The following is a 144,179-nucleotide window of genomic DNA, read 5'->3' on the forward strand; positions in this document are numbered from 1 at the left end:
GGGTGGGCACCCGCCAGAACCCCACAACGAGGGGGAATCCCCACGCCAGGGATTCCCTCCACAAGGGACAGAAGCGCTCCTCCTCAGCTGCAGGGAGCACCGCGCCATGAAAAGCGCTCCCAGGGAACAAAAGTAGAACGCTCACAGGCGCCCGAGGCAAAACACAAAGTCCTCAGGGACAAAGAAGATAAGCACAAGGTTCTAATGGTTCCCCAAGCATCCAGGGGCAATGCAGGGCCCAGGGGCCAGCACACAGGGCCCTCCAGCAGGGAGGCAGCCCCCATGGCGGTCCCTCCTGGGCCCCACCAGCAGCAAGCCCCCCTCAGGCAGGATCCAAAGCAGAGAACAATTTGTAAGGGGACACAGCCCCTTTTTATACACAGATCACCTTTGTTTCAAGGTGTAGGGAAGGGGCGAACCAGATGCAACTGGTTCTTGAGCACTTTGTTTTGCTCAGCCCCTCTCCCTATTCACAGAACAGGCCAGGGTCATCAGTCGCACCACAGGGGGCGGAGCCAGCATTGTGTGGGGAACGCCCAGCCCTATTCAGGTCCCAGGTGTACTCCTCCCACTCATCTGGCTGCTGATCTCCCCATTCACCACTGGGTGACTCTTCCTGACCCTGGGGATTCCCTAGCCCGTCACATGACCTCAGCCAGCCAATCGCCAGACAAGGCACTCATCTCACACTGCAAACAGAAATGCCCACTTCTAGAATTGGCACTTCCACACTAGGTACATTGACGCCTCACACATCATCGCGCAGCATTTCATCACACGAGTCCGCACATACCAAACTCGGCCCTGGACTCCCCACGCATCAGGAACTAACATGGTCACTCAGATCCCCCATGCATTCCTCTGGGAGGGCAGGTCAGTCTCACTCAATGTAACCCAGAGCGCACGCACTTTACACTGGGACACAGTGTAAAAGCGCCTAGAGGCCTAAATCCACTAATCCACTATAGGGAAAAGGCTAGGATAAATGCAAAAAGTTCTAGGGGTGAACTTGCCAGAAGGGCCAAGTCCAACAACAGGTATACCTCGCAGGCAATGAGAGCACCTGCAGAAGAAGTGGTGTACACAGGTATACCACGCAGGCAACGAGAGCACCAGCAGAAGAAGTGGTGCACACAGGTATACCACACAGTTAACAAGAGCACCTGCAGTAGAACTAGTGGGCACAGGTATACCACGCAGTCAACGAGAGCACCTGCAGAAGAAGTGGTGCACAAAGGTATATCACTTATCTAATGAGAGCACCTGCAGTAGAAGTTGGGCATGTTGGTAAGCCATGCAGGCAATAAGAGCATCTGTGATGCGCGCCAGGTGTACAACAAAGGCAGTAAGAGCACCTGCAGAAGAAGTGGTGCACACAGGTATACCACACAGGCAACAAGAGCACCTGCAGTAGAAGTAGTGCGCACAGGTACACCACACAGGCAACAAGAGCACCTGCAGTAGAAGTGGTGCATGCAGGTATACCGCACAGGTACTGAGAGCACCTGCAGTAGAAGTAGTGCGCACAGGTACACCACACAGGCAATGAGAGCTCCTGCAGAAGAAGTGGTGCACACAGGTATACCACACAGGCAACGAGAGCACCTGCAGAAGAAGTGGTGTGCACAATTATACCACGCAGGCAACGAGAGCTCCTGCAGAAGAAGTTGTGCGCACAGGTATACCACGCAGGCAACGAGAGCACCTGCAGAAGAAGTGGTGCACACAGGTATACCACACAGGCAACAAGAGCACCTGCAGTAGAAGTACAGCGCACAGGTACACCACACAGGTAACAAGAGCACCTCCAGTAGAAGTGGTGCATGCAGGTATACCACACAGGCAACAAGAGCACCTGCAGTACAAGTAGTGCACACAGGTACACCACACAGGCAACGAGAGCACCTGCAGAAGAAGTGGTGAGTACAGGTATACCACACAGGCAACGAGAGTACCTGCAGAAGAAGTGGTGCGCACAGTTATACCATGCAGGCAACGAGAGCTCCTACAGAAGAAGTGGTGCGCACAGGTATACCACGCAGGCAACGAGAGCACCTGCAGAAGAAGTGGTGCACACAGGTATACCACGCAGGCAATGAGAGCACCCGCAGAAGAAGTGGTGTGCACAGGTATACCACGCAGGCAACAAGAGCACCTGCAGAAGAAGTGGTGTACACAGGTATACACGCAGGCAACGAGAGCACCTGCAGAAGAAGTGGTGCACACTGGTATACCACACAGGCAACAAGAGCACCTGCAGTAGAACTAGTGGGCACAGGTATACCACGCAGGCAACGAGAGCACCTGCAGAAGAAGTGGTGCACACAGGTATATCACTTAGCTAACGAGAGCACATGCAGAAGAAGTGGTGCGCACAGGTATCTCACACAGGCAACGAGAGCACCTGCAGAAGTGGTGCACACAGGTATACCACGCAGGCAGCAAGAGCTCCTGCAGTAGAAGTGGTGCGTGCAGCCACACAGTCAACGTGAGCACCTGCAGTAGAAGTGGTGCACACAGGTATACTGTTGGACTTGGCCCTTCCTGCAGGGTCATCCCTGAACTTTTTGCCTTCCTCCTGTATTTTTTCTGACCTGTTGTTGGCTGTTTTATAACTCTGGGCACCTTACCACTGCTGATCAGCGCTAAGGTGCATATGCTCTCCCTATTATAAAATGTATACATTGATTGGTTTCCATGTTTGGCTTATTTGGTTTACTATCAGCCCCTAGTAAAGTGCACCAGGAGTGCCAGGGCTTGTAAATACAAATGCTGCTGATGGGCTTGCAGCACTGGTTGTGCCACCCCCAGAAGCGGCCTAGTAAAATGTGTCTAAGGTCTGCCATTGCAGAACCTGTGTGCAGTCAGGTACTGTCATGCTGACTGCGCAAGTGCACCTACTTGCCAGTCCCTAAACCGTGTGTGGCATGTCTTAATAGTGAATTACAGCCATTTTCGTTTTTCACTATTGAAAGGCTACCTGCTCCTCATAGTCCAGAATGGGCTGCTGGAATTATTGCACACTATAATCCCAGCGGACTCAGAGAGCATGGTAGAAAGTCAAGTTTAGTATGCCTGAACTCAGAATAATAAAATACTTGTTGGACTTGGCCCTTTTTGCAGGGTCATCCCTAAACTTTTTGCCTTCCTCCCGTATTTTTTCTGACCTGTTGTTGGCTGTTTTATGACTCTGGGCACCTTACCACTGCTGATCAGTGCTAAGGTGCATATGCTCTCGCTATGGTAAAATGTTGATGTTGATTGGTTTCCATGTTTGGCTTATTTGGTTTACTATCAGCCCCTAGTAAAGTGCACCAGGAGTGCCAGGGCTTGTAAATACAAATGCTGCTGGTGGGCTTGCAGCACTGGTTGTGCCACCCACAGAAGCGGCCTAGTAAAATGTGTCTAAGGTCTGCCATTGCAGAACCTGCGTGCAGTCTGGTACTGTCATGCTGACTGCGCAAGTGCACCTTCTTGCCAGTCCCTAAACCTTCCCTTAACTACATATTAGTCACCCCTCTGGTAGGCTCAAGGGAAGGGTGCATTGTAGGCATAAGGTAGGACATGCCCTGATGTGTGTGGCATGTTTTAATAATGAATTACAGCCATTTTCGTTTTTCACTATTGAAGGCTACCTGCTCTCCACAGGCCAGAACGGGCTGCTGGAATTATTACACGCTATAATCCCAGCGGACTCAGAAAGCATGGTATAAAGTCAAGTTTAGTATGCCTGAACTCAGAATAATAAAATACTTCTTTTCGTAAAGTTTATTTTAATATCCTGTGTTTGTAAATACTACTTTTAGAAAGTTAGTATTTACTTGCTTAGCCATTTCAGTCCGCCACTGCTTTGTGTGTGTGTGCTGCCTAGTTTCGGTGAGGCGCAGGGCTGGGGAATTCCAGGAGACAGGCTGGCTGCCAGGTGGTGGGTAGAGAGATTACACCAGGATGGGTGGGAGGAGTACACCTTGACTCTGAATAGACCTGTGCTCTGCCAGCACAAAGCTGGCTCCGCCCCCTGTGGAGCGGCTGATGTCTCTGCCCTGTGCACTGAAAGGAAAGAGCAGAGTCACCACCACAAAGTGCTCCAAAACCGGACTGAGCCAGGCACAGGCCCCCTGGCGACAAAGAACAAAAGAAACTGTGTATAAAGGAAGGAGCCCTGCTCCTAAGAAATCAGATCCTGTTTTTGCCAAGAAGAACCTCTGCCCAAAGAGAAGGACCTGGGAAAGCTGCATGGAGGAGTACTGTCTCTAAGCCTGAGAGACTGGCCTGTTGTGGGTGCCTTGCTGCTGGAAGGAGAGGAAGAAAAGTCTGAGAAAGACTTTGAATTCAACTTGTGCTTTAAAAACAATCTCTAAGGGCTTGCTTGTGAACTTGCCCCCTGAACTGCGCCCCAGGAACAGTGGGCGCTACCCCTCCCTGGAAGAAGAAGAAGCTGCTGTGGGTGGATTGCTAACGCTGACCCCAGAGAACCTGTGTGCCCCCATCTCGCTGAGCAACGTGACTCCTGAATCGACTGTGCTGCTGTGAGCACCGTGAAGGACTGCCCTGCCTGGCCTGAGCAAAGTGAACAGCTGCCCCCTCGAGCCGGAGCTCGCAACGTAAGGAGACTACCTGTGTCCAAGCTCCGAGCCCCTGCAACCCCAGGCCGTAGTGACCACTGTAAGGACCGGCGGCGCACTGGTTCGCCAATTCTGGACGAAGCCAACAGCGCGCCGCGCTGTAAAATCACCCAAGAGCTGCCCCTCCTGCTTCCAAACATCGAGGTGTGCTGCGACGTCCTGAGGCGCCCCACGAAGCATCGCCGTCCACTGACCAGCGGGACTGCAACGCGATGCGGGGCGCCCCTGCCGAGGACTTCTGAGGCCGCCACGAACTTTGCCCCCAATGAACAAGGTACTGTGAGCCCCAAGCGCCCCTGAACGACGCGTACTTTGCTGTGTACGGTCCGTACGGCACCGTCGTCCCGCTATGCTACTCACGTGGGAAGCGTGAGTCTTTGTGCGGTTCGTTCCAAGCCCGTACGGCGCGTCCCTGCACCGGTACGGCCCGTACCGCTTTTAAGAACTAGACGCTGCTCACGCGGGAAGCGTGAGAAGTGGCGAGAGGCGTACCGGACTCGTACGACGCGTACCTACGAAGGTACGGCCGTACGGCTTGAGTCCCAGTACGCGTGCTCATGCGGGAAGCGTGAGAAACGGCACGAAGCGTCCCAACACTGGTACGAAGCGTACGGAGGGCCCTACGAAGCGCACAGACCCCCAAAGAGTGCAGATTGCACCAAAAGTGACCATTTAAAGACCTGTGGCCTCCTGAAAAGTGATAACAAATAACTGGAACCTCATTTTAAAGTGAAAGACTGTATTTGAAGCCTGCCTAAAGAGTTTTATATAAAGAACTTTATATTTTTACAGAATACAGTCTGGTGTCTCTGTGTGGTGGGTTGGTGGTTATTGTGGGACGCCTTGAATGCTTAACCTAATGCCCTCTGGAATCTAGCCTGACTGCTCGCGCCACGTTACCTAGAGGGTGAGCAGGGGTTATTTTCTTATAGTAATCCTTTGCCCTGACTTAGAGGAAAGAGTCTCTGCTTGTCGCAAGTGCATACCTGCGCCAACCAGAGACCCCGGATTCTAACAATACTTGTTTTAGTAAAGTTTATTTTAATATCCTGTGTTTGTAAATACTACTTTTAGAAAGTTAGTATTTACTTGCCTAGCCATTTCAGTCTGCCTCTGCTGTGTGTGTGTGTGCTGCCTAGTTTCAGTGAGGGGCAGGGCTGGGGAATTTCAGGTGACAGGCTGGCTGCCAGGTGGTGGGTAGAGAGATTATACCAGGATGGGTGGGAGGAGTACACCTTGACTCTGAATAGACCTGTGCTCTGCCACCACAATGCTGGCTCCGCCCCCTGTGGAGCGGCTGATGTCTCTGCCCTGTGCACTGAAAGGAAAGAGCAGAGTCACCAAAACAAAGTGCTCCAAAACCGGACTGAGCCAGGTACAGGCCCCCTGGCCACAAAGAACAAAAGAAACTGTGTATAAAAGAAGGAGCCCTGCTCCTAAGAAATCAGATCCTGTTAACGCCAAGAAGAACCTCTGCCCGAAGAGAAGGACCTGGGAAAGCTGCATGGAGGAGTACTGTCTCTAAGCCTGAGAGACTGGCCTGTGGTGGGTGCCTTGCTGCAAGAAGGAGAGGAAAAGACTGAGAAAGACTTTTGAATCCACTTGTGCTTTGTGAACAATCTCCAAGGGCTTGCTTGTGAACTTGCCCCCTGAACTGCGCCCCAGGAACAGTGGGCGCTACCCCTCCCTGGAAGAAAGGAAGCTGCTGCTGGTGAATTGGGAACGCTGACCCCAGAGAACCTGTGTGCCCCCATCTCGCCGAGCAACGTGACCTCTGCTCGACTGTGCTGCTGTGAGCACCGTGATGGCCTGCCCCGCCTGGCCTGAACAAAGTGAACTGCTGCCCCCTCGAGCCGGAGCTCGAACCGTAAGGAGAGACTGTCTGATTCCAAGCCCCGAGCCTCTGTGGCCCCGAGCCCTAGAGACCACTGCGAGGATCGACAACACTCAAGATCGCCACTTCTGGTTGATGCCGACAGCGCTGCGCCGCTGAAATCACCCCTGAGCCGACCCTCCTTCCACCCACCTCGAGGTGTGCCGTGAAGTCCCGAGGCGCCCCACCAAGCACCGTTGTCCTCTGCCAAGCGGGACTGCAATGCGCCATGGGACGCCCCTCCTGTGACTGCCGATGCCGCCCCGAACTCCTCAAGAAGATTCAAGGTACTGTGCGCCTCGAACACCACGACGCGTACCCTCCACTGTACGGCCCGTACAGACCCGTACGCCACCGTCCCCGTACGCTGACATACGCGGGAAGCGTGGGATATTGCAGGGAAGCGTCCCGAAGAGTGTACGGTCCGTACTGACACCGGTACGACGCGTACCATCTCCCGTACGGCCCGTACTGCCTTGTACGCGGCAGTCCCCATACGCCTGCTCGCGCGGGAAGCGTGAGCCGTAAGGGGGGGGGGGGGGGGGAGGGGGGGGGGAGGACGGGAGGGGGGGGGGAGGACGGGAGGGGGGGGGGGGGGGAAGGGGGGGGGAAGCGGGGGGGGAAGGGGGGGGAAGCGGGGGGGGAAGGGCGGGGGGGGGGGGAAGGGGGGGGAAGCGTCCCGAATAGTGTCCGTCCCGTACTGACAGCGGTACGACGCGTACCAACACCTGTACGACCCGTACGGAAGGCGCTTCGACGCGCACGGACCCCCAAGTAGTGCAGATTGCACCCAAACTGTGCGTTTTAAAGAACTGTGGCACCCTGAAACATTGCAATCAAGTAACTGGAACCATATTGAAAAGTGAAGACTTGTTGGAAGGCGGACCCCGAGGAGTCGGTGAGACCACCAAGGGGGGGCCCTCTCACTGCACGAAGTAGCCGAGCGCGGCCGAGAAGTCTCCTGAGAGATCCTTCTCCTATCCCGTACTAGCACAGTAACACCACCGGACTCAAGGAGGTTGTCTCAAGACAAGCAATTCTTTATCATCAATAAAAGGTTACGAGTTCAATATTTACACGAAGGGATCGAGGGATCCACCAAAAGTCTCAATGTCTCTTTGGAAGGGTAGGGGTAGCGGGACAGTCTTTGGCAGGAGTGTGGTACGAGGGTACCTGGGGCCCAGTTCTTATCCTCACGCTGGAGGACCTCCGATCTCGGAGGGGTCGAGCCGCGACGGCGTCAGCAGGGCTCTGGCGTACAGTTCGTGGAGAGCCGCGATTCAATCAGCAGGGCTCTCAAGATGGTTTCTGCTCAGCTCGAGCCGCGACGTCGTCAGCAGGGCTCCGAGGAAGGTTCCAGCGAGGTTGGGCCGCGACAGCGTCTGCAGGGCTCCGATGTTCCAGGTGGTTCAGAAAAGGGTTCACAGGAGGGAGCCGCGACGCAGTCAGCAGGGCTCGTGATGGTTCCGGCAAGAGTTCGTTTCCGTAGGGTCAGCCGCGATTCGATCAGCAGGGCTCTCGACTCCGGGATACAACTGCCGAGCTGTGGTGGGGTCGCCCCAGATATAGGTCTGGAGCCCTTTGATGTCCGGACCTATGCGCCCGAGGGGGCGGAGTGGCCGGGTGGAGGTGGCCAGACGCCCAGCAGGAGAGGCGCCAGGCCCATGGGAGTTTGCAGGGTGATCACACCTCGAGAGGGGAGGACAGTTGGGGGTCCCATCGATACTGTCCTCCGCCGGGGCGATGAATGGTTCCTGCGGCACCCCCTGGCCAGTTCGTGGTGCCTCGATGTCGGGGCTTCGTTGGGGTCGAGGCTGGGTTGAGCGGGGTCGCGCCGGCTGGGGCACGGTGTGACGTGGATGCCAACAAGATGGCGGAGCCACGAGGAGTATGCGACCACGTGTAGCTCCGGGTGAAGGGCCTTGGTGCAGTCCAGACGGGTGGCCCGTGACGGCCGGGGTGGGGAACGGCCACAATCCAGGGGGTTAAGGACCACGCCACGAGGCCAGGTCCAACAAGACTGTATTGAAAGCCTGCTTGAGAAATTTATATAAAGAATGCTTTATTTTTACAAATGCAGTCTGATGTCTCTGTGTGGTGGGTTGGTGATTATTGTGGGACACCCTAAATGCTTAACCTATTGTACTCTGGAGTTTAGCCTGACTGCTCGCGCCACACTACCTAAAGGGTGAGCAGGGGTTATTCACTGAGGGTAATCCTTTGCCCTGACTTAGAGGAGAGGGTCCCTGCTTGTCGCAAGTGCATACCTGCGCCAACCAGAGACCCCCGATTCTAACAGAGGCCCTGCAGTGTGCGCTGAGACTTGTGCGCTGGGGCAGGAAGGCCCCATACGCCTCGCACCTGCTAAAGTCAAAAGATTCAGAACTGTACGCCTCATTCTAAGCGAACAGTACGTCACGTACTTCATTGAAATTGACCGCCCCATACGCTTGCTCACACGGGATGCGTGAGGTATAGTGGGCCTCTTCCTGTAAAGCGGTACGAAGCGTACAAAGAGCGCTACGAAGCGCACAGACCTAAAAGAAGTGCAGTAAACAACAAAGCCTTGCATTTAGAAGAACTGTGGCATCCTCTTAAAGAATTGGAACATTTTGACAGTAACTGGAACCGTTTTTCTTAAAGCCTAAAAGACTGTAATTGAAGCCTGCTTGAGAATCCTATATAAAGAAATATATTTTTACAATACAGTCTTGTGCCTCTGTGTGGTGGGTTAGTGATTGTTGTGGGACATTGCAAATGCTTAACTATATGTACTCTGGAGTTTAGCCTGACTGCTCGCGCCACACTACCTAGAGGGTGAGCAGGGGTTATTTTCTGAGAGTAATCCTTTGCCCTGACTTGGAGGAGAGGGTCCCTGCTTGTCGCAAGTGCATACCTGCGCCAACCAGAGACCCCCGATTCTAACATATACCACACAGGCAGCAAGAGGTCCTGCAGTAGAAGTGGTGCATGCAGGTATACCACACAAGCAACCAGAGCACCTGCAGTTGAAGTGGTGCTTGCAGGAATACCACACAGGCAGTGAGAGCACATGCAGTAGATTTGGTACGCACAGGTATACCTCACAGGCAACGAGAGCTCCTGCAGTAGAAGTGGTGTGCACAGGTATATTGCACAGGCAATGAGAGCACCTGCAGAAGAAGTGGTACGAGCAGGTATACCACACAGGAAACCAGAGCACCTGCAATGGAAGTGGTGCATGCAGGTAAGCTACACAGGTAACAAGATCACCTGCAGTGGAAGTGTTGCACACAGGTAAACCACACAGGCAATGAGAGCACCTGCAGTAGAAGTGGTGCATGCAGCTAAGCCACACAGGCAATAAGAGCAGCTGCAGTAGAAATGGTGTGTGCCAGGTAGACCACAAAATCAGCAAGAGCACCTACAACAGAAGTGGTGCTTGCAGGTAGGCCACACAGGGAACCAGAATACCTGCAGTAGAAGTGGTTCACACAGGTATACCACACAGGCAATCAGAGCTCCTGCCATAGAAGTGGTGCTTGCAGCCTCACAGGTATACCACACAGGCAACAAGAGCACCTGCAGTACAAGGGGTGAAAGCAGGCAAGCCATGCAGGCAGCCAGAGTACCTCCAGTAGAAGTGGTGCACACAGATATAACACACAGGCAACAAGAGCTCCTGCAGTAGAAGTGGTGCGCGCAGGTATAACACACAGGCAACCAGAGCACCTGCAGTAGAAGTTGGGCATGCAGGTAAGCTACGCAGCCAACAAGAGCACCTGCAGTAGAAGTGGTGCATGCAGGTAAGCCATGCAGGCAATAAGAGCATCTGCAGTAGAAGTGGTGCGCGCCAGGTGTACCACAAAAGCAACAAGATCACCTGCAGAAGAAGTGGTGAACACAGGTATACCACACAGGCAACAAGAGCACCTGCAGTAGAAGTAGTGCGCACAGGTACACCACACAGGAAACAAGAGCACCTGCATTAGAAGTGGTGCATGCAGGTATACCACACAGGCAATGAGAGCACCTGCAGTAGAAAAAGTGAGAACAGGTACCTCACACAGGCAACGAAGAGCACCTGCAGTAGAAGTGGTGCACACAGGTATACCACACAGGCAACGAGAGCACCTGCAGTAGAAGTAGAGCGCACAGGTATACCACGCAGGCAACGAGAGCACCTGCAGAAGAAGTGGTGCACACTGGTATACCACGCAGGCAACAAGAGCACCTGCAGTAGAACTAGTAGGCACAGGTATACCACGCAGGCAACGAGAGCATCTGCAGAAGAAGTGGTGCACACAGGTATACCACGCAGGCAACGAGAGCACCTGCAGAAGAAGTGGTGCGCACAGGTATACCATGCAGGCAATGAGAGCACCTGCAGAAGAAGTGGTGTGCGCAGGTGTACCACGCAGGCAGCAAGAGCTCCTGCAGTAGAAGTGGTGCACACAGGTATACCACACAAGCAACCAGAGCACCTGCAGTTGAAGTGGTGCGTGCAGGTATACCACACAGGCTGTGAGAGCACATGCAGTAGAATTGGAGCGCACAGGTATACCTCACAGGCAACGAGAGCTCCTGCAGTAGAAGTGGTGCAACCAGGTATATCGCACAGGCAATGAGAGCACCTGCAGAAGAAGTGGTACGTGCAGGTATAACACACAGGCAACCAGAGCTCCTGCAGTGGAAGTGGTGCATGCAGGTAAGCTACACAGGCAACAAGATATCCTGCAGTGGAAGTGGTGCACACACGTACACCACATAGGCAACAAGAGCACCTGCAGTAGAAGTGGTGCATGCATTTATACCACACAGGCAACGAGAGCAACTGCAGTAGAAGCAGTGCGCACAGGTACACCACACAGGCAACGAGAGCACCTGCAGTAGAAGTGGTGCACACAGGTATACCACGCAGGCAATGAGAGCACCTGCAGCAGAAGTGGTGCGCACAGGTATATCGCACAGGCAATTAGAGCACCTGCAGAAGAAGTGGTATGCGCAGGCATAACACACAGGCAACCAGAGCACCTGCAGTGGAAGTGGTGCATGCAGGTAAGCTACACAGGCAACAAGATCACCTGCAGTGGAAGTGGTGCACACAGGTATACCACACAGGCAATGAGGGCACCTGCAGTAGAAGTGGTGCATGCAGCTAAGCCACACAGGCAATAAGAGCATCTGCAGTAGAAGTGGCGCGCGCCAGTTACACCTCAAAGGCAGCAAGAGCACCTACAATAGAAGTGGTGCTTGCAGGTAGGCCACACAGGCAACCAGAATACCTGCAGTAGAAGTGGTTCACACAGGTACACCACACAGGCAATCAGAGCACCTGCCGTAGAAGTGGTGCTCGCAGGTATAACACACTGGCAACAAGAGAACCTGCAGTAGAAGGGGTGAAAGCAGGCAAGCCATGCAGGCAACCAGAGCACCTCCAGTAGAAGTGGTGCACACAGGTATAACACACAGGCAACAAGAGCTCCTGAAGTAGAAGTGGTGCGCGCAGGTATAACACACATGCAACCAGAGCACCTGCAGTAGAAGTTGGGCATGCAGGTAAGCTACGCAGCCAACAAGAGCACCTGCAGTAGAAGTGGTGCATGCAGGTAAGCCATGCAGGCAATGAGAGCATCTGCAGTAGAAGTGGTGCGTGCCACGTGTACCACAAAGGCAGCAAGAGCACCTGCAGTAGAAGTAGTGCGCACAGGTACACCACACAGGAAACAAGAGCACCTGCAGTAGAAGTGGTGCATGCAGGTATACCACACAGGCAATGAGAGCACCTGTGATAGAGATCAGGGTGTGTACAATATTCCCACTACCACGGATAAAGTAATCTCACAGTTACACGCACATGCATACATCATACGCTAGGGCCCATTTCACTAACATACGCTCAAATACTCTACCAGCAATAAACCTGTGGAAGGAAAACACTCCTAAACACCCTGCATCTATATCGAGGTCGATAGGACCTGGTTTTTGTGACTGTCCCTAAGCATAACCTATACAATATATACAACAATAATCAATAATGTAAACCCAATAATTGACAAGAAAGAATATCCAACACCATGTTTAAAATTATATTGCTTTATCTAAAATTAGTCAAGAAAATCAATCAGAGTAAATCATTTCTCATAGTTACCTATTCTAGCTAAATGTCAGAACGGGTCAGGACAAGTCTCTCGGTAAATGTCTCTCAAGACGAAGTCCCATCAGCATCAATCCTCAGCAACGCAGATTCAATACGCGGCAAAGGCAAAATGGCAAGTGGCAAAAGACCCTCTCTAGGCTAACATCTTATAATACTCTAAACAATAGAAAGATACATTGAGAACATAGAAAAAGCTGTAATGTCCGCCGGACTTGCTGAGCAGAGCGAGAAGGAAAGGATGTAACATTGCTACATTTGTGAATCTCCGCTCAGGAAAAATACACATAACGAAAACTACGGAACAGGAACCAAGAAAATAAAACATGTATCACAATTATCCTGCTTCTCCTCGGCCATCGAGCCACAGTTCAGAGCTTCTCTCTAAGGCTCCTTTGTTTCCCAAGGCTGCCAAGGACACTTTCACTTCTCTTGGAGACTTCCCAAAAACTGCTGCCATCCTCATGGAAAGTTTTTCGACAAGGACCATGGTCAGTTAGCTTCAGGACCATTTCCAGCAGGGGTCTCCCTCGTCTCAGCTTTCAAATTATAATCACAGTCAGGCTCACTTATTCAGCCTTCTTTCTCAGGCCAACATAGGCCTTAATAGACCATCTTAATTAAAAGAAACAAAAACAACGTTACTACAGCATAGTGATTAAACAGTGTTAACCCCACTAATACCCTTATGTGTATGCATTTATCTAGCACTTGCAACATAGAAAAGCATTAATTCAAAAGCGTTTTGTGCTCAAAATAAACAGCACATAGCAACGTTTAAACATGAAAACACATTTAACACACGCGTTATTATCAGTCAGCACATTTAAGCACACTCACGTGTAACTCTCTCTTGTTTAAACAAACGGATTGATTAATATAAACGCACTTGCACAAGACAAATAATTAATTATTAACTATTAATGAATTAGTACAACGAATAGACATGCCAGAGCTTCAAAAGCCCCAGCTCCAGCAATCCCCCCTTTGGTGATTTTATCACCAAATAAACCCAAAAAAAAAAAAAAAAAAAAATTTGTGAAAATTTAGTCCCATTTTAGGAGAAATCGGAAATGTCTTTTCCCCTTTACACAACATTAAACACCAGTCACTCTTTCATCATCCCTTTTTGTCTCTAAGTAAACACTCTCCCTCAATTCTTCTAGTTCAATTTCTTGAGGTTCTCTCTTCAACCTCTTGTTTTTCTTTTCTTTATTCAATTTCTTCCTCCCTCCCCTGTTTTTACAACATACACACACCAATCGTATTATTAATAAAACCACAATTATACAAGACAAGGGAAACAATATTCTACCTATAATAGTACTACCTATTTTTGCAATAAAATCCTTAACAGCTATCATTTTATTAGCTATTTTAGTCCACAAACTCTTAGCTTCAAGTGGTACCAATTCTTCATGCAAATCAGTAATATTTTTGATATAGACCTTTAGGTCTCTGCTTTCGTCTGGAATGTAAGTGCAACAATGTTGAACTTTCAGCATTCCAGACTCCACCCTCCTTGGCCAATAGAATATCAAGGGCAAGTCGATTTTGCATTGACATGGCACGTACGGCACTTAATTCCGTATTCACCAAAATAAACCCTCCAGCGGTATTTGTCGATAAGCGATCAACCACTGTGGACAGTTTCCGAATTCCATAAGCATTTAAAGAAATTCCCACTGCTGGAATCAAAACCCCAAAAATATCACCCACTATTTCAGACCAAGTTTCTCTCTTAAAACGCATTAGTAAGTTAACATCTTCTACATCTGTTACTTTATCTATATGAAAAATCTTTGGAAAAACTAGGCCCACATAACACGTGCCATACCAATGGTCAGGCAACTTGTAATAAGCCTTATTCCCACAAACATAATATACTCCTGGAAAAATCGTATCTTCTCCACCTCTGAAACCCCAACCTGTTGCAATGAAGTATGTATCATGGCACTCACTAGTCCCGACAAAATATGTATCATATTGGGATTTCCTTCTTGTAATACAAAGTTTACCCTTCTGTGGTGCATCTAGAGCTAAAGTTGGACTAGCCCCATTCTTCAACTCTTTTCCCATCTCAATGTCCCAAATTGTCTCACTCACTTTATATTTCCCTGCTTTTTCATGCATGTTCAATCTCCTTTCTTCTACCATATCCAGGAAAGCTTTCTCCTCTCCTTTCAAACTGCAAGTTAAATTATTCTTAAAAATGTAATCTAATGTTAATCCTTTTTCTTCAATAAAAATCTCACCAAAAGTGTTAGCTTCTTTAGCTGGATTCAGCTCTTTGTTCATTGGCAAATGCCCAAAAATACTATCTCTGTTAGACATCTTATAATCTACTTTCCCTAACAAATAAAAAACACTACTTAAAATACTACAGGAAATACCATATGTAGCTGATAAATGATGATAAGTAACACCCTCTGAAACGGATGCAGGTAATTGCATACAAACGTAGCAATCCCTTACTTCCATTGTCTTCACATATTCATATAACAATTTCGAAAAAACATTACTAGAAAAGTTATTAATTGATCTATCTTTGTGTGTGTAAGCATTACTAATTCTAATTGGAACTACTTTTTGTGAATTCTTCTCTACATTTGTCACATTCTCTGTATGCATCTCAAACTCTACTTTAAAAGTAACTAATAAAATTAAAACACCCCATAGAAGCATTAATAATCCAGTACAGCAGCAGCACATCCTACACCACCTCTTAAGAAAGGCACATCTATTTCTATTATCCTCTATGTTAGCCATTATAGTTTAGCCTCTACTATTCCACTACTGTTTGAACTTCTTCAATTTCAATTCTTCAGCAATTCTTCAGGTTTCAGTTTATCCAAATGATCTCTTCGTTCACTTGATCCAAGTGAATCCTTCTTTCACTCAGTTTGGATACTTGTCATTCTTCACTTCAATTTCTTCAACATCAAATTGTATTAAAACTCCAACATCAAAATCCTCAGTACTCGACTCTTCTCCAATGTCAGTCAAGAGTACTTTCAGAATTTCACCAGTATCTTCCTCAACCACTTCTCTCAAGATCTCTTCCGGATTATCTCGAGTCACTGCTTCTTCTTTTCCTCCTTCAGACAGTGCCACATAAGACCATTCCGGTGATCTGTACTTTTGGTTGGGTCTTCTTACTCTTTTTATTTCCACTGGTTCATTTGACTCCTTTGATTCTTCTCCTTCAGCTTTTGAACTTTGACTCGAAACTTCATTCACTTGTTCAGCTTTCGATGTATTTGCTCTTATTATTTTGTATCTCAGCCTCTTAACTCTGTTGTTAGGCCAACGGTCTCCTCTTAACACCTTTTTCGGCTTTATTTCTTTATTACTTCTTTCTCCGATCCAAGTTCTCTTTCTCAGAACTCGACCCTCTGTTTGTTCATCTTCATCATCTGTTTCAAGTGCCTCTTGTTTCCGCTTTCCAGCAGCTCTCTTCTTTTCCACAGATTTTTTCACCACTGTTTGAGACTTCCCTACTCCTGTCCCTCCTCGAATCTCCGACACGCAATCTTCTTGCTGTCTACTTGTCCCTTCACCTGACTCATCAAGAATGTTCCCTACACCTCCTCGGGGGTCTTCCGCAATCTGTCCCTCTCTATCTTTTTCTGACCCTACTTCTTCAAGTATAATCTCAAGTGGTTCTTCAATCTCCTCCTCTTCTGATTCAGGAGTAGTCTCTGTGTGATTTCTCTTTTCTTTTCTTTTTCCTTCACTGCTGTTTGAAACTTCAGGCTCTCTTACAGAATTTGATCTCCTCTCTGATACTCGCAGTGGTTCATTCGAAGCTCTTCCTACTTCTTTCCCCACTGATTCTGTATCTTCGTCATCACTGGAATCTGACTCTTCAAAATACTCTTTACCAGTCCCCTCTTTCGGGTTTGGAACTCTCAGAGTATGACTTGCATGTACCCAGTGCTTCACTCCAGCACACTTTACTGCAGTCGTCGTAGTCAGAATAACTTGTCTTGGCCTTCCCCACCTTGGAATCAAGCAATTTCTTCTTCTGTGAACTTTTATCCTCACCCAGTCTCCTGGACTCAGATCATGGGCTTGCTTCTTCTCAAGTGTGGTAGCTTCTTCTCCAACCTGGTGAAACACAGAATGAACTGCGTCAGCCAGGCCTTTACAGTAATCCAAAATCATGTCATCAGTTATTGTCACCAATTTATTGACAGGCACGAATGCATGGCGCATAGCACGTCCCATGATTATCTCGTGCGGACTCAAACCAGTAGTTCTATCTGGAGTAGATCTCATTGTCATCAGAACTAGAGGCAAAACATCTGGCCATTTCATGCCAGTGGCTAAGCACATTTTTCCAATCCTATTCTTGATTGTGCCATTAATCTGCTCAACCACACCAGAAGCCTCTGGTCGGTATGCACAATGTAGCTTCTGCTGTATTTTCAATGCTTCACAAATCAAACCCATGAGCTCATTTTGAAAGTGTCCACCTCTATCAGACTCAACTGTTACTGGAAACCCGTACCTAGGAATCAACTCCCTTAACAGTAACTTTGCCACTGTTAATCCATCATTTCTTCTAGTCGGGTAAGCTTCCACCCACCTTGAAAACAAACAGACTACCACTAGAACATACCTTAGTCTGTTTACTTGGGGCATTTCAATGAAATCAATCTGCATTCTTGTAAAAGGACCTCCTTCTCTGCCTATTGTTCCCAGACTCACCACTGTCTTTTTCCCAGTGTTAAATTGCTGACAAACTAAACACTTCTGACAGATGCTTTCTGCAATTGTCCTGAACTTTGCATTGTACCAGGTCTGCTTGAATGACCTAACCATCGCGTCCCTCCCCAAATGTCCCTGGCCATGATACATCCTTGCCATTGACGACAAGATGGAGTTAGGCATCACTGGTCTGCCATCTCTGTAGACCCAAACATGGTCTGTTTCTCTTGGAGCACATCCTGCCTTAATCCAATCCTTTTTCTCTTCCTCTCCTGCCTCATCTTGCAACGGTTTCACTTCATCCCAGGTCTCTAGGACATTAGTAAACATCACAGAAAGAAAAGACATTTCCCCTTCTCTGTCCCTGTTGATGGACTGATTCGTCTTGGCACAGTATTGTGCAACATCGTTGGCATATCTGTTTCCGACCGTTATAAAATCCTCCCCTAGTCCATGGGCAGCACATTTTACAACTGCTAACTCCTTAGGCAGCTGTATCGCCTCAAGCAATTTACCAATCATTTCAGCATTCTTTATTGGAGTTCCACTCGATGTCAAGAAACCTCTTTGTAGCCAAAGTTGGCCAAAATCATGCACCACTCCAAATCCATACTGACTATCAGTCAACACAGTCGTCCTCAAATCTTTCCCAATTTCACAAGCTTTTGTCAATGCCACCAATTCAGCAACTTGTGCAGATTTCACCCCTTTCAATGGTGATGCTTCCATGACCTCTGAAACTTTGCATACCGCATATGCTGCACATAGCACACCATCATCATTTCTCAGGCATGATCCATCCACAAACAACACATGATCACTCTCATTCAATGGTAAATCTCTTATATCTGGTCTTGGTTTTGTACAGTACTCAAGCACATCCAAACAGTCATGATCATCTTCCATTTTCACACCCACATTTTCAATGTCTGGCAAAAGTGTCGCTGGATTCACATTCACACATCTCTCAAGAGTCACATTTGATGCTCCCAGAATCACTTTTTCATATTTGGTCAATCGACTATGTGACATGTACTGAGTTCTGCTTCTTGTCAAAAGAATTGCCACATTGTGAGGTACGAATACCCTTACAGGATATCCCATTATGATTCCTTCACTCTGTTCCAGACTCCTGCATGTTGCAGCCACAGATTTCAGACAACCTGGTAAACCCACAGCTACAGGGTCAAGTGTCGATGAGAAGTACGCAATAGGCCTTCTCAGTAATCCATGTTTCTGAATTAACACTGAAAGTGCACATCCATTTCTTTCACTGCAGTACAGCTCAAATTCTTTCTCATAGTCAGGCATACCCAAAGCTGGAGCCTCACACATTTTACTTTTGAGCTCTTCAAATGCTGCCATTTGTTCTGCATCTAGATCCAATGGATCCGTCATTTCACTTTTTGTCAGTTTAATCAGTGGCTTTGCTATTAGGGAAAAATTAATTATCCACTGACGACAATAACCCACCATACCCAGGAACATTCTCACTTCTCTCTGGGTCTTTGGAGCTTTCATTTCTCTGATTATTCTGATCCTGTCAGTAGTCACTTTTCTCAGACCCTTTTCAATATTATGTCCAAGATAATGCACTTCTTTCTTGCAAAATTGCAATTTGACTGGAGATACCTTTAACCCTCCATCTGCCAGATGATTCAGTAAAGCTATTGTATCTACTTCACAAGCTTCACGTGTTTTTGATGCCACCAGTAGGTCATCAATGTACTGCACTAACACTGAACTCTCAGGCATGATCAAACTCTCCAACGATTTTTTCAATAACTGATTGAATATCGAAGGACTCTCCGTATACCCCTGTGGGATTCGACACCATGCTAAGATACGCTGGCCAAATCTAAATGCAAAAATCGGCTGGCTGTCATGATGCAATGGAATTGAAAAGAACGCATGACACAAATCAATCACTGTATACCACTCAGCATCATGTGGAATTTGATACAGGATCACTGATGGATTTGGCACAATAGGACAACATGCCACCACAATCTGATTAACTTTTCTCAAATCCTGTACGATCCTAAATTTCCCATTGGGCTTTTTTAGTCCCATTATCGGTGAATTACACGGACTACTCAGTAGTTCTCTCAGGACTCCTTGCTGAATCATTTTCTCAATTATAGGAGTTATCCCTTCAATTATTTCTGGTGTCATTTTGTATTGAGGAATGTGATTCCCTCTTTTACTGCAATTTTCACTGTATCTACATTATTCATCAATCCCACATCCTCTCCAGTAAAATCCCAAACTGTCCTTTTCACTGTGTCTCTCAGCTCTTGAGGCAAATCCTCCGGATTAAACACAGCAAATGCACCAATTAAATCACTTTCTCTATTTTCCAGAGTCACTCGGTACAAAGCATCTTCATCTGGTGTCTCAAAGGCTATTCCATCCGGTGTACAAAAAATTGTGCAGTTCATCTTGCACAACAAGTCCCTACCCAATAGGTTCACTGGACTCGTGTCACAGACAATGAATCTGTGCATGTCTGAAAATTTCCCTATCTGTACTCTTACCGGTTCAGTAAGACGTGTTTTGATTTGTGTATTGGCTACACCAACTACTTGGATTGCTTCATCCGAGAGAGGAAGATTTCTAACATCTGTTGACCTGACAGTTGATCTTGTCGCACCTGTGTCTACCAAAAAAGTAACACTTTCCTCATTTATTTTCCCATCCACAAATGGTCCTGCCTGGTCTATTTCTAGAGTTGCACCAAGTATGCACTCTTCTTCCTCTCCACGGCACCGTCAATAATCACCCTCAGACTCACTCCCTTCACTCTTTAACAAGTACTGCTGTACTTTGTTAGAACGTCTTGGTTTGTTTACCTGCTCATCATTGTAGAATCCTGAATCCTGATTATACTTTTGTAACCCTCTATTCTGCGGCAAGGGCGGTTTTGGCTCTTGACTCTGCTGTCTCACAACTTTCTGTTGTTGCTGTTGTTGATTATTTCCTTCGTTCTGGTTCTGCACCTGTTGATTTAAAGGTTTACTCTCATTACTCACTAATGGTGGATTAGGACACTCCGATCTCCAATGCCCCAATTGGCCACAGTTGTGACAAGGGAACTTTTTCTTCGCTTCCTCAAGACTTCCTTTTCCTTTTCCTGCATATCTTGGTCTATTCCCTGCATTATTTCCTGGATTATTCGCTTGTTCCACTAACTGTGCTTCTTGTCTCTCCGCAACTTTCACCTGTGCCCACATTGCTTTCTCTTTCAGCTTTCTTTGTTTTGCTTCAATTTCATCACTGAAGTATTTTGCATGTCTCAGGATCTCATCTACTTTCTTACTCTGCCAATCCACTGTGTGCTCACGAATTCTCTCACCAATTTCAGGTCTAAGGCCATATACAAATCTGTATACAAAGTGACTCAAATCTTTGTCACCTAGGTGTTCATCTCCACTGAATTGTTTAAAAGCCAGTATCAGCCTCTCGTAAAAAGCATGAACGGATTCTTTCGCTTCCTGTTGTGTTCGATCTATCTTTACCCAGTCTGTCTCTTTTGCAGGTACTTTACTCTTCAGGTATACCATCACCTGATCATACTTCCTCATTACCTCTGGATCTGGTGCCCCTGTTCTTGGGTCTCTTGGATATTCTTCAGTAGGCCAACTCACAACTATTTTACACTCAGTCCACAAGTCTGCTGGAACAATTATATCAAACAGACTATTCAGGTCAACCCACAGCACTTTTGACAATTTCACAAACCTATCTACCTGCCTATACCACTCGACGGGCTTTTCTCTCAATCGAGGGAAATCATTCGTAAATGATAAAATATCCTGTCTGGTCCATGGAACATGTACATATCCTCCTCCAGGTATTTCTCTCATAGGATAATTATCCACTGGTTTCTCCTTTTCTCTCACTGGAAATGCTGAATAAGTTGTTCTATCTTCAGTCTCATCTCTTTTCTTATACCACCTATCCTTCCACTTTTCTACATCACCCCATCTTCGCAATAATGCTACCATCTCCTTAATCTGTCCTGTTCTACCAGTAGCATTCAAATTTTCAATGTCCTTCTCTGTAAAATCCATCCTGTAAGTTCTCTGTAAAGCTTTCACTTTATCAATGTCAACTCCCTGTTCATTTGCTATTGCTCTTAGCCTGTCATGTGTATTTCTTGCTCTCCAGGTAACACTCTTGCACATAAACATTAGTTCACCATCATGATGACTCTTCAGAATCTCTGTTGGAACTGTCCCTGTGACAAGCTCTTCTAGTTCTACACGTAACTTAGCTACATCAATTACTTGTGAATCTTTATCTTTTTTCTGTAGAACCTTCATCCAATCATTCAAATCATCAACTGTTATTTCAGCAGTTTTTCTCACTGGAACCACTCTCTTTTGCGGTTCTAAAATCGGCATCCCTGAACAACTAGCTTCACTAGCATCCAATATTTCACTACATGTGTCATGTCTTGATTGTCTCAGGTCATTTCTTTCTGCTCTTTTGCCTGAATCTCCTGAAGGACCAACTGAATTTGTCAGATTATTCCCAACATATGGAATCACCAGTCCATTCTCACCTGCTCTTTGTTTGTCAAACACAGGCATAACTGGACCTATTGTTACAGGCACCGTAACAGCTTCTAGATTCTTCGTTAACTCCCTAATCTTCTCAGTCAACTCTGTTGTAGTTCTGGCTAATTGTCTGGCATTCTTATCAAGGTAATGATCACTCCTTACCTCAGGTGTCTCATTTTCCGTCTCACTAACACAAACTGTATCTCTTATCGGAGAAACAACTGGTGTACTTTTGTCCGGTTCTGGTCTATATGGAGGTGGTCTTTTGTAAATCATGTCATTCAAGACCTCATCCTCATACTCATTAACTCCATATTTTCTTATTTCTGACTCAGGAACCCTTTCTGCTCCTCCTTCAACTGTTCTCATCGGATATAATCCCTCTGACATACTAACATCTCGCCACCTTTTCATTCGATCATGATGAGTCTCACGATCATGTCTCCTCCCAAACATGTACCTATAATACCCTCCAGATCTTTGTTTCTCTCTCTCATGTACTTCCTCTTCCCATTCCACTAAAGCCTCGAACTGTGTAGGTCTCGGTTTCGGGTCAAGACATAACATCTTTTCCCGTAAGTTTCTCAACACGGCCAGATTAAATGAACCATGTTCTGGAAATGCTAGAACACCATCTTCTTTAGTATGCCTAACCCAATTTTCCAACCATATACAGGTATGAAACCCATGTCTTGCAGCCATGAAGGATGCAGGTGTTTTCGGTGGAGGTAACAACTCGCCCTCTCTTGTCTTAACATCTTTATCCTTGCTAAACCACTTTTTAACTTTACCAAAAAATGTTTTTTTCTTCTTCTCTTCTTGGTAATACATTTTAGCGTTTACAAAGAACTCTCTACTCTTTCCGTATTATATGTCTACAATACGAATTTTCAACCAATTGCAGCGCAACACACTAACGCACCAATCCTGGAACGTCTACGTCACTAAATAGCTCTTCCAATCCTTGCGCGGCTCACACTAACGCACCAATCCTAGCGCGAGCACTATTCTGATCTACCACCCAATCAGAGCGCGGTCTTCTGACGTCAACAGTCGCTGCAGTTTGTCTCTGTCTTCTGTCACTCGTCTACCCCTCCTTTACAAAATCTTTTCAGTAGACTTCGTGTCAAAATTTCTACAAAATCTATTAGTTACAACATAAAAACATCTCCATTGTCTGCTTCGCTAACCACAGAATAGAAAAAAGAGTTTATTTCATAAGAAACCTTTCATTGACACAGTAGCACTTCTTCTACTCTGCCCTACTAACATACATTCATTAACTGTTTCCTCTAGGACTTGTCCAAAGAGTCTTACAATCAACTAAATGTACAAACATTCACGCTCATTCATACAAAGGAAATATAGTACTTACGCACAGAATCCTGCTTCTCGAGAACAGACAACCTGCTCCACTACAGAATTATAACACACATTAACTAAGCAAGCTTTCTTTGCCCAGTTCTTCAAATAAGCTCAGAGAATACCTATTACTCCTCCCGCGATAAGCTTTAACGGAAATCCTTACAGATCCCTGGGACTTAAGACCAGAGTTTCACAGATAACCTTCACTATCATTCACACTCCTTATATACCAGAAATATCTAATAGTAACATACAACGATGTCACTGATTCCGAACCCAGACAATGTGACGCGCAACTTCAATTGTCACACGTTATTCCTTACAATTCCGTCTTTCCCGAGAGCAGCATTTACTTCCCTCTGCCCTACTACGGAACTGCTACAGCTTCCAAGTTCCAGAAGCACTACATATAACTCAACATTACAACTCCAACATATAGTATTAGTACATATACCAACATGAACCAATAATCAATAATCAATAAAAACAATCTTATCTAATCAAGACAATCATCAAAAACCATCCTCTGCTACCAGGAAATTGATAGAGATCAGGGTGTGTACAATATTCCCACTACCACGGATAAAGTAATCTCACAGTTACACGCACATGCATACATCATACGCTAGGGCCCATTTCACTAACATACGCTCAAATACTCTACCAGCAATAAACCTGTGGAAGGAAAACACTCCTAAACACCCTGCATCTATATCGAGGTCGATAGGACCTGGTTTTTGTGACTGTCCCTAAGCATAACCTATACAATATATACAACAATAATCAATAATGTAAACCCAATAATTGACAAGAAAGAATATCCAACACCATGTTTAAAATTATATTGCTTTATCTAAAATTAGTCAAGAAAATCAATCAGAGTAAATCATTTCTCATAGTTACCTATTCTAGCTAAATGTCAGAACGGGTCAGGACAAGTCTCTCGGTAAATGTCTCTCAAGACGAAGTCCCATCAGCATCAATCTTCAGCAACGCAGATTCAATACGCGGCAAAGGCAAAATGGCAAGTGGCAAAAGACCCTCTCTAGGCTAACATCTTATAATACTCTAAACAATAGAAAGATACATTGAGAACATAGAAAAAGCTGTAATGTCCGCCGGACTTGCTGAGCAGAGCGAGAAGGAAAGGATGTAACATTGCTACATTTGTGAATCTCCGCTCAGGAAAAATACACATAACGAAAACTACGGAACAGGAACCAAGAAAATAAAACATGTATCACAATTATCCTGCTTCTCCTCGGCCATCGAGCCACAGTTCAGAGCTTCTCTCTAAGGCTCCTTTGTTTCCCAAGGCTGCCAAGGACACTTTCACTTCTCTTGGAGACTTCCCAAAAACTGCTGCCATCCTCATGGAAAGTTTTTCGACAAGGACCATGGTCAGTTAGCTTCAGGACCATTTCCAGCAGGGGTCTCCCTCGTCTCAGCTTTCAAATTATAATCACAGTCAGGCTCACTTATTCAGCCTTCTTTCTCAGGCCAACATAGGCCTTAATAGACCATCTTAATTAAAAGAAACAAAAACAACGTTACTACAGCATAGTGATTAAACAGTGTTAACCCCACTAATACCCTTATGTGTATGCATTTATCTAGCACTTGCAACATAGAAAAGCATTAATTCAAAAGCGTTTTGTGCTCAAAATAAACAGCACATAGCAACGTTTAAACATGAAAACACATTTAACACACGCGTTATTATCAGTCAGCACATTTAAGCACACTCACGTGTAACTCTCTCTTGTTTAAACAAACGGATTGATTAATATAAACGCACTTGCACAAGACAAATAATTAATTATTAACTATTAATGAATTAGTACAACGAATAGACATGCCAGAGCTTCAAAAGCCCCAGAATTTTCAAACTGAAAACTCTGCTCCAGCACCTGCAGTAGAAAAAGTGAGCACAGGTACACCACACAGGCAACGAAGAGCACCTGCAGTAGAAGTGGTGCACACAGGCAACAAGAGCACCTGCAGTAGAAGTAGTGCGCACAGGTATACCACGCAGGCAACGAGAGCACCTGCAGAAGAAGTGGTGCACACTGGTATACCACGCAGGCAACAAGAGCACCTGCAGTAGAACTAGTGGGCACAGGTATACCACGCAGGCAACGAGAGCACCTGCAGAAGAAGTGGTGCGCACAGGTATACCACGCAGGCAGCAAGAGCTCCTGCAGTAGCAGTGGTGCGTGCAGGTATACCACGCAGGCAACGAGACCACCTGCAGTAGAAGTGGTGTACACAGGCATACCACACAGGCAGCAAGAGCTCCTGCAGTAGAAGTGGTGCATGCAGGTATACCACACAAGCAACCAGAGCACATGCAGTTGAAGGGGTGCATGCAGGTATACCACACAGGCAATGAGAGCACCTGCAGTAGAAGCGGTGCATGCAGCTAAGCCACACAGGCAATAAGAGCATCTGCAGTAGAAGTGGTGCGCGCCAGGTAGACCACAAAATCAGCAAGAGCACCTACAATAGAAGTGTTGCTTGCAGGAAGGCCACACAGGGAACCAGAATACCTGCAGTAGAAGTGGTTCACACAGGTATACCACACAGGCAATCAGAGCACCTGCCGTAGAAGTGGTGCTCGCAGGTATACCACACAGGCAACAAGAGCACCTGCAGTAGAAGGGGTGAAAGCAGGTAAGCCATGCAGGCAATGAGAGCATCTGCAGCAGAAGTGGTGCATGCCAGTTTTACCACAAAGGCAGCATGAGCACCTGCAGTAGAAGTGGTGCATGCAGGAATACCACACAGGCAACAAGAGCACCTGCAGTAGAAAAAGTGCACACAGGTACACCACACAGGCAACGACGAGCACCTGCAGTAGAAGTGGTGCACACAGGTATACCACACAGGCAACGAGAGCACCTGCAGTAGAAGTAGTGCGCACAGGTATACCATGCAGGCAATGAGAGCACCTGCAGTAGAACTAGTGGGCCCAGGTATACCACGCAGGCAACAAGAGCACCTGCAGAAGAAGTGGTGCACACAGGTATTCCACGCAGGCAACGAGAGCACCTGCAGAAGAAGTGGTGCGCACAGGTATACCACGCAGGCAGCAAGAACTCCTGCAGTAGCAGTGGTGTGTGCAGGTATACGATGCAGGCAATGAGAGCACCTGTAGTAGAAGTGGTGCACACAGGTATACCACACAGGCAGCAAGAGCTCCTGCAGTAGAAGTGGTGCACACAGGTATACCACACAAGCAGCAAGAGCTCCTGCAGTAGAAGTGGTGCACACAGGTATACCACACAAGCAGCAAGAGCTCCTGCAGTAGAAGTGATGCATGCAGGTGTACCACACAAGCAACCAGAGCACCTGCAGTAGAAGTGGTGCGTGCTGGTATACCACACAGGCAGTGAGAGCACATGCAGTAGAATTGGTGCGCACAGGTATACCTCACAGGCAAAGAGAGCTCCTGCAGTAGAAGCGGTGCAACCAGGTATATAGCACAGGGAATGAGAGCACCTGCAGAAGAAGTGGTACACACAGGTATAACACACAGGCAACCAGAGCACCTGCAGTGAAAGTGGTGCATGCAGGTAAGCTACACAGGCAACAAGATATCCTGCAGTGGAAGTGGTGCACACAGGTACACCACATAGGCTACAAGAGCACCTGCAGTAGAAGTCGTGCATGCATTTATACCACAAAGGCAACAAGAGCACCTGCAGTAGAAGCAGTGCGCACAGGTACACCACACAGGCAATGAGAGTACCTGCAGTAGAAGTGGTCCACACAGGTATACCACACAGGCAACGAGAGCATCTGCAGCAGAAATGGTGCGCATAGGTATATCGCACAGGCAATGAGAGCACCTGCAGAAGAAGTGGTACGCACAGGCATAACACACAGGCAACCAGAGCACCTGCAGTGGATGTGGTGCATGCAGGTAAGCTACACAGGCAACAAGATCACCTGCAGTGGAAGTGGTGCACACAGGTATACCACACAGGCAATGAGGGCACCTGCAGTAGAAGTGGTGCATGCAGCTAAGCCACACAGGCAATAAGAGCATCTGCAGTAGAAGTGGTGAGCGCCAGGTACACCACAAAGGCAGCAAGAGCACCTACAATAGAAGTGGTGCTTGCAGGTAGACCACACAGGCAACCAGAATACCTGCAGTAGAAGTGGTTCACACAGGTATACCACACAGGCAACGTTAGAATCGGGGGTCTCCGGTTGGCGCAGGTATGCACTTGCGACAAGCAGGGACCCTCTCCTCCAAGTCAGGGCAAAGGATTACTCTCAGAAAATTACCCCCGCTCACCCTCTAGGTAGTGTGGCGTGAGCGGTCAGGCTAAACTCCAGAGTACATATGGTTAAGCATTTGCAATGTCCCACAATAATCACCAACCCACCACACAGAGGCACCAGACTGTATTTGTAAAAATATATCTCTTTATATAGGATTCTCAAGCAGGCTTCAATTACAGTCTTTTAGGCTTTAAAACATTTCCAGTTACTGCCATAATGTTCCAATCATTTAATAGGAGGCCACACTGCTTCTAAGGGCAAGGTACCCCCTTCCCGAATTGCCAGGGCACCTGTGGCAGGTGTCCTGCGCAATTCGCCCACCAGATCAGGGGTTCTCTCCTGCAACTGGGCGTCCAGGTCAGGGGGGGCACCCTGAACCTGGCCCTCCAATCTAGGGTCTAAACCCTTCAGTTGAGCCGGGGTCAGAGGCAAGGACTCCCTCCCCCTGCACCCCCTTCCAGATGGCTGTACCCTCCCTACTGGAGTGGTACCCCTAGAAGCAACATGGGTCAGGACAAAGATTACAGTTGTCCCACCTTCCAGGTCAGATAACCCCTGAACCTGGCTTCCCAACACTAGGACCAACCCATGCGGTTGAACGCTCGCCTGGCGCACCAGGACTTCCCGGGGAGCACGCATGCCCCCCCTGAGGGTGACACATAACTCAAGTGTCGTGTGACAATCTGCCTCGCGCAGATCTCCCGACCCCTGTCCTTCTGACAGTGCACGAAGATTCCCCCAGGAGAGAAGTGGTGTCACCATGGTCATTCACTGGTGCCGCAGCCCTTCTGGCTGGCCCCTGATCCACTGGATATTCCACTGGGGACTCTTTCCCCCTCTCACCCCTCAATCTAGACTTCTGCACCCTCCTAATTGGAGCAGTACTGCCAGACACCAGACCTGAGGGAGGCCTGCTTACAGACACTCCCTGTTCACCAGACACTAGGGGATCCCACACAACGGGTGTTAGACCTGGCACCTTGGCGTGAGTTTCCCTTCGACTTTTTTGCTGATGTGCCTCATGTGTTTTGTTGGTGTTAGCTGCTCAGGGCACTGTGCCACTGCTAAACAGTGCCACAGTGCAAGTGCTCCCTTTGAAAAGTGTATAAATTGATTGGTGTCCATGTTTGGCTTATTTGGTTGACTATCAGCCCCTAGTAAAGTGCACCAGGAGTGCCAGGGCTTGTAAATGCAAATGCTGCTGGTGGGCTTGCAGTGCTGGTTGTGCCACCCACAGAAGCGGCCTAGTAAAATGTGTCTAGGGTCTGCCATTGCAGAACCTGCATGCAGTCTGGTACTGTCATGCTGACTGCACAAGTGCACTTACTTGCCAGTCCCTAAACCTTCCCTTAACTACATATTAGTCACCCCTCTGGTAGGCCCAAGGGCAGGGTGCATTGAAAGCATAAGGTAGGACATGCCCTGGTGTGTGTGGCATGTCCTAATAGTAAATTACAGCCATTTTCGTTTTTCACTATTGAAGGCTACCTGCTCTCTATAGGCCAGAATGGGCTGCTGGAATTATTACACGCTATAATCCCAGCGGACTCAGAGAGCATGGTAGAAAGTCAAGTTTAGTATGCCTGAACTCAGAATAATAAAATACTTCTTTTAGTAAAGTTAATTTTAATATCCTGTGTTTGTAAATACTTCTTTTAGAAAGTTAGTATTTACTTGCTTGGCCATTTCAGTCCGCCTCTGCTTTGTGTGCGTGTGCTGCCTAGTTTCAGTGAGGGGCAGGGCTGGGGAATTCCAGGAGACAGGCTGGCTGCCAGGTGGTGGGTAGAGAGATTACACCAGGATGGGTGGGAGGAGTACACCTTGACTCTGAATAGACCTGTGCTCTGCCACCACAATGCTGGCTCCGCCCCCTGAGGAGCGGCTGATGTCTCTGCCCTGTGCACTGAAAGGAAAGAGCAGAGTCATCACAACAAAGTGCTCCAAAACCGGACTGAGCCAGGCACAGGCCCCCTGGCGACAAAGAACAAAAGAAACTGTGTATAAAAGAAGGAGCCCTGCTCCTAAGAGATCAGATCCTGTTTACGCCAAGAAGAAACTCTGCCTGAAGAGAAGGACCTGGGAAAGCTGCATGGAGGAGTACTGTCTCTAAGCCTGAGAGACTGGCCTGTGGTGGGTGCCCTGCTGCAAGAAGGAGAGGAAAAGACTGAGAGAGACTTTTAAATCAATTTGTGCTCTTTGAACAATCTACAAGGGCTTGCTGGTGAACTTGCCCCCTGAACTGCGCCCCAGGAACAGTGGGCGCTACCCCTCCCTGGACAAAAGGAAACTGCGACTGGTGATTTGCTAAACGCTGACCCCAGAGAACTTGTTTGGCCTCATCTCGCTGAGCACCGTCACTTCTGCCTGCCTGTGCTGCTGTGAGCACCGTGACGGCCTGCCCTGCCTGGCCTGATCAAAGTGAATAGCTGCCCCCTCGAGCCGGAGCTCGCAACGTAAGGAGAGACTGCCTGCATCCAAACCCCGAGCCTCTGTGGCCCCGAGCCATTGAAACCACCGTGAGGAGCATTGCCACGCCAGTTCACCCCATCTGGCCGAAGCCGACAGCGCTGCGCGCTGAAAATCACCCCCGAGCCGACCCTCCTGCTGCGGAAGCTGCGGAAGTCCCGAGGCGCCCCCCCCCAAGCATCGTGGTCCTCTGCAAAAGAAGATTGCACCTGCAACGTGGGACGCCCCTTTTGTGACTGCTGTGGCTGCCCTGAACTCCCTGCCAAGATCCAAGGTACTGTGCGCCCCCTGTACGGAGCGTCCCCGTAAGCTTGCTCACGCCGGAAGCGTGAGCTTTTTGAGGGAACGTCCGGTGAGTGTTCGGCTCCGTACGAAGCGTACCGACGAAGGTACGGCCCGTACGGCTTTAAATAACTATACGCGGCTCACGCGGGAAGCGTGAGGAGTGGCAAGAGGCGTACCGGACTCGTACGACACGTACCTATGAGGGTACGGCCCGTACGGCTTGAGTCCCAGTGCGCGTGCTCACGCGGGAAGCGTGAGAATCGGCACGAAGCGTACCAACGCCGGTACGACACGTACAGAGGGCCCTACGAAGCGCACAGAACCCCAAAGAGTGCAGATTGCACCAAAATTGACCATCTAAAGAACTATGGCATCAGAAACATTAATCGCAAGTAACTGGAACTCTGTGTACAAGTAAAAGACTGTATTTTGAAGCCTACTTAAAGGACCTCTATATAAAGTACTTTATTTTTATAAATACAGTCTGGTGTCTGTGTGGTGGGTTGGTGGTTATTGTGGGACACCTTAAATGATTAACCTAATGCCCTCTGGAATCTAGCCTGACTGCTCGCGCCACGTTACCTAGAGGGTGAGCAGGGGTTATTTTCTTAGAGTAATACTTTGCCATGACTTAGAGGAAAGGGTCCCTACTTGCCGCAAGTGCATACCTGCGCCAACCAGAGACCCCGGATTCTAACTGGTTGTACCCCATGCCTATTGTCGGGTTGTCAATGCTGACAACACAGAGAGCCGTTGTCCAATGGCTCAAGTTCCCTTTGAGTGGGGGGGGGGTCTCTGGTACTCTGCAAGTCGCTGTGAGAACTACTATGCCTGTAGACTGTCTCCTAGGGAATGATTTGGAGAGCTCCCCTTGGGAAAAGGTGGAGAAGACAGCTCACCTGCGGATGGTGGGTTTACCTGATTGGGCGTGCGTGACCACCCGGTCAGTGGCAGCCAGTAGGGGTGTGCAAGAGAACCTGGAGCCTGAGGGAGAGGCCCAGGAACCGACCTTAGGAAGAGGGCGCAGGAGGCGTGGGAAACCGGCCCTTAAAGTTCCCACGGCCCAGGAGGAAGCAGACCTTGAGGGGGATGCCCTGGAGCCTACCGGGGAACAGATAGCCGAACTGGGGGACCTGCCTGAGCTGACCCATTAGCAGCAAGAAGGAGGCCCCTCCAGGGAGGAATTCTGCAGGGAGCAGAAAGAATGCCCCTCTCTCGTGGGTATGCGGCAGCAGGCTGCAGCCCAGGCAAATGGTGATCAGTCCGGTACACATTTCATCTACTGGGAGAACGACCTCCTGTACTCAGAGCCTAAGGTTGCTAAACCTGGGTCAGCCCGTGCGCTGGTGGTAACCCAGAAGTTCAGAGCCTTCCTACTGGGGCTGGCTCACGATGTGCCATTAGCAGGGCATTTGGGGCAGGACAAGACCTATGAGAGGCTTGTCACCCACTTTTATTGGCCTCAAATGCACAAGAGCTCAGATGCTCATTGTAGGACCTGCCAGACTTGCCAGGCAAGTGGTAAGAGTGGAAGGAAGCAAAAGGCTCCACTCCAACCTTTCCCCGTGGTCAGTACCCCATTCCAGCGAGTGGGGATTGACATTGTGGGGCCACTGGACCCCAAGACAACCATGGGCAACAGGTTTATCCTGGTCTTGGTGGACCATGCCACCTGGTACCCTGAAGCCATCCCTCTGAGGACAGTGACGGCCCCCGTGGTGGGACGGGCACTGATGGGAATTTTCTCACGAGTAGGATTCCCTCTAGATGTGGTGTCTGACAGGGGCACCAATTTCATATTGAAATATATGAAATCCCTTTGGCAAGAGTGTGGTGTAACCTACAAGTTCACCACCCTTTACCATCCCCAAGGAAACAGGTTGGTTGAGAGATTCAACCGAACCCTAAAGGGCATGATTATGGGTCTTGAGGAACCCATGAGGCGTAAGTGGGACGTCCTCTTACCATGCCTTCTCTTTGTGTACCGTGAGGTGCCACAGAAGTCTCTAGGGTTCAGTCCCTTTGAGCTTCTGTATGGCCACCCAGTACGAGGACCTCGTAGTCTGGTCAAGGAAGGCTGGGAGCAATCTCCCAGGAAACCTCCCCAGAATGTATATAGTTACATGCTGGCCTTCCGGAACCAGACTAGGCGTTTCATGCAACTTGCTGAGGCAAACCTGGAAGCCAGCCAGAAGGAAACGAAGCGGTGGTTCGACGAGAACGCCACTCTGGTTGAGCTTCAACCTGGGCAAAAGGTATGGGTCCTGGCCCCTGTGGAGCCTTGTGCACTCCAGGACAAGTGGACCGGACCCTTTGAGATTGTGGAGCGCAAGAGTTCTGTCACCTACTTGGTGGACTTGCAGTCTCCCAGGAACCCCTTGAGGGTCCTACATGTCAACCGACTAAAGCCCCACTTGGAGAGGTCCGAAGTGGGCATGCTCTTGGCCACAGATGATGGGGCGGAAGAGGAGTCTGAGCCTCTTCCTGACCTCCTGGTAGCCTCAGAGCAAGACGGGTCAGTGGATGGAGTTAACCTCTCACCCACCCTGACCCCTGAGCAACAGGATGACTGCCGCCAGCTGATGGGGCAGTTTCCTGACCTGTTCTCCCTGGTTCCTGGTGTCAGAGATTGGTGCGTCCATGATGTGGACACAGGAGACAGCTTGCCTGTGAAGCACAAGGCTTACAGAGTAACTGACAGGGTCAGAGCCTGCATCGAAGAGGAGGTCTCAAAGATGCTTGCTCTAGGGGTGGTTGAGTCCTCCAGCAGTCCTTGGGCCAGCCCAGTGGTCTTGGTCCCAAAGTCTGCAGCGCCGGGTGCCACACCCGAACTCTGGTTCTGTGTGGACTACCTAGGACTCAATTCAGTCATGAAGACTGACGCGCACCCCATCCCCAGAGCCGATGAGCTCATCGATCGGTTAGGGGCTGCACGGTACCTCAGCACGTTTGATTTAACGTCTGGGTACTGGCAGATCGCCTTGACTGATGGGGCCAAAGAGAGGTCCGCATTCTCCACACCAGATGGGCATTTCCAGTTCCGGGTTATGCCATTTGGGCTGAAGAATGCCCCTGCCACCTTCCAGAGGTTGGTCAACCAGGTGTTGGCTGGGCTGACTGAGTTCAGCGCCGCCTTCCTGGATGACATCGCAGTGTTCAGTGGCACATGGAAAGAACACCTGCACCACCTCTGGGAAGTGTTGATGGCACTGCGCAAGGCAGGCCTCACGATCAAGGAAAGCAAGTGTCAGATCGGGCAGGGTTCCGTGGTGTACTTGGGACACCAAGTGGGGAGCATCCAGGTGGCGCCTCTCCAACCCAAGATGTAAACCATCCTGGCTTGGGAGCCCCCAAAGACCCAGACAGAGGTGAGGGCCTTTTTAGGACTCACAGGGTACTACAGGAGGTTGGTCAAGGGGTATGGCAGCATTATTGCCCCCTTGACAGAGCTGACTTCGAAGAAGCAGCCCAGGAAAGTGATCTGGACTGACACCTGTCAGAAGGCTTTTGACACCCTGAAGACTGCCATGTGCACGGCGCCCGTGCTCTTGGCTCCTGACTTCTCCAAAGAATTCCTAGTGCAGACAGACGCATCAGAGCATGGTGTAGGGGCTGTTCTCTCACAGATAACTGAGGAGGGCTGGGACCAACCTGTAGCCTTCATTAGTAGGAGGTTACTTCCACGGGAACAAAGGTGGAGTGCAATCGAGCAAGAAGCATTTGCTGTTGTCTGGGCGCTGAAGAAGCTAAGACCCTACTTGTTTGGGTCTCACTTCCGGGTTCAGACCGACCACAGGCACCTCGGATGGTTGATGCAAATGAGGGGTGAGAACCCAAAACTGTTGAGGTGGTCCATCTCCCTACAGGGTATGGACTTTACGGTGGAGCACCGCCCTGGCACAGATCACGCCAATGCTGACGGTCCGTCCAGGTTTTTCCGCCTTAGTGAAGAGGAACTCCCTGGGGTAGGGTAGTTCCCCCCACATTTCAGATGGAGGGGACACGTGTTAGACCTGGCACCTTGGTGTGAGTTTCCATTCCACTTTTTGCTGATGTGCCTCATGTGTTTTGTTGGTGTTAGCTGCTCAGGGCACTGTGCCACTGCTAATCAGTGCCACAGTGCAAGTGCTCCCTTTGAAAAGTGTATACATTGATTGGTGTCCATGTTTGGCTTATTTGGTTTACTATCAGCCCCTAGTAAAGTGCACCAGGAGTGCCAGGGCTTGTAAATGCAAATGCTGCTGGTGGGCTTGCAGCGCTGGTTGTGCCACCCACAGAAGCAGCCTAGTAAAATGTGTCTAGGGTCTGCCATTGCAGAACCTGCGTGCAATCTGGTACTGTCATGCTGACTGCGCAAGTGCACCTACTTGCCAGTCCCTAAACCTTCCCTTAACTACATATTAGTCACCCCTCTGGTAGGCCCAAGGGCAGGGTGCATTGTAAGCATAAGGTAGGACATGCCCTGGTGTGTGTGGCATGTCCTAATAGTGAATTACAGCCATTTTCGTTTTTCACTATTGAAGGCTACCTGCTCTACATAGGCCAGAATGGGCATCTGGAATTATTACAAGCTATAATCCCAGCGGACTCAGAGAGCATGGTAGAAAGTCAAGTTTAGTATGCCTGAACTCAGAATAATAAAATACTTCTTTTAGTAAAGTTTATTTTAATATCCTGTGTTTGTAAATACTACTTTTAGAAAGTTAGTATTTACTTGCTTAGCCATTTCAGTCTGCCTCTGCTTTGTGTGTGTGTGCTGCCTAGTTTCAGTGAGGGGCAGGGCTTGGGAATTCCAGGAGACAGGCTGGCTGCCAGGTGGTGGGTAGAGATATTACACAAGGATGGGTGGGAGGAGTACACCTTGACTATGAATAGACCTGTGCTCTTCCACCACAATGCTGGCTCCGCCCCCTGTGGAGCGGCTGATGTCTCTGCCCTGTGCACTGAAAGGAAAGAGCAGAGTCACCACAACAAAGTGCTCCAAAACCGGACTGAGCCAGGCACAGGCCCCCTGGCGACAAAGAACAAAAGAAACTGTGTATAAAAGAAGGAGCCCTGCTCCTAAGAGATCAGATCCTGTTTACGCCAAGAAGAAACTCTGCCTGAAGAGAAGGACCTGGGAAAGCTGCATGGAGGAGTACTGTCTCTAAGCCTGAGAGACTGGCCTGTGGTGGGTGCCTTGCTGCAAGAAGGAGAGGAAAAGACTGAGAGAGACTTTTAAATCAATTTGTGCTGTTTGAACAATCTCCAAGGGCTTGCTGGTGAACTTGCCCCCCGAACTGCGCCCCAGGAACAGTGGGCGCTACCCCTCCCTGGAAAAAAGGAAACTGCGACTGGTGATTTGCTAAACGCTGACCCCAGAGAACTTGTGTGGCCTCATCTCGCTGAGCACCGTGACCTCTGCCCGCCTGTGCTGCTGTGAGCACCGTGATGGCCTGCCCTGCCTGGCCTGATCAAACTGAACAGCTGCCCCCTCGAGCCGGAGCTCGCAACGTAAGGAGAGACTGCCTGCATCCAAACCCCGAGCCTCTGTGGCCCCGAGCCATTGAGACCACCGTGAGTAGCATTGCCACGCCAGTTCACCCCATCTGGCCGAAGCCGACAGCGCTGCACGCTAAAAATCACCCCCGAGCCGCCCCTCCTGCTTCCCCCCTTGAGGCAAGCTGTGGAAGTCCCGAGGCGCCCTCCCCAAGCATCGTGGTCCTCTGCAAAAGAAGATTGCACCTGCGACGTGGGACGCCCCTTTTGTGACTGCTGTGGCGGCTCCGAACTCCCTGCCAAGATCCAAGGTACTGTGCGCCCCGTCCCGCCATCCGTACGGACCGTACGACCCTGTACGGAGCGTCCCCGTAAGCTTGCTCACGCCGGAAGCGTGAGCTTTTGGAGGGAACGTCCGGTGAGTGTTCGGCTCCGTACGAAGCGTACCGACGAAGGTACGGCCCGTACGGCTTTAAATAACTATACGCCGGCTCACGCGGGAAGCGTGAGGAGTGGCAAGAGGCGTACCGGACTCGTACGACGCATACCTACGAGTGTGCGGCCCGTACGTCTTGAGTCCCAGTACGCGTGCTCACGCGGGAAGCGTAAGAAACAGCACGAAGCGTACCAACGCTCGTACGACACGTGCAGAGGGCCCTACGAAGCGCATAGACCCCCAAAAAGTGCAGATTGCACCAAAATTGACCATTTAAAGAACTGTGGCATCAGGAACATTAATCACAAGTAACTGGAACCCTGTTTACAAGTAAAAGACTGTATTTTGAAGCCTACTTAAAGAACCTCTATATAAAGTACTTTATTTTTATAAATACAGTCTGGTGTCTCTGTGTGGTGGGTTGGTGGTTATTGTGGGACACCTTAAATGCTTAACCTAACGCCCTCTGGAATCTAGCCTGACTGCTCGCGCCACGTTACCTAGAGGGTGAGCAGGGGTTGTTTTCTTAGAGTAATCCTTTGCCCTGACTTAGAGGAAAGGGTCCCTGCTTGTCGCAAGTGCATACCTGCGCCAACCAGAGACCCCGGATTCTAACAACGGGCAGCCACTCAGGACAGACTAGGCTCCCCACCTGGTGTTCCCTTAAAGAACCATCCAAGCTCTGAGACTGAGGTTGGGCACTACCGGGACATAACCCATTCTCACTCCTTCCCCTTAAAGACAGGACGTGAGGCCCTACACCCCTCTCACTACTGCAGGTCCTAGTTGGGCTACTCTGAGCCACTTCCACCACACTGGGTTTGAAGATACCTGAACCACTCCTCTTGGGATCACTCCCCAATGCCTTTCCAGACCCTCTGGACTCCACCAAAAGGTCGGCCTCAAATGTGAGCTCCCTGCGGTCAGAGAACTTACTCTCCCACAGGTGTTGGCATAGCTCTGGAAAACAGGGACTTACAATATGCTCTCCCACAATTGGATCACACAGCCCCCTAACAGGGTTAACCAAACTATCCTTCACCTCACCATCCAGTGCCTCGCACACGTACTCCATACCACTCTCCTGAGACTTGCAAGACAGTATCTGACTGTCTGTCACACAACCCACACTCTTCTGGGCGGTCTTCACACTCACACACCAGGATCTCAACCATGGGGGAATCCCTACCACCACTAGGACTATGAACCCCTGTGCCAGTTTCCCAATTTACCTCTGGAACACTGCGCACCACTGGAGCTACCTCATATCCTTGAACCTCCTGGTGTAACTTAACCCCCTCCTTCAAGTCATTTGCCATATCTCTGTGTGTGTACTACTCTCTCAGCACTAGAAAATTCAATATTGCTGCCACCATCTGAGCTGGATTCCTCCTCCCACTTAGCAAAGCTCAATCTAGGAGCTACACACATTTCTTGTTGCTGGGCTGAGACACTCATGGCCTCAAGCCTCTCGAGCTCCATATCAAATTTCCTCATTATCAAGTCATGCTCCATTTGCATTTTCTTTTCTTCCAGAGCCAGCTTTTTGCTTTCTAGCTCCAATTGGCCATTTAATTTCAGCTCTGCCAACTTCATTTCATGATCCTTTGTGGCTTGTCTGTCTGCCAGCTCCTCTGGCGACAGGCCTCTGCCAAAGCTATGAACGCTCTCCGCTGGTTCCACTGGTACAACCTCCTCAGGTGCACCCCTTGATTCAATCCAGGCTTTCAGCGCCTTGTAGAGATCTGGTTTGATCTTGCATCCTACATGTGGAACCTTGAACTTCCTGCAGAAGTACTTGATTTGGGATTTCTTGTAGCTGTTCAGTTTTTACTCATCCCATTCTACCTCTCCTAGTTCAGAGGTTTCAGATGTTGCTCTCTCTATGCTGTTTGAGCCAGGCATGACTTCAAACACAAGGGTTCTTCTTTTTTTTTAAAAGCAAAAATTAAAAGTGTGTGGCTCAAGCTACTGGACTGTACTCACTGTGCAATGGTCAATAATCACTGTACAGACACTACAAATGCAAATCCGTGATCCTCACCGCTGCCACTAATGTTAGAATCGAGGGTCTCCGGTTGGCGCAGGTATGCACTTGTGACAAGCAGGGACCCTCTCCTCCAAGTCAGGGCAAAGGATTACTCTCAGAAAATAACCCCGGCTCACCCTCTAGGTAGTTTGGCGCGAGCAGTCAGGCTAAACTCCAGAGTACATATGGTTAAGCATTTGCAATGTCCCACAATAATCACCAACCCACCACACAGAGGCACCAGACTGTATTTATAAAAATATATCTCTTTATATAGGATTCTCAAGCAGCCTTCAATTGCAGTCTTTTAGGCTTTAAAACGGTTCCAGTTACTGTCAAAATGTTCCAATCATTTAATACGAGGCCACAGTTCTTCTAAGGGCAAGGCTTTGTTGCTGACTGCACTTCTTTCAGGGCTGTGTGCTTCGTAGCGCTCTTCGTACGCGTCGTACCGCTCTACAGGAAGAGCCCCACTATAGCTCACGCTTCCCGCGTGAGCAAGCGTACGGGGCCGTCAATTTCAGGGAAGTACGCGACGTACCGTTTGCTTCAAAATGAGGCGTACTGTTCTCTACAATGCAGCCGTACGCTGCATGTACGCTGAGATTAAGCTAGAAAGCGCACAGTTCTCCGCGCTGCAGCCATACGCTACGTGTCACCCACAGTACCTTGTTTCTTCTTGGGTGCGAGGCGAGCCAGTAGTCGGCAAGGGGGCGTCCCACGTCGCGGTGCGGTCCTGCTTCTCGGAGGGCAGCGATGCGTTGTGGGGCGGCTCTTGACCTCGACGTCCGTCTCGATGTTGAAGAGGGAGGGGGTGGCGGCTTGAGGTGAATCCAGCGGCGAGGCGCTGTCAGCAGGGCGTCGTCCTGGAAAGGCGAGCTCAGGTGCAGGCGGTCTTCACGGTGTGCTCTACAGCTCGGAGGCCACTGACTCACGTTGTTTGGACCGGACGGTCCGTTCTTGCGGTGCGAGCTCCGGCTCGAGGGGGCAGCAGTTTGTGGTGCTCAGGCGAGGCGGGGCAGGCCGTTACGTTGCTAACTGCGGTACAGTTGTTCAGAGGTCGCTTTGCTCGGCGGGATGGGGCGCACAGGCTCTGAGTGCGGGACAGATTCCCAGTCGCACTCAGGTCTCAGGAGTCAGCGCTGAAGGGGGGAATACACCAGCAGAAGATTCCTTCTTCAAGGGAGGTGTAGCGCCCACTGTTCCTGGGGCGCAGTTCAGGGGGCAAGTTCACAAGCAAACCCTTGGAGATTGTTTAAGATGCACAAGTGAATAAAAAGTCTTTGTCTTTCCTCCTCTCTCCTTCTTGCAGTAAGGCACCCACCACAGGCCAGTCTCTCAGGCTAGAGACAGTACTCCTCGATGTAGCTTTCCCAGGTCCTTGTCTTCAGGCAGAGTTTCTTCTTGGCGTCAACAGGATCTAATTTCTTAGGAGCAGGGTTCCTTCTTTTATACACAGTTTCTTTTGTTCTTTGTGGCCAGGGAGCCTGTGCCTGGCTCAGTCCGGTTTTGGAGCACTTTGTTGTGGTGACTCTGCTCTCTCCTTTCAATGCACAGGGCAGAGACATCAGACGCTCCACAAGGGACGGAGCCAGCATTGTGGTGGCAAAGCACAGCCCTATTCAGAGTCAAGGTGTACTCCTCCCACCCATCCTGGTGTAATCTCTCTATTCACCACCTGGCAGCCAGCCTGTCTCCTGGAATTCCCCAGCCCTGCCCCTCACTGAAACTAGGCAGCACACACACACACAGCAGAGGCGGACTGAAATGGTTAGGCAAGTAAATACTAACTTTCTAAAAGTAGTATTTACAAACACAGGATATTAAAATAAACTTTACTAAAAGAAGTATTTTATTATTCTGAGTTCAGGCATACTAAACTGGACTCTCTACCATGCTCTCTGAGTCCGCTGGGATTATACAGTGTAATAATTCCAGCAGCCCATTCTGGCCTATGGAGAGCAGGTAGCCTTTCAATAGTGAAAAACGAAAATGGCTGTAATTCACTATTAGAACATGCCACACACATCAGGGCATGTCCTACCTTATGCTTACAATGCACCCTGCCCGTGGGCCTACCGTAGGGGTGACTAATATGTAGATCAGGGAAGGTTTAGTGTTGGACCTGGCCCTTTTTGCAGGGTCATCCCTAACCTTTTTGCCTTCCTCCTGTATTTTCTCTGACCTGGTGTTGGCTGATTTATGACTCTGGGCACCTTAGCACTGCTGATCAGTGCTAAGGTGCATATGCTCTCCCTATGGTAAAATGTATACATTGATTGGTGTCCATGTTTGGCTTATTTGGTTTACTATCAGCCCCTAGTAAAGTGCACCATGAGTGCCAGGGCTTGTAAATACAAATGCTGCTGGTGGGCTTGCAGCACTGGTTGTGCCACCCACAGAAGCGGCCTAGTAAAATGTGTCTAAGGTCTGCCACTGCAGAACCTGCGCGCGGTCTGGTACCGTCGCACTGACTGCGCAAGTGCACCCACTTGCCAGTCCCTAAACCTTCCCTTAACTACATATTAGTCACCCCTCTGGTAGGCCCAAGGGCAGGGTGCATTGTAGGCATAAGGTAGGACATGCCCTGATGTGTGTGGCATGTCTTAATAGTGAATTACAGCCATTTTCGTTTTTCACTATTGAAGGCTACCTGCTCTCCATAGGCCAGAATGGGCTGCTGGAATTACTACACGCTGTAATCCCAGTGGACTCAGAGCATGGTAGAAAGTCATGTTTAGTATGCCTGAACTCAGAATAATAAAATACTTCTTTTAGTAAAGTTTATTTTAATATCCTGTGTTTGTAAATGCTACTTTTAGAAAGTTAGTATTTACTGACCTGGCCATTTCAGTCTCCTCTGCTGTGTGTGTGTGTTCTGCCTAGCAACAGTGAAGAGCAGGGCTGGGGAATTCCAGGAGACAGGCTGGCTGACAGGTGGTGGGTAGAGAGATTACACCAGGATCGGTGGGAGGAATACACCTTGACTCTTGAATAGACCTGTGCTCTGCCAGCACAAAGCCAGCTCCGCCCCCTGTGGAGCGGCTGATGTCTCTGCCCTGCTGCTGAAAGGAAAGAGCAGAGTCACCACAACAAAGTGCTCCAAAACTGGACTGAGCCAGGCCCAGGCCCGCTGGCGCTAAAGAACAAAAGAATTGTGCTATAAAAGTAGGAGCCTGGCTCCTAAGGAATCAGATCCTGTTTACGCAACGACGAACCTCTGCCTGAAGGAGAAGGACCTGGAGAAGCTGAAGGAGGAATACTGTCTCTCTGCATGAGAGACTGGCCTGCAGTGGGTGCCTGTCTGCTGGAAGGAGAGGAAAAGACTGAAAGGAAAGACTTTGATTCAACTTGTGCTGAACTATCTCCAAGGGCTTGCTAGAGAACTTGCCTCCTGAACTGCGCCCCAGGAACATTGGGCGCTACCCCCCCCTTGAGGAAGAAGAGACTGCCGTGGGTGATTCTGCACCGCTGACCCCGGAGAACCTTGTGCCTTAATCCCGCTGAGCAACGCAACTTCTGCGGCTGGAGCAGCTGTGAGCATCGTGACGGCCCGCAAGCCTAAACAAAGTAAGCAACTGCCCCCTCGAGCCGTCGCTCGCAAAGTAAGGAGGAGACCCCTGTGTCCAAACATCGAGCCCTGCGACCCCCCCGGGCCACAGAAATCACCGTGAGGACCTGTGCGCACTGTTCGCCCCAACCGGACGAAGCCGACAGCGCGCTGCGCTGAGATCTCGCCCCCAGGCTGCCCCTCTTGCCTCTGCCCTCGCTGGTGTGCTAGGAAGTTGAGGAGTGCCCCCACGAAGCATCAGCGTCCACGTAGGAGCCAGGACCAAGACGCGACGTGGGACACTCGTGGTTGACATCTGCAAGCCGCCGCGAACCTCCCCGTGAAAGAACAAAGGTATTCTGCCAAAGCACACTGAGGTACGGTCCGTACCTGCTTTGTATGGTGCGTCCCTGCCTTTACAGTATTGAGGGCTGGGGCGCTGTAGTACGGCCCGTACTGACCTTGTTGCGGTGCGTCCCTACCTTTGAAGGATTTTGTGCTTTGTGCCCTGGTACGGCCCGTGCTCGACTCTGTTTGAGCCGTATCTGTCTTGCCGTCCGTGTACGGCGCGTCCCCCTCACTGTACGGACCGTACAGTAGTAAAAGCATTGCCGGGGCTCACGCGGGAAGCGTGGGACTTGGTAAGCGAAGCCTGGAAGAAGTCCGACGCGTACCTACGTCGGTACGGGCCGTCTGGTTCAAGGCCGGTGGACGCGTACCTCACGCGAGAAGCGTGAGAAACAGCATGACGTACGGAAATCGTAGTACGAGGCGTACCTGAAGCGCTACGAAGCACACAACCCCCCAATAGAACTTATAACAAGTAAAACTGTGCCATTTTAAAACCTGTGGACTGCCCTTAAGCATTTTGTTGGACTTGGCCCTTCAGGCAGGTTCACCCCCGAAACTTTTTGCTTTTTATTGTGATCTGGTGTAGTGATTTGTGGGTTCTGCGCACTTTACCACTGTGTCCCAGGGTAAAGTGCGGGCGTGTAGTGAGGTTGGCCTGCCCTCCCATAGGAATGCATGGGGGAATGTATGTGTCCTGGTAGTTCCTGATGCGTGGGGTGTGCAGGCTCGAGGTTGGTATGTGCGGACTCGTGTGAGTGAATGCTGCGCGATGATGTGTGCGGCGTGCATGTACCTAGTGTGGAAGTGCCACTTCTAGAAGTGGGCACTTCAGTGTGCAGTATGAAATGTGTGCCTTGTCTGGCGATTGGCTGGTTGAGGTCATGTGACGGGCTAGGGAAATCCCCAGAGTCAGGATGAGTCACTCAGTGGTGAATGGGGAGATCAGCAGCTAGATGGGTGGGAGGAGTACACCTGGGTCCTGAATAGGGCAGGGTTTTCCCCACACAATGCTGGCTCCGCCCCCTGTGGTGCGACTGATGACTCTGGCCTGTCCACTGAATAGGGAGAGGGGCTGAGCAAAACAAAGTGCTCAGGGACCAGTTGTAACTGGTTCGCCCCTTCCCTGCACCTTGAGACAAAGGATTTACTGTATAAAAAGGGGCTGTGTCCCCTTACATTTGGTGTTCTCTTGCTGATCCAACTTGAGGGGGGCCTGCTGCTGCTGGGCGCCAGGAGAGACCGCCACTGGGGACTGCCTCCCTGCTGGAGGGCCCTGTGAGCTGGCCCCTGGGCCCAGTCTTTGCCCCCCCCTGCTTTTGAAGACTTTGGCTGGACTTGCTTTCTTGCCCAAGAGCCTGGAAGCGCTTTTTACTTATAGCGCTAGGAGCGCTCCATTTGTGGCCCCAGCAGCGCTGAGCTGCGATCCTTAACAGGGGAACCCCGACGTAGGGATTCCCCCGCTTTTGCCGATTTGAAGCGGGTGCCCACCCCGCATTGCCGTGGTCGTTGGCAGGTGCCCACCCCGCTTATTGGTTTATTTCGTTGGCGGGTGCCCACCCCGCTTATTGGTTTATTTCGTTGGCGGGTGCCCACCCCGCTTATTTGTTTTTCTTGCGAGGGAGCCTACCCCTCTGACGGCCGGAGAATCACCGCCGCGGCCAGGGAATCCCAGGAAGTCAGGCGGCCGGGGGCGGGCCTCCGGGACAACAGGAACCGGAAGCAGGAGGGCGGGAGCCTACCCCGCCTCCCACCGAAGACGCACGGCTGGCTGAAGCCCCGGAGATTCCCCCGCACCGCCCGTCAGGCCGGAGGCTCTGAAGTCCTCTGAGAACAGCCCGGGAGAGCAGGAGACGACGCGGGAGTCCCAGGTGAGTGGGGATCCATGCGGTTGAGGATTTTGTCCGTTCTGCCCTCTCCCTTCACGCAGCGCCGCAGTTGCGGGCTGCTTCACCGAGGGGGCAAGTTCTTCCCAGGGCATTTGATGTTGCTGAGTCCCCCGAGCGGGACTCCCACGCTTCTGGGTGCAAATTGGTTTTAGAGCCCCAAAGGCTCCCACGAGGCACATTGTTCAAGAGTCCAGAGGGACTCCGACAGACGGGGCCATATTGGTCCTAGAGCGCGAAGACGCTCCATCGTGGGGGCATATTATTTTTAGAGCGCTCGTGGGGCTCCAACACTCCGCATTGTGTTCTTCGAGCGCTGGTGCGCTCCAACGTTATTGGGGGCCGTATTCATTTGTTTAGAGCCCAGGGAGGCTCCAACAACTGCCCTATTTGTCCTAAGAAGGCACAGTGGTGCCCACGCTCATTTCTCCAGCTGCCCAGCACTTAGTGGGCAGCTGCAACGTTTAGGTTGTGCATTGTGCGCCTGGCTTGCGCAGCCTGCGCAGGCTTGCCCCTGACTTTGCTGAACACAGGGCGTCCTAGCCCCTACCAGGCCAGTTGGCCCAGGGACTGCCACAGGTGGTGGCTCATGTGGAGTTTTGCGCTAATGTTCCTACCTGCACCTCTGAATGTGTTTTTATGCGTCATGTGCCTTGTTCTTACACCGCTGAATGTATTTTGTGCATCATGTGTTTTCCTTCCCTACACCTCTGAATGTGTTGTGATGCATCATGTGTAATGTGCGCTTACCCCTACAGGTATTGTGATACTTAGGTGGTTGTTTTCTCCTAGTACAGGTGGTGCTAGTGAGGTCCTAGTTCCCTGCGCGATATTTTCCTAAGGTGGTTAGGGTTGCGTAGGTGGTACTTACCTGTTACCGGTAAGTACTGGTTGTGTGCTATATATATGTTATTTTGTGCTATGTTCTAAAGTATTATTCCTAAGTTCTAAGAGTGCTAATTTCGGACAGTGGTCCATGTGGCCCTGTCCCCTGTACATATAATCCCTTGTAAATTCTGCCCGTGCCTGTTGGCACATTGTAAAGTGTGTGTTTTTATCTAATGTGTTGTGTATAATACAAAGGCTATTTTTATAGAATACCTTGTGTGAAGTTTCTTTTGTGGTGGGCCTTGGGTGTTGTTGCTGGGTGCGCGCGCAAACGCTTTACACATTGCCTCAGAGATAAGCCTGACTGCTCGTGCCAAGCTACCAAGGGGGTGAGCAGGGGTTATCTTTGGCGTGTAACTTCCTTGCCCTGACTAGAGTGGTGGTTTCTGCCTAACTTTGGCGCAAGCCTTAGCAAACCGGAAATCCCCATTTCTAACATTGGTGATCAGCGGTGGGATTTGGACTTGCGTTTGCGCTGTACCGCAGTAGCAACTGGCTGCACCACAAAACGCGGCATTTAGATAGTCAACATGGTATAGGGATTATTGTTCTAAGGTTGCTTTTAAATGTCATTTCTTTAGAAATGTGTTTCTTGTGCACTGTGAGTTAGGTGTCCCTAGCTCGGGAGGGTAGATCATCCCCCTAAGTGCAGTGTGTTTTCTAGATTCACCAGAGGGTGGGATCCAGTGGTGGCAGCATATAGTGTCCAGTACATTTGTTCCCCGCCCTGCGCCCAGAGTTTGGTACCTGTGTCACTTGTGGTCAGGTTGAGGAATCAGGGGTGGTAGAAACTGCCTTACCAGTCCAAGGGGAGGGTTGTGTGTGGATGAGTGGTGTGTGGCACTAGACAAGTGAGTGTGAGTTCTCTGGGATAGAGAGCTTGCTGAATCCCTTGTGAATTGTGTACTCCTGTGTTAAGCTCAGACCCCTAGGTTCCTTGTGTTGAACTTTTCTCGAGAACGTCCGCCAAAATGGAGCCTGCTTTTAATTTCTGTGGTCTGTTTAGATACAGTATGTTGGAGTTGGTAAGGTTCTGTGAAGAGAGAAACATTGAGGTGGGTGAGTCAGATACCCAGTCCAAACTAAGGGACAACCTGATCCTATGGCAAAAGGATGAATGGGAACGTGAGCGCAGTGAGGAAGATAGGGCCCGGGCCGCACGCCAAGAGGGTGGTGGGTCTGAGGGGAGCCCTGAGGAATCTGAAGAGGAGGAAGAAAGCGACCTGACAGGGACGCCAGTAGAGAGAGAAGACCCCATAGATAGGGAGTCCCTTGCTGGGTCCAGTGTCAGGAGCAGCACCCCATCCCTTTCCCTGTCCCCAGAGGAGTGGATAGATAGGAGGGAAGAAAGGGAGCATCAGCTGGCCATGGAGAAGCTCAGGTTAGAGCATGCCAAGGAGATGGCGCAGCTGAATGTGGAGGAGAAAAAGTTTGAGACCGAGAGGGTCTTAACGGAGGAGAGGATAGCGGAGGCTGAGAGGGCCTTCGCCAGGGAGAAATTAGCTCTGGAGGGTAAGTTGTCCCCTGAGCGCAGTTCTGGTTTGCTGGATTCCCCAGGGAGGGTAGAGTCCAGTGGTGGCAGCGAAATAGAGTCCAGTGGAGGGCGAACCATTCCCAGTTCACCCAGTCTGGTACCTGTTTCCAAAGAAGAGGAGAATAGGTTGAAATTCAGGGGCAGTAGGAAGCTGTCTCACCAGTCTTGGGACACGTTTGTGGGTGAATGTGAGGATGCACTGGATGATTGGTTAAGGGTAAACACGAAACAGGATTTTGACGGACTGTATGCTCTGGTTATCAAAGAGCAGCTATTCAGTAGTTTTTATCCCGAGTTGCGCCAACACCGGTTAGCGTGGGGGTGCACGGATCCATGGAAACTTGCAACGGAAGCAGACCGATGGGAAGGGGCCCCAAGTTATGATGAGGAATGGGAGAGTACTTCTAACAGTAGTGACTCAAGTAGCTTCCAGTCCAGTATTGAGGAAGAGGCTCAGAGTAGCCCAGCTAGGACCCAGAGTAGTGAGAGGGGTGTAGGGGCTCACGTCCTGTCTCCGTGGAGTAGGAGTGAGTGGGTGACTTCGAGTCCCCAGAGGCCCGAAACCCAGTCTCAGAACCTGGATGGTTTCTTCAGGGAACACCAGGTTGGGGGCCTAGGCTGTCCTGTGAGTCCATTTGAGGAGGATCACCTACTGTATGGAGGACCTGGAGCGTCTGTAAATAGAGCACCAGTGGTTCTGATGACTGGCAGTACCGCTCCAGTAGGGAGGGTACAAGAGTCCAGCGAGAGGAGTGGCATGGGGCGGTGTTCCCCGGTGGAGGAACCAGTGGGTCAGGGACCAGCCGGGAGGGCTGAGTCTCCTAGAGGTGACCATGGTGACCACACGTCCGTCCTGGGGGATCTTCACGCACTGTCAGGTAGACAGGGGACGGGAGATCTGCGCCAGGCAGACTGTCACGTAACATATGAGGAATATGTTACTCTCGGGGGGATGGTGTGTAAGTCCCCAGAAGTCCTGGAGTGCCAGGCAATTATTCCGCCAAAGGTTCTAGACCCAAGGTTGGGAGGCCAGGTTCAGGATCAGCCTGACCTGAAGGGTAGGACTACTGTAACAAGTGTCCTGACCGGTTCTTCTTCCAGAGGTACCGCCCCAGTTGGTAGGGAGCAGGACTCTGGAAGGGGGTGCAGAGGGTGGGAGAGCCCACCTCTGACCCCGGTGCAACCTGAGGGGTTAAACCCTAGGTTGGGAGACCAGTTCTCAGGGAGAGGTCCTGAGCTGGTGGGAAGGTTGATTTCTGAGGGTGCCTCTCAGAGGAGGAGAGGACGGAACCCTAGAAGAAGAGGTAGGGGGAGGAGAGCCTCACCCGTGACTTTTGGTCAGCTTGAGGGTACAGACCCTAGGCTGGAGGATCAGTGGCAGTTTAGAACTGCCCTGATGAGGGGTAGAGTGGAGAATGGCTGCTATGTGCCAGGGGTTACTACCCCCCACTCTGTGGTTGGGCAAGGACCAGTGGCGCCTAGATGGTCTAGGGCCTGGTCCTGGCCACGGACAGCTGAGGAGTACCAGGGGGGTAGCCCAGTTGGTCCGCCGAGTTTTTTCAGAGGAAACCATGAGAGTTCAGAGTGGCGTAAAACCGGAGAGTGTCCCTGCCGTTGCGGGCCTGCGTCCGTGTTTTATCGCCCCAAGCAGGGAAGTCCATCACGGTGGTGATTGGTCTACCCTGCGTTTTGGCTGGAAGGGGGTTGTGTTGGACTTGGCCCTTCAGGCAGGTTCACCCCCGAAACTTTTTGCTTTTTATTGTGATCTGGTGTAGTGATTTGTGGGTTCTGCGCACTTTACCACTGTGTCCCAGGGTAAAGTGCGGGCGTGTAGTGAGGTTGGCCTGCCCTCCCATAGGAATGCATGGGGGAATGTATGTGTCCTGGTAGTTCCTGATGCGTGGGGTGTGCAGGCTCGAGGTTGGTATGTGCGGACTCGTGTGAGTGAATGCTGCGCGATGATGTGTGCGGCGTGCATGTACCTAGTGTGGAAGTGCCACTTCTAGAAGTGGGCACTTCAGTGTGCAGTATGAAATGTGTGCCTTGTCTGGCGATTGGCTGGTTGAGGTCATGTGACGGGCTAGGGAAATCCCCAGAGTCAGGATGAGTCACCCAGTGGTGAATGGGGAGATCAGCAGCTAGATGGGTGGGAGTGGTACACCTGGGTCCTGAATAGGGCAGGGTTTTCCCCACACAATGCTGGCTCCGCCCCCTGTGGTGCGACTGATGACTCTGGCCTGTCCACTGAATAGGGAGAGGGGCTGAGCAAAACAAAGTGCTCAGGGACCAGTTGTAACTGGTTCGCCCCTTCCCTGCACCTTGAGACAAAGGATTTACTGTATAAAAAGGGGCTGTGTCCCCTTACATTTGGTGTTCTCTTGCTGATCCAACTTGAGGGGGGCCTGCTGCTGCTGGGCGCCAGGAGAGACCGCCACTGGGGACTGCCTTCCTGCTGGAGGGCCCTGTGAGCTGGCCCCTGGGCCCAGTCTTTGCCCCCCCCTGCTTTTGAAGACTTTGGCTGGACTTGCTTTCTTGCCCAAGAGCCTGGAAGCGCTTTTTACTTATAGCGCTAGGAGCGCTCCATTTGTGACCCCAGCAGCGCTGAGCTGCGATCCTTAACAGGGGAACCCCGACGTAGGGATTCCCCCGCTTTTGCCGATTTGAAGCGGGTGCCCACCCCGCATTGCCGTGGTCGTTGGCAGGTGCCCACCCCGCTTATTGGTTTATTTCGTTGGCGGGTGCCCACCCCGCTTATTGGTTTATTTCGTTGGCAGGTGCCCACCCCGCTTATTTGTTTTTCTTGCGAGGGAGCCTACCCCTCTGACGGCCGGAGAATCACCGCCGCGGCCAGGGAATCCCAGGAAGTCAGGCGGCCGGGGGCGGGCCTCCGGGACAACAGGAACCGGAAGCAGGAGGGCGGGAGCCTACCCCGCCTCCCACCGAAGACGCGCGGCTGGCTGAAGCCCCGGAGATTCCCCCGCACCGCCCGTCAGGCCGGAGGCTCTGAAGTCCTCTGAGAACAGCCCGGGAGAGCAGGAGATGACGCGGGAGTCCCAGGTGAGTGGGGCTCCACGCGGTTGAGGATTTTGTCCGTTCTGCCCTCTCCCTTCTTCACGCAGCGCCGCAGTTGCGGGCTGCTTCACCGAGGGGGCAAGTTCTTCCCAGGGCATTTGATGTTGCTGAGTCCCCCGAGCGGGACTCCCACGCTTCTGGGTGCAAATTGGTTTTAGAGCCCCAAAGGCTCCCACGAGGCACATTGTTCAAGAGTCCAGAGGGACTCCGACAGACGGGGCCATATTGGTCCTAGAGCGCGAAGACGCTCCATCGTGGGGGCATATTATTTTTAGAGCGCTCGTGGGGCTCCAACACTCCGCATTGTGTTCTTCGAGCGCTGGTGCGCTCCAACGTTATTGGGGGCCGTATTCATTTGTTTAGAGCCCAGGGAGGCTCCAACAACTGCCCTATTTGTCCTAAGAAGGCACAGTGGTGCCCACGCTCATTTCTCCAGCTGTCCAGCACTTAGTGGGCAGCTGCAACGTTTAGGTTGTGCATTGTGCGCCTGGCTTGCGCAGCCTGCGCAGGCTTGCCCCTGACTTTGCTGAACACAGGGCGTCCTAGCCCCTACCAGGCCAGTTGGCCCAGGGACTGCCACAGGTGGTGGCTCATGTGGAGTTTTGCGCTAATGTTCCTACCTGCACCTCTGAATGTGTTTTATGCATCATGTGCCTTGTTCTTACACCGCTGAATGTATTTTGTGCATCATGTGTTTTCCTTCCCTACACCTCTGAATGTGTTGTGATGCATCTTGAGTAATGTGTGCTTACCCCTACAGGTATTGTGATACTTAGGTGGTTGTTTTCTCCTAGTACAGGTGGTGCTAGTGAGGTCCTAGTTCCCTGCGCGATATTTTCCTAAGGTGGTTAGGGTTGCGTAGGTGGTACTTACCTGTTACCAGTTAGTACTGGTTGTGTGCTATATATATGTTATTTTGTGCTATGTTCTAAAGTATTATTCCTAAGTTCTAAGAGTGCTAATTTCGGACAGTGGTCCATGTGGCCCTGTCCCCTGTACATATAATCCCTTGTAAATTCTGCCCGTGCCTGTTGGCACATTGTAAAGTGTGTGTTTTTATCTAATGTGTTGTGTATAATACAAAGGCTATTTTTATAGAATACCTTGTGTGGAGTTTCCTTTGTGGTGGGCCTTGGGTGTTGTTGCTGGGTGCGCGCGCAAACGCTTTACACATTGCCTCAGAGATAAGCCTGACTGCTCGTGCCAAGCTACCAAGGGGGTGAGCAGGGGTTATCTTTGGCGTGTAACTTCCTTGCCCTGACTAGAGTGGTGGTTTCTGCCTGACTTTGGCGCAAGCCTTAGCCAACCGGAAATCCCCATTTCTAACACATTTGAAAGTAACTGGAACATTATTTCACCAAGAGAACTGTATTTGTGCAACCTGCCTGCAAGAAACCTTTTATATAAAGACTTCTATTTTTGATAAATACAGCCTTGTGTCTTTGTGTGGTGGGGTGGTGATTATTGTGTGGGACAACTTGAACGCTTAACCTAATGCCCTCTGGAGATCTAGCCTGACTGCTCGCGCCATGTTACCTAGAGGGTGAGCAGGGGTTATTTTTAAAGAGGTGATCCTTTGCCCTGACTTAGATGAAAAGGGTCCCTGCTTGTCGCAAGTGCATACGTGCGCCAACCAGAGACCCCGGATTCTAACATTGGTGGCAGCGGTGAGGATTTACGGATTTGCGTTCTTGGTGTCTGCGCAGTGATTACTAACCATTGCACGGTGAAGACAGTCCAGTAGCTTGAACCACAGAACTTTTCAAGTTGTAATTTCACTTGCCAAGAAAGAAGATCCCTTGTGTTTGGAGTCATGCCTGGCCCAAACAGCATTGAGAAATCAATCTCTGAAACCTCTGAAATCCTAGGAATGGAATGGGAGGCGTCAAAACTGGACAGCTACAAGAGAACTGAACTCAAGTACTTCTGCAGGAAGCTCAAGGTTCCACATGCAGGATGCAAAAATAGATCAGATCTCTACAAGGCGCTGAAAGCCTGGATTGAATCAAGGGGTGCAACTAAGGAAGTTACACCATTGAAACCAGCGGAAAGCGTTCGCAGTTTTGGCAGAGGCCTGTCGCCAGAGGAGCTGGCAGACAGACAGGCCGCAAGAGAACAAGAGGTCACTTTGGCGAAACTGAAAATGGCTCTGGAAGAAAAGAGAATGGCTCTTGAGGAAAAGAAAATGCAAATGGAGCATGACTTCATAATGAAGAAATATGATATGGAGCTTGAGAGGCTTGAGGCCATGAGTGTCTCAGCCCAGCAGCAAGAAAGGTGTGTAGCTCAGAGATTGAGCTTTTCTGAGTGGGAGGAGGAATCCAGCTCAGATAGTGGCAGCAGTATTGAATTCTCTAGTGCTGAAAGAGTAGTACGCACACCCAGAGATGTGGCGCCTGACTTGAAGGAGGGGGTTAACACACACCAGGAGGTTCAAGGGCATGAGGTAGCTCCAGTAGTGCGCAGTATCCCTGAAGGGAATAGGGTAACTGGCGCAGGGGTTCATGGTGCTAGTGGAGGGAGGGACACTCTACTGACTCTAGCTGAGAGGCGCAGGGAGAGGGGTTCCCCCAAAATTGAAGTCCTGGTAGGTGAGGGTGAAGACCGCCCAGAAGAGTGTGGGTTGTGTGACAGAGACAGTCAGATACTGTCTTGCCAGTCTCAGTAGAGTGGTGTGGAGTACATGTGTGAGGCACTGGACAGTAAGGTGAAGGCTAGTTTGGTTAACCCTGCTAGGGGGCTGTGTGATCCAATTGTGGGAGAGCATATTGTAAGTCCCTGTTTTCCAGAGCTATGCCAACACCTGTGTGAGGGTGAGTTGTCTGACCGCAGAGAACTCACAGAGGAGGCAGACCTTTTGGTGGAGTCCAGAGGGTCTGGAGAGGCATTGGGGAGTGACCCCGTGGGGAGTGGCTCAGGTATCTTCCAACCCAGAGTGGTGGAAGTGGTGCAGAGTAGCACAGCTAGGCCCCATGGTAGTGGGAGGGGTGTAGGGGCTCACGTGCTGTCTCAGTGGAGAAGGAGTGAGTGTGGGGCTGCGTGCCCCCAGGTGCCCGAAACCCAGTCTCAGAGCCTGGATGGTTCATTAAGAGAACACCAGGCGGGGAGCCTAGGCTGTCCTGATGGGCCGCCCGTTGAAGGGGATCCCCTAGTGTCTAGTGGATGGGGAGTGTCTGTAAGCAGGCCTCCCTCGGTTCTGGTGTCTGGCAGTACCGCTCCAGTTGGGAGGGTGCAAAAGTCCAGAGTGAGGGGTGAGAGGGGGAAAGAGTCCCCAGTGGAAGAACCAGTGGGTCAGGGGCCAGCCAGAAGGGCTGCGTCACCAGTGAATGACCATGGTGACACCACTTCTGTGCTGGGGGATCTTCAGGCACTGTCAGATGGACAGGGGTCGGGAGATCAGCGCCCGGCAGACTGTCACACAACACATGAGTTATGTGTCACCCTCAGGGGGGGCATGCGTGCTCCCCGGGAAGTCCTGGTGGGCCTGGCGAGCGTTCAACCTCATGGGTTGGTCCCATGGTTGGGAAGCCAGGTTCAGGTGTTGTCTGACCTGGAGGGTGGGACCACTGTAATCAGTGTCCTGACCCATGTTGCTTCTGGGGGTACCACGCCAGTTGGGAGTGGGCAGTACTCTGGAAGGGGGTGCAGAGGGAGGGAGTCCTCGCCTCTGACCCCGGCTCAACTGAAGGGTTTAGACCCCAGGTTGGAGGGCCATGTTCAGGGTGTCCCCCCTGACCTGGACGCCCAGTTGCAGGATAGAACCCCTGAACTGGTGGGCGAATTGCGCGGGACACCTGCCCCAGGTGCCCTGGCAATTCTGGAAGGCGGTACCACTCCAGGTGGGAGGGTACAGAGCCCCAAGGAGGAGGACCGGGTGTGGGAGAGGCCACCCCAGTCTTCGGTCCAGCTGCCGGGTACAGTCCTGGGGCTGGTGGGTCAGTGCCAGGATGTCATACCTGACCTGGCAAGAGGGAGAATGGACAAAGGGTGCCAAGCACCTGGGGCTACTGCCCCCCTCTCCCTGGCGCCACAGAGGTTTGAGAGCCCTGAGAGGCATACGGCCTGGGTCTCATCCCTGACTACTGTCAGTGGCCGCTGTAGCATTTTGCTGTCTGTCTGTTGGGACACACCTGTGGGCCAGTTAAGGTTAGGTGCTGCACAGGTGGTGTCCACAGGTGAGGAGAAGGGTTCCCCATGGATCGGCTTGGTGGGCCCTGAGAGTATGGACAGAGGAAGTCCGATAGGTTCAGATTGGCGTAGAAATGGAGTCTGCCCCTGCAGTTGCAGGCCAGGTCCTTGTTCTATCACCCCAAGCAGGGAAGACCATCACGGTGGTGATTGGTCTACCCTGCGTTTTGGCTGGAAGGGGGTTGTGTTGGACCTGGCCCTTTTTGCAGGGTCATCCCTAACCTTTTTGCCTTCCTCCTGTATTTTTTCTGACCTGGTGTTGGCTGATTTATGACTCTGGGCACCTTACCACTGCTGATCAGTGCTCAGGTGCATATGCTCTCCCTATGGTAAAATGTATACATTGATTGGTGTCCATGTTTGGCTTATTTGGTTTACTATCAGCCCCTAGTAAAGTGCACCAGGAATGCCAGGGCTTGTAAATACAAGTGCTGCTGGTGGGCTTGCAGCACTGGTTGTGCCACCCACAGAAGCGGCCTAGTAAAATGTGTCTAAGGTCTGCCACTGCAGAACCTGTGCACGGTCTGGTACCGTCGCGCTGACTGCGCAAGTGCACCCACTTGCCAGTCCCTTAACTTCATATTAGTCACCCCTCGGGTAGGCCCAAGGGCAGGGTGCATTGTAGGCATAAGGTAGGACATGCCCTGATGTGTGTGGCATGTCTTAATAGTGAATTACAGCCATTTTCGTTTTTCACTATTGAAGGCTACCTGCTCTCCATAGGCCAGAATGGGCTGCTGGAATTACTACACGCTGTAATCCCAGTGGACTCATAGAGCATGGTAGAAAGTCATGTTTAGTATGCCTGAACTCAGAATAATAAAATACTTCTTTTAGTAAAGTTTATTTTAATATCCTGTGTTTGTAAATGCTACTTTTAGAAAGTTAGTATTTACTGACCTGGCCATTTCAGTCCGCCTCTGCTGTGTGTGTGTGTTCTGCCTAGCAACAGTGAAGAGCAGGGCTGGGGAATTCCAGGAGACAGGCTGGCTGACAGGTGGTGGGTAGAGAGATTACACCAATATGGGTGGGAGGAGTACACCTTGACTCTTGAATAGACCTGTGCTCTGCCAGCACAAAGCCGGCTCCGCCCCCTGTGGAGCGGCTGATGTCTATGCCCTGCTGCTGAAAGGAAAGAGCAGAGTCACCACAACAAAGTGCTCCAAAACTAGACTGAGCCAGGCCCAGGCCCCCTGGCGCTAAAGAACAAAAGAATTGTGCTATAAAAGTAGGATCCTGGCTCCTAAGAAATCAGATCCTGTTTACACAACGACAAACCTCTGCCTGAAGGAGAAGGACCTGGAGTAGCTGAAGGAGGAATACTGTCTCTCTGCCTGAGAGACTGGCCTGCAGTGGGTGCCTGTCTGCTGGAAGGAGAGGAAAAGACTGAAAGGAAAGACTTTGATTCAACTTGTGCTGAACTATCTCCAAGGGCTTGCTAGAGAACTTGCCTCCTGAACTGCGCCCCAGGAACATTGGGCGCTACCCTCCCCTTGAGGAAGAAGAGACTGCCGTGGGTGATTCTGCACCGCTGACCCCGGAGATCCTTGTGCCTTAATCCCGCTGAGCAACGCGACTTCTGCCGCTGGAGCAGCTGTGAGCATCGTGACGGCCCGCAAGCCTAAACAAAGTAAGCAACTGCCCCCTCGAGCAGTCGCTCGAAAAGTAAGGAGGAGACCCCTGTGTCCAAACATCGAGTCCTGCGACCCCCCCGGGCCGCAGAAATCACCGTGAGGACCTGTGCGCACTGTTCGCCCCAACCGGACGAAGCAGACAGCGCGCTGCGCTGAGATTTCGCCCCCAGGCTGCCCCTCTTGCCTCTGCCCTCGCTGGTGTGCTAGGAAGTTGAGGAGTGCCCCCACGAAGCATCAGCGTCCACGGAGGAGCCGGGACCAAGACGCGACGTGGGACACTCGTGGTTGACATCTGCAAGCCGCCGCGAACCTCCCCCGTGAAAGAACAAAGTTCTGCCAAAGCGCGCTGAGGTACGGTCCGTACCTGCTTTGTACGGTGCGTCCCTGCCTTTACAGTATTGAGGGCTGGGGCGCTGTAGTACGGCCCGTACTGACCTTGGTGCGGTGCGTTCCTACCTTTGAAGGATTTTGTGCTTTGTGCCCTGGTACGGCCCGTGCTCGACTCTGTTTGAGCCGTATCTGTGTTGCTGTCCGTGTACGGCGCGTCCCCCTCACTGTATGGACCGTACAGTAGTAAAAGCATTGCCGGGGCTCACGCGGGAAGCGTGGGACTTGGTAAGCGAAGCCTGGAAGAAGTCCGACGCGTACCTGCGTCGGTACCGGCCGTCTGGTTCAAGGCCGGTGGACACGTACCTCACGCGAGAAGCGTGAGAAACGGCACGACGTACGGAAATCGTAGTACGAGGCGTACCTGAAGCGCTACGAAGCGTACAACCCCCCAATAGAACTTATAACAAGTAAAACTGTGCCATTTTAAAACCTGTGGACTGCCCTTAAGCATTTGAATGTAACTGGAACATTATTTCACCAAGAGAACTGTATTTGTGCAACCTGCCTGCAAGAAACCTTTTATATAGAGACTTCTATTTTTGATAAATACAGCCTTGTGTCTTTGTGTGGTGGGGTGGTGATTATTGTGTGGGACAACTTGAACGCTTAACCTAATGCCCTCTGGAGATCTAGCCTGACTGCTCGTGCCACGTTACCTAGAGGGTGAGCAGGGGTTATTTTTAAAGAGGTGATCCTTTGCCCTGACTTAGAGGAAAGGGTCCCTCCTTGTCGCAAGAGCCTACCTGCCCCAACCAGAGACCCCGGATTCTAACATTTAGGGACTGGCAAGTAGGTGCACTTGCGCAGTCAGCATGACAGTACCTGACTGCATGCAGGTTCTGCAATGGCAGGCCTTAGACACATTTTACTAGGCCGCTTCTGTGGGTGGCACAACCAGTGCAGAAAGCCCACCAGCAGCATTTGTATTTACAAGCACTGGCACTCCTGGTGCACTTTACTAGGGGCTGATAGTAAACCAAATAATCCAAACATGGACACCAATCAATGTATACACTTTTCATAGGGAGAGCATATGCACCTTAGCGCTGATCAGCAGTGGCAAGGTTCCCAGAGTCATAAAACAGCCAACAACAGGTCAGAAAAAATACAGGAGGAAGGCAAAAAGTTCAGGGATGACCCTGCAGGAAGGGCCAAGTCCAACAGGCAATCAGAGCACCTGCAGTAGAAGTGGTGCATGCAGGTAAGCCATGCAGGCAATAAGAGCATCTGCAGTAGAAGTGATGTGCGCCAGGTGTACCACAAAGGCAGTAAGAGCACCGGCAGAAGAAGTGGTGCACAGAGGTATACCACACAGGCAACAAGCGCACCTGCAGTAGAAGTAGTGCGAACAGGTACACCACACAGGCAACAAGAGCACCTGCAGTAGAAGTGGTGCATGCAGGTATACCACACAGGCAACAAGAGCACCTGCAGAAGAAGTGGTGCGCACAGGTGTACCACGCAGGCAACGAGAGCACCTGCAGAAGAAATGGTGCACACTGGTATACCACGCAGGCAACAAGAGCACCTGCAGTGGAACTAGTGGGCGGTCCAGATGCAACTGGTTCCTGAGCACTTTGTTTTGCTCAGCCCCTCTCCCTATTCACAGGACAGGCCAGGGACATCAGACGCACCACAGGGGGTGGAGCCAGCATTGTGTGGGGAAAGCCCAGCCTTATTCAGGTCCCAGGTGTACTCCTCCCTGCCATCAACATGCAGCTCTCTCCATTCACCACCGGGGCAGACCCATCCTGACTCCTGGAGACAGACACACCAGCCAATCACAAGCCAGACAGTCACTTCACATTTATGCCAGCGTCTAGAAGTGGCACTTCCACACTAGCCACAGTAACGCCGCACACATCATCGTGTAGCATTTAATCTCACGAGTTCGCACATACCAAACTGGACCCTGCACTCCTCTCACATCAGGACTTAACACGGTCACTCAGATCCCCCATGCATTCCTATGGGAGGGCAGGTCAGTCTCACTAAACATACACAGAGCGCACGCACTTTCCACTGGGACACAGCTTGAAAGCGCGTAGATGCCTAAAACCACTAGTACAACACAGGAAAAAGGCTAGGATAATGCAAAAAGTTTTAGGGGTGAACTTGCCAGGAGGGCCAAGTCCAATATATACCACGCAGGCAACGAGAGCACCTGCAGTAGAAGTGGTGCACACAGGTATACCACACAGGAAGCAAGAGCTCCTGCAGTAGAAGTGGTGCATGCAGGTATACCACACAGGCAATGAGGGCACCTGCAGTAGAAGTGGTGCATGCAGCTAAGCCAGACAGGCAATAAGAGCATATGCAGTAGACGTGGTGCACGCCAGGTACACCACAAAGGCAGCAAGAGCACCTGCAATAGAAGTGGTGCTTGCAGGTAGGCCACACAGGCAACCAGAATACCTGCAGTAGAAGTCGTTCACGCAGGTATACCACACAGGTAACAAGAGCACCTGCAGTAGAAGGGGTGAAAGCAGGTATAACACACAGGCAACCAGAGCACCTGCAGTGGAAGTTGGGCATGCAGGTAAGCTACACAGCTAACAAGACCACCTGCATTAGAAGTGGTGCATGCAGGTAAGCCATGCAGGCAATAAGAGCATCTGCAGTAGAAGTGATGCGCGCCAGGTGTACCACAAAGGCAGTAAGACCACCTGCAGAAGAAGTGGTGCACACAGGTATACCACACAGGCAACAAGAGCACCTGCAGTAGAAGTGGTGCGTGCAGGTATACCACGCAGGCAACGAGTGCACCTGCATTAGAAGTGGTTCACACAGGTATACCACACAGACAATCAGAGCACCTACCGTAGAAGTGGTGCACACAGGTATACCACACAGGCAACAAGAGCACCAGCAGTAGAAGTAGTGCCCACAGGAACACCACACAGGAAACAAGAGCACCTGCAGTAGAAGTGTTGCATGTAGGTATACCACACAGGCAACGAGAGCACCTGCAGTAGAAGTAGTGCGCACAGGTACACCACACAGGCAATGAGAGCACCTGCAGTAGAACTGGTGCACACAGGTATACCACACAGGCAATGAGCACCTGCAGTAGAACTGGTGCACACAGGTATACCACACAGGCAATGAGAGCTCCTGCAGTAGAAGTGGTGCATGCAGGTATACCACACAAGCAATCAGAGCACCTGCAGTTGAAGCAATGCGCACAGGTATACCACGCAGGCAACGAGAGCACCTGCAGAAGAAGTGGTGCACACTGGTATACCACGCAGGCAACAAGAGCACCTGCAGTAGAACTAGTGGGCACAGGTATACCACGCAGGCAACAAGAGCACCTGCAGAAGAAGTGGTGCTCACAGGTATACCACGCAGGCAACAGTAGCACCTGCAGAAGAAGTGGTGCACACAGGTATACACGCAGGCAACAAGAGCACCTGCAGAAGAAATGGTGCACACTGGTATACCACGCAGACAACAAGAGCACCTGCAGTAGAACTAGTGGGCACAGGTATACCACGCAGGCATCGAGAGCACCTGCAGAAGAAGTGGTGCACACAGGTATACCACTTAGCTAACAAGAGCACCTGCAGAAGAAGTGGTGCACACAGGTATACCACACAGGCAGCAAGAGCACCTGCAGTAGAAGTGGTGTGTGAAGGTATACCACGCTGGCAACAAGAGCACCTGCAGTAGAAGTGGTGCACACAGGTATACCTCACAGGCAACGAGAGCTCCTGCAGTAGAAGTGGTGCACACAGGTATATCACACAGGCAACGAGAGCAACTGCAGTAGAAACAGTGCGCACAGGTACACCACACAGGCAACGAGAGCACCTGCAGTAGAAGTGGTGCACACAGGTATACCACACAGGCAACGAGAGCACCTGCAGCAGAAGTGGTGCGCACAGGTATATAGCACAGGCAATTAGAGCACCTGCAGAAGAAGTGGTACGCGCAGGCATAACACACAGGCAACCAGAGCACCTGCACTGGAAGTGGTGCATGCAGGTAAGCTACACAGGCAACAAGATCACCTGCAGTGGAAGTGGTGCACACAGGTATACCACACAGGCAATGAGGGCACCTGCAGTAGAAGTGGTGCATGCAGCTAAGCCACACAGGCAATAAGAGCACCTGCAGTGGAAGTGGTGCATGCAGGTAAGCTACACAGGCAACAAGATCACCTGCAGTGGAAGTGGTGCACACAGGTATACCACACAGGCAATGAGGGCACCTGCAGTAGAAGTGGTGCATGCAGCTAAGCCACACAGGCAATAAGAGCACCTGCAGTGGAAGTGGTGCATGCAGGTAAGCTACACAGGCAACAAGATCACCTGCAGTGGAAGTGGTGCACACAGGTATACCACACAGGCAAAAAGAGCACCTGCAGTAGAAGTAGTGCGCACAGGTACACGACACAGGCAACAAGAGCACCTGCAGTAGAAGTGGTGCACACAGGTATACCACACAGGCAACGAGAGCACCTGCAGTAGAAGTGGTGTGCACAGGTATATCGCACAGGCAATGAGAGCACCTGCAGAAGAAGTGGTACGCACAGGCATAACACACAGGCAACCAGAGCACCTGCAGTGGAAGTGGAGCACACAAGTATACCAACCTGGCAATGAGGGCACCTGCAGTAGAAGTGGTGCATGCAGCCAAACCACACAGGTAATAAGAGCATCTGCAGTGGAAGTGGTGCGTGACAGGTACAAAGGCAGCAAGAGCACATACAATAGAAGTGGTGCTTGCAGGTAGGCCACACAGGCAATGAGAATACCTGCAGTAGAAGTGGTTCACACAGGTATACCACACAGACAATCAGAGCACCTACCATAGAAGTGGTGCACGCAGGTATATCACACAGGCAACAAGAGCACCTGCAGTAGAAGTTGGGCATGCAGGTAAGCTACGCAGCCAACAAGAGCACCTGCAGTAGAAGTGGTGCATGCAGGTAAGCCATGCAGGCAATAAGAGCATCTGCAGTAGAAGTGATGCGCGCCAGGTGTACCACAAAGGCAGAATGAGCACCTGCAGAAGAAGTGGTGCACACAGGTATACCACACAGGCAACAAGAGCACCAGCAGTAGAAGTAGTGCGCACAGGTACACCACACAGTCAACAAGAGCACCTGCAGTAGAAGTGTTGCATGCAGGTATACCACACAGGCAACGAGAGCACCTGCAGTAGAAGTAGTGCGCACAGGTACACCACACAGGCAATGAGAGCACCTGCAGTAGAAGTAGTGCGCACAGGTATACCACACAGGCAATGAGAGCACCAGCAGAAGAAGTGGTGCGCACAGGTATACCACGCAGGCAATGAGAGCACCTGCAGAAGAAGTGGTGCACACTGGTATACCACGCAGGAAACAAGAGCACCTGCAGAAGAAGTGGTGTGCACAGGTATACCACGCAGGCAACGAGAGCACCTGCAGAAGAAGTGGTGCGCACAGGTATACCATGCAGGCAGCAAGAGCTCCTGCAGTAGAAGTGGTACACACAGGTATACCACACAAGCAGCAAGAGCACCTGCAGTAGAAGTAGTGCGCACAGGTACACCACACAGGCAACAAGAGCACCTGCAGTAGAAGTGATGCATGCAGGTATACCACACAGGCAACGAGAGCACCTGCAGTAGAAGTAGTGTGCACAGGTACACCACACAGCCAACGAGAGCACCTGCAGTAGAAGTGGTACACACAGGTATAGCACACAGGCAACGGAGCTCCTGCAGTAGAAGTAGTGCGCACAGGTATACCACACAAGCAACGAGAACACCTGCAGAAGAAGTGGTGCGAACAGGTATACCACGCAGGCAACTAGAGCACCTGCAGAAGAAGTGGTGCACACTGGTATACCACGCAGGCAACAAGACCACCTGCAGTAGAACTAGTGGGCACAGGTATACCATGCAGGCAACGAGAGCACCTGCAGAAGAAGTGGTGCACACAGTATACCACGCAGGCAAATAGAGCACCTGCAGAAGAAGTGGTGCGCACAGGTATACCATGCAGGCAATGAGAGCACCTGCAGAAGAAGTGGTGCACACTGGTATACCACGCAGGTAACAAGAGCACCTGCAGTAGAACTAGTGGGCACAGGTATAGCACGCAGGCAACGAGAGCACCTGCAGAAGAAGTGGTGCACACAGGTATACCACGCAGGCAACGAGAGCACCTGCAGTAGAAGTGGTGCATGCAGCTAAGCCACACAGGCAATAAGAGCATATGCAGTAGACGTGGTGCAAGCCAGGTACACCACAAAGGCAGCAAGAGCACCTGCAATAGAAGTGGTGCTTGCAGGTAGGCCACACAGGCAACCAGAATACCTGCAGTAGAAGTGGTTCACACAGGTATACCACACTCGCAATCAGAGCACCTAGCATAGAAGTGGTGCACTCAGGTATACCACACAGGCAACAAGAGCACCTGCATTATAAGGGGTGAAAGCAGGTATAACACACAGGCAACCAGAGCACCTGCAGTAGATGTTGGGCATGCAGGTAAGCTACACAGCTAACAAGAGCACCTGCAGTAGAAGTGGTGCATGCAGGTATACCACACAGGCAACGAGAGCACCTGCAGTAGAAGTAGTGCGCACAGGTACACCACACAGGCAATGAGAGCACCTGCAGTAGAACTGGATCACACAGGTAAACCACACAGGCAATGAGAGCACCAGCAGAAGAAGTGGTGCGCACAGGTACACCACACAGGCAATGAGAGCACCTGCAGTAGAACTGGATCACACAGGTAAACCACACAGGCAATGAGAGCACCAGCAGAAGAAGTGGTGCGCACAGGTAAACCACGCAGGCAATGAGAGCACCTGCAGAAGAAGTGGTGCACACTGGTATACCACGCAGGCAACAAGACCACCTGCAGAAGAAGTGGTGCACACAGGTATACCACGCAGGCAACGAGAGCACCTGCAGAAGAAGTGGTGTGCACAGGTATACCACGCAGGCAACGAGAGCACCTGCAGAAGAAGTGGTGCGCACAGGTATACCACGCAGGCAGCAAGAGCTCCTGCAGTAGAAGTGGTTCACACAGGTATACCACACAAGCAGCAAGAGCACCTGCAGTAGAAGCAGTGCGCACATGTACACCACACAGGCAACAAGAGCACCTGCAGTAGAAGTGATGCATGCAGGTATACCACACAGGCAACGAGAGCACCTGCAGTAGAAGTAGTGTGCACAGGTACACCACACAGCCAACGAGAGCACCTGCAGTAGAAGTAGTGTGCACAGGTACACCACACAGCCAACGAGAGCACCTGCAGTAGAAGTGGTACACACAGGTATAGCACACAGGCAACGGAGCTCCTGCAGTAGAAGTAGTGCGCACAGGTATACCACACAAGCAACGAGAACACCTGCAGAAGAAGTGGTGCGAACAGGTATACCACGCAGGCAACTAGAGCACCTGCAGAAGAAGTGGTGCACACTGGTATACCACACAGGCAACAAGACCACCTGCAGTAGAACTAGTGGGCACAGGTATACCATGCAGGCAACGAGAGCACCTGCAGAAGAAGTGGTGCACACAGGTATACCACGCAGGCAACAAGAGCACCTGCAGAAGACGTGGTGTGCACAGGTATACCACGCAGGCAACGAGAGGGCCTGCAGAAGAAGTGGTGCGCACAGGTATACCACGCAGGCAGCAAGAGCTCCTGCAGTAGAAGTGGTACACACAGGTATACCACACAAGCAGCAAGAGCACCTGCAGTAGAAGTAGTGCGCACAGGTACACCACACAGGCAACAAGAGCACCTGCAGTAGAAGTGATGCATGCAGGTATACCACACAGGCAACGAGAGCACCTGCAGTAGAAGTAGTGTGCACAGGTACACCACACAGCCAACGAGAGCACCTGCAGTAGAAGTGGTACACACAGGTATAGCACACAAGCAGCAAGAGCACCTGCAGTAGAAGTAGTGCGCACAGGTACACCACACAGGCAACAAGAGCACCTGCAGTAGAAGTGATGCATGCAGGTATACCACACAGGCAACGAGAGCACCTGCAGTAGAAGTAGTGTGCACAGGTACACCACACAGCCAACGAGAGCACCTGCAGTAGAAGTAGTGCGCACAGGTATACCACACAAGCAACGAGAACACCTGCAGAAGAAGTGGTGCGAACAGGTATACCACGCAGGCAACTAGAGCACCTGCAGAAGAAGTGGTGCACACTGGTATACCACGCAGGCAACAAGACCACCTGCAGTAGAACTAGTGGGCACAGGTATACCATGCAGGCAACGAGAGCACGTGCAGAAGAAGTGGTGCACACAGTATACCACGCAGGCAAATAGAGCACCTGCAGAAGAAGTGGTGCGCACAGGTATACCATGCAGGCAATGAGAGCACCTGCAGAAGAAGTGGTGCACACTGGTATACCAGGCAGGTAACAAGAGCACCTGCAGTAGAACTAGTGGGCACAGGTATAGCACGCAGGCAACGAGAGCACCTGCAGTAGAAGTGGTGCATGCAGCTAAGCCACACAGGCAATAAGAGCATATGCAGTAGACGTGGTGCACGCCAGGTACACCACAAAGGCAGCAAGAGCACCTGCAATAGAAGTGGTGCTTGCAGGTAGGCCACACAGGCAACCAGAATACCTGCAGTAGAAGTGGTTCACACAGGTATACCACACTCGCAATCAGAGCACCTACCATAAAAGTGGTGCACGCAGGTATACCACACAGGCAACGAGAGCACCTGCAGTAGAAGTAGTGTGCACAGGTACACCACACAGCCAACGAGAGCACCTGCAGTAGAAGTGGTGCGCACAGGTATACCACGCAGGCAGCAAGAGCTCCTGCAGTAGAAGTGGTACACACAGGTATACCACACAAGCAGCAAGAGCACCTGCAGTAGAAGTAGTGCGCACAGGTACACCACACAGGCAACAAGAGCACCTGCAGTAGAAGTGATGCATGCAGGTATACCACACAGGCAACGAGAGCACCTGCAGTAGAAGTAGTGTGCACAGGTACACCACACAGCCAACGAGAGCACCTGCAGTAGAAGTGGTACACACAGGTATAGCACACAGGCAACGGAGCTCCTGCAGTAGAAGTAGTGCGCACAGGTATACCACACAAGCAACGAGAACACCTGCAGAAGAAGTGCTGCGAACAGGTATACCACGCAGGCAACTAGAGCACCTGCAGAAGAAGTGGTGCACGCAGGTATACCACACAGGCAACAAGAGCACCTGCAGTATAAGGGGTGAAAGCAGGTATAACACACAGGCAACCAGAGCACCTGCAGTAGAAGTTGGGCATGCAGGTAAGCTACACAGCTAACAAGAGCACCTGCAGTAGAAGTGGTGCATGCAGGTAAGCCATACAGGCAACAAGAGCACCTGCAGAAGAAGTGTTGCATGCAGGTATACCACACAGGCAACGAGAGCACCTGCAGTAGAAGTAGTGAGCACAGGTACACCACACATGCAATGAGAGCACCTGCAGTAGAACTGGATCACACAGGTAAACCACACAGGCAATGAGAGCACCAGCAGAAGAAGTGGTGCGCACAGGTATACCACGCAGGCAATGAGAGCACCTGCAGAAGAAGTGGTGCACACTGGTATACCACGCAGGCAACAAGACCACCTGCAGTAGAACTAGTGGGCACAGGTATACCACGCAGGCAACGAGAGCACCTGCAGAAGAAGTGGTGCACACAGGTATACCACGCAGGCAACGAGAGCACCTGCAGAAGAAGTGGTGTGCACAGGTATACCACGCAGGCAACGAGAGCACCTGCAGAAGAAGTGGTGCGCACAGGTATACCACGCAGGCAGCAAGAGCTCCTGCAGTAGAAGTGGTTCACACAGGTATACCACACAAGCAGCAAGAGCACCTGCAGTAGAAGCAGTGCGCACATGTACACCACACAGGCAACAAGAGCACCTGCAGTAGAAGTGATGCATGCAGGTATACCACACAGGCAACGAGAGCACCTGCAGTAGAAGTAGTGTGCACAGGTACACCACACAGCCAACGAGAGCACCTGCAGTAGAAGTAGTGTACACAGGTACACCACACAGCCAACGAGAACACCTGCAGTAGAAGTGGTACACACAGGTATTGCACACAGGCAACGGAGCTCCTGCAGTAGAAGTAGTGCGCACAGGTATACCACACAAGCAACGAGAACACCTGCAGAAGAAGTGGTGCGAACAGGTATACCACGCAGGCAACTAGAGCACCTGCAGAAGAAGTGGTGCACACTGGTATACCACGCAGGCAACAAGACCACCTGCAGTAGAACTAGTGGGCACAGGTATACCATGCAGGCAACGAGAGCACCTGCAGAAGAAGTGGTGCACACAGGTATACCATGCAGGCAACGAGAGCACCTGCAGAAGAAGTGGTGCACACTGGTATACCATGCAGGCAAATAGAGCACCTGCAGAAGAAGTGGTGCACACAGGTATACCATGCAGGCAACGAGAGCACCTGCAGAAGAAGTGGTGCACACTGGTATACCATGCAGGTAACAAGAGCACCTGCAGTAGAACTAGTGGGCACAGGTATACCATGCAGGCAACGAGAGCACCTGCAGAAGAAGTGGTGCACACAGGTATACCATGCAGGCAACGAGAGCACCTGCAGAAGAAGTGGTGCACACAGGTATACCACGCAGGCAAATAGAGCACCTGCAGAAGAAGTGGTGCACACAGGTATACCATGCAGGCAACGAGAGCACCTGCAGAAGAAGTGGTGCACACTGGTATACCATGCAGGTAACAAGAGCACCTGCAGTAGAACTAGTGGGCACAGGTATACCACGCAGGCAACGAGAGCACCTGCAGAAGAAGTGTTGCACACAGGTATACCACAAAGGCAGTAAGAGCACCTGCAATAGAAGTGGTGCTTGCAGGTAGGCCACACAGGCAACCAGAATACCTGCAGTAGAAGTGGTTCACACAGGTATACCACACAGGCAATCAGAGCACCTGCAGTAGAAGTAGTGTGCACAGGTACACCACACAGCCAACGAGAGCACCTGCAGTAGAAGTGGTACACACAGGTATAGCACACAGGCAACGGAGCTCCTGCAGTAGAAGTAGTGCGCACAGGTATACCACACAAGCAACGAGAACACCTGCAGAAGAAGTGGTGCGAACTGGTATACCACGCAGGCAACTAGAGCACCTGCAGAAGAAGTGGTGCACACTGGTATACCACGCAGGCAACAAGACCACCTGCAGTAGAACTAGTGGGCACAGGTATACCATGCAGGCAACGAGAGCACCTGCAGAAGAAGTGGTGCACACAGTATACCACGCAGGCAAATAGAGCACCTGCAGAAGAAGTGGTGCGCACAGGTATACCACGCAGGCAACGAGAGCACCTGCAGTAGAAGTGGTGCCTGCAGCTAAGCCACACAGGCAATAAGAGCATATGCAGTAGACGTGGTGCACGCCAGGTACACCACAAAGGCAGCAAGAGCACCTGCAATAGAAGTGGTGCTTGCAGGTAGGCCACACAGGCAACCAGAATACCTGCAGTAGAAGTGGTTCACACAGGTATACCACACTCACAATCAGAGCACCTACCGTAGAAGTGGTGCACGCAGGTATACCACACAGGCAACAAGAGCACCTGCAGTATAAGGGGTGAAAGCAGGTATAACACACAGGCAACCAGAGCACCTGCAGTAGAAGTTGGACATGCAGGTAAGCTACACAGCTAACAAGAGCACCTGCAGTAGAAGTGGTGCATGCAGGTAAGCCATGCAGGCAACAAGAGCACCTGCATAAGAAGTGTTGCATGCAGGTATACCACACAGGCAACGAGAGCACCTGCAGTTGAAGTAGTACGCACAGGTACACCACACATGCAATGAGAGCACCTGCAGTAGAACTGGATCACACAGGTAAACCACACAGGCAATGAGAGCACCAGCAGAAGAAGTGGTGCGCACAGGTATACCACGCAGGCAACTAGAGCACCTGCAGAAGAAGTGGTGCACACTGGTATACCACGCAGGCAACAAGACCACCTGCAGTAGAACTAGTGGGCACAGGTATACCATGCAGGCAACGAGAGCACCTGCAGAAGAAGTGGTGCACACAGGTATACCACGCAGGCAACAAGAGCACCTGCAGAAGAAGTGGTGTGCACAGGTATACCACGCAGGCAACGAGAGCGCCTGGAGAAGAAGTGGTGCGCACAGGTATACCACGCAGGCAGCAAGAGCTCCTGCAGTAGAAGTGGTACACACAGGTATACCACACAAGCAGCAAGAGCACCTGCAGTAGAAGTAGTGCGCATAGGTACACCACACAGGCAACAAGAGCACCTGCAGTAGAAGTGATGCATGCAGGTATACCACACAGGCAACGAGAGCACCTGCAGTAGAAGTAGTGTGCACAGGTACACCACACAGCCAACGAGAGCACCTGCAGTAGAAGTGGTACACACAGGTATAGCACACAGGCAACGGAGCTCCTGCAGTAGAAGTAGTGCGAACAGGTATACCACACAAGCAACGAGAACACCTGCAGAAGAAGTGGTGCACACAGCTATACCACACAGGCAACAAGAGCACCTGCAGTATAAGGGGTGAAAGCAGGTATAACACACAGGCAACCAGAGCACCTGCAGTAGAAGTTGGGCATGCAGGTAAGCTACACAGCTAACAAGAGCACCTGCAGTAGAAGTGGTGCATGCAGGTAAGCCATGCAGGCAACAAGAGCACCTGCAGAAGAAGTGTTGCATGCAGGTATACCACACAGGCAACGAGAGCACCTGCAGTAGAAGTAGTGCGCACAGGTACACCACACAGGCAATGAGAGCACCTGCAGTAGAACTGGATCACACAGGTAAACCACACAGGCAATGAGAGCACCAGCAGAAGAAGTGGTGCGCACAGGTATACCACGCAGGCAATGAGAGCACCTGCAGAAGAAGTGGTGCACACTGGTATACCACTCAGGCAACAAGACCACCTGCAGTAGAACTAGTGGGCACAGGTATACCACGCAGGCAACTAGAGCACCTGCAGAAGAAGTGGTGCACACAGGTATACCACGCAGGCAACGAGAGCACCTGCAGAAGAAGTGGTGTGCACAGGTATACCACGCAGGCAACGAGAGCACCTGCAGAAGAAGTGGTGCACACAGGTATACCACGCAGGCAACGAGAGCACCTGCAGAAGAAGTGGTGCGCACAGGTATACCACACAGGCGACAAGAGCACCTGCAGTAGAAGTGATGCATGCAGGTATACCACACAGGCAACGAGAGCACCTGCAGTAGAAGTAGTGTGCACAGCTACACCACACAGCCAACGAGAGCACCTGCAGTAGAAGTAGTGTGCACAGGTACACCACACAGCCAACGAGAGCACCTGCAGTAGAAGTGGTACACACAGGTATAGCACACAGGCAACGGAGCTCCTGCAGTAGAAGTAGTGCGCACAGGTATACCACACAAGCAACGAGAACACCTGCAGAAGAAGTGGTGCGAACAGGTATACCACGCAGGCAACTAGAGCACCTGCAGAAGAAGTGGTGCACGCAGGTATACCACACAGGCAACAAGAGCACCTGCAGTATAAGGGGTGAAAGCAGGTATAACACACAGGCAACCAGAGCACCTGCAGTAGAAGTTGGACATGCAGGTAAGCTACACAGCTAACAAGAGCACCTGCAGTAGAAGTGGTGCATGCAGGTAAGCCATGCAGGCAACAAGAGCACCTGCAGAAGAAGTGTTGCATGAAGGTATACCACACAGGCAACGAGAGCACCTGCAGTTGAAGTAGTGAGCACAGGTACACCACACATGCAATGAGAGCACCTGCAGTAGAACTGGATCACACAGGTAAACCACACAGGCAATGAGAGCACCAGCAGAAGAAGTGGTGCGCACAGGTATACCACGCAGGCAATGAGAGCACCTGCAGAAGAAGTGGTGCACACTGGTATACCACGCAGGCAACAAGACCTCCTGCAGTAGAACTAGTGGGCACAGGTATACCACGCAGGCAACGAGAGCACCTGCAGAAGAAGTGGTGCACACAGGTATACCACGCAGGCAACGAGAGCACCTGCAGAAGAAGTGGTGTGCACAGGTATACCACGCAGGCAACGAGAGCACCTGCAGAAGAAGTGGTGCGCACAGGTATACCACGCAGGCAGCAAGAGCTCCTGCAGTAGAAGTGGTTCACACAGGTATACCACACAAGCAGCAAGAGCACCTGCAGTAAAGCAGTGCGCACATGTACACCACACAGGCAACAAGAGCACCTGCAGTAGAAGTGATGCATGCAGGTATACCACACAGGCAACGAGAGCACCTGCAGTAGAAGTAGTGTGCACAGGTACACCACACAGTCAACGAGAGCACCTGCAGTAGAAGTAGTGTGCACAGGTACACCACACAGCCAACGAGAGCACCTGCAGTAGAAGTGGTACACACAGGTATAGCACACAGGCAACGGAGCTCCTGCAGTAGAAGTAGTGCGCACAGGTATACCACACAAGCAACGAGAACACCTGCAGAAGAAGTGGTGCGAACAGGTATACCACGCAGGCAACTAGAGCACCTGCAGAAGAAGTGGTGCACACTGGTATACCACGCAGGCAACAAGACCACCTGCAGTAGAACTAGTGGGCACAGGTATACCATGCAGGCAACGAGAGCACCTGCAGAAGAAGTGGTGCACACAGGTATACCACGCAGGCAACAAGAGCACCTGCAGAAGAAGTGGTGTGCACAGGTATACCACGCAGGCAACGAGAGCACCTGCAGAAGAAGTGTTGCGCACAGGTATACCACGCAGGCAGCAAGAGCTCCTGCAGTAGAAGTGGTACACACAGGTATACCACACAAGCAGCAAGAGCACCTGCAGTAGAAGTAGTGCGCACAGGTACACCACACAGGCAACAAGAGCACCTGCAGTAGAAGTGATGCATGCAGGTATACCACACAGGCAACGAGAGCACCTGCAGTAGAAGTAGTGTGCACAGGTACACCACACAGCCAACGAGAGCACCTGCAGTAGAAGTGGTACACACAGGTATAGCACACAGGCAACGGAGCTCCTGCAGTAGAAGTAGTGCGCACAGGTATACCACACAAGCAACGAGAACACCTGCAGAAGAAGTGGTGCGAGCAGGTATACCACGCAGGCAACTAGAGCACCTGCAGAAGAAGTGGTGCACGCAGGTATACCACACAGGCAACCAGAGCACCTGCAGTATAAGGGGTGAAAGCAGGTATAACACAGGCAACCAGAGCACCTGCAGTAGAAGTTGGGCATGCAGGTAAGCTACACAGCTAACAAGAGCACCTGCAGTAGAAGTGGTGCATGCAGGTAAGCCATGCAGGCAACAAGAGCACCTGCAGAAGAAGTGTTGCATGCAGGTATACCACACAGGCAACGAGAGCACCTGCAGTAGAAGTAGTGCGCACAGGTACACCACACAGGCAATGAGAGCACCAGCAGAAGTGGTGCGCATAGGTATAACATGCAGGCAATGAGAGCACCTGCAGAAGAAGTGGTGCACACTGGTATACCACTCAGGCAACAAGACCACCTGCAGTAGAACTAGTGGGCACAGGTATACCACGCAGGCAACGAAAGCACCTGCAGAAGAAGTGGTGCACACAGGTATACCACGCAGGCAACGAGAGCACCTGCAGAAGAAGTGGTGTGCACAGGTATACCACGCAGGCAACGAGAGCACCTGCAGAAGAAGTGGTGCGCACAGGTATACCACACAAGCAGCAAGAGCACCTGCAGTAGAAGCAGTGCGCACATGTACACCACACAGGCAACAAGAGCACCTGCAGTAGAAGTAGTGTGCACAGCTACACCACACAGCCAACGAGAGCACCTGCAGTAGAAGTAGTGTGCACAGGTACACCACACAGCCAACGAGAGCACCTGCAGTAGAAGTGGTACACACAGGTATAGCACACAGGCAACGGAGCTCATGCAGTAGAAGTAGTGCGCACAGGTATACCACACAAGCAACGAGAACACCTGCAGAAGAAGTGGTGCGAACAGGTATACCACGCAGGCAACTAGAGCACCTGCAGAAGAAGTGGTGCACACTGGTATACCACGCAGGCAACATGACCACCTGCAGTAGAACTAGTGGGCACAGGTATACCATGCAGGCAACGAGAGCACCTGCAGAAGAAGTGGTGCACACAGGTATACCACGCAGGCAAATAGAGCACCTGCAGAAGAAGTGGTGCACACAGGTATACCATGCAGGCAACGAGAGCACCTGCAGAAGACGTGGTGCACACTGGTATACCACGCAGGTAACAAGAGCACCTGCAGTAGAACTAGTGGGCACAGGTATACCACGCAGGCAACGAGAACACCTGCAGAAGAAGTGTTGCACACAGGTATACCACAAAGGCAGCAAGAGCACCTGCAATAGAAGTGGTGCTTGCAGGTATACCACACAGGCAACGAGAGCACCTGCAGAAGAAGTGGTGCACACTGGTATACCACGCAGGCAATGAGAGCACCTGCAGAAGAAGTGGTGCGCACAGGTATACCACGCAGGCAGCAAGAGCTCCTGCAGTAGAAGTGGTGCATGCAGGTATATCACGCAGGCAACGAGAGCACCTGCAGTAGAAGTGGTGCACACCGGTATATCACACAGGCAGGAAGAGCTCCTGCAGTAGAAGATTTGCCTGCAGGTATACCACACAAGCAACCAGAGCACCTGCAGTTGAAGTGGTGCACACAGGTATACCACGCAGGCAACGAGAGCACCTGCAGAAGAAGTGGTGCGCACAGGTATACCACACAAGCAGCAAGAGCACCTGCAGTAGAAGCAGTGCGCACATGTACACCACACAGGCAACAAGAGCACCTGCAGTAGAAATAGTGTGCACAGCTACACCACACAGCCAACGAGAGCACCTTCAGTAGAAGTAGTGTGCACAGGTACACCACACAGCCAACGAGAGCACCTGCAGTAGAAGTGGTACACACAGGTATAGCACACAGGCAACGGAGCTCCTGCAGTAGAAGTAGTGCGCACAGGTATACCACACAAGCAACGAGAACACCTGCAGAAGAAGTGGTGCGAACAGGTATACCACGCAGGCAACTAGAGCACCTGCAGAAGAAGTGGTGCACACTGGTATACCACGCAGGCAACATGACCACCTGCAGTAGAACTAGTGGGCACAGGTATACCATGCAGGCAACGAGAGCACCTGCAGAAGAAGTGGTGCACACAGGTATACCACGCAGGCAAATAGAGCACCTGCAGAAGAAGTGGTGCACACAGGTATACCATGCAGGCAACGAGAGCACCTGCAGAAGAAGTGGTGCACACTGGTATACCACGCAGGTAACAAGAGCACCTGCAGTAGAACTAGTGGGCACAGGTATACCATGCAGGCAACGAGAGCACGTGCAGAAGAAGTGGTGCACACAGTATACCACGCAGGCAAATAGAGCACCTGCAGAAGAAGTGGTGCGCACAGGTATACCATGCAGGCAATGAGAGCACCTGCAGAAGAAGTGGTGCACACTGGTATACCACGCAGGTAACAAGAGCACCTGCAGTAGAACTAGTGGGCACAGGTATAGCACGCAGGCAACGAGAGCACCTGCAGAAGAAGTGGTGCACACAGGTATACCACGCAGGCAACGAGAGCACCTGCAGTAGAAGTGGTGCATGCAGCTAAGCCACACAGGCAATAAGAGCATATGCAGTAGACGTGGTGCACGCCAGGTACACCACAAAGGCAGCAAGAGCACCTGCAATAGAAGTGGTGCTTGCAGGTAGGCCACACAGGCAACCAGAATACCTGCAGTAGAAGTGGTTCACACAGGTATACCACACTCGCAATCAGAGCACCTACCATAAAAGTGGTGCATGCAGGTATAACACACAGGCAACGAGAGCACCTGCAGTAGAAGTAGTGTGCACAGGTACACCACACAGCCAACGAGAGCACCTGCAGTAGAAGTAGTGTGCACAGGTACACCACACAGCCAATGAGAGCACCTGCAGTAGAAGTGGTACACACAGGTATAGCACACAGGCAACGGAGCTCCTGCAGTAGAAGTAGTGCGCACAGGTATACCACACAAGCAACGAGAACACCTGCAGAAGAAGTGGTGCGAACAGGTATACCACGCAGGCAACTAGAGCACCTGCAGAAGAAGTGGTGCACACTGGTATACCACGCAGGCAACAAGACCACCTGCAGTAGAACTAGTGGGCACAGGTATACCATGCAGGCAACGAGAGCACCTGCAGAAGAAGTGGTGCACACAGGTATACCACGCAGGCAACAAGAGCACCTGCAGAAGAAGTGGTGTGCACAGGTATACCACGCAGGCAACGAGAGCGCCTGCAGAAGAAGTGGTGCGCACAGGTATACCACGCAGGCAGCAAGAGCTCCTGCAGTAGAAGTGGTACACACAGGTATACCACACAAGCAGCAAGAGCACCTGCAGTAGAAGTAGTGCGCACAGGTACACCACACAGGCAACAAGAGCACCTGCAGTAGAAGTGATGCATGCAGGTATACCACACAGGCAACGAGAGCACCTGCAGTAGAAGTAGTGTGCACAGGTACACCACACAGCCAACGAGAGCACCTGCAGTAGAAGTGGTACACACAGGTATAGCACACAGGCAACGGAGCTCCTGCAGTAGAAGTAGTGCGCACAGGTATACCACACAAGCAACGAGAACACCTGCAGAAGAAGTGCTGCGAACAGGTATACCACGCAGGCAACTAGAGCACCTGCAGAAGAAGTGGTGCACGCAGGTATACCACACAGGCAACAAGAGCACCTGCAGTATAAGGGGTGAAAGCAGGTATAACACACAGGCAACCAGAGCACCTGCAGTAGAAGTTGGGCATGCAGGTAAGCTACACAGCTAACAAGAGCACCTGCAGTAGAAGTGGTGCATGCAGGTAAGCCATACAGGCAACAAGAGCACCTGCAGAAGAAGTGTTGCATGCAGGTATACCACACAGGCAACGAGAGCACCTGCAGTAGAAGTAGTGAGCACAGGTACACCACACATGCAATGAGAGCACCTGCAGTAGAACTGGATCACACAGGTAAGCCACACAGGCAATGAGAGCACCAGCAGAAGAAGTGGTGCGCACAGGTATACCACGCAGGCAATGAGAGCACCTGCAGAAGAAGTGGTGCACACTGGTATACCACGCAGGCAACAAGACCACCTGCAGTAGAACTAGTGGGCACAGGTATACCACGCAGGCAACGAGAGCACCTGCAGACGAAGTGGTGCACACAGGTATACCACGCAGGCAACGAGAGCACCTGCAGAAGAAGTGGTGTGCACAGGCATACCACGCAGGCAACGAGAGCACCTGCAGTAGAAGTGGTTCACACAGGTATACCACACAAGCAGCAAGAGCACCTGCAGTAGAAGCAGTGCGCACATGTACACCACACAGGCAACAAGAGCACCTGCAGTAGAAGTGATGCATGCAGGTATACCACACAGGCAACGAGAGCACCTGCAGTAGAAGTAGTGTGCACAGGTACACCACACAGCCAACGAGAGCACCTGCAGTAGAAGTAGTGTACACAGGTACACCACACAGCCAACGAGAACACCTGCAGTAGAAGTGGTACACACAGGTATTGCACACAGGCAACGGAGCTCCTGCAGTAGAAGTAGTGCGCACAGGTATACCACACAAGCAACGAGAACACCTGCAGAAGAAGTGGTGCGAACAGGTATACCACGCAGGCAACTAGAGCACCTGCAGTAGAACTAGTGGGCACAGGTATACCATGCAGGCAACGAGAGCACCTGCAGAAGAAGTGGTGCACACAGGTATACCACGCAGGCAAATAGAGCACCTGCAGAAGAAGTGGTGCACACAGGTATACCATGCAGGCAACGAGAGCACCTGCAGAAGAAGTGGTGCACACTGGTATACCATGCAGGTAACAAGAGCACCTGCAGTAGAACTAGTGGGCACAGGTATACCACGCAGGCAACGAGAGCACCTGCAGAAGAAGTGTTGCACACAGGTATACCACAAAGGCAGTAAGAGCACCTGCAATAGAAGTGGTGCTTGCAGGTAGGCCACACAGGCAACCAGAATACCTGCAGTAGAAGTGGTTCACACAGGTATACCACACAGGCAATCAGAGCACCTGCAGTAGAAGTAGTGTGCACAGGTACACCACACAGCCAACGAGAGCACCTGCAGTAGAAGTGGTACACACAGGTATAGCACACAGGCAACGGAGCTCCTGCAGTAGAAGTAGTGCGCACAGGTATACCACACAAGCAACGAGAACACCTGCAGAAGAAGTGGTGCGAACTGGTATACCACGCAGGCAACTAGAGCACCTGCAGAAGAAGTGGTGCACACTGGTATACCACGCAGGCAACAAGACCACCTGCAGTAGAACTAGTGGGCACAGGTATACCATGCAGGCAACGAGAGCACATGCAGAAGAAGTGGTGCACACAGTATACCACGCAGGCAAATAGAGCACCTGCAGAAGAAGTGGTGCGCACAGGTATACCACGCAGGCAACAAGACCACCTGCAGTAGAACTAGTGGGCACAGGTATAGCACGCAGGCAACGAGAGCACCTGCAGAAGAAGTGGTGCACACAGGTATACCACGCAGGCAACGAGAGCACCTGCAGTAGAAGTGGTGCCTGCAGCTAAGCCACACAGGCAATAAGAGCATATGCAGTAGACGTGGTGCACGCCAGGTACACCACAAAGGCAGCAAGAGCACCTGCAATAGAAGTGGTGCTTGCAGGTAGGCCACACAGGCAACCAGAATACCTGCAGTAGAAGTGGTTCACACAGGTATACCACACTCACAATCAGAGCACCTACCGTAGAAGTGGTGCACGCAGGTATACCACACAGGCAACAAGAGCACCTGCAGTATAAGGGGTGAAAGCAGGTATAACACACAGGCAACCAGAGCACCTGCAGTAGAAGTTGGACATGCAGGTAAGCTACACAGCTAACAAGAGCACCTGCAGTAGAAGTGGTGCATGCAGGTAAGCCATGCAGGCAACAAGAGCACCTGCAGTAGAACTGGATCACACAGGTAAACCACACAGGCAATGAGAGCACCAGCAGAAGAAGTGGTGCGCACAGGTATACCACGCAGGCAATGAGAGCACCTGCAGAAGAAGTGGTGCACACTGGTATACCACGCAGGCAACAAGACCACCTGCAGTAGAACTAGTGGGCACAGGTATACCATGCAGGCAACGAGAGCACCTGCAGAAGAAGTGGTGCACACAGGTATACCACGCAGGCAACGAGAGCACCTGCAGAAGAAGTGGTGTGCACAGGTATACCACGCAGGCAACGAGAGCACCTGCAGAAGAAGTGGTGCGCACAGGTATACCACGCAGGCAGCAAGAGCTCCTGCAGTAGAAGTGGTTCACACAGGTATACCACACAAGCAGCAAGAGCACCTGCAGTAGAAGCAGTGCGCACATGTACACCACACAGGCAACAAGAGCACCTGCAGTAGAAGTGAAGCATGCAGGTATACCACACAGGCAACGAGAGCACCTGCAGTAGAAGTAGTGTGCACAGGTACACCACACAGCCAACGAGAGCACCTGCAGTAGAAGTAGTGTGCACAGGTACACCACACAGCCAACGAGAGCACCTGCAGTAGAAGTGGTACACACAGGTATAGCACACAGGCAACGGAGCTCCTGCAGTAGAAGTAGTGCGCACAGGTATACCACACAAGCAACGAGAACACCTGCAGAAGAAGTGGTGCGAACAGGTATACTATGCAGGCAACTAGAGCACCTGCAGAAGAAGTGGTGCACACTGGTATACCACGCAGGCAACAAGACCACCTGCAGTAGAACTAGTGGGCACAGGTATACCATGCAGGCAACGAGAGCACCTGCAGAAGAAGTGGTGCACACAGGTATACCACGCAGGCAACAAGAGCACCTGCAGAAGAAGTGGTGTGCACAGGTATACCACGCAGGCAACGAGAGCGCCTGGAGAAGAAGTGGTGCGCACAGGTATACCACGCAGGCAGCAAGAGCTCCTGCAGTAGAAGTGGTACACACAGGTATACCACACAAGCAGCAAGAGCACCTGCAGTAGAAGTAGTGCGCATAGGTACACCACACAGGCAACAAGAGCACCTGCAGTAGAAGTGATGCATGCAGGTATACCACACAGGCAACGAGAGCACCTGCAGTAGAAGTAGTGTGCACAGGTACACCACACAGCCAACGAGAGCACCTGCAGTAGAAGTGGTACACACAGGTATAGCACACAGGCAACGGAGCTCCTGCAGTAGAAGTAGTGCGCACAGGTATACCACACAAGCAACGAGAACACCTGCAGAAGAAGTGGTGCACACAGCTATACCACACAGGCAACAAGAGCACCTGCAGTATAAGGGGTGAAAGCAGGTATAACACACAGGCAACCAGAGCACCTGCAGTAGAAGTTGGGCATGCAGGTAAGCTACACAGCTAACAAGAGCACCTGCAGTAGAAGTGGTGCATGCAGGTAAGCCATGCAGGCAACAAGAGCACCTGCAGAAGAAGTGTTGCATGCAGGTATACCACACAGGCAACGAGAGCACCTGCAGTAGAAGTAGTGCGCACAGGTACACCACACAGGCAATGAGAGCACCTGCAGTAGAACTGGATCACACAGGTAAACCACACAGGCAATGAGAGCACCAGCAGAAGAAGTGGTGCGCACAGGTATACCACGCAGGCAATGAGAGCACCTGCAGAAGAAGTGGTGCACACTGGTATACCACTCAGGCAACAAGACCACCTGCAGTAGAACTAGTGGGCACAGGTATACCACGCAGGCAACGAGAGCACCTGCAGACGAAGTGGTGCACACAGGTATACCACGCAGGCAACGAGAGCACCTGCAGAAGAAGTGGTGTGCACAGGTATACCACGCAGGCAACGAGAGCACCTGCAGAAGAAGTGGTGCGCACAGGTATACCACACAAGCAGCAAGAGCACCTGCAGTAGAAGCAGTGCGCACATGTACACCACACAGGCAACAAGAGCACCTGCAGTAGAAGTGATGCATGCAGGTATACCACACAGGCAACGAGAGCACCTGCAGTAGAAGTAGTGTGCACAGGTACACCACACAGTCAACGAGAGCACCTGCAGTAGAAGTAGTGTGCACAGGTACACCACACAGCCAACGAGAGCACCTGCAGTAGAAGTGGTACACACAGGTATAGCACACAGGCAACGGAGCTCCTGCAGTAGAAGTAGTGCGCACAGGTATACCACACAAGCAACGAGAACACCTGCAGAAGAAGTGGTGCGAACAGGTATACCACGCAGGCAACAAGACCACCTGCAGTAGAACTAGTGGGCACAGGTATACCATGCAGGCAACGAGAGCACCTGCAGAAGAAGTGGTGCACACAGGTATACCACGCAGGCAACAAGAGCACCTGCAGAAGAAGTGGTGTGCACAGGTATACCACGCAGGCAACGAGAGCACCTGCAGAAGAAGTGTTGCGCACAGGTATACCACGCAGGCAGCAAGAGCTCCTGCAGTAGAAGTGGTACACACAGGTATACCACACAAGCAGCAAGAGCACCTGCAGTAGAAGTAGTGCGCACAGGTACACCACACAGGCAACAAGAGCACCTGCAGTAGAAGTGATGCATGCAGGTATACCACACAGGCAACGAGAGCACCTGCAGTAGAAGTAGTGTGCACAGGTACACCACACAGCCAACGAGAGCACCTGCAGTAGAAGTGGTACACACAGGTATAGCACACAGGCAACGGAGCTCCTGCAGTAGAAGTAGTGCGCACAGGTATACCACACAAGCAACGAGAACACCTGCAGAAGAAGTGGTGCGAACAGGTATACCACGCAGGCAACTAGAGCACCTGCAGAAGAAGTGGTGCACGCAGGTATACCACACAGGCAACCAGAGCACCTGCAGTATAAGGGGTGAAAGCAGGTATAACACAGGCAACCAGAGCACCTGCAGTAGAAGTTGGGCATGCAGGTAAGCTACACAGCTAACAAGAGCACCTGCAGTAGAAGTGGTGCATGCAGGTAAGCCATGCAGGCAACAAGAGCACCTGCAGAAGAAGTGTTGCATGCAGGTATACCACACAGGCAACGAGAGCACCTGCAGTAGAAGTAGTGCGCACAGGTACACCACACAGGCAATGAGAGCACCTGCAGTAGAACTGGATCACACAGGTAAACCACACAGGCAATGAGAGCACCAGCAGAAGTGGTGCGCATAGGTATAACATGCAGGCAATGAGAGCACCTGCAGAAGAAGTGGTGCACACTGGTATACCACGCAGGCAACGAGAGCACCTGCAGAAGAAGTGGTGTGCACAGGTATACCACGCAGGCAACGAGAGCACCTGCAGAAGAAGTGGTGCGCACAGGTATACCACACAAGCAGCAAGAGCACCTGCAGTAGAAGCAGTGCGCACATGTACACCACACAGGCAACAAGAGCACCTGCAGTAGAAGTAGTGTGCACAGCTACACCACACAGCCAACGAGAGCACCTGCAGTAGAAGTAGTGTGCACAGGTACACCACACAGCCAACGAGAGCACCTGCAGTAGAAGTGGTACACACAGGTATAGCACACAGGCAACGGAGCTCATGCAGTAGAAGTAGTGCGCACAGGTATACCACACAAGCAACGAGAACACCTGCAGAAGAAGTGGTGCGAACAGGTATACCACGCAGGCAACTAGAGCACCTGCAGAAGAAGTGGTGCACACTGGTATACCACGCAGGCAACATGACCACCTGCAGTAGAACTAGTGGGCACAGGTATACCATGCAGGCAACGAGAGCACCTGCAGAAGAAGTGGTGCACACAGGTATACCACGCAGGCAAATAGAGCACCTGCAGAAGTGGTGCACACAGGTATACCATGCAGGCAACGAGAGCACCTGCAGAAGACGTGGTGCACACTGGTATACCACGCAGGTAACAAGAGCACCTGCAGTAGAACTAGTGGGCACAGGTATACCACGCAGGCAACGAGAGCACCTGCAGAAGAAGTGTTGCACACAGGTATACCACAAAGGCAGCAAGAGCACCTGCAATAGAAGTGGTGCTTGCAGGTATACCACACAGGCAACGAGAGCACCTGCAGAAGAAGTGGTGCGCACAGGTATACCATGCAGGCAACGAGAGCACCTGCAGAAGAAGTGGTGCACACTGGTATACCACGCAGGCAATGAGAGCACCTGCAGAAGAAGTGGTGCGCACAGGTATACCACGCAGGCAGCAAGAGCTCCTGCAGTAGAAGTGGTGCATGCAGGTATATCACGCAGGCAACGAGAGCACCTGCAGTAGAAGTGGTGCACACCGGTATATCACACAGGCAGGAAGAGCTCCTGCAGTAGAAGATTTGCCTGCAGGTATACCACACAAGCAACCAGAGCACCTGCAGTTGAAGTGGTGCACACAGGTATACCACGCAGGCAACGAGAGCACCTGCAGAAGAAGTGGTGCGCACAGGTATACCACACAAGCAGCAAGAGCACCTGCAGTAGAAGCAGTGCGCACATGTACACCACACAGGCAACAAGAGCACCTGCAGTAGAAATAGTGTGCACAGCTACACCACACAGCCAACGAGAGCACCTTCAGTAGAAGTAGTGTGCACAGGTACACCACACAGCCAACGAGAGCACCTGCAGTAGAAGTGGTACACACAGGTATAGCACACAGGCAACGGAGCTCCTGCAGTAGAAGTAGTGCGCACAGGTATACCACACAAGCAACGAGAACACCTGCAGAAGAAGTGGTGCGAACAGGTATACCACGCAGGCAACTAGAGCACCTGCAGAAGAAGTGGTGCACACTGGTATACCACGCAGGCAACATGACCACCTGCAGTAGAACTAGTGGGCACAGGTATACCATGCAGGCAACGAGAGCACCTGCAGAAGAAGTGGTGCACACAGGTATACCACGCAGGCAAATAGAGCACCTGCAGAAGAAGTGGTGCACACAGGTATACCATGCAGGCAACGAGAGCACCTGCAGAAGAAGTGGTGCACACTGGTATACCACGCAGGTAACAAGAGCACCTGCAGTAGAACTAGTGGGCACAGGTATACCATGCAGGCAACGAGAGCACGTGCAGAAGAAGTGGTGCACACAGTATACCACGCAGGCAAATAGAGCACCTGCAGAAGAAGTGGTGCGCACAGGTATACCATGCAGGCAATGAGAGCACCTGCAGAAGAAGTGGTGCACACTGGTATACCACGCAGGTAACAAGAGCACCTGCAGTAGAACTAGTGGGCACAGGTATACCATGCAGGCAACGAGAGCACGTGCAGAAGAAGTGGTGCACACAGTATACCACGCAGGCAAATAGAGCACCTGCAGAAGAAGTGGTGCGCACAGGTATACCATGCAGGCAATGAGAGCACCTGCAGAAGAAGTGGTGCACACAGGTATACCACGCAGGCAACGAGAGCACCTGCAGTAGAAGTGGTGCATGCAGCTAAGCCACACAGGCAATAAGAGCATATGCAGTAGACGTGGTGCACGCCAGGTACACCACAAAGGCAGCAAGAGCACCTGCAATAGAAGTGGTGCTTGCAGGTAGGCCACACAGGCAACCAGAATACCTGCAGTAGAAGTGGTTCACACAGGTATACCACACTCGCAATCAGAGCACCTACCATAAAAGTGGTGCATGCAGGTATACCACACAGGCAACGAGAGCACCTGCAGTAGAAGTAGTGTGCACAGGTACACCACACAGCCAATGAGAGCACCTGCAGTAGAAGTGGTACACACAGGTATAGCACACAGGCAACGGAGCTCCTGCAGTAGAAGTAGTGCGCACAGGTATACCACACAAGCAACGAGAACACCTGCAGAAGAAGTGGTGCGAACAGGTATACCACGCAGGCAACTAGAGCACCTGCAGAAGAAGTGGTGCACACTGGTATACCACGCAGGCAACAAGACCACCTGCAGTAGAACTAGTGGGCACAGGTATACCATGCAGGCAACGAGAGCACCTGCAGAAGAAGTGGTGCACACAGGTATACCACGCAGGCAACAAGAGCACCTGCAGAAGAAGTGGTGTGCACAGGTATACCACGCAGGCAACGAGAGCGCCTGCAGAAGAAGTGGTGCGCACAGGTATACCACGCAGGCAGCAAGAGCTCCTGCAGTAGAAGTGGTACACACAGGTATACCACACAAGCAGCAAGAGCACCTGCAGTAGAAGTAGTGCGCACAGGTACACCACACAGGCAACAAGAGCACCTGCAGTAGAAGTGATGCATGCAGGTATACCACACAGGCAACGAGAGCACCTGCAGTAGAAGTAGTGTGCACAGGTACACCACACAGCCAACGAGAGCACCTGCAGTAGAAGTGGTACACACAGGTATAGCACACAGGCAACGGAGCTCCTGCAGTAGAAGTAGTGCGCACAGGTATACCACACAAGCAACGAGAACACCTGCAGAAGAAGTGCTGCGAACAGGTATACCACGCAGGCAACTAGAGCACCTGCAGAAGAAGTGGTGCACGCAGGTATACCACACAGGCAACAAGAGCACCTGCAGTATAAGGGGTGAAAGCAGGTATAACACACAGGCAACCAGAGCACCTGCAGTAGAAGTTGGGCATGCAGGTAAGCTACACAGCTAACAAGAGCACCTGCAGTAGAAGTGGTGCATGCAGGTAAGCCATACAGGCAACAAGAGCACCTGCAGAAGAAGTGTTGCATGCAGGTATACCACACAGGCAACGAGAGCACCTGCAGTAGAAGTAGTGAGCACAGGTACACCACACATGCAATGAGAGCACCTGCAGTAGAACTGGATCACACAGGTAAGCCACACAGGCAATGAGAGCACCAGCAGAAGAAGTGGTGCGCACAGGTATACCACGCAGGCAATGAGAGCACCTGCAGAAGAAGTGGTGCACACTGGTATACCACGCAGGCAACAAGACCACCTGCAGTAGAACTAGTGGGCACAGGTATACCATGCAGGCAACGAGAGCACCTGCAGAAGAAGTGGTGCACACAGGTATACCACGCAGGCAACGAGAGCACCTGCAGAAGAAGTGGTGCACACAGGTATACCACGCAGGCAACGAGAGCACCTGCAGAAGAAGTGGTGCGCACAGGTATACCACGCAGGCAGCAAGAGCTCCTGCAGTAGAAGTGGTTCACACAGGTATACCACACAAGCAGCAAGAGCACCTGCAGTAGAAGCAGTGCGCACATGTACACCACACAGGCAACAAGAGCACCTGCAGTAGAAGTGATGCATGCAGGTATACCACACAGGCAACGAGAGCACCTGCAGTAGAAGTAGTGTGCACAGGTACACCACACAGCCAACGAGAGCACCTGCAGTAGAAGTAGTGTACACAGGTACACCACACAGCCAACGAGAACACCTGCAGTAGAAGTGGTACACACAGGTATTGCACACAGGCAACGGAGCTCCTGCAGTAGAAGTAGTGCGCACAGGTATACCACACAAGCAACGAGAACACCTGCAGAAGAAGTGGTGCGAACAGGTATACCACGCAGGCAACTAGAGCACCTGCAGTAGAACTAGTGGGCACAGGTATACCATGCAGGCAACGAGAGCACCTGCAGAAGAAGTGGTGCACACAGGTATACCACGCAGGCAAATAGAGCACCTGCAGAAGAAGTGGTGCACACAGGTATACCATGCAGGCAACGAGAGCACCTGCAGAAGAAGTGGTGGGCACAGGTATACCACGCAGGCAACGAGAGCACCTGCAGAAGAAGTGTTGCACACAGGTATACCACAAAGGCAGTAAGAGCACCTGCAATAGAAGTGGTGCTTGCAGGTAGGCCACACAGGCAACCAGAATACCTGCAGTAGAAGTGGTTCACACAGGTATACCACACAGGCAATCAGAGCACCTGCAGTAGAAGTAGTGTGCACAGGTACACCACACAGCCAACGAGAGCACCTGCAGTAGAAGTGGTACACACAGGTATAGCACACAGGCAACGGAGCTCCTGCAGTAGAAGTAGTGCGCACAGGTATACCACACAAGCAACGAGAACACCTGCAGAAGAAGTGGTGCGAACTGGTATACCACACAAGCAACGAGAACACCTGCAGAAGAAGTGGTGCGAACTGGTATACCACGCAGGCAACTAGAGCACCTGCAGAAGAAGTGGTGCACACTGGTATACCACGCAGGCAACAAGACCACCTGCAGTAGAACTAGTGGGCACAGGTATACCATGCAGGCAACGAGAGCACCTGCAGAAGAAGTGGTGCACACAGTATACCACGCAGGCAAATAGAGCACCTGCAGAAGAAGTGGTGCGCACAGGTATACCACGCAGGCAACAAGACCACCTGCAGTAGAACTAGTGGGCACAGGTATAGCACGCAGGCAACGAGAGCACCTGCAGAAGAAGTGGTGCACACAGGTATACCACGCAGGCAACGAGAGCACCTGCAGTAGAAGTGGTGCCTGCAGCTAAGCCACACAGGCAATAAGAGCATATGCAGTAGACGTGGTGCACGCCAGGTACACCACAAAGGCAGCAAGAGCACCTGCAATAGAAGTGGTGCTTGCAGGTAGGCCACACAGGCAACCAGAATACCTGCAGTAAAAGTGGTTCACACAGGTATACCACACTCACAATCAGAGCACCTACCGTAGAAGTGGTGCACGCAGGTATACCACACAGGCAACAAGAGCACCTGCAGTATAAGGGGTGAAAGCAGGTATAACACACAGGCAACCAGAGCACCTGCAGTAGAAGTTGGACATGCAGGTAAGCTACACAGCTAACAAGAGCACCTGCAGTAGAAGTGGTGCATGCAGGTAAGCCATGCAGGCAACAAGAGCACCTGCAGAAGAAGTGTTGAATGCAGGTATACCACACAGGCAACGAGAGCACCTGCAGTAGAACTGGATCACACAGGTAAACCACACAGGCAATGAGAGCACCAGCAGAAGAAGTGGTGCGCACAGGTATACCACGCAGGCAATGAGAGCACCTGCAGAAGAAGTGGTGCACACTGGTATACCACGCAGGCAACAAGACCACCTGCAGTAGAACTAGTGGGCACAGGTATACCATGCAGGCAACGAGAGCACCTGCAGAAGACGTGGTGCACACAGGTATACCACGCAGGCAACGAGAGCACCTGCAGAAGAAGTGGTGTGCACAGGTATACCACGCAGGCAACGAGAGCACCTGCAGTAGAAGTGGTACACACAGGTATAGCACACAGGCAACGGAGCTCCTGCAGTAGAAGTGGTTCACACAGGTATACTACACAAGCAGCAAGAGCACCTGCAGTAGAAGCAGTGCGCACATGTACACCACACAGGCAACAAGAGCACCTGCAGTAGAAGTGAAGCATGCAGGTATACCACACAGGCAACGAGAGCACCTGCAGTAGAAGTAGTGTGCACAGGTACACCACACAGCCAACGAGAGCACCTGCAGTAGAAGTAGTGTGCACAGGTACACCACACAGCCAACGAGAGCACCTGCAGTAGAAGTGGTACACACAGGTATAGCACACAGGCAACGGAGCTCCTGCAGTAGAAGTAGTGCGCACAGGTATACCACACAAGCAACGAGAACACCTGCAGAAGAAGTGGTGCGAACTGGTATACCACGCAGGCAACTAGAGCACCTGCAGAAGAAGTGGTGCACACTGGTATACCACGCAGGCAACAAGACCACCTGCAGTAGAACTAGTGGGCACAGGTATACCATGCAGGCAACGAGAGCACCTGCAGAAGAAGTGGTGCACACAGTATACCACGCAGGCAAATAGAGCACCTGCAGAAGAAGTGGTGCGCACAGGTATACCACGCAGGCAACGAGAGCACCTGCAGTAGAAGTGGTGCCTGCAGCTAAGCCACACAGGCAATAAGAGCATATGCAGTAGACGTGGTGCACGCCAGGTACACCACAAAGGCAGCAAGAGCACCTGCAATAGAAGTGGTGCTTGCAGGTAGGCCACACAGGCAACCAGAATACCTGCAGTAGAAGTGGTTCACACAGGTATACCACACTCACAATCAGAGCACCTACCGTAGAAGTGGTGCACGCAGGTATACCACACAGGCAACAAGAGCACCTGCAGTATAAGGGGTGAAAGCAGGTATAACACACAGGCAACCAGAGCACCTGCAGTAGAAGTTGGACATGCAGGTAAGCTACACAGCTAACAAGAGCACCTGCAGTAGAAGTGGTGCATGCAGGTAAGCCATGCAGGCAACAAGAGCACCTGCATAAGAAGTGTTGCATGCAGGTATACCACACAGGCAACGAGAGCACCTGCAGTTGAAGTAGTACGCACAGGTACACCACACATGCAATGAGAGCACCTGCAGTAGAACTGGATCACACAGGTAAACCACACAGGCAATGAGAGCACCAGCAGAAGAAGTGGTGCGCACAGGTATACCACGCAGGCAACTAGAGCACCTGCAGAAGAAGTGGTGCACACTGGTATACCACGCAGGCAACAAGACCACCTGCAGTAGAACTAGTGGGCACAGGTATACCATGCAGGCAACGAGAGCACCTGCAGAAGAAGTGGTGCACACAGGTATACCACGCAGGCAACAAGAGCACCTGCAGAAGAAGTGGTGTGCACAGGTATACCACGCAGGCAACGAGAGCGCCTGGAGAAGAAGTGGTGCGCACAGGTATACCACGCAGGCAGCAAGAGCTCCTGCAGTAGAAGTGGTACACACAGGTATACCACACAAGCAGCAAGAGCACCTCCAGTAGAAGTAGTGCGCATAGGTACACCACACAGGCAACAAGAGCACCTGCAGTAGAAGTGATGCATGCAGGTATACCACACAGGCAACGAGAGCACCTGCAGTAGAAGTAGTGTGCACAGGTACACCACACAGCCAACGAGAGCACCTGCAGTAGAAGTGGTACACACAGGTATAGCACACAGGCAACGGAGCTCCTGCAGTAGAAGTAGTGCGCACAGGTATACCACACAAGCAACGAGAACACCTGCAGAAGAAGTGGTGCGAACAGGTATACCACGCAGGCAACTAGAGCACCTGCAGAAGAAGTGGTGCACACAGGTATACCACACAGGCAACAAGAGCACCTGCAGTATAAGGGGTGAAAGCAGGTATAACACACAGGCAACCAGAGCACCTGCAGTAGAAGTTGGGCATGCAGGTAAGCTACACAGCTAACAAGAGCACCTGCAGTAGAAGTGGTGCATGCAGGTAAGCCATGCAGGCAACAAGAGCACCTGCAGAAGAAGTGTTGCATGCAGGTATACCACACAGGCAACGAGAGCACCTGCAGTAGAAGTAGTGCGCACAGGTACACCACACAGGCAATGAGAGCACCTGCAGTAGAACTGGATCACACAGGTAAACCACACAGGCAATGAGAGCACCAGCAGAAGAAGTGGTGCGCACAGGTATACCACGCAGGCAATGAGAGCACCTGCAGAAGAAGTGGTGCACACTGGTATACCACTCAGGCAACAAGACCACCTGCAGTAGAACTAGTGGGCACAGGTATACCACGCAGGCAACTAGAGCACCTGCAGAAGAAGTGGTGCACACAGGTATACCACGCAGGCAACGAGAGCACCTGCAGAAGAAGTGGTGTGCACAGGTATACCACGCAGGCAACGAGAGCACCTGCAGTAGAAGTAGTGTGCACAGGTACACCACACAGCCAACGAGAGCACCTGCAGTAGAAGTGGTACACACAGGTATAGCACACAGGCAACGGAGCTCCTGCAGTAGAAGTAGTGCGCACAGGTATACCACACAAGCAACGAGAACACCTGCAGAAGAAGTGGTGCGAACAGGTATACCACGCAGGCAACTAGAGCACCTGCAGAAGAAGTGGTGCACGCAGGTATACCACACAGGCAACAAGAGCACCTGAAGTGTAAGGGGTGAAAGCAGGTATAACACACAGGCAACCAGAGCACCTGCAGTAGAAGTTGGACATGCAGGTAAGCTACACAGCTAACAAGAGCACCTGCAGTAGAAGTGGTGCATGCAGGTAAGCCATGCAGGCAACAAGAGCACCTGCAGAAGAAGTGTTGCATGCAGGTATACCACACAGGCAACGAGAGCACCTGCAGTTGAAGTAGTGAGCACAGGTACACCACACATGCAATGAGAGCACCTGCAGTAGAACTGGATCACACAGGTAAACCACACAGGCAATGAGAGCACCAGCAGAAGAAGTGGTGCGCACAGGTATACCACGCAGGCAATGAGAGCACCTGCAGAAGAAGTGGTGCACACTGGTATACCACGCAGGCAACAAGACCACCTGCAGTAGAACTAGTGGGCACAGGTATACCACGCAGGCAACGAGAGCACCTGCAGAAGAAGTGGTGCACACAGGTATACCACGCAGGCAACGAGAGCACCTGCAGAAGAAGTGGTGTGCACAGGTATACCACGCAGGCAACGAGAGCACCTGCAGAAGAAGTGGTGCGCACAGGTATACCACGCAGGCAGCAAGAGCTCCTGCAGTAGAAGTGGTTCACACAGGTATACCACACAAGCAGCAAGAGCACCTGCAGTAAAGCAGTGTGCACATGTACACCACACAGGCAACAAGAGCACCTGCAGTAGAAGTAGTGTGCACAGGTACACCACACAGCCAACAAGAGCACCTGCAGTAGAAGTAGTGTGCACAGGTACACCACACAGCCAACGAGAGCACCTGCAGTAGAAGTGGTACACACAGGTATAGCACACAGGCAACGGAGCTCCTGCAGTAGAAGTAGTGCGCACAGGTATACCACACAAGCCACGAGAACACCTGCAGAAGAAGTGGTGCGAACAGGTATACCACGCAGGCAACTAGAGCACCTGCAGAAGAAGTGGTGCACACTGGTATACCACGCAGGCAACAAGACCACCTGCAGTAGAACTAGTGGGCACAGGTATACCATGCAGGCAACGAGAGCACCTGCAGAAGAAGTGGTGCACACAGGTATACCACGCAGGCAACAAGAGCACCTGCAGAAGAAGTGGTGTGCACAGGTATACCACGCAGGCAACGAGAGCACCTGCAGAAGAAGTGTTGCGCACAGGTATACCACGCAGGCAGCAAGAGCTCCTGCAGTAGAAGTGGTACACACAGGTATACCACACAAGCAGCAAGAGCACCTGCAGTAGAAGTAGTGCGCACAGGTACACCACACAGGCAACAAGAGCACCTGCAGTAGAAGTGATGCATGCAGGTATACCACACAGGCAACGAGAGCACCTGCAGTAGAAGTAGTGTGCACAGCTACACCACACAGCCAACGAGAGCACCTGCAGTAGAAGTAGTGTGCACAGGTACACCACACAGCCAACGAGAGCACCTGCAGTAGAAGTGGTACACACAGGTATAGCACACAGGCAACGGAGCTCCTGCAGTAGAAGTAGTGCGCACAGGTATACCACACAAGCAACGAGAACACCTGCAGAAGAAGTGGTGCGAACAGGTATACCACGCAGGCAACTAGAGCACCTGCAGAAGAAGTGGTGCACGCAGGTATACCACACAGGCAACAAGAGCACCTGCAGTATAAGGGGTGAAAGCAGGTATAACACACAGGCAACCAGAGCACCTGCAGTAGAAGTTGGACATGCAGGTAAGCTACACAGCTAACAAGAGCACCTGCAGTAGAAGTGGTGCATGCAGGTAAGCCATGCAGGCAACAAGAGCACCTGCAGAAGAAGTGTTGCATGCAGGTATACCACACAGGCAACGAGAGCACCTGCAGTTGAAGTAGTGAGCACAGGTACACCACACATGCAATGAGAGCACCTGCAGTAGAACTGGATCACACAGGTAAACCACACAGGCAATGAGAGCACCAGCAGAAGAAGTGGTGCGCACAGGTATACCACGCAGGCAATGAGAGCACCTGCAGAAGAAGTGGTGCACACTGGTATACCACGCAGGCAACAAGACCACCTGCAGTAGAACTAGTGGGCACAGGTATACCACGCAGGCAACGAGAGCACCTGCAGAAGAAGTGGTGCACACAGGTATACCACGCAGGCAACGAGAGCACCTGCAGAAGAAGTGGTGTGCACAGGTATACCACGCAGGCAACGAGAGCACCTGCAGAAGAAGTGGTGCGCACAGGTATACCACGCAGGCAGCAAGAGCTCCTGCAGTAGAAGTGGTTCACACAGGTATACCACACAAGCAGCAAGAGCACCTGCAGTAAAGCAGTGCGCACATGTACACCACACAGGCAACAAGAGCACCTGCAGTAGAAGTGATGCATGCAGGTATACCACACAGGCAACGAGAGCACCTGCAGTAGAAGTAGTGTGCACAGGTACACCACACAGCCAACGAGAGCACCTGCAGTAGAAGTAGTGTGCACAGGTACACCACACAGCCAACGAGAGCACCTGCAGTAGAAGTGGTACACACAGGTATAGCACACAGGCAACGGAGCTCCTGCAGTAGAAGTAGTGCGCACAGGTATACCACACAAGCCACGAGAACACCTGCAGAAGAAGTGGTGCGAACAGGTATACCACGCAGGCAACTAGAGCACCTGCAGAAGAAGTGGTGCACACTGGTATACCACGCAGGCAACAAGACCACCTGCAGTAGAACTAGTGGGCACAGGTATACCACGCAGGCAACGAGAGCACCTGCAGAAGAAGTGTTGCGCACAGGTATACCACGCAGGCAGCAAGAGCTCCTGCAGTAGAAGTGGTACACACAGGTATACCACACAAGCAGCAAGAGCACCTGCAGTAGAAGTAGTGCGCACAGGTACACCACACAGGCAACAAGAGCACCTGCAGTAGAAGTGATGCATGCAGGTATACCACACAGGCAACGAGAGCACCTGCAGTAGAAGTAGTGTGCACAGGTACACCACACAGCCAACGAGAGCACCTGCAGTAGAAGTGGTACACACAGGTATAGCACACAGGCAACGGAGCTCCTGCAGTAGAAGTAGTGCGCACAGGTATACCACACAAGCAACGAGAACACCTGCAGAAGAAGTGGTGCGAACAGGTATACCACGCAGGCAACTAGAGCACCTGCAGAAGAAGTGGTGCACGCAGGTATACCACACAGGCAACAAGAGCACCTGCAGTATAAGGGGTGAAAGCAGGTATAACACACAGGCAACCAGAGCACCTGCAGTAGAAGTTGGGCATGCAGGTAAGCTACACAGCTAACAAGAGCACCTGCAGTAGAAGTGGTGCATGCAGGTAAGCCATGCAGGCAACAAGAGCACCTGCAGAAGAAGTGTTGCATGCAGGTATACCACACAGGCAACGAGAGCACCTGCAGTAGAAGTAGTGCGCACAGGTACACCACACAGGCAATGAGAGCACCTGCAGTAGAACTGGATCACACAGGTAAACCACACAGGCAATGAGAGCACCAGCAGAAGAAGTGGTGCGCACAGGTATAACATGCAGGCAATGAGAGCACCTGCAGAAGAAGTGGTGCACACTGGTATACCACTCAGGCAACAAGACCACCTGCAGTAGAACTAGTGGGCACAGGTATACCACGCAGGCAACGAAAGCACCTGCAGAAGAAGTGGTGCACACAGGTATACCACGCAGGCAACGAGAGCACCTGCAGAAGAAGTGGTGTGCACAGGTATACCACGCAGGCAACGAGAGCACCTGCAGAAGAAGTGGTGCGCACAGGTATACCACACAAGCAGCAAGAGCACCTGCAGTAGAAGCAGTGCGCACATGTAACCCACACAGGCAACAAGAGCACCTGCAGTAGAAGTAGTGTGCACAGCTACACCACACAGCCAACGAGAGCACCTGCAGTAGAAGTAGTGTGCACAGGTACACCACACAGCCAACGAGAGCACCTGCAGTAGAAGTGGTACACACAGGTATAGCACACAGGCAACGGAGCTCCTGCAGTAGAAGTAGTGCGCACAGGTATACCACACAAGCAACGAGAACACCTGCAGAAGAAGTGGTGCGAACAGGTATACCACGCAGGCAACTAGAGCACCTGCAGAAGAAGTGGTGCACACTGGTATACCACGCAGGCAACATGACCACCTGCAGTAGAACTAGTGGGCACAGGTATACCATGCAGGCAACGAGAGCACCTGCAGAAGAAGTGGTGCACACAGGTATACCACGCAGGCAAATAGAGCACCTGCAGAAGAAGTGGTGCACACAGGTATACCATGCAGGCAACGAGAGCACCTGCAGAAGACGTGGTGCACACTGGTATACCACGCAGGTAACAAGAGCACCTGCAGTAGAACTAGTGGGCACAGGTATACCACGCAGGCAACGAGAGCACCTGCAGAAGAAGTGTTGCACACAGGTATACCACAAAGGCAGCAAGAGCACCTGCAATAGAAGTGGTGCTTGCAGGTATACCACACAGGCAACGAGAGCACCTGCAGAAGAAGTGGTGCGCACAGGTATACCATGCAGGCAACGAGAGCACCTGCAGAAGAAGTGGTGCACACTGGTATACCACGCAGGCAATGAGAGCACCTGCAGAAGAAGTGGTGCGCACAGGTATACCACGCAGGCAGCAAGAGCTCCTGCAGTAGAAGTGGTGCATGCAGGTATATCACGCAGGCAATGAGAGCACCTGCAGTAGAAGTGGTGCACACCGGTATATCACACAGGCAGGAAGAGCTCCTGCAGTAGAAGATTTGCCTGCAGGTATACCACACAAGCAACCAGAGCACCTGCAGTTGAAGTGGTGCACACAGGTATACCACGCAGGCAACGAGAGCACCTGCAGAAGAAGTGGTGCGCACAGGTATACCACACAAGCAGCAAGAGCACCTGCAGTAGAAGCAGTGCGCACATGTACACCACACAGGCAACAAGAGCACCTGCAGTAGAAATAGTGTGCACAGCTACACCACACAGCCAACGAGAGCACCTTCAGTAGAAGTAGTGTGCACAGGTACACCACACAGCCAACGAGAGCACCTGCAGTAGAAGTGGTACACACAGGTATAGCACACAGGCAACGGAGCTCCTGCAGTAGAAGTAGTGCGCACAGGTATACCACACAAGCAACGAGAGCACCTGCAGTAGAAGTGGTACACACAGGTATAGCACACAGGCAACGGAGCTCCTGCAGAAGAAGTGGTGCGAACAGGTATACCACGCAGGCAACTAGAGCACCTGCAGAAGAAGTGGTGCACACTGGTATACCACGCAGGCAACATGACCACCTGCAGTAGAACTAGTAGGCACAGGTATACCATGCAGGCAACGAGAGCACCTGCAGAAGAAGTGGTGCACACAGGTATACCACGCAGGCAAATAGAGCACCTGCAGAAGAAGTGGTGCACACAGGTATACCACGCAGGCAACGAGAGCACCTGCAGAAGAAGTGGTGCACACAGGTATACCACAAAGGCAGCAAGAGCACCTGCAATAGAAGTGGTGCTTGCAGGTATACCACACAGGCAACGAGAGCACCTGCAGAAGAAGTGGTGCGCACAGGTATACCATGCAGGCAACGAGAGCACCTGCAGAAGAAGTGGTGCACACTGGTATACCACGCAGGCAATGAGAGCACCTGCAGAAGAAGTGGTGCGCACAGGTATACCACGCAGGCAGCAAGAGCTCCTGCAGTAGAAGTGGTGCATGCAGGTATATCACGCAGGCAACGAGAGCACCTGCAGTAGAAGTGGTGCACACCGGTATATCACACAGGCAGGAAGAACTCCTGCAGTAGAAGATTTGCCTGCAGGTATACCACACAAGCAACCAGAGCACCTGCAGTTGAAGTGGTGCACACAGGTATACCACGCAGGCAACGAGAGCACCTGCAGAAGAAGTGCTGCACACTGGTATACCACGCAGGCAACAAGAGCACCTGCAGTAGAACTAGTGGGCACAGGTATACCACGCAGGCAACAAGAGCACCGGCAGAAGTGGTGCACAAAGGTATACCACTTAGCTAACGAGAGCACCTGCAGAAGAAGTGGTGCACACAGGTATACTACACAGGCAGCGAGAGCACATCCAGCAGAAGTGGTGTGCACAGGTATACCACGCAGGCAACGAGAACACCTTCAGAAGTGGTACGCGCAGGTGTTAGAAATGGGATTTCAGGTTGGCTAGGGCTTGCGCCAAAGCCAGGCAGAAACCACCACTCTAGTCAGGCCTGGGGAGTTACACGCCAAAGATAACCCCTGCTCACCCCCTTGGTAGCTTGGCACGAGCAGTCAGGCTTATCCCGGAGGCACTATGTAAAGCGTTTGCGCGCGCACACAGCATCAACATCCTAGGCCCACCACAAAAGAAACTCCACACAAGGTTATATATAAAAATAGCCTTTGTATTATAATAAACACATTAGATGATAATCACATAATTTACACTGTGCCAACTGGCACTGGGCAGAATTTTACAGGGGACTATTTACACAAGACAGGGCCACATGGACCACTGTCAGAATTAGCACAAATCCCCAATTGTAAATGTAGAACATATACCACCTGGAACACAAATTATAACTGTAGAGCACAACCAGTAACTACCGGCGCAATAATGACCTCCGCATTATAATAATAGAATCAGGTATAAAACCTATCCTGTATACATCAGAGGGGCATAAACACATTATGCAATTTATCTTAAGTCTAAGGCATTAGACCTTACCTCCTAAGTAGAATTATACTAGGGGCGTATATCACACAGGGAAGTATAATCTCCCTAACATAAACCTAAACAGGTGAAACAACCACCTATGCAGAAATCATATATAGAGGTATAAAACACAGGGTGCGCAAAACATACTACACACAGTACGTTTCCTAACACCATAAGCATTAACACAGGGTGCGCACAACATACTACACACAGTACATTTCCTAACACCAAAAGCATTAAACCACAATAGTACTTCAATCACATTAGGGTCCAGGTTGCCCCAGAACCTAAACGTAGCAGCCCCTCAAATAATAGAAGCATGGGCCCCTCTGGGCCCTGATAAACAATTATGCAGCATCGGTGGAGCGGCCCGCTCTCCTGGCAGGACCGCTCAGACTCCTGGACCAACCCCTACTCACCGGATCTTCTTTTGGGGACTCCCAGGTCTTCGGGTTGGGTCAGTTGCTGGCGGGGCTCTCTCCGCTCACGAGAGCCCCGCCTCGAATCCGGCCGGCACTTTACTTTTCACCCTGGGACCCGGGACTTGAACGTGGAGCCTGCGAGGCTCCAGGTTTTCTCTCGGCACGTCCCAGCGCGGGGTGGGCTCCCACCCGGGTCTTCCAGCAGCACTGCTCTTTCACCCGGGCCCCCTCCTGGGACCCGGGACTCTTTTGACATACGCGGGGCTCCCTCAACTCACGGGAGCCCCGCGAGGCAGGCACAGTCTTCCGGGACACTTTCTCCCGGTTAGGGGAAATGACGGCGAGGCTCCGCCCCTGTCCCAGGCAGACGTGCCTGGCTTCCAGTTTTCGATCGGGCCAGCGGCGGTGAGCTTCTTCTGGCGGCAATGCGGGGTGGGCACCCGCTTAATTAAAGATCAATAGGCGGGGCGGGCTCCCGCATTCAGAATTAATAAAATTAAGAGGCGGCACTGAGGGGTAGGCTCCCTCCGAATAAAAAGTGTAACGCGGGGTGGGCACCCGCTTCGGCTGACATCACGGAGAAATCCCTACGATGGGAATTCCAACCACACTCCAGCGCTCCTCTGGCTCAAAATAAAGCAATATAGCGCTCCCAGGGCGCTAGAAGCTAGAAGAAGCAATGAAGCGCTCACCAGGCGCTAGAAGTAAAGTTCTTGAAGTTCATCAGGCATCCAGGGGCTGGGCAGGGCCCAGGGAGGCAAGCCTTCCCCTGGGCCCCAGCAGCAACACGCCCCTGGTAGATTCAAGTCAGAACGAGAACATTTTCATGGGGTCACAGCCCCTCTTTTATACACAGAATCCTCTGTCTCCAAAGGTGCAGGGAAGGGGGCGAACCAGATGCAACTGATTCCTGAGCACTTTGTTTTGCTCAGCCCCTCTCCCTATTCACAGGACAGGCCAGGGACATTAGACACACCACAGGGGGTGGAGCAAGCATTGTGTGGGGAAAGCCCAGCCCTATTCAGGTCCCAGGTGTGAGGAAATATGAATTTTTATGGTCAATTGTGTCCCCTATCTAGACCCCAACGGCTCCATGTACATGCTACAAGTACATGTATGTTCCCTCCACTTCAAGCTATGAAGACGCAAATACAATTGTGTCCAACGTTAATATGTCCTCTTTCAGATCTGCCATGAATGGGTCAGATATTCCGTTCCTAAGTATGCCTTGCCACCGTCTTTATATGGTATACTTTTCACGTTTTCCAGCTCTGGCAAGGTAGGCCCTGAATTCTGCCATCGAGCTTTTCCTGCTTCTGCCTCTGAATGCTCCAGCCTGGACCTGCATCTGTATCCATGAACTTTGTCTTACTTCCTGCGCGGCTAACGGTGCTTAGCCCGGCCTGTTGCCTGCCAAAACTGTATTCAGCCTTCAAGTTATCTGATCCGCTCTTCAAGAAATGCATTCCTGTCTAGTAGCTTAGGTAAACATCCCTCCAGCTGCAGAGCAAAGGGCCCGGCCTTACTGTCTCCGTGCGAGTAATTCATGACTTTCGTTACCATGGTAGGCCCATGCCCCCTCGCATCTCATGTAGACACTTAGACGCTTGTACACGCACTAGCAGTCAGTATAGAATAGGATCTGTCTGAGAAGACCTTTCCTTCCAGATAATATAGTTCCTTAAACACAAGATATTAGATATGATTTAGGACTAGGTTGTCCTGACACCCCAGACTTCTGTCTCCTCACGTAGGGCTAAATGTCAAGTTCCCTTCACCCTCTAGTTACACGTCAATCACACGTCATGCGGCTGCGCGCGCATCTCTGCCATGTATTTTTGCTGACTTTGCAGGATTCTCTTATGGATCCACCTACTTGTGTCATCATCATAATGATGACGTTTTTAGTATACGCCTCTATGCACGCCTATTGTAACGCTTTTTTCATTACGTATGTGTATTCTTATCTCTCTTCTCAGTTGTTACGCTTCCTGCATCTGTCTTTACTGTAATGCATTTTCTTATAAATATGATAACCTGTCAATAATGTATTGCTGATCCCTTCCTGAACCTTCGTGGTGACGGAACTCGATTGCCTGGTTCGAACCATCATTCCTTTGTAAGGAATAAATTTCCTATTATACCCTCGAATACCACGGATTCTGCCTCTTATTTTTACTGAGTTATTCGTATTGTATTTTACCGCATAAATTAAGTCTAGGTAATTAAAATTTACCACATAATTGGCGCCCGAATAGGGACACCTCTCACACCCCACGCGCCGGAGGTGCGTTGCAGACCCGGTCTCCTGCCACAGCCGGACGGACAATTACGCGTATCCGCAGGATTTCCTGTATCTCCCTCAGGCCAACGGGGGCGACTGAGGCTGCGATCAACACCCAGACGAGGCGGTGAGGAGTGCAGAGAATCCCGACCAGAGCCTAGCTGAGAGAGCAAGATCCGAGGTATACGGAGGCCCACCAGATTCCGAAGTTCCGAAGTATCTAAGTCACGAGTCGAGTCCAGTCCAGTTTGGTCTAGTCCAGTCCAGACTTCCGAGGCCTTCCGTTCCGTGCTTCCCGGTGAGTACCGTTGCTGGGGACGCATCTAGACGTGCACATTAGTTTGTGCCGGTCAAGACGGGTTTGGGTACACAGACCTGGTCTGCACTGTTTTAGCAGTGTATCTGTACTGTTTAGCAGTACATACAGTATATTTAGTATTATGCAGTTAACTAGTTTTATTCTAATTATCATTGTTAGTTTCTAAAAAAGTTTGTGATATGTTTTAAATGTCGTGGTATGAGTGATTGTTCGATCTTCATTATTGTGTTTATTGTAATTATTGTGTTCAAGTCCGAGTAAGAATCAAGTGGCAAGGTTTAAGATGCCGTTATTTTCAAAATTAAGACAGATAAAAACTAGAAAAGGGATACTCGAGGAAGCTGTTCCCATTCCACCTAGGGACACTCCAGGGTACTTTATGTACCATAAACATGGCCTAGATGCCGTATTATATCTTGATCTATGGGTGGACTACACCAAGGATTTAGCAGAGAGTCAGAGATGGCCCGTTGCTGGAACATGGGATGCAGATTGCATCATGAGAGTAGAAGAAGTATTATGGAAAAAGAAAGCCAGACAGTCACAGAAAGATGCCATTGAATTATGGCGTAAAGAATCGCATAGGCGCACAGAGAAAGCGCTCAGAAAAGAAGAGAAAAGTAGGGAAGATTCAGAAAGAGCCCGAGAAAACATATTAATTGACGAAGGTATCCGAGTAAAAACAGAACAAGTAGACAGACAACGAAACACTCTTATGAACGGTATGTATCCTCTTCTGGCCGAGGGTTTGCCTAAAGCCACCTTGGAAGTACCAAAAGATCTGCCACCTCCATTACTCCCGATTAAAGTACATCCCAAGACCGCAAAGGACATTTTCCTTTCTTCCTATTTAGATGATGCAGCCCCCGAATATGCTAATGGTGCGCAGCAACGCACACCACCTGTTAACGACGCTCAACCCCAAGAACAGCTGCACCCACCTCCGCAGCAACAAACTCCTCCTCACGTTCAGACCGTTCCACCTGTTTCTACAGTCCGCCCTGCACCCACACTCTCCACCCTACACCCAACAAATCCTTTTGGACTTGGCACCTCAGGCCTCACCGCCTGGTGACAGGAGGTTTTTCCACGCCACCGCCAGCAACTAGATTGACTTATAGGGATTTAGCACACCAACGTACACCCCAAAGAGCTAATGACAATATATTAAATGAGCCTCTTACAGATTGTAGATATGATCCAGTGCAAGGTAAACACGACAGAATGTTGCTATCTTCAGTACGTTTACGACGAGTCGCAAACTATTTAATGACATTACCAGGAATGGTTGAACATCTAGACAAAATATATCGCTTTGTCCAAACAGGGCAAGGTCCTGAAAGTATTGGCGAGGCCATGGAATACCAGAAAGTAGACATGCAAAAATTATTGTTACGCTTTTTTATAAACTGCTTGATCAGAAACAGAGATAGGCCTGAAGTAGATCCGGAGGAAATGCAAGTACTTACCAGATGGGGTCAGAATATAACAGACGGGAAACATGATAAACAGAAGTATATAGAAGTCATGTGCCGAAAAATCAGAAAAGAAGTAGAACGAATACATGAAAGAAGAGTAGAGGCAGATAAAACTGAATCAGAGGAAGAGGAGGAGGAACAGTCAGAAATGAACACAGGACAATTAGAATTACCAGCTAGACAAACGATGGCTTATGTGGGAAAAGGAAGATCTTTTAACAATCCGATACGTCCGATACGTCCAGAATGTAACAGAATTTTTCAAACAGTTATCTCAAATCCAAGGACCCCTGAACACTTATTCCAGGCTACCGATAAATTACTTCGAGAACGAAGGGGGTACCATGTGCTCGATTCTATGGATGAACAAGAATTAGCTAGGTCAGCAGTACAATGGGCTGACAGCTCTGAAAAATACAGTGATGATGCGCTAGCACACACGTTTCTGAATCTCGCCCCAAACGAACAGCGTTTAGCTAGTATATACATGATACAATATCTCCTTACATTATATAAAGGCCAACACTCCGATCCTGGTCCCCTACCTGATATATTGATAGAACTACTCACGAATAAATGGAGAGGTCTAGGTACCGATCTAATTAAAGTAATTCTAGAATACCGACATAGATATAGTGCCTTTTTGTGTCCAGAACATGATCCAGCTCCTTCCATGGAGAGAAAAACGTATTACATGGACAAACAGAATCCCTTACGCGAAGTACACCCAGTCAGGAATGATGATAATACGTTTAGACGCGTGTTTGTGTACACGCCCATAACTAAAATAGAACTATTGGAAATGAAAAAATTAGTGCCCAGCCATGACAAAGATCCAGCAGGTTTCCACCGTGAACTAAAGGACATGTTACTCATGGGTGATTATACCTATCCTGACATTATGAAAATATTGAAAGTATTATTGCCTGCCGGTATTTATGAGAAACTCAAAGAAAAAGAGTGGGAAGTGGGAGACCAAAAGATTGATTGGACAGTATTAGAAAACGAAGAAAATGCCCGAACTGCAGGCGTAGGGCTTGGGGACAAAACAAAAGCATTGCCAGGATTATTAGTACAAGTATTGCCACGTTTATTAACTACGAAAAAGGAAGACTGGGGAGCAATCTCAGCTTGTAAACAGAAACCAGATGAAGACACTAGTGATTTTTATTCCCGATTTGAAAAATGTTTTGGTATTAATAGCGGCCTGAAAGCAAGTAGCGATTCATATCCACATCTTTTTGTAACACAACTAGTCGAGAATTCCCTGCCACAGGTCAAAAACAGAGTATTGAAAGTTGAGAGCACTTGGCAAGCTAACACTCCTTCACAAATGTTACAAATGTTACAGTATCACCAAAATAGAATTAGAGAAGAACAAGAACACGAACAAAGACGTATGAAAGACACGAAAATGAAAATGCTCGTCGCTCAGTCAGTTCCAACTGACGGTCATAAAAAGGGTGCGACACAGTCCAGTAATTCAGCGGTTCCCGTTAAAGGGACATGCAACTATTGTAAACAGCCAGGTCATTATATAAACGACTGTGCAGTTCTGAAACATAATATCTCTACGGGTAAAACCAAGGAGAGACCACGTCCGCCTAGACAGGATCAGATCCAACAACAAGCACCTCAACATGTACAGCCTATGCCGGTTCTACAACAGACCGTAGTGGTACCACAGTCACAGCCTATTGCCGCAACACAAAACACGACGCAACAGATGTACCAGTATGCACAAAATGACTATCCAGAATATCAGCGATACACATGAAATAGCCTAGAGAGGGAAGTTGGCTTACCCCTTATTGAGGTTCCTGTAGATCAAGAGGGTCCTTATGTACAGAGTCAAGTATTAGGGAAAGACAGAAAGTTTCTACTTGATACAGGGGCAAGCAGAACAACTATAAGTCACGACGAAGTCCCAGGGGCACCCCTCTCAGGCTCACAAAATATTTCCCTTGGTTTTTCAGGAAAGCCTACCATTAACGAAGTATCGCAACCGCTTGCATTTACAGTTGGTCCATTGACACGGACTACAGATCTATTGCTCACAAAATCATGCCCAGAAAACTTGTTAGGTATAAAAACATTGAAAGCTCTAGGAGCTATAATATGTTGTTCTCCGGACGGAGTACGACTATTTTTGCGTGACTTTAAAGGTCACTACGTGTCAAGAGACATGGATCACCGGTTACAGAATCTACCTGCACATTTATGGGCAAAAAGCCCCACTGATGTAGGTTGTATGCACATTACACCATATCGAGTCACACTCAAAGCAGGAGTGGTATTACCACGAATGCGACAATACAAGTTACCTCCAGATGCTGTAGTGGCTTTACTGCAAATCATTGACGAGCTCATTGCACAAGGAGTGGTTGTAGAAACCGACTCTAATGTATGTAATTCTCCGATCATTCCGATTCTTAAACGAACTGATCCAAAAGCAACCCCAGTATATCGATTAGTTATTGATCTGCGCGAATTAAATAAATGCATTGTACCACAATATCCCGTGGTCCCAGATATCTCTTCATTACTGACAGCCATTGATTCAGAAGCAACGTTCTTTACTGTAATTGACCTTAAGAACGCATTCTTAAGCGTCCCAATCGATCCGGAAAGCCAATATTTGTTCGGATTCAGTTTAAATGGACGAAGTTTTAAATTCGCACGCGCACCTCAAGGATTTACAGAAAGTCCTAGCATCTACAGCCAAGCACTGAAAAGACAACTTGACAGTATCCACATGCCAGTTAACACTGCACTGCTTCAGTATGTCGATGATCTGCTGATCACCGCCCGAAGCGAACCCGAATGTGAAAAAGCATCACTGACGGTTTTACATTTTCTGACCGACAAGGGGCACAAGGTGTCCCCTTCGAAGCTGCAATTCTGTGCCCAGCAAGTTGTGTACCTAGGGCACTTGCTGTCCAAATGGGGGAGACAGCTCACACCTGACCGCATCCAGTTAATTGTAAACATGTTACCACCCAAGACCCAAAAGGAGGTACGGGCCTTCATAGGCCTCACTTCGTATTGTAGGCAGTGGATTCCCCAATACGAATTTTTAGCAAAACCACTCATTCAGTTGACAACCCAGGAGGCAGCGACATCGACTGTCCTCCCTTGGACTCCAGAACATACACAAGCTTTTGAAGACTTAAAGAAAGCTTTATGCCAAGCACCTGTTTTAGCGACACCATGTTACAGTAAGCCTTTTACACTCTTTGTTACGGAACGTGAAGGTACTGCTTTATCAGTACTCACTCAGGAACAAGCAGGATCACACAAGCCATGTGCTTACTTTTCTAGCACATTAGATCCCGTAGCTCAAGCTCTTCCTGCGTGCCTGAAATCAGTTGCAGCGACAGCTCTAGCGATCAGACAAAGCGATTCCATAGTATTAGGACATCAATTGACAGTACAAGTACCACACGCAGTAGAGGTTCTCTTGAACCGGACACAAACACAACACTTGACTATAGCACGACTAACAGGTTACGAACTAACATTGTTTCAACCACATATAGAAATCAGACGTTGTAGTACATTAAATCCTGCCACACTCTTGCCATTAAGTGGAACAGACCCACTGGCACATGATTGCATTGAAGTCATTACTGTTACGACAAAACCCAGACAAGACTTGACAGATGTCCCATTACCAGATCCAGACCTGACATTTTATGTAGATGGTTAATGTATGAGAACAAGTACAGGAGAGTTAGTGGCCGCTTATGCAGTCACGACGGACACCAAAGTCATTGAAACAAATTGTATTAACACATTATCAGCTCAAGCAGCAGAACTCATTGCTCTGACACAAGCCTGTATTCAAGCCAAGAATAGAAAAGTTAACATATACACAGATTCACGTTATGCATTCGGAGTTGTACACGACTTCGGAGTCCTTTGGCGAGAGAGAGGTTATTTGACTTCTCACGGTGCCAACATTCAACACGGTCCCCTCATTCAAGCTCTGTTAGATGCAATACATCTACCTATTTCAATATCTATCATGAAGTGTAAAGCTCATACAAAAGTCACCGATATTATTTCCCAGGGTAACGACCTAGCAGACCGAACAGCTAAGCAAACAGCACAGAATCGGACTCATGCAACTGACTTGACAAAGACAATAGTTCCGACGCCGACACACTGTATGACAGTTAAGGATCCCGCCCTTGATGTAATTGATATACAGACACATGCTACATCGGAGGAAATAAAGAAATGGATTGAATTAGGAGGGATCCAAACAGATCAGGGATGGATGACGAAGGGAAAATCTATATGGTTTCTCCCCGACTCAATGGTTCAAGTTATCATTAACACAATACATAGTCCAGAACATCTAGGAGAAAAAGCTATGATAGACAGTATTCAACACATTTGGTTCAACAAACACTTACGAGCTGCAGCCAAACAGAAAGTCCGAACTTGTATGATTTGTCAGTTCAATCCAGGTAAAGGCGTACCTGTAGAGCAGGGTGGATTTCAACCTCCCGATCATCCTTTTGAAGTCCTCCAGATGGATTATATCCAGATGGAACGATGTCGAGGATTCAAATATGTCCTCGTAGTTGTATGCGCTCTTTCCCGTTGGACAGAGGCATATCCCGTCTCAGATTACACTGCCCCGACTACTGCCAAGCAGTTAGTTCGTGAATTCTTCCCACGGTATGGTTTGCCCCGTATCGTGTACTCAGATAATGGCCAGCCGTTCTCATCCGAGCTAATGAAACACATTTCACTCTTGTTAGGCTATCAATGGAAATTTCACTGTGTCCGACATCCCGAGGCAGCAGGTCTCGTGGAACGTCATAATCAGACCCTGAAAATACGACTTTCTAAAATCTGTAGAGAAAAAGGCGTCGACTGGATAGTAGCCTTACCAGTTGCACTATTTTACATGAGAATGGTAGCACATTCTCGCACAGGGCTATCCCCGTACGAGGTGGTCTTCGGTAGGCCACCAAATATGTGGGGGACGCCTATACCTCGTAAAATAACTGATGTTGATTGTAATATGCTGACAGATTACCTTGCTTCCTTGATGTCTGCACTACAATCTTGCCGTTCACAGGTAGCTGCAGCCTTTCCCGACAACACCGAGGTAAAGCCCCATGAAGTGGTTCCTGGAGATCTAGTTCTCGTCAGAAACTTCGACAGGAGGAGCCCGCTGGAGCCTCGTTGGCAACAACCAAAGCTGGTTCTTCTAACGACGAGGACAGCAGTGAAGGTCGAGGGTCGCAAGGGTTGGTTACACTCGAGTCATATCAAGAAATTTCATGGACTACCGTCTGATCTGAACTCTCAACCCTGCCCCCTTCCAGAGACTGATTCAAAACTCCCCCTGGTTGAAAAGACCGAAACACAGGAATACAAACTGAAACTAAGGTCTAGCAAGTCAGACAATTCGATTGTTTAAGTCCTCTCCAAGGTGAATCGGTTGAATTAAGTCTTTGACATGTATCCTCTAGACCGAATTAGAGAGAGAAATAGACAGAAACAGCTCAAGAAACATGCGTATTGTAAATCACTTCATAGTCACTGTATAGTGACATTGTTGATTATGTTTTTTCTATGTCTTTTTATTATTGCTGCAAGTATACTGTTGCACACGTACTATCCTATTTTCAAGCGTGCTCATTCTGCTTATAATGTTACTGCCGAACATTCTTTTAGTGAACTACCTCCACATGAGTTGTCCTATAGATTTGCGCTGCGTAACAACACATTTATTAGTATGTTACATCATTCCCATCAGACCAGCAATGCTACCAATTGTTGGATATGTGGCCGACTCCCTCCCTATCAGAAATACAAAGGAGTTCTACCTCTCTTTCCGTACCCATTTACACACAATGGTTCCTGTGGAGCATGGTTTAGTTTGATTAACTCTTTAGATTCAAACACTGTAGTTTACCAGAGCAACTGGGTATGGGGAAACCTGAACTTAGTTTTGCTTAAAGCCTGTTATCCTAACAAGGAGGGACTTCCCAAAAGAACAGGAACTGATCTAGAAAATGAAGTATATGGATTAGGTAATTTTACACTTAACCCCATGATTCTGAATGTTGAATCTGAAGCTGTACTAGTCTTGCCTGCCATGTCAGTATTACCAGTCAAAGGTGAATTCTGTGTAAGAAAAAAATGGTTCAGTACACCTGGGTCATAGTAAATGTACTACTGTGATCGAATTCAGTGATAAAGGCAAGTCTACATTTGGAGCTTCCCGTCATTCCTACTTCATATGTGGTCATACCGCATATATACGCCTACCCCTAGATTGGGATGGTACCTGTTACATCGCATTCCTTCTGCCACCTGTTTTCCTAGCCCCTCCCGATTATCATAGAAATACCAATCTAGTACACCATAGACCCCAGAGAGATATCCCGATTGTTGACTACACCGAAACAGCATGGGAACAATATACAGACTTCAATAAAGGTCTCTTTCCTTACATAGGTGTGGTCTCAAATAGTAAACTGATACGTAGATTAACCAGAACCCTTGAAGCAGTAGTGAATGAAACTACTTCCGCCCTAGGCAACTTAACAGAGGAGCAGTCTGCGATGCGGATTGTTGTTCTCCTAAATCGTCTTGTCCTTGACGTCATTCTAGCCGATAGGGGCGGAGCCTGTAGGGTCATCGGATCAAGTTGCTGTGTTTTCATCCCAGAAAACGCGCCATCCGTATATAAAGCCATAACCCGTCTTCATAAGATTGCAAGCCAGATGCATCAGAATCCAGGCACCTGGACATGGTCCGGTTGGTTCTGGAGCATATTGTCAGCCTGGGGATGGAAAGTCCTATCCTTCCTAGGTATTGGCCTTCTCATAGTATTCAGTTGTTGCTTGTGTCTACAATGTGGACCAGCGATTTGCGGTCTGTGTGCCACATCGTGTATTCCTCGTTCAAGTTTTCATTCAAGATCCCGGAAGAAGAAAGAAGAGCAAATGATGTTACATGAACAGATTGATGGATTCCTGAAGATCGATATTTCATGAGGGTCCGTAGGGGACAAGGAGGGAATGAGGAAATATGAATTTTTATGGTCAATTGTGTCCCCTATCTAGACCCCAACGGCTCCATGTACATGCTACAAGTACATGTATGTTCCCTCCACTTCAAGCTATGAAGAAGCAAATACAATTGTGTCCAACGTTAATATGTCCTCTTTCAGATCTGCCATGAATGGGTCAGATATTCCGTTCCTAAGTATGCCTTGCCACCGTCTTTATATGGTATACTTTTCACGTTTTCCAGCTCTGGCAAGGTAGGCCCTGAATTCTGCCATCGAGCTTTTCCTGCTTCTGCCTCTGAATGCTCCAGCCTGGACCTGCATCTGTATCCATGAACTTTGTCTTACTTCCTGCGCGGCTAACGGTGCTTAGCCCGGCCTGTTGCCTGCCAAAACTGTATTCAGCCTTCAAGTTATCTGATCCGCTCTTCAAGAAATGCATTCCTGTCTAGTAGCTTAGGTAAACATCCCTCCAGCTGCAGAGCAAAGGGCCCGGCCTTACTGTCTCCGTGCGAGTAAGGGCTAAATGTCAAGTTCCCTTCACCCTCTAGTTACACGTCAATCACACGTCATGCGGCTGCGCGCGCATCTCTGCCATGTATTTTTGCTGACTTTGCAGGATTCTCTTATGGATCCACCTACTTGTGTCATCATCATAATGACGTTTTTAGTATACGCCTCTATGCACGCCTATTGTAACGCTTTTTTCATTACGTATGTGTATTCTTATCTCTCTTCTCAGGTGTTACGCTTCCTGCATCTGTCTTTACTGTAATGCATTTTCTTATAAATATGATAACCTGTCAAGAATGTATTGCTGATCCCTTCCTGAACCTTCGTGGTGACGGAACTCGATTGCCTGGTTCGAACCATCATTCCTTTGTAAGGAATAAATTTCCTATTATACCCTCGAATACCACGGATTCTGCCTCTTATTTTTACTGAGTTATTCGTATTGTATTTTACCGCATAAATTAAGTCTAGGTAATTAAAATTTACCACAGGTGTACTCCTCCCTGCCATCAACATGCAGCTCTCTCCATTCACCACCGGGGCAGACCCATCCTGACTCCTGGAGCCAGACACACCAGCCAATCGCAAGCCAGACAGTCACTGCACATTTATGCCAGCGTCTAGAAGTGGCACTTCTATACTAGTCACAGTAACGCCGCACACATCATTGCCCAGCATTCCCTCTCACGAGTTCGCACATACCAAACTCGACCCTGCACTCCTCTCACATCAGGACTTAACACGGTCACTCAGATCCCCCATGCATTCCTATGGGAGGGCAGGTCAGTCTCACTAAACATACACAGAGCGCACGCACTTTCCACTGGGACACAGTGTAAAAGCGCCTAGAGGCCTAAAACCACTAGTACAACACAGGAAAAAGGCTAGGATAAATGCAAAAAGTTCTAGGGGTGAACTTGCCAGAAAGGCCAAGTCCAACACAACCCCCTTCCAGCCAAAACGCAGGGCAGACCAATCACCACCGTGATGGTCTTCCCTGCTTGGGGCGATAGAACACGGACGCAGGCCCGCACTGCAGGGACACCCTCCGGTTCTACGCCATTCTGAATCAACGTGGTTCCATCTGGAAAAAAAACAAATGAAAAAAAACTCAGGCCCAACTAGGCTAACCCACTGGTACTACCTAGTTGTCCACGGCCAGGACCAGGCCCTAGGCCACCCAGATACCACTGGTCCTTGCCAAACCCAGAGTGGGGGGTAGTAACCCCTGGCATACAAGCCATTCTCCACTCTCCCTCTCAGTGTAGTTCCCAACGACCACTGATCCTTCAACCTAGGGTCCGCACCCTCAGGCTGACCAGAGGTCACAGGCAAGGATGCCCCACCCTACCTCTACTTCTGGGGTTCCGCACCCTCCCAGGGAAGCACCCACCAGAACGCAACTCTCCCACCAGTTCAGGACCTCTCTCCATCAACTGGTCTACCACCTGGGAACCACCGGGGTCAGAGGCGAGGACTTCCTCCCTCTGCACCCCCTTCCACTGTAGAGCAGGGTCTCTTCACTTAAGATGAGCCCCACCTGCCCTCAGGACTACAGCTGCCCTTACGTCCAGATCCGGAAGCACTGATTACTGGCTCCCCAACCGAGGGAAGTACCCTTTAGTCAGATGCCTGGCGAACCAGGACTTAACGAGCGTGACACATAACTAATGGGTCGTGTGACAGTCTGCCTGGCGCTGATCTCACGACCTCCTGTCCATCTGACAGTGCGTGCTGACCCCCCAGGACAGAAGTGGCGACACCACGGTCACTCAGTGGCGACTCAGCCCTCCTGGCTGGTCCCTGACCTACTTGTTCCCACTGGGGACTCCCTCCCCCTCTCACTCCTCCCTCTTGACTTCCGCACCCTCCCAACTGGAGCGGTACCGCCAGACACCAGGACTGCTGGAGCTCTGATTACAGACACTCCACGTCCTCTAGACACTGGGAGATCCTTCTCAAATGACCTATTGGTACAGCCTAGGCCCCCAACCTGATGTTCCCTAAAGAAACCATCCAGGCCCTGAGACTGGGTTTCGGGCACCTGGAGACACGCAGTCCCACCCACTCCTTCTCCGCAGAGTCAGGACGTGAGCCCCTACACCGAGACCTAGCTGGGCTACTCTGAACCTCTTCCACCACGCTGGGCTGGAAGACACCTCATCCACTCCTTTTGGAATCACTCCCCAATGCAAGCTCCTTATCCCAGAGAACTCACACCCAATCAACCAGCAAGCTCCTTCTTTCAGAGAACTCACACCAAAGTATTCAGCAAGCTCCTTATTTCAGAGAACTCACACCATTCATCCACACACACACCCCCCAGACTGGTAATACTGTTTCTACCGCCCCTGATTTCTCAACCTGACCACCACGTGACACAGGTACCATTACTCCAGGAACTGGGAATGGGGCATTCCCATTCATCCAGCGCATTACACATTCATCCCCACCCCTCCCAAGACTGGTAAGACAGTTTCTACCGCCCCTGATTTCTCAACCTGACCACTACGTGACGCAGGTACCATTACCCCGGGAAATGGGAATGGGAATACATGCACTGGACACACATCTGCTGCCACCACTGGATCCCACCCTTACTGGTGAATCCAGAAACACATTTCCAAGAAATGACACTTAAAACAAACTTAGAACAATAATCCCTTTCCATGTGACTATCTAAATGCAGAATTTTGTAGTGCAGCCAGCTGTTGCTGTGGTACTGCGCAAACGCAAGTCCTAATCCCACCGCTGATCACCAATGTTAGGCATCAAGGGGGCAAGGTAGGGCCCAGGGGCCAGCACACAGGGCCCTCCAGCAGAGAGGCAGCCCCCATGGCGGTCCCTCCTGGGCCCCACCAGCAGCAAGCCCCCCTCTGTCAGGATCCAAAAGAGAAAATTTTTCTGGGGTCACAGCCCTTTCTTTTATACACCAAATCCTTTGTTTCCAATGGTGCAGGGAAGGGGCGAACCAGATGCAACTGGTTCCTAAGCACTTTGTTTTGCTCAGCCCCTCTCCCTATTCACAGAACAGGCCAGGGTCATCAGTCGCACCACAGGGGGCGGAGCCAGCATTGTGTGGGGAAAGCCCAGCCCTATTCAGGTCTCAGGTGTACTCCTCCCTGCCATCAACATGCAGATCTCTCCACCCACCACCGGGGCAGACCCATCCTGACTCCTGGAGACAGACACACCAGCCAATCGCAAGCCAGAAACTCACTGCACATTTATGCCAGCGTCTAGAAGTGGCACTTCTACACTAGCCACAGTAACGCCGCACACATAATCGTGCAGCATTTAATCTCACGAGTTCGCACATACCAAACTCAACCCTGCACTCCTCTCACATCAGGACTTAACACGGTCACTCAGATCCCCCATGCATTCCTATGGGAGGGCAGGTCAGTCTCACCAAACCATACACAGAGCGCTCGCGCTTTCAACTGGGACACAGTGTAAAAGCGTCTAGAGGCCTAAAACCACTAGTACAACACAGGAAAAAGGCTAGGATAATGCAAAAAGTTTTAGGGGTGAACTTGCCAGAAGGGCCAAGTCCAACACCCCGCATTCGCCGACAAGTTTTCCCGGTCCGGTCGCGTTCTCCACGAGATGTTGGATTGTTGGTAGCTGTTAGAACAAGCGGTCTCTAGTTGGCAGAGGTATACACTTCTGACAAATAGGGACCCACCTCCTCTAGTCAGGGCAAGGAGATTACACACTCAGATAACCCCTGCTCACCCCCCTTGGTAGCTTGGCAGAGCAGACAGGCCTATCTCAGAGGCAGTGTGTTAAGCATTTATGACCATATACAGTAATAAAGTGAATACTCTACAAACGGACACAACACAGGAGTTAATAGAAAAATAAGTATTTTTATATAAGGCTTAGCACAAGACCAAATAACGATAAAAATATACCACAATCTTAATAAATACTCTTTGGAAGGAAAAATAATAGTTCAGGTAAAGTATCTTCTTAGGAAATAGTTCTTTAGCAACAAAAGTAAGTATTCTTCTCAAAACACAGTTCTTGGCAACAATGTGACCCTGTTAGAAGTGGGATTTCTGGTTGGCTAGGGCTTGCGCCCAAGCCAGGCAGAAGCCACCACTCTAAGTCAGGGCTGGGGAGTTACACGCCAAAGATAACCACTGCTCACCCCCTTGGTAGCTTGGCACGAGCAGTCAGGCTTATCCTGGAGGCAATGTGTAAAGCGTTTGCGTGCGCACCCAGCAACAACACCCAAGACCCACTACAAAAGAAACTCCACACGAGGTTATATATCAAAATAGCCTTTGTATTATACCAAAACACATTAGATAATATTCACACAATTTACACTGTGCCGAATTGGCACTGGGCGGAATTTACAAGGGACTATTTACACGGGACAGGGCCACATGGACCACTGTCAGAATCAGCACAAATCACCAATTGTACATGTAGAACATATACTAACTGTAACACAAATTATCACTGTAGAGCACAACCAGTAACTACTGGCGCAATAATGACCTCAGCATTATCATAATAGAATCAGGTATAAAACCTATGCTGTATACATCACAGTGGCACAACCACATTATGCAATTTCTCATTAGTCTAACGCATTAGACCTAACCACCTAAGTATAACTACCCCAGGGGCGTATATCGCACAGGGAAGTATAATCTCCCTAACATAAACCTAAATAGGTGAAACAGCCTCACAATCATAAGACCACATTTGGAGGTATAACACAGGGTGCGTAAAACATACTACATGAATTACATTTCCTAGCACCAAAATCACATTAGAAATCTAAACACATTAGACACTACCATCCTAATCATAAATCACATTTAGGGCCTGGCGCCCTACAAACCTAACGATCCCCCTCGCCAACTAGCCATCCCAAAGAGGGGCTCAAATGCCCTGTGTCCCAAAAGTCAGGGCGCACCGCCTATGCAGCGCAAGTCAAGGGTGCACACTTTTGCGTAGACCTAAACGTTGCAGTTGCCCACTACTTGCTGGGCAGCTGGGAATATTGGTAAAGGCCTGGCACCACTGTGCCACTTCTGTCCCTCTCAGGGACTAACTCACATAACTGCGCAAAAACGTTGCAGCTGCCTGCGCTCTCTCTCTCCTGAGAGCCTCGCTCGCGTCGGACCGGCGACTTCTTCACCCGGGCACCCTCCTGGGACCCGGGACTTTACTTATCGGCTCACGGAGGTGGGGTGGGCTCCCGCCCTCCGTGAAGGCTGCAGCCACACTCCCCCACGCTTCACCCGGTCCCCCATCTCGGGACCGGGACTTACACGATGGAGCCCTCGCGGCTCCTGCCAAGGCTCCTCTTCCGGGGCCCGCAACTCTCGCGCCGCTTCCGCCCCAGCCGCTAGCCCCGCCCACATCACAGGCAGACTTGCCCAACTTCCGGGCGGCCGCGGCTGGGCAGCGGCGGCGATTCTGTCTCTGGCAAAATGAGGGGTGGGCTCCCTCCATCATAATAATGAACAGCGGGGTGGGCACCCGCTTTGGCAAAAGTATAAAGCGGGGTAGGCTCCCGCTGAAGTGACATTACTCCCATAAGGCGGGGTGGGCACCCGCCGATATTACGATGAGAACAAGCGGCATGAGTGCGGGGTGGGCACCCGTGAGAGGCACCACGATGCGGGGGAATCCCTACGTCGGGATTCCCTCAGAAGATCGCAGCCCAGCGCTGCAAAGACACGGCACAGGCTCCCTCCTGAATCAAAGGGGGCCAATTAAGATAAAGCGCTCCCAGGCGCTAGAAGACAGCAAAGGTCCTGGGGCAAGGGAAATAACTCCAAAAAGGTCCCAGTAGTCCACCAGGCATCCAGGGGCTGGGCAGGGCCCAGGGAGGCAAGCCTTCCCCTGGACCCCAGCAGCAGCACGCCCCTGGTAGATTCAAGACAGAACAAGAACATTTTCATGGGGTCACAGCCCCTCTTTTATACACCAAATCCTTTGTTTCCAAAGGTGCAGGGAAGGGGCGGACCAGATGCAACTGGTTCCTGAGCACTTTGTTTTGCTCAGCCCCTCTCCCTATTCCCAGGACAGGCCAGGGGCATCAGACGCACCACAGGGGGTGGAGCCAGCATTGTGTGGGGAAAGCCCAGCCCTATTCAGGTCCCAGTTGTACTCCTCCCTGCCATCAATATGCAGCTCTCTCCATTCACCACCGGGGCAGACCCATCCTGACTCCTGGAGCCAGACACACCAGCCAATCGCAAGCCAGACAGTCACTGCACATTTATTATACAGACAGGTCAGCTTCTAGAAGTGGCACTTCCACACGAGACACTGTAACGCCGCACACATCATTGCGCAGCATTCACTCTCACGAGTTCGCACATACCAAACTCGACCCTGCACTCCTCTCACATCAGGACTTAACACGGTCACTCAGATCCCCCATGCATTCCTATGGGAGGGCAGGTCAGTCTCACCAAACCATACACAGAGCGCACGCGCTTTCCACCGGGACACAGTGTAAAAGTGCCTAGAGGCCTAAAACCACTAGTACAACATAGGAAAAAGGCGAAGATAATGTAAAAAGTTCTAGGGGTGAACTTGCCAGAAGGGCCAAGTCCAACAGACCCCCACAGGAGTCACACGACGTCGAGGTTACGATATTCCCAAGGTTCGGCGTCGACTGCGAGGAGCGCTACGTCGAGCCTGGAGTTGCAACAGACCCCACAAACACAGTACCTTTAGAATGAAGCAACACAATGATCCACGGCGTCGAGAGGTCGGCATCGAGAGGTCGGCGTCGATCGTGCCTCGGAGTCGGGGCGATCCGCAGCGGCGTCGAGAGGTGTCTGGCCGGAGCAGCGCTCACGGCGTCGAGAAGGGCGCCGCGTTGATGCGATCAGCAGCGGCGTCGAGACGGGGTCACTTGGAGCTGGAGCCGAACTCACTACTCACTGGCATCGCTACTGGCGTCGATCGGGCCCGGCGGCCGTCGTCGGAGGCTCGGAACACTGGAGCCGTACTCACGATGTCGAGCTGGATTCGGCGGCGTCCGGCGACATCGAGATTGCAGATTTCCCCTGTGCACTGGAAACGCCACGTTCCAGCAACAAGCAGTTCAGCAGAGGGTGAAGTCCTTTAGCCCTGTGACTTCAACAGGAGGCTGGCAATCTTCCAGCCCTTGGAGATTTTCTTGCAAGCTTGAGAGTACACACTAAGTTCCTCTCTCCTTGTCCCTTGGCAAAAATAAAGAAGCAACTTCAGGTTCCCCCCAGCAAACAGCACACTGGCAGAAGGGGGAGGCAAGTCCTTGGATCAGCAGGCTTCTTGTCCTTGGTAGAGGTTTCCTTGTCAGAAGTGATCTAAGTTCTTTGGTTCAGGGGTCCTTCTTTTATACCCCTTTTATGCTTTGTTCCCTTTGTCCAAGCAGGGAAATTCCCCCCATCCCAGGTTTGTTGTGGGTGTTGCCAGGCCGAGGCACCTGGCCTATTCATTGAGCAGGGCAGGGTCATCAGCCGCCCATCAGGAGGCGGAGCCAGTATTGTCACTGGCAGGGGCAGGGCATCAGACGCCCGGCAGGAGGTGGAGCCAGCATTGTGTCAGGCAGGGCAGGCTACCAGGGACTACTCTTCCCCCACTCTAAAGGTAAATGCCTCATTCACCCCACACTGACTCATTCAGACCTCTGGAGCCACCCAGCCCCTGACACACACACCAAACCAGCAGAGACCGGTGGATAGTTGGACAAGAAAATAGCCACTTTCTAAAAGGGCTATTTTCAAACACAGAATTTAAAAACCATCCATCCTAAAGGATGTGCTATTAAATTCTGAGTTCAGGGATACTAAACTCGAAACGCTACCATGCTCCCTGAGTCAGATAAGATTATAACGGAGTTAATAATCAGTCTGCCCATTCTGGCCTTTGGAAGGCAGGTAGCCCTTCAATAGTGGAAAACAAAAATGGCTGTAATTCACTATTAGGTCATGCCACACACATCAGGGCATGACCTACCTTTTACCAACAATGCACCCAGCCCTAGGGCCTACCATAGAGGTGTCTGAAACTTGGCAAAGTGAAGGTTTTAGAGACTAGCAAGTAGGTTTCCTTGCCAAGTCGACATGGCTGTCAGGGACTGCACACAGGCTCTGCGATGGCAGGCCTGGGACACATTTTACAAGCTGCTTCTGTGGGTGGCACAACCGGTGCTGAAAGCCCACCAGCAGCAGTTAACTTACATGCCCTTGGCACACGCAGTGCACTAGACTAGGTTCTGAACAGTAAGTCAACCAAGCCAATCATGGTAACACCAATCAATGTATCAACTTAACAGAGGGAGCACTTGCACTGTGGCACGGATCAGCAGTGGCAGAGTGCCCAAAGCAATATTCCAGCAAAACATCGTAAACAGAGGAGGCCAACAGAAAAAAAATGGAGGAGAGACTCATGCCAATGATGCCAGGTCTAACAGTAGCCATTTGCGCTGTCTCGCGACAGTTTGCGCCCGCAGTAGCGTCATTCGTCGCGGGATCACGTCTTTCTTCTCGTGATCATGCACCGCGAGACAAGTGAAAACAAGATGGCCGCGCCCGCGAGCAACCGCATGGGTAAGTTGGCGAGCCGCGACCATGCAGAAAATACCGCGAACGGGCAGGAAAAAAACTTCTGCATCTTCGCGATATTTCCGCGTGTTTGTGGAGATTTTTAAAATTTTCGCGATAATTTGCGAAAGTGAATTTTGCAAATTCCGCCCACCCCTAGCCAGTACCCAGATGTTAAATCAAACGTGCTGAGGTAGTTGGCAGCCCCTAGCCGATCTATGAGCTCATCAGCTCTGGGGATGGGGTGTGCGTCAGTCCTGGTGACTGAATTGAGTCCTCTGTAGTCCACACAGAACCAGAGTTCGGGTGTGGCTCCCGGCGCTGCTGCCTTTGGGACCAAGACCACTGGGCTGGCCCAAGGACTGCTGGAGGACTCAATTACCCCGAGTGCAAACATCTTGGAGACCTCCTCTTTGATGCACGCCCTCACCCTGTCAGTCACCCTGTAGGCCTTGTGCGTCACAGGTGTACTATCCCCAGTGTCCACATCATGAACGCACCAATCAGTGACACCGGGAACCAGGGAAAACAGATCAGAAAATTGTCCCAGCAGCTGGCGACAATCGTTCTGTTGCTCAGGGGTCAGGGCAGAAGAGAGGATGACACCATCCACTGACCCATCTTGCTCCTGGGCTGACAGGAGGTCAGGAAGAGGCTCGGTCTCCTCTTCCATCCCAGCATCTGTTGCCAGGAGCATGCCCACTTGGGACCTCTCCAAGTGGGGCTTGAGGCGGTTGACATGAAGGACCCTTAAGGGGTTCCTGGGAGACCGCAAGTCCTCCAAATAGGTAACGGGACTCTTGCACTCCACAGCCTCAAAGGGACCGGTCTATTTATCCTGGAGTGCACAAGGCTCCACGGGGGCCAAGACCCACACCTTCTGTGAAGCTCTACCAGAGTGGCATTCTGGTCGTACCACCGCTTCATCTCCTCCTGGCTGGCTTCCAGGTTTGCCTCAGCAAGTTGCCTGAATCGCCTAGTCTGATTCCTGAAGGCCAGCATGTAGCTATATACATTCTGGGGAGGTTTCCTGGGAGATTGCTCCTAGCCTTCCTTGACCAGACTTAGGGGTCCTCTCACTGGGTGGCCAAACAGGAGCTCAAAGGGGCTGAACCCTAGAGACTTCTGTGGCACCTCACGGTACGCAAAGAGTAGGCATGGCAAGAGGACGTCCCACTTACGCCTCATGGGTTCTTCCAGACCCATTATCATGCCCTTGAGGGTACGGTTGAATCTCTCAACCAACCCGTTTCCTTGGGGGTGGTAATGTGTGGTGAACTTGTAGGTTACATGACAAATCAGATGCTATGCATCTGTATACCGATTGCACAGCTTAGAATGCATAACTTATGCATGTACTCCTCTGAATCAACGCTTGTATTTACTTGTTAAAGAAACTACTACATAATCATTCATGATATTTGCATTTTACTCATTGAGATCATGAGCTGATGCTCCTTTAAAATACACAAACTATATGTTCCAACCTTCTAGCAAATCAATTGTATAATGAAAGTACATTGCTTATAAATTTGATCATAACTAAGATGTTCCAAAGAAACAATATTTGTATTACAGGATGACGATTGAAGATGATGTAGCCCAATGCATTTCGGGATTTTCTGTAATCCCTTTTTCAGGGGCCTGTATGTAGAAGAAAAATGAAAACACAGAAACATGTTCATGATAATTGACCTTCACATTATACCATCGTGAACATATCTACTGAGCATTAACAGATACACCGTCTTGTCCAGCACACATAGAAAATAAAGAAACCAAATACCACGATTGTGTGTTATTGTGCAATTGGATGAAAAAAGAATAGAACCCCAAGTCCCAAAAACGACTAATTGTGCTCCTCTGCCTGTTAGTGATAAAAGCAAGTGATGAAAGTATCCCGAAATGTGAGAAAACGAAACAAAACTTCTGAAGCTTACACTGAAAACCGTCATCTGCTAGTAGGAATTTCTGAAAAACAGTGATTTCCTGAACGGAAAAACTCAGCTGCAGTATGGGGAACTCCGTGACACTGGTTTATCGTTAATCATCCGGTGGATAGTTGTCTCAAACTGTCCCTTAAACACTTAAACACTGTCCTGGAGCCTGTGTTAATTGGTAAAAATAAGTTCCATCACTATGCTACTCAATAAAAACTGTTATCTACCAGACTCTGTAAAGTAGCAAATCCTACCTCTGTCCTAGCGGTTTAATCCATATATAAAAGTTCTGAGTAGTTGCAGATGAACATCTTCTAGTATCCAGGCGCAATTTCGAAAAACGTCCACACCTGCCATGATCAAACAATATGCCAAAGCCTCAAAATGCTGTTTCAAGTAAAACCAAAACTCTCAACTGTCTGTGCTATAGCGTTCCCGCTGTAGCCAATGTTCCTTACCTAGATATATTGGCTCTCTGGACCCGCTGCTGCTTCTGGTCTGAACAAACGAAAGCGGTCACCTCGGCAATGCGCGGTAACTGGCAATCTTACACTCAGCTGTAACGTGTATTCTTTTAACCCGCGCCGTGCGCGTGCTATGATACTGGAGGTAGGACTAAAATATGTAGTCCTTTAATCCTGATCCAAGATGGCACGCCAGCGCCCACAAAGAGCTAAACTGTGCTCGTCTGATACTAACGTCTCGTAATTACATGTTGACAGCGTTGCCTCCAGAAACTGATGCTACTCGCTCAAAAAATGTGCAGCTTCAAAATAAATAAATGAACTCGTGTAATATCAACTGTCTGTAAAACTATTAATATGACGAGGACAATAAAGCGTGAAAAAAAGAAAAAGGATGGCAGACCTGAAAGAAGTGAAAAACTTAACCAACTTAAGCTCTACAAGAAATAGAACTGATAAAAAGTGTAATAGCAAAGTAATGGTTGCCCATAAAGGAATGGTGAGGACAGTACTTACAATCTTGATGTCTTTTACAAAAAGCAAGCAAATTCAATTTTGTCATTTAATCCTCCTGGTACAAGTGTATGTAGAAATTTCACCCACCATACCTCTCTTTGTGACAGTAATCTAGAAGAATCACAATCCAATTTCACAGGTACAGCTTCAAGAATAGTGAACTTTAATTGAGCTATAGTATGTTGATGTTCCATTCAGTGTGTGACTAAATGAGACTTCTGGTTTTTGGTCCGGATTGAACTTTTATGTTCCGAAATCCGAATTTTGATTTTACGTGAAGTTTTACCCACATATAAGAGTCCACAAGGACACTTGATGGTATAAATCACATTCACGCTGTTACAATCTCCATTGTACCTCAGTTTAATGATTTTCCCTGTATGCGGATGATTAACAACATTCCCTACAATTACATTGTTGCAATTAACGCAATTGTAGCATTTACACATACCTATGAATGATGTTTGGATTACAGTTTGTGGTCTTTTGAGTAATTCTTTCATGTTTCTACTGCGTTTGTAAGCAAACAGGGGCTGCTCTTGGAATAGACCATTAAAATCAGGTTCATGCTGAAGTATTTCCCACCTATTTTTGATAATTTTGCTAATAGATGGTGATGTGATGGAATATTTGGATACAAATACTTGTCTGTTGTGACTACTCCTGGGTTGTGACCTAAGTAGCTCACTCCGGTCTTTCAGATTGGTTTTACCCAATGCTGTCTTCAGAATTTGTTCCGGATAGCCACGTTCACGGAACTTCATGCTCTGGTGAAGTAATGCTTCCTCTAGTTGATTAGGATCTGATGTTATTCTCTTGGTACGTAATGATTGTGAGAATGGCAGGTTACGTAACAGAGAGGGAGGGTGAAAACTTGAATATAAAAGGAGGTTGTTCCTGTCTGTTGGTTTGGAAAATACTGAGGTTGAAAAAGAATTACCAGTTTTGGTAATTAACACATCCAAAAATGACAATGCTTCTACACTGATGTTATGTGTGAATTTGATACGATTGTTTTTATTGTTCAATTCTTTAATGCTGGATTCTAATTTGGCACGTGTGTTGGTCCAAATCAAGAAAATATCATCAATGAACCGCACATAGAATGCTAAGTTCATGCTCCAATCAATGTTGTTAAAAATGTGATCTTGTTCAAATTTAGACATGAAGGTATTGGCGTATACTGGCGCCCCAGAAAAACCCATGCTAGTGCCACTAATCTGGAGATAATACTCATCGCGCCATTGAAAATAACTATGTTGAAGACAGAATGGTAATAATTCTAAAATGAACACCTTATTGACCGCCAGATCAGGTAACTGCAAAAGAGCCCATTCACATGCTTCTATACCTTCAGCTAAAGGTATTGACGTATAGAGAGATGTTACATCTATAGTGCACAGGAGCCAATCTGGGGAAAAGTATTCTGTGATGTTATTGAGAAGATTCAAGAAGTGTGTTGTGTCCTTAACATAGCTTCTCCATGATTGAACAAATCTTTGAAGAAAATGGTCAATGAGTTGACCCGCTGGTGTGAACAAAGACTCACAACCTGAGACAATAGGGCGGAAAGGAGGGTCTTGTAAGTTCTTGTGAACCTTAGGCAACATGTACAATGTTGGTCTTCGAGGCTGTGTTACTGTCAAAAAACTGCGTGTTCTTGGAGAGATCCATGCCATTTCCTCTGCGTGATCTAAAATCTGAAACAAAATGTCCATTATCTTTGCTGTAGGATCTTGGTCTAATTTCAGATACGTATTGATGTCTTGGAGATGCTGTTCTACTTTCCTGACATAAAATGCTCTGTCCATTATGACTAATGCTCCTCCTTTATCAGCCATTTGGAATTCGAGTCTCTCATCTTTAGCTAGATGTCGTATTATGGCAGCCTCATGTTTCTTGAAATTGGTAGTTGAGGGTGCTTGAAATTTGAGTAGAGACATGTCCTTGCGAATAAGTGTCTCGAATGTGTCTAGTGTTTTGTGTGATATAGGTGGCATAAACACACTCTTGGGTCTGAACTTTCTGAGTTCGAGTTCGCAGTCATCCTCTGCGAGGCTTTGATCTGATGAACTGGGAACTATATTAGTAAAGAAATGTTTCAAACGTAAATTCCTCATGAATTTAAATATAGCTACCTCTAGTTCAAAAGAATTAGTTTGATAAATAGGTACAAAGGATGTACCTTTGTTAAGAACCTGCAATTGGCTGGATCTCAGTTCTACTGAGGAAATGTTGATTACAAGATTTTCCCTCTGCTTCTCATGCTCCTGATGTCTTCTTCTTTTGGTCCTCCTTGTTTTTTTGGACCTGGTGGGCGACCGATTAACTGGCCGCTCGCTAAAAAAGAAGAAGATTGTGCTTGAGATGTTGATGGTTGAGGTACTGTTGTTGTTGCTTGATCCCCTGAGGTGGTTGATTCTGTTTGAATGTTAATGGGAGCCCTAGCAGGATCTAATTCACGATCTGACACAACTGATTCTTGGGAAGAAGTATGTGGTTTCTGGTAAGGTTGTCTACGAGCATAAACTTCTGCCCATGTATACACCTCGTTTAATTTGTAATCAATTGTGTCCCTTCGGAATTTGCGCAATTTTCTCTCTTGAATTTCTTTGCCATAGATGTCTAGCTTGTTGTTGAGATCATCTAAGGTGAGTTTCCAGTAATCTGCCTCGCATCGGGCCGAAAGATCTGTTTTTATGGCGTTCATCTCTTCTTCAAGTTCTCTAATGGTTCGTGATAATTCTTCTATCAATAAAATAATTAAATCTAGAGAACACTTATTAAGAATGGCTTGCCATTTCTCCATGAAAGTTTTATTGTATTGAAATTTGTAAAGAAGAGGATTAATGGGTAAACGTAAACCCCGCGGGATTCGTTGTACCTTATGATATTGTATTAGTGTAGAAGCATGTAATCTTTGGCTTAATGCTCTTCGTGCTATGAATTCCAGTTGTCGAATCTGTTGCGAAATGGACCCACTCTGGACGTTAAAGGACGGTGTGTCCTGTATTAGTGCATAAATGTCCTTTACTTCTGCTGCTGAAAATGTCAATGTTTCTGCTCTGTTGTCAGTTAAGTTGGAAATGCTATCAAATAACATGATGTTTGGCGTGTTAAGTGTGCTGCTGGCTAATGTTGGCTGGAAATACTTGAAGCAATCTAATGGAAGTCAGCGCACTACTTGCGTAATCATCGAAAACAAATTTAATCTCTAAGATTTCTCCTCCTAAGACCTGAACTGCGTGCAAACCGGGAAAAGGTAGCCACCCTTACTGAAACATGACAAATCAGATGCTATGCATCTGTATACCGATTGCACAGTTTAGAATGCATAACTTATGCATGTACTCCTCTGAATCAACGCTTGTATTTACTTGTTAAAGAAACTACTACATAATCATTCATGATATTTGCATTTTACTCATTGAGATCATGAGCTGATGCTCCTTTAAAATACACAAACTATATGTTCCAACCTTCTAGCAAATCAATTGTATAATGAAAGTACATTGCTTATAAATTTGATCATAACTAAGATGTTCCAAAGAAACAATATTTGTATTACAGGATGACGATTGAAGATGATGTAGCCCAATGCATTTCGGGATTTTCTGTAATCCCTTCTTCAGGGGCCTGTATGTAGAAGAAAAATGAAAACACAGAAACATGTTCATGATAATTGACCTTCACATTATACCATCGTGAACATATCTACTGAGCATTAACAGATACACCGTCTAAATGGCCAGAGTGGCCTTGCTCCTCCTGTACTTGTCCAGCACACATAGAAAATAAAGAAACCAAATACCACGATCGTGTGTTATTGTGCAATTGGACTGTAGGTAACTTGTAGGTTACACCACACACTTGCCGTCACTGTACTGAGAGGGATGGCTTCCGGGTACCGGGTGGCATGATCCACCAGGACCAGGATAAACCTGTTGCCCGTGGCTGTCCTGGGGCCCAGTGGCCCCACAATGTCAATCCCCACTCGCTGGAATGGGGTACCGACCACAGGGAATGGCTGGAGAGGAGCCTTCTGCTTCCTCCCAATCTTTCCACTTGCCTGGCAAGTCTGACAGGTCCTGCAGTGAGTGTCTGAACTCCTGCGTATTTGAGGCCAAAAATAGTGTGTGACAAGCCTTTCAAAGGTCTTGTCCTGCCCCAAATGTCCTGCCAATGGCACATCGTGAGCCAGCCCCAGTAGGAAGGCTCTGAAGTCCTGGGGTACCACCAGCGCACGGGCTGACCCAGACGCAGCAACCTTAGGCTCTGTATATAGGAGGTTGTTCTCCCAGTAAATGAAATGTGACCCAGACTGATCACCTGCGGCCTGGTCTGCAGCCTGCTGCTGCATACCCATGAGAGAAGGGCATTCTTTCTGCGCCTTACAAAAGTCTTCCCTGGAGGGGCCTCCATCTTGCTGCCAATGGATCAGCTCAGGCAGGTCCCCCAGTTCAGCTATCTGTTCCCCTGTAGGCTCCAGGGCATCCCCCTCAAGGTCTACCTTCTCCTCGACCGTGGGAACTTCAGGGGCCAGTTTCCCACGCCCCCTGCCTCTTCTCTCTAAGGCCGGTCCCTGGGCCTCCCTCTCAGGCTCCAGGACCTCTTGAGAACCTCTACTTGCTGCCATGGACTGTGTGGTGACACACGCCCAATCAGGCATACCATCAGGTGAGCACTCCGCTCCACCTTAGCCCAAGGTGAGCTTTCCAAATCGTTCCCTAACAGACAGTCTACAGGCATGGCGGGCCTCACAGCTACCTGAAGAGTACCAGAGACCCCCCCCCCCACTCAAAGGGAACCTGAGCCACCTCGCAGTGACTCTTGGTGTTGTCAGCGGCAACAACAGGATAGAATGCTCCTGGGACAACCTGCTCTTGAGACACCAGGTGACACTTGACAGCTGTCACACTGGCTCCTGTATCTCTCAGAGCTTCAACCCTATGGCCCTTGATGGTCACCCACTGCCTGTATTTTTTAGTTTTATCAGGCAGCTGGGTCTCGGGGACCACCTCACAGTCTCCTAATGAGACAAGGGACATCTCTGCGGGACCCCACCCACCTTGGACACCCATCTCCCCACCCAGGGCTACACTAGCCGTCTGCCGGGGGGCTGCACCAGGGGGTGCTGGTTTACTAAACTGGCGAAACTTGGGATCATTGGCAAAATGACCCAGCTCACCACACTTGTAACATTTTGGGGGCCCTCTTTGAACAGGGGGACCTGTCGGGCCCCGGTCGGTTTCTGGGCGGGAAGGCTGAGAACCCTTCCCTTGGTTCCCTTGGGGATTACTTTGGGGCCTCTTTTGGAACTCCCTCTGTTTACCCTTATCCCCCCACTCTTCTGCTGGGGACCCTGCCCACCCTTGGCGGACTCTCCCACGTGACCCTTGTGGACCCTGGTACTGACCCAGCGGTCCGCCTCCTCAGCAAGCTTTCTAGGATTAGTCAGCCTACTATCAATCAGGTGCTGGCGTAGCTCAGGAAAACAATTACTGGACAAGTGCTCCCATGCAATTAAATCAAGAAGCCCTTGAAAATCATCAACCTTGCTACCCTTCACCCAACCATCCAATGCTCTGCAGAAAAAGGTTACATATTCAACATATGTACTGTTAGGAATCTTTGTGCAACCACTGAACCTTTGTCCGTATAATTCAGGAGTTAACCCATACCTGGTCATCAAAGCATCCTTCATGTGGGGATAAGAATTATACACATCTGAAGGCAAGTCTAGCAGTGTGTCCCACCCCTCGCTCAGGAACCGCCCCCACAACCCCTCTCCCCAATCCTTCACAGGGACCCGGTGGGAGGACATGGCTACCTCGTAGGCCTTGAACCACTGCCCTATGTCATCATTCTTAAAAAATTCTTTCACCACATCTTTTGGTATGTAAACCCTAGATTCTACATGCACCGGCGGTGTTCTGCCACCAGAGGGAGTAAGCTCTAAACTCTCCAATTCCCTCAAAGCTATATCATGCTCCATTTGGATTTTTCTCTCTTCCAGAGCCAGCTTTTTGCTTTCCAGCTCCAGTTGCCCATTTAATTTGAGCTTTGCCATCTCCATTTCGTGTGCTCGGGTTTCCTTCCTGTCCGCCAACTCCTCTGGCGTCAGGACTCTGCCAAACCCATTGATGTTTTCTGCCTGCTCAATTTCCACCAATTCCTCAGGTGCTCTCCTTGACTCAATCCAGGCCCTCAGCGCCATTTGGTATTATGGTATGGTTCTACATCCAGAGAGGGAAACTCCAAACTTTTTGCAGAAGCCTTGCAGCTGGGCTATGATGTAGCTCTCCAGTCTCTCTTCTTCCCATTCAATTTCACTTCTATCAGAGACTATGGATGCTGCCTTCTCTACAGAGTTTGGGCCAGGCATGACTTTTCTTTAAAAATGGAGATCTCTTGGTAACTAAAAATCAAAAGTATGTGGCTGCGCTATTGGTCTGCACTCCCAAAGTGGTGTTCACCAATTACTGTATATGAATCACAAATGCAAATTCGAAATCCTCACCGCTGACCACCCATGTTAGAATTGGGGGTCTCTGGTTGGCACAGGTAAGTTCTTGTGACAAGCAGGGACCCTCTCCTCTAGTCAGGATAAGGGGATTACCCTCTTAAAATAACCCCTGCAAACCCTCTAGGTAGCTTGACGTGAACAGATAAGACTTATTTTCAGAGGCGTTATAGGTTAAGCATTTGTAAATACATACAGCAACTCAGTGACAACACCACACATGGACACCACACCAGGGTTTGTATAAAAATAAGTATTTCTTTATATAAAGGCTTAGCACAAGACTAAATAACGTACAAATAGGCCACAATACTGTTTAGGACTTAAGAGTTCTTTAAAAATGCGTGTCTTTATGTTCCATGCGCTACGCGCTGACTGTGCGGCTCTTTTGGGGAAGATCGTATACAAAAAGAGTTAACTAAACGTTGTGGACTCTCCGGTCCGGTGCGCACACAGTCTCGGTGCGAATCATACAGTACCTTTTAATGCGTCCGACGCGGACGAGGCGCTGGCAGGAGTGAAGGCAAACCAGGGACGTTGGCGGCTCCTCTGTGGTGCGGACCCCGGCTGACTGTAGGCGTCTTTGTGAGAGGTGTAGAGCGGGGGCCCCGAGGAGCGAGGCGGACGATGCTGGTTTTCCAGTGTTCACTGTGCGAGGCGGAATGCGCGTCGTGCCTGAGAGCGGGGATGCCTGTTTGATGCGAAGCAGCACGGCACAAGGTGGCCGGTACGTGGCGAACGTCTGGCCGTACTCTTCGAGTGCGGGGCTGCCGGGGGATCTCACTAGCGCAGGGCAAGGCGGCCGGTACGCTGCAAGCGTACGGGCCGTACTCAGCCTTGAGATGCGCTCCGATGGATCCCTGAGTCCAGCGGCAGGAGTGTGGCGAGTCAGTGCGGCTCGACGGGGGGAGGGTGAAGCGGGGTGCGGGCGGCCCTTCTTGGACGGTGCGAGCTACGGCTCGAATTTGGAGCAGAGTCACACGTTACGGGCGGCCGGGCACAGACTTCAAAGCGAACAGGGGGATACGAGTCTCACTCGGATCGCGGCTCCATCGGCAGGGCAAATCTTGGCAATGTCCAGCGGCTCTGTCTGAGGCAGTAGGAGTCCAATATTCCTGGGACTCCATTCAGGGGGCAAGCTCACCCACAAGCCCTTGGAGATTGTTGAAAGCACAAGTTGATAAAAGTTCCTTTAGTCTTTTCCTCTCCTCTCGCAGCAAGGCAACCACTGCAGGCCAGTCCCCCAGGTCAGGGACAGTACTCCTCCTTGCAGCTTCTCCAGTTCCTTCTCGTCGGGCAGAGGTTATTCTTGGTTCAAGCAGGATCTGATTTCATGGGAGCAGAGCCCCAATATTTATGGTGCAATTATTTTGTTCTTGCAGGCCAGGGGGCCTTTGCCCAGTTCAACCCAGTTCTGGAGTACTTTGTTTACCGGACTCTGGCTTCTCCTTTCAGTGTGCAGGGCAGAGACATCAGACGCTCCCCAGGGGGCGGAGCCAGCATTGTGGTGGAAAGGCACAGCCCTATTCAGAGTGCAGGTTTACTCCTCCCACCCATCTGGATGTAATCTTACTATTCACCACCTGGCTGCCCAGCCTGTCTCCAGGAATTCCCCTGCCCTGTCACTCACAGAAACCAGACAGCAGATACACATTCTAGCAGAGGCGGGCTGAAATGGTTAGGCAAGCAAATACTAACTTTCTAAAAGTGGTATTTGCAAACACAGGATATTAAAATAAACTTTACTAAAAGATGTATTTTATTATTCTTAGTTCAGGCATGCTAAACTTGAATTTCTACCATGTTCTCTGAGTCTGTTAGGATTATATAATGTAATAATTCCAGCAGCCCATTCTGGCCTATGGAGAACAGGTAGCCTTACAATAGTGAAAAACGAAAATGGCTGTAATTCACTATTAGGACATGCCACACACATCAGGGCTTGTCCTACCTTATGCTTACAATGCACCCTGCCCTTAGGCCTACCATAGGGGTGACTAATATGAAGTTAAGGGAAGGTTTAGGGACTGGCAAGTGGGTGCACTTGCCCAGTCAGCATGACAGTACCAGACTGCACGCAGAGTCTGCAATGGCAGACCTTAGACACATTTTACCAGGCCGCTCCTGTGGGTGGCACAACCAGTGCTGCAAGCCCACCAGCAGCATTTGTATTTACAAGCCCTGGGCACTCCTGGTGCACTGTACTAGGGACTGACAGTAAACCAAATAAGCCAAACATGGAATCCAATCAATATAGCAATTTACAATAGGGAGCACTTGCACTGTGGCACTGGATGGCAGTGGCACAGTGCTCTGAGAAGCTAACACCAGCAAAAACATGAGGCACAACGAACAAAAGTGGAAGGGAGAGCCACGCCAAGGTGCTAGGTCTAACAACAGTTATACCACGCTGGCAACGAGAGCACCTGCAGAAGAAGTGGAACGCGCAGGTATAACACACAGGCAACCAGAGCACCTGCACTGGAAGTGGTGCATGCAGGTAAGCTACACAGGCAACAAGATCACCTGCAGTGGAAGTGGTGCACACAGGTATACCACACAGGCAATGAGAGCACCTGCAGTAGAAGTGGTGAATGCAGCTAAGCCACAAAGGCAATAAGAGCATCTGCAGTAGAAGTGGTGCGCACCAGGTACACCACAAAGGCAGCAAGAGCACCTACAATAGAAGCGGTGCTTGCAGGTAGGCCACACAGGCAACCAGAATACCTGCAGTAGAAGTGGTTCACACAGGTATACCACACAGGCAATCAGAGCACCTGTCGGAGAAGTGGTGCTCACAGGTATACCACACCGGCAACAAGAGCACCTGCATTAGAAGGGGTGAAAGCAGGTAAGCCATGCAGGCAACCAGAGCACCTCCAGTAGAAGTGGTGCACACAGGTATAACACACAGGCAACACGAGCTCCTGCAGTAGAAGTGGTGTGGGCAGGTATAACACACAGGCAACCATAGCACCTGCAGTAGAAGTTGGGCATGCAGGTAAGCCATGCAGGCAATAAGAGCATCTGCAGTAGAAGTGGTGCGCGCCAGGTGTACCACAAAGGCAGCAAGAGCACCTGCAGAAGAAGTGGTGTACACAGGTGTTAGAATCCGGGGTCTCTGGTTGGCGCAGGTATGCACTTGCGACAAGCAGGGACCCTTTCCTCTAAGTCAGGGAAAAGGATTACTCTTAGAAAATAACCCCTGCTCACCCTCTAGGTAACGTGGCGCGAGCAGTCAGGCTAGATTCCAGAGGGCATGAGGTTAAGCATTTAGGATGTCCCACAACAATCACCACCCACCACACAGAGACACAAGACTGTATTTTGTAAAAATAAAGCTCTTTATATAAAAGACTCTTCAAGCAGGTTTCAAAAATACAGTTCTTCACTTCAAAAGGGGGTTCCAGTTACTTAGATCAATGTTCCATGAGGCCACAGTTCTTAAAAGGCAATTTCAGCAGTAATGCAGACTTCTTGGGGTCTGTGCGCACCGTAGCGCTGAAGGTATGCTTCGTACCGGCGTCAGTACGCGCCGTACCTACTTCGGTACGCTCCGTACACCACCAGTACGGTTCCTTTGTCGTCGTACGCTTCCCGCGTGAGCAAGCGGCTATATATTCACACGGTACGGGCTGTACAGGTGCAGGGACGCGCCGTACGGTCTTGGTGCGAACCGCGCAACGCCTCACGCTTCCCGCGTGAGTAGCGTAGCGGGACGACAGCACCGTACGGACCGTACAAAGGAAAGTAAGCGTCGTACAGGGGCGCTTGGGGCTCACTGTACCTTATTCTTGGGGGAAACGTTCGCGGTGGCCTCAGCAGTCTTTAGAAGGGCGTCCCGCGTTGCGTTGCAGTCCCGCTGGGTCAGTGGATGGCGATGCTTCGTGGGGTGCCTCAGGACGTCACGGCACACCTCGAGGTGGGAAGCAGGAGGGGCGGCTCAGGGGTGATTTTCAGCGCGCAGCGCTGTCGGCTTCGGCCAGATGGGGTGAACTGGTGTGGCAATGCTCCTCACGGTGGTCTCAATGGCTCGGGGCCACAGAGGCTCGGGGTTTGGACGCAGGCAGTCTCTCCTTACGTTGCGAGCTCCGGCTCGAGGGGCAGCTGTTCACTTTGATCAGGCCAGGCAGGGCAGGCCGTCACGGTGCTCACAGCAGCACAGGCGGGCAGAGGACACGGTGCTCAGTGAGATGAGGCCACACAAGTTCTCTGGGGTCAGCGTTCGCAAATCACCAGTCGCAGCTTCCTTTCTTCCAGGGAGGGGTAGCGCCCACTGTTCCTGGGGCGCAGTTCAGGGGGCAAGTTCACCAGCAAGCCCTTGGAGAGTGTTCAAACAGCACAAGTTGATTTAAAAGTCTCTCTCAGTCTTTTCCTCTCCTTCTTGCAGCAAGGCACCCACCACAGGCCAGTCTCTCAGGCTTAGAGACAGTACTCCTCCATGCAACTTTCCCAGGTCCTTCTCTTCAGGCAGAGTTTCTTCTTGGCGTAAACAGGATCTGATTTCTTAGGAGCAGGGCTCCTTCTTTTATACACAGTTTCTTTTGTTCTTTGTCGCCAGGGGCCCTGTGCCTGGCTCAGTCCGGTTTTGGAGCACTTTGTTGTGGTGACTCTGCTCTTTCCTTTCAGTGCACAGGGCAGAGACATCAGCCGCTCCACAGGGGGCGGAGCCAGCATTGTGGTGGCAGAGCACAGGTCTATTCAGAGTCAAGGTGTACTCCTCCCACCCATCCTGGTGTAATCTCTCTACCCACCACCTGGCAGCCAGCCTGTCTCCTGGAATTCCCCAGCCCTGCCCCTCACTGAAACTAGGCAGCACACACACACAAAGCAGAGGCGGACTGAAGTGGCTAAGCAAGTAAATACTAACTTTCTAAAAGTAGTATTTACAAACACAGGATATTAAAATAAACTTTACTAAAAGAAGTATTTTATTATTCTGAGTTCAGGCATGCTAAACTTGACTTTCTACCATGCTCTCTGAGTCCGCTGGGATTATAGAGTGTAATAATTCCAGCAGCCCATTCTGGCCTATGGAGAGCAGGTAGCCTTCAATAGTGAAAAACGAAAATGGCTGTAATTCACTATTAGGACATGCCACACACATCAGGGCATGTCCTACCTTATGCCTACAATGTACCCTGCCCTTGGGCCTACCATAGGGGTGACTAATATGCAGTTTCGGGAAGGTTTAGGGACTGGCAAGTAGGTGCACTTGCGCAATCGGCGCGACAGTACCAGACTGCACATTTTACTAGGCCGCTTCTGTGGGTGGCACAACCAGTGCTGCAAGCCCACCAGCAGCATTTGCATTTACAAGCCCTGGCACTCCTGGTGCACTTTACTAGGGGCTGATAGTAAACCAAATAATCCAAACATGGACACCAATCAATGTATACACTTTTCAAAAGGGAGCACTTGCACTGTGGCACTGATTAGCAGTGGCACTGTGCCCTGAGCAGCTAACACCACCAAAACACATGAGGCACATCAGCAAAAAGTGGAAGGGAAACTCACGCCAAGGTGCCAGGTCTAACACGTGTCCCTTCCAGCTGAAATGTGGGGGGAACTACCCTACCCCAGGGAGTTCCTCTTCACTAAGGCGGAAAAACCTGGACAGACCGTCAGCATTGACGTGATCTGTGCCAGGGCGATGCTCCACCGTAAAGTCCATACCCTGTAGGGAGATGGACCACCTCAACAGTTTTGGGTTCTCACCCCTCATTTGCATCAACCATCTGAGGGGCCTGTGGTCGGTCTGAACCCGGAAGTGAGACCCAAACAAGTAGGGTCTTAGCTTCTTCACCGCCCAGACCACAGCAAATGCTTCTCGCTCGATTGCACTCCACCTTTGTTCCCGTGGAAGTAACCTCCTACTAATGAAGGCTACAGGTTGGTCCCAGCCCTCCTCAGTCATCTGTGAGAGAACAGCCCCTACACCATGCTCTGATGCGTCTGTCTGCACTAGGAATTCTTTGGAGAAGTCAGGAGCCAAAAGCACGGGCGCCGTGCACATGGCAGTTTTCAGGGTTTCAAAAGCCTTCTGACAGGTGTCAGTCCATATCACTTTCCTGGGCTGCTTCTTCGAAATCAGCTCTGTCAAGGGGGCAACAATGCTGCCATACCCCTTGACAAATCTCCTGTAGTACCCTGTGAGTCCTAAAAAGTCCCTCACCTCTGTCTGGGTCTTTGGGGGCTCCCAAGCCAGGATGGTTTGAATCTTGGGTTGTAGGGGCGCCGCCTGGCCGCTCCCCACTTGGTGTCCCAAGTACACCACGGATCCCTGCCCGATCTGACACTTGCTTGCCTTGATCGTGAGGCCTGCCTTGCGCAGTGCCATCAACACTTCCCAGAGATGTTGCAGGTGTTCTTTCCATGTGCCACTGAACACTGCGATGTCATCCAGGTAGGTGGTGCTGAACTCGGTCAGCCAAGCCAACACCTGGTTGACCAACCTCTGGAAGGTGGCAGGGGCATTCTTCATCCCAAATGGCATAACTCGGAACTGGAAATGCCCATCTGGGGTGGAAAATGCTGAACTCTCTTTGGCCCCATCAGTTAAGGCGATCTGCCAGTACCCAGATGTTAAATCAAACGTGCTGCGGTACCAGGCAGCCCCTAACAGATCGATGAGCTCATCAGCTCTGGGGATGGGGTGCGCGTCAGTCTTCGTGACTGAATTGAGTCCTCTGTAGTCCACACAGAACCGGAGTTTGGGTGTGGCACCCGGCGTTGCAGCCTTTGGGACCAAGACCACTGGGCTGGCCCAAGGACTGCTGGAGGACTCAACCACCCCTAGAGCAAGCATCTTTGAGACCTCCTCTTTGATGCAGGCTCTGACCCTGTCAGTTACTCAGTAAGCCTTGTGCGTCACAGGCAAGCTGTCACCTGTGTCCACATCACGGACGCACCAATCTGTGACACCAGGAACCAGGGAGTACAGGTCAGGAAACTGCCCCAGCAGCTGGCGGCAGTCATCCTGTTGCTCAGGGGTCAGGGTGGGTGAGAGGTTAACTCCATCCACTGACCAGTCTCGCTCTGAGGCTACCAGGAGGTTAGGAAGAGGCTTGGACTCCTCTTCCGCCCCATCATCTGTGGCCAAGAGCATGCCCACTTCGGACCTCTCCAAGTGGGGCTTTAGTCGGTTGACATGTAGGACCCTCAAGGGGTTCCTGGGAGACTGCAAGTCCACAAAGTAGGTGACAGAACTCTTGCGCTCCACAATCTCAAAGGGTCCTGTCCACTTGTCCTGGAGTGCACAAGGCTCCACAGGGGCCAGGACCCATACCTTTTGACCAGGTCGAAGCTCAACCAGAGTGGCATTCTGGTCGTACCACCGCTTCATTTCCTCCTGGCTGGCTTCCAGGTTTGCCTCAGCAAGTTGCCTGAAACGCCTAGTCTGTTTCCGGATGGCCAGCATGTAACTGTATACATTCTGGGGAGGTTTCCTGGGAGATTGCTCCCAGCCTTCCTTGACCAGACTAAGAGGTCCTCGTACTGGGTGGCCATACAGAAGCTCAAAGGGACTGAACCCCAGAGACTTCTGTGGCACCTCACGGTACGCAAAGAGAAGGCATGGTAAGAGGACGTCCCACTTATGCCTCATGGGTTCCTCAAGACCCATAATCATGCCCTTTAGGGTTCGGTTGAATCTCTCAACCAACCCGTTTCCTTGGGGATGGTAAGGGGTGGTGAACTTGTATGTCACACCACACTCTTGCCAAAGGGATTTCATATATTTCGATATGAAATTGGTGCCCCTGTCAGGTACCACCTCTAGAGGGAACCCTACTCCTGAGAAAATTCCCATCAGTGCCCGTCCCACCACGGGGGCCGTCACTGTCCTCAGAGGGATGGCTTCAGGGTACCGGGTGGCATGGTCCACCAAGACCAGGATAAACCTGTTGCCCATGGCTGTCTTTGGGTCCAGTGGCCCCACAATGTTAATCCCCACTCGCTGGAATGGGGTACTGACCACAGGGAAAGGTTGGAGTGGAGCCTTTTGCTTCCTTCCACTCTTACCACTTGCCTGGCAAGTCTGGCAGGTCCTACAATGAGCATCTGAGCTCTTGTGCCTTTGAGGCCAATAAAAGTGGGTGACAAGCCTCTCGAAGGTCTTGTCCTGCCCCAAATGCCCTGCTAATGGCACATCGTGAGCCAGCCCCAGTAGGAAGGCTCTGAACTTCTGGGGTACCACCAGCGCACGGGCTGACCCAGGTTCAGCAACCTTAGGCTCTGAGTATAGGATGTCATTCTCCCAGTAGATTAAGTGAGTACCGGACTGATCACCATTGGCCTGGGCTGCAGCCTGCTGCCGCATACCCACTAGAGAGGGGCACTCTTTCTGCTCCCTGCAGAATTCCTCCCTGGTGGGCCCTCCTTCTTGCTGCCAATGGGTCAGCTCAGGCAGGTCCCCCAGTTCAGCTATCTGTTCCCCGGTAGGCTCCAGGGCATCCCCCTCAAGGTCTGCTTCCTCCTGGGCCGTGGGAACTTTAGGGGCCGGTTTCCCATGCCTCCTGCGCCCTCTCCCTAAGGCCGGTTCCTGGGCCTCTCCCTCAGGCTCCAGGGCCCCTTCAACACCCCTACTGGCTGCCATTGACCGGGTGGTCACGCACACCCAATCAGGTAAACCCACCATCCGCAGGTGAGCTGTCTTCTCCACCTTTTCCCAAGGGGAGCTCTCCAAATCATTCCCTAAGAGACAGTCTACAGGCATGGCATTTCTCACAGCGACTTGCAGAGTACCAGAGACTCCCCCCACTCAAAGGGAACTTGAGCCATTGGACAATGACTCTCTGTGTTGTCAGCGTTGACAACCCGACAATAGGCATGGGGTACAACCTGCTCTTGAGATACCAGGTGCTGCCGTACTGCAGTCACGCTGGCGCCTGTGTCTCGAAGAGCCTCTACCTTCTTCCCATTGACGGTCACCACTTGCCCATATTTCTAAGTGTTAGAGGGCAAGTCGGCATTAGGGACCATCTCACTGTCTCCTAGTGAGACTAAGGTCAGCTGGACGGGGTCCCACCCACCTGGGACTTCTACCTCCTCCCCAAAGGCTACTGTAGCCATCTGCTTCGGTAGGGCACCAGTGGGTGCTGGTTTCACATACTGGTGACACTTGGGATCACTGGCAAAGTGACCCAGTTCACCACATTTATAACATTGAGGGGGCCCCTTGGGAACAGGTTTACCTGTCGGGCCCCTGTCTGCTTTGGGGTTGGGGGAGGCTGAGAACCTTTCTGCTGGTTCCCTTGGGTATTACTTTGGGGGCCTTTTGGAACCCCTTCTGTTTTCCCTTGTCCCCCCCACTCTTCTGCTGGGGACCCTGCCCACCCTTGGCGGAGTCTCCCACTTTACCCTTGTGGACCCTGGTTCTGACCCAGCGGTTCGCCTCTTCAGCAAGCTTCCTAGGGTTAGTCAGCTTGCTATCAATCAGGTGTTGGCGTAGTTCAGGAAAACAATTAAGCGACAAGTGCTCCCATGCAATTAAATCAAAGAGACCTTGGTAATCATTCACTTTGCTATCCTTCACCCACCCATCCAGTGCTCTGCAGAAAAAGGTTACATACTCCACATACGTACTCCCCGCAATCTTGATACACCCCCGGAACCTCTGTCTATACAATTCAGGAGTTAGCCCATATCTGGTCATTAAAGCTTCCTTCATGTGGGGGTAAGAATTATACATGTCAGAGGGCAAATCTAAAAGTGTGTCCCGCCCCTCACTGAGGAACCGTCCCCACAACCCCGCTCCCCAATCTCTCTCAGGGACCCGTTGGGAAGACATGGCTACCTCATAGGCCTTGAACCATTGCCCTATGTCATCATTCTTAAAGTATTCCTTAACTACATCTTTGGGCATGTACACCCTTGATTCTACCTGCACCGGCGTTGCGCTGCCACTAGAGGGAGGTTTTTCCAAACTTTTCTCCTTTATCGCCAACTCCCTCATTCTCGCGTCGTGCTCCATCTGAATCTTTCTTTCTTCAAGAGACATTTTCTTTTTCTCTAGCTCCAATTGGCCATTTAATTTCAGCTTCGCCAATGTTATGTCATGATCCCTGGTGGCCTGTCTGTCTGCCAGCTCCTCTGGCGACAGGCCTCTGCCACAACTGTGGATGCTCTCTGCTAGTTCCAATGGTACAGTTTCCTCAACTGCACCCCTTGGCTTTCAATGCCTTGTGGAGCTCTCATTTGAGCCGGCATCCTACATGCGGAACCTTGAACTTCTTGCAAAAGTACTTGGGTTGGTTTTTTGTGTAGCTGTCCAGCTTTGATTCATCCCATTCCATCTCTCCTACTTCAGAAGCTTCAGAGTTCGTTTTCTCAATGCTGTTTGGGCTAGGCATGACTCCAAACACAAGGGATCTTCTTTTCTTGGCAAGCGAAATTAAATTCAAAAGTTCTGTGGATTAAGCTACTGGACTGTCCTCACTGTGCAATGGCTAGTAATCACTGCGCAGACACCAAAAATGCAAATCTGTAAATCCTCACCGCTGCCACCAATGTTAGAATCCGGGGTCTCTGGTTGGTGCAGGTATGCACTTGCGACAAGCAGGGACCCTTTCCTCTAAGTAAGGGCGAAGGATTACTCTTAGAAAATAACCCCTGCTCACTCTCTAGGTAACGTGGCGCGAGCAGTCAGGCTAGATTCCAGAGGGCATTAGGTTAAGCATTCAAGGCGTCCCACAGTAACCACCAACCCACCACACAGAGACACAAGGCTGTGTTTATAAAAATAAAGTTCTTTATATAAAGTTCTTCAAGCAGGCTTTAAAAATACAGTTCTTCACTTAAAATGAGGTTCCAGTTACTTGTGATTATTTTCAGGGAGTCCACAGTTCTCAAAATGGTCACTTTTGGTGCAATCTGCACCTTCTGGGGGCCTGTACACCTCGTAGGGCTGTCTGTACGCTTCGTACGGGTTTCTAGATGTGTCATGCCGTTTCTCACGCTTCCCGCGTGAGCACGGGTACTAGGACTCAAGCCGTACGGACCGTACCTTCGTAGGTACGCGTGCTTCGAGTCTGGTACGCCTCTTGCCACACCTCACGCTTCCCGCGGGGGCAACGTCTATATCTTTAAAGCAGGACGGACCGTACATGCGCAGGGACGCACCGTACGAGCTGGGGACGAACCACACCAAGTCTCACGCTTCCCGCTCACAGTACCTTATTTCTTGGGGGCAATGTTCGTGGCGGCCTCAGAAGTCCGTTGAGGGGCGTCCCACGTCGCGTTGCAGTCCCGCTTGGGCAGTGGACAACGATGCTTCGTGGGGCGCTTCAGGACGTCGCAGCCCACCTCGGGGGTCAGAAGCAGGAGGGGCAGCTCAGGGGTGATTTCTCAGCGCGGCGCGCTGTCGGCTTCGTCCAAATCGGCGAACCAGTGCACCGCCGTTCCTCACAGTGGTCTCTACGGCCAGGGGGTCGCAGAGGCTCGGCGCTTGGGCACAGGCAGTCTCTTCCTTACGTTGCGAGCTCCGGCCCGAGGGGGCAGTTGTTTGCTTTGCTCAGGCCAGACAGGCCCTTTACGGTGCTCACAGCAGCACAAACGATTCAGGAGTCGCGTTGCTCAGCGAGAGGGGGCACACAGGTTCTCTGGGGTCAGCGTTGCAAATCCACCCACAGCAGCTTCCTCTTCTTCCAGGGGAGGGTAGCGCCCAATGTTACTGGGGCGCAGTTCAGGGGGCAAGTTCAAAAGCAAGCCCTTGGAGATTGTTTAAAAGCACAAGTTGAATTCAAAGTCTTTCAGTCTTTTCCTCCTCTCCTTCAGCAGCAAGGCACCCACCACAGGCCAGTCTCTCAGGCTTAGAGACAGTACTCCTCCATGCAGCTTTCCCAAGTCCTTCTCTTTGGGCAGAGGTTCTTCTTGGCGCAAACAGGATCTGATTTCTTAGGAGCAGGGCTCCTTCTTTTATAGCAAGTTTCTTTTGTTCTTTGTCGCCAGGGGGCCTGTGCCTGGCTCAGTCCGGTTCTGGAGCACTTTGTTGTGGTGACTCTGCTCTTTCCTTTCAGCGCAGAGGGCAGAGACATCAGCCGCTCCATAGGGGGCGGAGCCAGCATTGTGATGGCAGAGCACAGGTCTATTCAGAGTCAAGGTGTACTCCTCCCACCCATCCTGGTGTAATCTCTCTACCCACCACCTGGCAGCCAGCCGGTCTCCTGGAATTCCCCAGCCCTGCCCCTCACTGAAACTAGGCAGCACACACACACAAAGCAGCGGGGGACTGAAATGGCTGAGCAAGTAAATACTAACTTTCTAAAAGTAGTATTTACAAACACAGGATATTAAAATAAACTTTACTAAAAGAAGTATTTTATTATTCTGAGTTCAGGCATGCTAAACTTGACTTTCTACCATGCTCTCTGAGTCCGCTTGGATTATATAGTGTAATAATTCCAGCAGCCCATTCTGGCCTATGGAGAGCAGGTAGCCTTCAATAGTGACAAACGAAAATGGCTGTAGTTCACTATTAGGACATGCCACACACATCAGGGCATGTCCTACCTTATGCCTACAATGCGCCCTGCCCTTGGGCCTACCAGAGGGGTGACTAATATGTAGTTAAGGGAAGGATTAAGGACTGGCAAGTAGGTGCACTTGCGCAATCAGCGCGACAGTACCAGACTGCACGCAGGTTCTGCAATGGCAGACCCTAGATACATTTTACTAGGCCGCTTCTGTTGTTGTCACAACCAGTGCTGCAAGCCCACCAGCAGCATTTGCATTTACAAGCCCTGGCACTCCTGGTGCACTTTACTAGGGGCTGATAGTAAACCAAATAAGCCAAACATGGACACCAATCAATGTATACACTTTTCAAAAGGGAGCACTTGCAATGTGGCACTGATTAGCAGTGGCACAGTGCCCTGAGCAGCTAACACCAACAAAACACATGAGGCACATCAGCAAAAAGTGGAAGGGAAACTCACGCCAAGGTGCCAGGTCTAACAACATTCATCCCCAAACCCCTCCTAAGACTGGTAAGACAGTTTCTACCGCCCCTGATTTCTCAACCTGACCACCACGTGACACAGGTACCATTACTCCGGGAACTGGGAATTGGAATACATGCACTGGAAACACATCTGCTGCCACCACTGGATCCCCATCCTACTGGTGAATCCTGAAAACACACTACACTTAGGGGATGATCTACCCTCCCAAGCTAGTGACTCCATACCAATTAAGTCCCCACTGTAGGGCAACCCAAGAAATAGCAAACAGCACAGGGGCAGTTACCTCCTCCAGCTTTTACTGCAGGCCAACCCAAGAAATAGCTGTCTGCACAAGGGCAGTTACCTCCTCCAGTTTCTGGTTTCTGTCCTTGGCAGGACACCCAACTCAAAGTGCACAAGAAACACATTTCCACAGAAATGACACTTAAAACAAACTTAGAACTATAATCCCTTTCCATGTGACTATCTAAAATGCAGAGTTTTGTAGTGCAGCCAGCTGTCGCTGTGGTACTGCACAAACGCAAGTCCTAATCCCACCGCTGATCACCAATGTTAGAAATGGGATTTCTGGTTGGCTAGGGCTTGCGCCAAAGCCAGGAAGAAACCACCACTGTAAGTCAGGGCTGGGGAGTTACATGCCAAAGATAACCCCTGCTCACCCCCTTGGTAGCTTGGCACGAGCAGTCAGGCTTATCCCGGAGGCAATGTGTAAAGCGTTTGCGCGTGCACACAGCAACAACACCCTAGGCCCACCACAAAGGAAACTCCACACAAGGTTATATATGAAAAATAGCCTTTGTATTATAATAAACACATTAGATGATAATCACATAATTTACACTGTGCCAACTGGCACTGGGCAGAATTTTACAGGGGACTATTTACACAAGACAGGGCCACATGGACCACTGTCAGAATTAGCACAAATCACCAATTGTAAATGTAGAACGTATACTAACTATAACACAAATTATCACTGTAGAGCACAACCAGAAACTACTAGCGCAATAATGACCTCAGCATTAACACAATAGGATCAGACATAAAACCTATCCTGTATACCTCACAGGGGCATAAACACATTATGCAATTTCTCATAAGTCTAACACATTAGACCTTACCTCCTAGGTATAATTACACTAGGGGTGTATATCACACAGGGAAGTATAATCTCCCTAACATAAACCTAAACAGGTAAAACAACCTCCTATGCAGAAATCATATCTAGAGGTATAAAACACAGGGTGCGCAAAACATACTACACACAGTACATTTCCTAACACCATAAGCATTAAAACCCAATAGTACTTCAATCACATTAGGGTCCAGGTTGCACCAGAACCTAAACGTAGCAGCTGGCACTAAGTGCTGCGCAGCTGTGTAGGAAAAGATGGGTGCGAAGGAGTGCATCTCACTCCTGAGTCCAAGACATGTCCCCTAAAATAAAGCAAGGCCTAAACGGTGCAGCTGCCCACTACTTGCTGGGCAGCTGTAAAAGTTAAAATGCGGCATGGGCTCTCACTGGCCCTTGAAATAACTGTGCCCAACGTTGGAGCCATCTGGCTCTGGAAAGGCGCATGTCCCCAAGCACTGGGGAAAGGACACAGGCCCCTCTGGCCCTGTAAACAATTAGGTGTCCCCTTGTTGCAGCGGTCCGCATCTGCGGCGCCGCTGTGAATCAAATGAAGAACTGGCACCTACGGTGCCTGGGGACCTCACTGGGGCCATTTTTGAAATAATGCCCCCAAAGAGAGAGGAGCACTGGCGCCAAGAAGAACCTCTGCCCGAAGAGAAGGACCTGGGAAAGCTGCATGGAAGAGTACTGTCTCTAAGCCTGAGAGACTGGCCTGTGGTGGGTGCCTTGCTGCTGAAGGAGAGGAGGAAAAGACTGAGAAAGACTTTGAATTCAACTTGTGCTTTTAAAACAATCTCCAAGGGCTTGCTTGTGAACTTGCCCCCTGAACAGCGCCCCAGGAACAGTGGGCGCTACCCCTCCCTGGAAGAGAAGGAACCTGCTGTGGGTGGATCGCTGACCCCAGAGAACCTGTGTGTCCCCATCTCGCTGAGCAACGCGACGTCTGCCCGCATGTGCTGCTGTGAGCACCGTGATTGCCTGCCCTGCCTGGCCTAAACAAAGTAAACAGCTGCCCCCTCGAGCCGGAGCTCGCAACGTAAAGAAGAGACTGCCTGCGTCCAAGCGCCGAGCTTCTGCGACCCCTGGCTGTGGAGATCACTGTAAGGACCGACGGCACCCTGGTTCGCCGATCCTGGCCGATGCGACAGCCCTGCGCGCTGAGAGATCAGCCCCGAGCTGCCCCTCCTGCTTCTGACCCCCGAGGTGTGCTGCAACGTCCTGAAGCGCCCCACGAAGCATCGTCGTCCACTGCCCAAGCGGGACTGCAACGCGACGTGGGACGCCCCTCTATGGACTTCTGAGGCCGCCACGAACATTGCCCCCAAGAAATAAGGTACTGTGAGCCCAAGCGCCGCCGTTCGAACCGTACTTTCCTGTGTACAGTCCGTACTGCGCTATCGTACCGCTACGCTACTCACGCGGGAAGCATGAGGCTTTGTGCGGTTCATCCCCAGCTTGTACGGTGCGTCCCGGCGCCTGTACTGTCCGTCCAGCTTTAAAGATATGCACGTTGCTCACGCGGGAAGCGTGAGGTGTGGCAAGAGGCGTACCGGACTCGTATGACGCGTACCTATGAAGGTACGGTCCGTACGGCTTGAGTCCCTGTACGTGTGCTCACGCGGGAAGCGTGAGAAACGGCACGACGCGTCCAAAAACTGGTACGAACCATACAGAAGGCCCTACGAGGTGCACAGGCCCCCAGAAGATGCAGATTGCACCAAAAGTGACCATTTTAAGAACTGTGGACTCCCTAAAAATAATTACAAGTAACTGGAAACTCATTTTAAAGTGAAAGACTGTATTTGAAGCCTACCTGAAGAGTTTTATATAAAAAACTATATATTTTTACAGAATACAGTCTGGTGTCTCTGTGTGGTGGGTTGGTGGTTATTGTGGGACGCCTTGAATGCTTAACCTAATGCCCTCTGGAATCTAGCCTGACTGCTCGCGCCACGTTACCTAGAGGGTGAGCAGGGGTTATTTTCTAAGAGTAATCCTTTGCCCTGACGTAGAGGAAAGGGTCCCTGCTTGTCGCAAGTGCATCCCTGCACCAACCAGAGACCCCGGATTCTAACAGGGGTGAACTTGCCAGAAGGGCCAAGTCCAACACAACGCCCTTCCAGCCAAAACGCAGGGCAGACCAATCACCACCTTGATGGTGTTCCCTGCTTGGGGCGATAGAACACGGACGCAGGCCCGCACTGCAGGGACACCCTCCGGTTCTACGCCATTCTGAATCAACGTGGTTCCATCTGAAAAAGAACAACCGAAAAAAACTCAGGCCCAACTAGGCTACCCCACTGGTACTACCTAGTTGTCCACGGCCAGGACCAGGCCCTAGGCCACCCAGATACCACTGGTCCTTGCCAAATCCAGAGTGGGGGGTAGTGACCCCTGGCATACAAGCCATTCTCCACTCTCCCTCTCAGTGTAGTTCCCAACTACCACTGATCCTTCAAACTAGGGTCCACACCCTCAGGCTGACCAGAGGTCACGGGCAAGAATGCCCCACCCTACCTCTACTTCTGGGGTTCCGCACCCTCCCAGGGAAGCACCCACCAGAGCACAACTCTCCCACCAGTTCAGGACCTCTCTCCATCAACTGGTCTATCACCTGGGATCCACTGGGGTCAGAGGCGAGGACTCCCTCCCTCTGCACTCCCTTCCACTGTAGAGCAGGGTCTCTTCACTTAAGATGAGCCCCACCTGCCCTCAGGACTACAGCTCCCCTTACGTCCAGATCCGGAAACACCGACTACTGGCTCCCCAACCGAGGGACGTACCCTTTGGTCAGATGCCTGGCGAACCAGAACTTAACGAGGGTGACACATAACTAATGGGTCGTGTGACAGTCTGCCTGGTGCTGATCTCACTACCTCCTGTCCATCTGACAGTGCGTGCAGACCCCCCAAGACAGAAGTGGCGACACCACGGTCACTCAGTGGCGACTCAGCCATCCCGGCTGGTCCCTGACTTACTGGTTCCCACTGGGGAATCCCTCCCCCTCTCACCCCTCCCTCTGGACTTCCGCACCCTCCCAACTGGAGCGGTACCGCAGACACCAGAACTACTGTAGCTCTGATTACAGACACTCCACGTCCTCTAGACTCTGGGAGATCCTCCTCAAATGACCTATTGGTACAGCTTAGGCCCCCGACCTGATGTTCCCTAAAGAAACCATCCAGGCCCTGAGACTGGGTTTCGGGCACCTGGAGACACGCAGTCCCACTCACTCCTTCTCCCCAGAGTCAGGACGTGAGCCCCTACACCGAGACCTAGCTGGGCTACTCTGAACCTCTTCCTACCACGCTGAGCTGGAAGACACCTCATCCACTCCTTTTGGAATCACTCCCCAATGCAAGCTCCTTATCCCAGAGAACTCACACCCAATCAACCAGCAAGCTCCTTATTTCAGAGAACTCACACCAAAGTATTCAGCAAGCTCCTTATTTCAGAGAACTCACACCATTCATCCACACACACACCCCCCAGACTAGTAAGACAGTTTCTACCGCCCCTGATTTCTCAACCTGACCACCACGTGACACAGGTACCATTACTCCGGGAACTGGGAATGGGACGTTCACATTCATCCAGCGCATTACACATTCATCCCCAAACCCCTCCCAAGACTGGTAAGACAGTTTCTACCGCCCCTGATTTCTCAACCTGACCACCACGTGACACAGGTACCATTACCCCGGGAACTTGGAATGGGAATACATGCACTGGACACACATCTGCTGCCACCACTGGATCCCACCCTTACTGGTGAATCCAGAAACACATTTCCACAGAAATGAAAAAACAAACTTAGAACAATAATCCCTTTCCATGTGACTATCTAAAATGCAGAGTTTTGTAGTGCAGCCAGTTGTCACTGTGGTACTGCGCAAATGCAAGTCCTAATCCCACCGCTGATCACCAATGTTAGAAATGGGATTTCTGATTGGCTAGGGCTTGCACCAAAGCCAGGCAGAAACCACCACTCTAGTCAGGGCTGGGGAGTTACACGCCAAAGATAACCCCTGCTCACCTCCTTGGTAGCTTGGCACGAGCAGTCAGGCTTATCCCGGAGGCAATGTGTAAAGCGTTTGCGCGTGCACCCAGCAACAACACCCTAGGCCCACCACAAAAGAAACTCCACACAAGGTTATATATAAAAAAATAGGCTTTGTATTATAATAAACACATTAGATGATAATCACATAATTTACACTGTGCCAACTGGCACTGGGCAGAATTTTACAAGGGACTATATACACAAGACAGGGCCACATGGGCCACTGTCAGAATTAGCACAAATCACCAATTGTAAATGTAGAACATATACCAATGGAAACACAAAGTAACTGTAGAGCACAACCAGTAACTACTGGCGCAATAAGGACCTCAGCATTATCATAATGGAATCAGGTATAAAACCTATCCTGTATACATCACAGGGGCATAAACACGTTATGCAATTTCTCACAAGTCTAACGCATTAGACCTGCCTCCTAAGTATAACTACACTAGGGGTGTATATTGCACAGGGAAGTATTATCTCCCTAACATCAACCTAAACAGGTAAAACAACCTCCTAGGCAGAAATCCTATCTAGAGGTATAAAACACAGGGTGCGCAA

The 144,179-nt window shown here is 50.6% G+C and overlaps 1 long non-coding RNA gene across 2 annotated transcripts; it reads right to left on the reverse strand.

The window, feature by feature from the left end:
• Positions 1 to 24,109: 24,109 nt before the first annotated feature.
• LOC146870798 (uncharacterized) lies at positions 24,110 to 118,530 on the reverse strand. 2 transcript variants are annotated; one of them, XR_014959453.1, is made up of 4 exons: positions 118,411 to 118,530; positions 118,207 to 118,302; positions 117,953 to 118,118; positions 117,555 to 117,656 (listed from the first exon to the last, which is right to left on the reverse strand). It is a non-coding gene; the product is annotated as an uncharacterized LOC146870798 (long non-coding RNA). The 2 variants fall into 2 exon arrangements; XR_014959454.1 differs by lacking the exons at positions 117,555 to 117,656; positions 117,953 to 118,118 and adding an exon at positions 24,110 to 24,801.
• Positions 118,531 to 144,179: the final 25,649 nt, after the last annotated feature.

This window comes from Triturus cristatus, chromosome 1_1 (assembly GCF_964204655.1).
Source record: "Triturus cristatus chromosome 1_1, aTriCri1.1, whole genome shotgun sequence".
Taxonomy (NCBI): domain Eukaryota; kingdom Metazoa; phylum Chordata; class Amphibia; order Caudata; family Salamandridae; genus Triturus; species Triturus cristatus.